Genomic DNA, 135,644 nt, shown 5'->3' on the forward strand with positions numbered 1-135,644 from the left:
TTTATGGGTTTTTTTCAGATTGAAAAAAAGTTTTGTTTTGTCTGATGTTCTATTCTGTTTGGGACCTTTTTATTACTTCTCTAACCTGAATGTTGTTAGCAGTCCCCTCAGCTTGGCACTATTTCTCATGCCAAACATCTCAAGGTATGGAGACTTTTTAAGTTAAAACTGCAGTTGTACTCACTTGATTTGAAATATGACTGACTAAAACGTTCTGCCATGATTCTCTCTATAGCATCACAGTGTTAGCTCAACCTGCCTTTTTCCTCCTGCTACAGTCTTTTTGATATATATTTTTGTTTCTTTGATCCTAAGCAAGCGACTATGCACTGCAGGGCCAACCCCGAGAGCTTTCCCAAGCTGGCACGACACCACAAGCCAGAGGTTCATCAATCATTTTTAATCTGATGGACATTTATTTTTCTAAATAGACCACCCTCAGCATTTCCCACCAGGACTCAACAAATTTCAAGAGTAGCTTTCAGGAATATTGCAAAACAAATACACACATAAAGAAGAATTTTGCATATGAAATTGGGACCCCACCACTATCAGCTCTACCAGTCTACTTCAGCCTGCACTGTTGTGGGCAAAGCAGTCTAGATTTGGGGAATTTTTCTGGAGTGCCAGTATTGAGAAAAAGAACGTGCACACGCAAAAAACCCTTTACATAAACCCCTATCCTCCTCCATCTTCAGTCTCTATTTTCCTACTTTCTGCCGTGGATTACATTAAATCCACCAAAACCCATCCAGTGACATGGGGAGCCACAGTCCCTCAGGGGTCTCCCTGCCCTGGCATTGGTCACGCACAGCTGCAGTCCCTCAGGGGTGTACCTGCGCCAGTGTGGGTCACTCACAGGCCCATCAGGGTGTCCATATCTGCTTCAACGTGAAGAGTCTCCTGCTCCAACGGTGCATCTCCAGACCCTGGCAGTTGCAGTTGTCCTTCTAAAATATTTTTGAGTAGCAGCACTGGGGGCTTCTGGGTTTGGCTAAGGTTTTGATCAGGGATGAATTTTCCCACTGTTGACAACACTTGTTTCAGACCCAGCTGGAAGCATCTGTGACCATCACAGGGTAGTTCACAGCCTCCCCACAGTGGTCACCACTGCCTCCCTCTGTGACTTTAAACCTGTAATTTATGCCCGCTTATGCCTATATGCCAAATATAAATTCAGAAAAAATGAGTGTGTGCTGAAAAATAAAATGGTTGAGGGGTAACGGTTTCAAACTGAAAGAGGGGAGATTTAGATTATTAGGATATTAGGAAGAAATTCTTTCCTGTGAGGGCGGTGAGGCACTGGACCAGGTTGCCCAGGGAAGTTGTGGGTGCCCCATCCCTGGAAGTGTTCAAGGCCAGGCTGGATGGGGCTTTGAGCAGCCTGGTCTAGTGGGAGGTGTCCCTGCCCATGGCAGGGGGTTGGAACTAGGTGATCTTTAAGGTCCCTTCCAACCCGAACCATTCTGTGATTCTGTGATTGTATGACAAGGTATTGTGAAAATAGCACTGAATTCCTAATACCTCAGACACTTACGTTGTGCTCTTATGCTTCACACTACCAAGTATTTCTTATCAAAAAAATCCTTTGAACTTGTAATTTGTATATAAAATAGACATTCAAGTTTAGGGGTTTTTATTTAAAAAGTTGTTTTGCCAATTTACCAATCGTACCCCAGTTCTGGGCAGCAACTTGCAACCATCTCCCTTTGAATCATTTACTGAAATAAACAATTTATGGAAGAAATAATATTTTCTTCTTTTTTTTTTTTCAAACAAAAGAGCAAAAATTAAACGCCTGTCACTTTCTCTAAAAAGCTAAGTAACAGTTATGAAGATTGCAGTCTTCTAAATAGCAGTTTGCATAACTGGCATTGAACTGGCATTGAATATGCAAGACATTGGGTCCAAGCCAATGGCTTCCCACGCTGTTGAGAAGTTCATATTTGCACACATGCTTTCTATCTCTTCCATGATCCAGAGATACCAGGATTAGTTAAAATAATACTCTCGGAAGAAATGAGGGCATTTTCAGAATTTTGAGGGCTTATTAAGCTTATATTAGTTTTTCAGTTGTTGCTGTCCCCCACTGATGAAAACCTACCTTTGCAATTATACCTTTTCATGAATACCAGAAAAAGGATTTATTGCCCAGAAGGCTTTACCTACACACATTGAATGGGAAGAGGTAAAGATGATCTCATCTACAAGGCCGGCTTTTATAAATTAAATAGCATTTTTGAGTTCCCATTTACAAAGAAAACACTGCTCAGATTCTCCCATGTATCAGATCTTCAACTACTTGTCTAAATGTGTCATATACTACTACCCTGTATGGCACATGGTTTTGAACAACTCTACAGGTACAGCTGGACATAGCCTGTGGGATGGCCTCCTTTCCTCTTAAAATCTGTGTCCTGTGCAATTGACATTTTTTAGTTCAGTATATACACAATATTATGTCTTTTTTATTACTGATACTATTAAACAGTTATTAAAGGTGTAAGTACGATGCAGATTTTAGATGTTCTTTCCTTTGAAGATCCGAAGCTGAATAGTGTCTTCCTACAGAGAGATTTCACTGACATTTGTGAGCCTGTGCTTCTGGTTACATCTGATGTTAACTTCCAAAAAGTTTAAGGGCAGGATTCTTGCTATCTTGATTCTTGCAATTTTAAGATTATACTGTTCTTCAGCTTGGGTAGAAAATTTTTGGAATGTGTTTTTGTCTTTATCTGCAACTGACTGAATACCAATATGACTTTTCTCCAAAAAATGGGATGACATTTTAGACACCAGCCGAGTCTGCATTTTTACAGATTTGTGCCTGCTCAGACTCGTGGTGACTTACCGTAGTCTCTATGGGCTTTCTGGGAACTCACAAACAAGATGAACACAGTGGTTTCTGATAGCTTCACCTCAGCAAGATCCAAAGATTCGGCTGCAAGATCTAATGAAGATCCCACACCTAGATTCCGTCTCAGCTCCGCTCTGAAAATTAATGCAACGTAGCTGTATGTTACATGGTAGAATGCTTATTTCTGGGCTGCTGTAATTTATAACATCCTAAACGCAGATACATATCCATCTATTTCATTTGAGATGAATATGCATGGCTCTCAGTGAGCATAGCTGAGGAGAAAGGCTGGTGATGATGACCCCTGGCAGTCTGTGGAGAAGACGGGTGGGAACTCCAAAGTGCCTGGCTGTGCCCGTTAAGTTAAAGAAGGCTTGTGTGTCAGTCTTCAACAGTACCACCTCAACTGTACAGACAAATTTATATAGGAATTAAAAATCGGTTACTGGCTGTGCATTGCCCTCCTCTCTGGCCATATGCACATCTAGCCCTTCAGGCCAATAAATGCGTGCAGAGCTATCATGTATTCCTTTTCATGTAGCTATTCGCCTTTACAAATGGCTTAGCTCACACTTAGTTGGGGTTTTATGTCCAACAGATGGCAAAAGTGTTATTAATAGGCTAGGCCAGGCTAAGCAAAGCTCTAACAAGTCAGGATTATATATACACTGAGGTGGATTTTCTATTAAGCCTCACTTGGATTTGTATTCTTCATTTCATACAGAAGCAGCTATATAATTTTGAGAGTTTTTAAACTACGATTTGCTGATCCAGGTGCACTTTGCATAGCAGATGCCATGTGGAAAATGTGTGGGTGTCATGTTTAAAACAGTTTGGTCCTGTGTGAGGTCTTTCATCAACAAAACTTTCAATGCAACTCTTCTTCAGCGACTGCTTAGCAAAAGCATTTTTGCAAACAGCAGATAGCAAAAATCAGCATAAGAGGAGTTTCATATTAGTGTGACAAAAGACAACTAGAATAGCACGTAATCAACAGAGCAGAGGATACATGTGCTTAGCATTGAATATAATTTATAAGTGAGAAATTCACTGAAACTAGCACCACCACGGTCAAATTTAGAATCTCACTCACTCCAGGGTTCTCTGGACATTTCAGTCTGACTAATCAACCCACTCTTGATGAGTTTCCAAGAAGGCAAAAAGGACACACAGTATCGTGTACACAAAGGACCTTGTTGCTGTCAATCAGCCTGAGGACTGCTCCACTCCGGATCATGATCTACTCTCAAAACTTTCAAATCATTTATGGAGGACAGGGATGGCATAAAATTTTCTACCGGAAACTAAAGTGAATACTGCTTGGCAAATGTAGCATTCAAAATAGGCTACAGCTGGTGGACAGTTTTGCTGCTGGAATAATTAGGCAGGCGAAAGCAGGTTGTAGGAAGGCACTCCCACCAGATGTGGATGCTTGATGTGGAGAGAATGAATGGTTTGCTCTTTTTAAGGCTAACTCAGATGGAGGTAAACACACATTTCAGGAATTATGTTGTATAACCTGATATAATCCACAGAAGAAATTCTGCTTAGGAATCAAAGTTGTCCTGTTCTAGGTTTCAAGTCCTACTCCAGATCTTAAGAAATATATGTTGGGTTTCAAGACTGGTCTTGAATAATGCCTTGGTGATACAATAGTCCAGGCTGAAATGCACACCACATCCTCATCATTAGCAAAGGACCCATCAACCTTAAATGACCTGTATTTGCTCAAGAAGCTTTCATCTATATTTATATCTGTTAGTTAACCATTTTAACAGGGAAACGGTAATTTGGGTTTATGATAAACCAGCTCCTCTGTGTATTCAGCACAGTAACACTAGCATTCTGCTTAAAAACACACCAATATTCTTCAGTGCCAGTATGGTCAAAGATCTCACTTCTCCAAGAAGTGGATTTGGAGGCTTCACAGATAATATATCTGCCCTTTCTTTTTACATCACACCTCAAAAATTGAAGCTGACCAGAGAAATCATAAGAATTAATATAACTCTCCAGATTGCATGTGCTACCTACTTTCTCTCTGTGAGTAACATCTGGATTTTCTTCAGTGTCTGGCTGCATAACTCAGAAATACATGCCAAAACATCTGCAAGTCAGCCACATACTGCAAAGAATCTGCAGTTTAGAACTCGTGGGAATTCCTTGAATTATGGTATAGGGAGCACCAGGGAGCAGGAGGGAAGGGGAAGAAAGAGCAGGAAAACCCTGAAGTCCTTGTGCTGCACATGAAGCAAAAATAATAACAAAGTGAGAGTAAGAATGAAAAATGATTGCCTCATTCAACTAATCAGCTCAACAACTAATTGTAGAGCTGCAACTCATCTATAATGACAAGAAATACAATTTTGATCATCTCAATATAATTTTTAAAATGCTATCATTCAGCATTTATGCATCATTATCATAACTGCATGCAAAATTCAGACTGAAAATGTGTCTTCCATATTCCTTCTTACTCTTGCCAATCTTCTATGAACTATCACCTTGTCGTAAACTGGAAAATTCTTCATGGTTTTAGTTCAAAGTAAAATATACCTTTAGGAGATAAGAACCTTGTACCTTCCCTGACAAAGTGACCAACTGTCTTTATCAACTGTCTCAACAGAACTGAGCAAAGACTTTGATTTTGAACAATCCAGTTGAACTGGGATTGAACTGATCTGAATTTATAAATTCATGATGAATACATGATGAAGCAAAAAATAAAAAAGGCAAGCAACAAACACTATATACTTTTATATAAAAACCTAAAAAGGGGTTCTAACAGGTCAAACCGATAGTTCAATATTCTGCCTCCAGGAGTGGCAATGCGAGGTGAATGCATCAGCCATTATCTGCAATCCATTCATGTCGCACTCCCTCGGCATCTGCAATCATTGGATCAGGGATGGTCATTACACTTGCCTCTATACTTACCTATTCCTGTTTTAGATTATGGATGTGAGAGGATACATACTTGCCTACTCCTCTCATCGTCTGTGTATAAACCTTTTAGTCCATGAATTTCTCTCCAAATCTCTAGAGAGAAAGCATCTGATCACGAAATAAATTATGAGGAACAGCCTTAGAGCTTGAATCCGCACACCCTAGCCAAGAGAATAATCAGACTAGAAGACATTTGTGGTAGAAGGGCCGTTCACTGCTCCCGCCGAAGCCAGGCCACAGCGTAACAAGGAACGTGAGGCCAAAAGGAGAGTGCTGAACTGTGACAGAGCAATCTTGTGACCGCACTCCATGTCCCTGGGATTTTTTTGTGTATATATCACTAGACGACAGCTAGATAAAAGACCGACACAATTCTGGAGCAAAGATCAGGAGCCCCCCTGCAACTGAGCGCCTCCACTTCTGCAGATTGCAACCAACACCTCCAAGTCCACTCGGAAAGTAAAAGCTAACGTAACCTCTCACCGAAGTTTCTGATACAAAGAGGACTTCAGGGAAAACAAAAAAACCAAACACAACTCTTATCTTTCTCATAAAGCCCCCTTAAAGTCTGACAGGGAAGCTAAGATGCAGTTGCAAGCCAAGACATATTCCCTGACTGCCGCTGTTTGCTCTCTTGAGCTGAACGTCTATTTTGAGAAGTGACTGCGGAAAAACAAACCAGCCTCATTTTCAGTGTTTATTCATTTGTGGTCTATGAACTATTAGTTTCATTGGTATTGCCCAATAAAAAACAACAAGATTACATGAGTGTCACTGAAGAGACAATTTGAAAACAAGGAGGCTGGGCGGCTCTTTCACAGCTGGCAGGACCATAGATACCCCACTGGCCAGTTTAAGTAAGGATGCAACCTCACTGGGGTTGAGGACGTATGTTCATTAGACATAAACAGAGCTAGTTTGCATAAAAAAAAATAATCAGTTGAAGTGTAGAGGAGTTAGATGATGGGCTAAATGCTGGGCTCACTTGGGACGCTCTTTCTAATCATACTTTCCTTACAGCATTTTTCACTCCTGAGAGGAACTGCACCCCAAACACTGGCCTGCCCTTCCCTCAGGTGTCCTGCAGGTCCAGCTGCTCAAATACTTCCCAAAGTGAATGTCCTTTCCTCACTCCTGGACAGAGACTTCTCATGAAAGAAACAACGGCAGGTTCAGCACGGACCTTTCGGTAAAGAACTAAACAAAAAGCTGACAGTGGTTTGTGGGTTACACTTTCAGAAGGGTACGTTTTGTTCTCGTTGGTGTCAGTCCAAAATAACAACAGTCTAAAGTTTACTGGAATTTATGCTGGCTTATACCATCAGAAGTGAAAGCGAACTAGTGTCAAAGACAAGTACATTTTGTTGGCGAAGGGAAAGAGATGTGCAGTTTCAATTCAAAAATCTCTCATACCCTCTGGTAAGTGGGAGCATCAGTCTTCAGTACCCATGCAAAAAAGCATGGCACGTGTGCTGGTAGTATCCAGTTATTTTTATTCTATATTTTATTTCATCAGCATAACAAAGTTGAAGCACTAACTTCGATCTTAATCTGTCTGGAAAATTCTTCTCAATTTATAAGCTTTCAATCAAGGTTTTACCAATTTTTACCAGCATTTAGTTGATTTTTCCTTTATTTTTAGCTAACTCAAAATATATTTTGTATTATTTTTTGCTCTGTAATATAAGCTCATACTGATAAAAGGAGACATATCATATAAGTTCTCCAAGTTTTCACTTTTCTTTCATAGACATCTTTGTGTTAAGCATATAGGTGTAAGAGGAGAACAATTTCCTAACACTGACATTTGTAATATGGAAGGTTTGCATTGCCATAACGTGGAACACAACATTTTTTTCTCCCCAGGAATAAGAAAAGACACATGTAACAATAATTTCTCACCAGCAAGAACAGCTGAGATGCAGTAAAGACCAGCCAGCCACAAAATAATTGCTTTAAATCTGCTCCTGCTTTTCTGGGGATTTTGGATTTTTTTAATTTAGAGACAGATGCTAGGAGGTCAGGATAAGGTAAGCCATACTGAGGACAGAGAGATCCTAAATGCCGAGTCGGGCAATGCAACTGTCTCTTCTGGGATAGGTGAATAAAATAAAGAAGAATGTATGCTTTCAAAAAATAAATTTTTGCACATCGTTGCAATGTAACACTTTTTTTAACTGACGATTACAGCATGGAAAGTTCTTCATCCTACTAACTTGAATCTTTCCTAAACAAATTTCCAATAGCTAATGGTTAAACTAGAGGCACAAAAACATGGTGAAGACAGAAGCTCCATTGCTGCGAATCCTTCCACTGTTTGAGAGACACGGTTAGATTTGAAAGGCAATGACAGCTCTGCAAGGGGAAAAAAAAGTGGCATCAGCTGGCCTGCCTACCAGAAAAGAAGACCTTTGCAAGCCCACTTCTGATCAAATTTAAGGGAAATAAGAGGCAGAGTGGCACAGGCTGATTTTGTGATATCTGGCTTTGAAAACCTGCTCTTCTGCACTTCATCAAGCAAGCAGCAGTCCTCTCCCAGAGCTATCCCCAGTTCTCCAAGCATCCCAGCAGAAGGATGAAAGCCACCATTGTAAAGATCATCTCTGGAATCCCAAAATGGAGAAGTAGTCCAGGAGAGGTTGAACCTCCTCTGCTCAGCACTCAGGAGGCCACCAGTGGGGTACTGTGCCCAGGTGTGAGTACTCGGTGTGAGGGGGGAATGGAGGAAGTCCAGTGGCAGGTCACTGAAACAGTTACGGGGCTGGAGTTACAACATCTGAAGAGAGGCCAAAGACACTGCGGGTATTTTTCCTGGAGGAGGCTAAAGGGAAATCTAATGGCAGTCTTCAGCTACCTCAACAGGGCTTACAGAGAAGACCCGAGCCAAATTCTTCTGAGAAGCGCACAGCAAAAGGACAAGGGGCAATGGACACAAATTGCGACAGTAAAACTGTGACTGGTTGAAAGGAAAACAAAATTCCCTGTGAAGGTGGTCAAACATGGAAACACAGACTAGATTGTGAAATCTTCCGCCTCGGGCAGATACGATTTACCTTTGAGGTTAGCCTTGTTTCAAGCAGGGATAGGGACTAGATGATCTCTCAAGGTCCTTTCCAACCTCAGAATTACGATCTTTCGAAAACCTCAGTGCTATGAACACATTTGTAGGATCCACCATGCAAAGGCAGGATAAAAACAGATGTCCAGCATGAAGAAGAACCTTTGGGTTTTTTGGTAGCAAGCACAAGGTAGCACTTGTTACTTAGGGATGTTTTTTATGTCTACACTCTGAAGGAAACTCTGAATATGAAGATGACTGGGATAAGAGAAATCAATGTATATCTAATGCACAGAGCTTTTTCAAACACGTGCTTGAATATCTGTTTGGAAAAATCCCCAAATTTTTCACTCCAGTGGGAGAAAATCTGCATCCACACACCTTCTCCAGTTCTTCTATGTGTATGCTATTCCAAAGGAATACACTCTTTGAATTAAAAAGGACCAAAAATATTTTACTCAGAAGCTTGTGACATCATTTTATTGTATTTTGTAGCACTCTTTCCATGACATGCCTAATACAATATTAGTAATCACTACTAAAAGGATTGTACGAGGGCATTCACTGCACTTACAGCCAAATTTGATAACCAGTAAGCAAACAGGCAGCTACAGTTCTTATTGTCTTTTTTTTTTCTTTTTTGAAGTGAGCATTTAATGTCCAAAATAGCAGCCCAGGATCAGAATAATCTTACTGTCCTTAACATTATTATACTCTAGGTAAGTATGAACATATCCTAAATGAAAGATGGTGAAAACCGCATGGTTTGTGGAAGTCCACAAGAGGTTTCATGGAACATTCACACGTGCCTAACTACTGCACATTTCTGTAGCAACACTTGTCCTAGCTAAATATGGATATATTTGTGCTTATAGATGCTTTATTTCCCTAGCTTATTTGTAAAGCATATAACCCATAAAACTAAAACTGAGATTTGTGGGATCTTTCTAAATTATATGTAAAAAAGAGTTTTGTAGGGGTCTGGGATCAGTTTTACCTTTTCCTTGCTTTGTGTAGGTCAAGCTTTAGTCCTAGAACCGGAACAACTTCCCTAAGTGACAGCATAAATGACAGCCATTTTATTGTGGGCTTTTCCCAGCAGATATTAAAAAAAAATCTCCTTGAATGTAAGCCAAAGAAAGCTAAATTACCAAATTACACATCCTGAGCCATTTTAACTTCCTACACAGGACATTCTCTCCACCCATCCCAAAAAAAAACCACCCCAAACCAAACAACAGATGCAGATTAAATTTGCCAAACTTCTGCAAATAACAGGCAGTACTGGGACATTGACTGGGCTTTGCTATACTTTTGAATGATTCAACTTACATAGCTTTTTTGGTTTTGTTCTTGTTTTTCCCTTATTCAGGTATTTGTTTGCCGTATCTGACTGGATCAGGACTAACAGAAATAAAACATTGTGCATTAGATTTGAAAAAACTACATATACAATCTTAGATACCAAGAAATTTCCATATAATTTCTCTCCTGACACTCAGAACATCTGTCATCATCGTGCCTCATCTTAAAAAAGTTACACTTCTTTTTCGGAGACAAAAGTACACTGAGAGAGGAGTACAGAATAGCAGAAAAGACTCGCGGTTTACTAGTCTGGTAAGTGTCCTTCAGAGCTGACACTCCATTGCGAGGGTCAGTACAAGGTAGTTCAGCCATCTGAATGTGCTTTACAAACGAGAAAAAAAAAAAAAATCCAGTTTGTAACTATTGAGAAATATGAGAAGATACTTAAAACATAGTAAAAAGTAAACATTTACTGGATTATTTTAAAGTATATTACTAGAACCAACAGGACATAACTTTAAACAATGTATAAAGTATTATACATAAAAATGCATAGATGTACAGTAAATATGTTCATTTATATGTAGACGGAGTAATATGTACACACTGAGTCTGTTGTGCTTCTGTAAGTCTAAGCAGTAATTCCTGTGGTATATTGTCTCAAAGCAGTTTTATTACACAACTGTATCAATGTAGCAGGTGCCGAGAACAACGTACATTAACGCTAGAGTAGGTAAGTCATATCCATTTGCTCTTTAAATGTACAAATATAGGAAACAAAGGCCATAAATGCAACAGTACCTACACCTCCAAGACTTCACTTTTTAAATTTTATTTAAATATGCACAAGTCCGCCTAATGGTGATATGGAGGTTTCTTTCCTGCTTCCCTTCCGTGTCAACGCGGTGACCAGGCACTCGGGACAAAATCTTTGATGCACTTCAGCACCACTTCCACTGATTCAACTCAGTGCTCTCCTGACCTTGAAGTCTTCAGGTCAAAAATGAGAAGAAAAATATAAAATAAAAAAATATATAAATAAAACAAACAAGCTTGAGGGCTTTTTTTTTTTTTTTCACAAGTTATTTGCCACCAATACTGTCAAAGCAGCTGAATCGTAGTGCATCCATGGGCAGGAGCATATAGCAGCTTTTGTGCACTTCGCAAAAAAAATATATTAAAGAAAATCAAGTCTTTACTGGCTTGTTTTATCTGTTGCTAAAAAGATGCTGTGCTGCTTCTGAGCCCTTTCCATCAAATTCTTTTTCTTCTTTTTCTTGTCCTTTGTTTTTGCTGGCCTTTTTCCTAAAAGAAGGAAAAACAATATCAGAGTCAACGAAGTAAAGAATACGGAAGCGATATTAGACTGCAGCCGAAAAATTCAGTGGCACAGAAACTATCGATGGGGACTGCGAAGGTAATAATACTGGCTAACAAGCTTCAAGCATCAGTGAAAACAGAAGTTTTCAATGTGGTACAAGAGGAATCGGGATCCTTGACTGTCATCGCTTGTCCACAGGCAGGATTTTGCTGGTATGAGTAACCGTGTTGATGTAGGTCTCGCTTTGGGCAGGGTCACTCACGCAAGCAACGTTACGCAAGTGCCTGGGGCTCAGCGCCAAACAAGTGTGTAGACTCCTAACTCACTGAAAGCTGGATACGTGCCTTAGACCCTTGCGTAAACTTGCTTGAGTGAGTAATCCTATTTAAGTCAAGTCCAATACATCCGTGATTTCGACAAGAAATTAGGCATTACAGCCCAAGTATTTGGTTGGATGTTGTCCCTACGTGCTTTGGCAGAAACAGTGCCGCTTCTGTGAAGAACTGCTATTATTGCTTATTAGTACGCTGTGCCTAATTCTCACACCATATTACTGTGCAGAAACAAAAATTTCATTACGCACTTTTTGTTATTGGAAGGTCACTGAAAAATAACCAAAACCAGGAAATCAGGATCAATGCAGGAAAAAAAAATCTCGGACTCCTGGGATGGGAAAGTTTTTTCCTGGTCAGCTCTACTAATAAATCAGTGCCCTTTAATTCTCTCAGCAAAGATACCATGGACTGAAAAAATGCTAGATATAAAGGCCCACATTCAGCAATGCATTACCTTTTAAGTATATGCTTAAATCCTATCAACTCTAGTAGGATTTAAGGAGACGACCGAACGCTGTCTGGAGTGAGAACAGTCTGGGTTTTCTTGGCAGTACCATATACTGAAATATGTGATCAATGGTAAAAAAATAAGGTTATTAATCTCTAGAGGTGCCAACATTGCAAACTTTCAGGAAAACTAAATTAACTTAAGAAGACAGTAAAAGGAAATTCAAGTAGCAGACAATACAAAAATGTGGAAATGCATTTTTCATCTACAATGTCAGTACATTATTAATTGGGAGAAATGTTTGCCAGTCTGGCTTTGTCTTATTTCCATATTTTTTCTTAATTAAAAAGGCCCAAGCCAGTATGAAGTATTTTTTCTCTATTTGGTAATAATACTGAATAAATCTGATTCTAAAACTATCAAAATTTATGACCCATTAAAAATAGAGGGTTATATGCTTGAGATTACATATTTGTAATACGCTGTCTAGGCTACTGTTCTCTAGGAATTATTGGAATACTCGTATATAAAATAGGACAGGACATTAAGGTAATGAGCACATAAGTTCAGTCCATACTAAAATCATAAGGGACCTTGGAGTTTACTTCTGCTTCTCATTAAAGTCTGGCATTAATGCTACTATGGCATCTTGCCATTTTTAAATCTAGTTAATCCTACACAGTAAAACCTCAGTCCAACCAATCATTAATCAAAGCAGCTTCTAAGTTAAAACGCTTTAGTAACACGGTATCTAATGACTAGGCACACCTAATGAGGTCAGAGGGAAGGAATACTTGACACAAAGTGGCATTACAACAAGATGGTTTCAATTATAGAAATTTCCATATCAAAATTTTATTATGTGATTCTCCCAGTTGGTGTACTGTAAGGCAACAGAACTGGGATGAATGTACAGTTGAACTCTGTCGTCTATCTCGCACTTTAAATATTCTGGGTTCTTTAACCTGAATATTTGAAATATTTGTTAAGAAAGAAGTAGAGGAGGGGAAACAATTTGAAATGAGTGATAACGCTGCTCATCAGAAGACCAGCAGAATCGGTCAGAGCTTTAGTGGAGTTTTGCTATTCTGTTTGCTCAGTGATCGTACTTTCTGAGGTTTTTCACTGTACAGACCAATTAGTAAAGGAAATATAAACTCCAGACAGTGCCACATGTGCCACTCTCTACGATCTCCTCCAGACAAATAGAGTAAAAGCTTACTCTAAGTTTAAGAAAGATTCTATTCTTTTCCCCCTGAAAAGCACAGAAAAAACAACACATAAACCACTTGATATCTATTTGTCAATGCCTTACAAAGTAAGGCTGTAATGCAACCATAAAATCAAATTGCCAGCACACTCCCCATATGATATCCTTAAAATAGAAATGAACTGGACTAGATTTCAGTGATTTGACATGTCATTGTGGGGAAAAAAACCCAAACCTCTACTGTGCTTCTGCTGCTCTGAAGCCATTGTCCCCACACCTGCTTTTGCCCCACGGCGCACCAAAGGCAAATTATCTTCTTTTACTTGTGCCGTGGAGTACCAACCCGTGCGGAAGCAGTACCACTGAGACATTGATACCTGATAACCTGCTCTCCTGTTAGTAAGCTCTTGGGCTGCTCACTATATTTCCAAGCACCCTGTTGTACAGAATAAATTTCCTTATTTTCAGGACAATATTAAACCACACAGAGAAAATCCAGATGGCTGGTGAGGCTAACAGAGTCCCAAATTCCAGCTGTCATTTAAAACAGAAAACTGAATATAAAAGGTATTTCTTGGCTAACCACTGGTTCCCATATTGCTACTAGAACGCAACAGAGATTAGCAAGAAAAACGTGACTATAAAGATTAAAGAGTTCAAACAAAGTATGCTGCTGAAGTCCCCACGCATGAGAACTTTTATTAAATTCAGATTTCAATTGCAGTGCTTATTTTGTCAGCAGAAGCGCAGTGAACAGAAGCAACTTCCAAATATCTTGCTACGGACATCTTTTGGAGAACCTGATGTTTGTGATATGGAAAGTAGATCCTCAAAGAGGATCCGGGAGCCAGACTCTCCCTGTTGCCCAACTGGAGGGCAGTGGGGTGAGGGGAGCCTATGGAGTGGGGCCTGGATGGCAGCGGGTCCCTCCACTCGGTGCCAGGGGTCGGGTCTGGAGAACTCGGTGGGCAAGGAGCCTTCCATGGCCTCCCTCCCACCTCACCACCTCACTGCTCCTGAGAGCAGAACCTGACCCCAAGCCCCTCTCCCCGTGGGAAGCAGCAGGGCTCTGCCCCCTCGGCTTTGCTGGGGCAGTTGAAAAGGAGCGGATTTTCAGCAGCAGTGTATTATAGTCCAGAACTTGCTGTTGCACACAGAAGGCAATTCCTGGCTGAAGCAAACGGCGAGGGAGAGCAGAAGGACTCTCTCTAAAGTGGCTTTACCGCTATCAATAGCAGGTTATAGCATTACCACACAAGACAGAAAATGACAATATCCGAGATGTTAAGTCTGATCCACCTAGCCTATAAACCTTCCTGATCAGAAACAGAACCCAAGTGAGCAAATCGTCCAGTGCAGCCGCCTGGGGTCCGCAGCCAGCACCACTCTTTAAGCGTCATTACATCCTTCCCGGTGACAACTCGCCTGCTTGTCATCTGGCAGATAGCCGCACGCCTTGCTTCTCCTTTCCACGTTACAGGCCTCCACATCAGGTCTCATCCTCAATCTTTGTTTTATGACTGTGGACAATCTGTTTTTGAAAGCCTTTGGTGTTAACAGCAATGGGAGCAAATACAAATAATTCATGCAAAGAGCAGGATATCTGAGCACTGTTCAGGTTACTGTATTCCTATTTTTATTCTGATTGTATTTTCCCTTGCATACTAACTAGCTAACTAACTTTCCTTGAAAAGCTTTTTTTATCTGACCGTCTAAAAAAGAGCTCCTCAATTTTTGTTAGCAGAGTCAGCTCTGAACATAATTTACAGAATTTGTCTAACACTCTGTAAAGTCTGTGTATACACTGAAACGTATAGGGCCTAAGAAAGATCTGAAACTTAGCTGGATTTGGTGTTCAATTATCTAGCAAATAAAAGTCTTAAAAGTTTATCTATCATTCGGTAGCTCGTATTTCTGCCCAGGTTATTTTACATAAGCAAGATTGGCAAAGCCATTCATTCAAACCCTTTATTGCAATGTTACCAAATTCAGTTTTGCTATTTGCTTTATAAATCACCGATGAACAAGCCCTCATTTTCTCAGGAACCCATCCCAATGGGTGCTATTCTTTAAACGTTTGTTTGGCCCACTTGGTTCTGGGAGATAGATGGACAATAATACACTATGCAACGAAACATTATAGTTAGCTAACAACGTACCACAACTTCTAATTGTATGATAACATATAGGAAATGGTACAATAACACATAGGTAAAAATGCAATTCCAACACGAATTCCTGAAAAAAACCCCCATTATTTATGCTAATATATACACAGCAATTGTCTGTACACCAGAAAGTAACAGCTAGGAAAATGATTGTTTAACTTGGCTCTTGCTGGATTATTTTTCTTCTTTTTTTGCTGTTTTTGTACCATTTTATCAGTGTTGCTCCTGCAGCAGCTGCACGCTGGTATATTAGAGACTCGTGCTCAGTTCTCTGCTTTGGCTCACACACTGAGCTGGAAGGTGTCTGGAAATACTGCATGTTCCTTCTGGATAGTCCCACCTGGTCAATGTGGGATACACTTTACCTGGTTCAGAAGGAGCTTTCATCACCTTCTGTCAGGTGCAGAGGCAGCTTTCTCCAGACAGAGTTTAGGCAGCAGATTCCTAACACTCAGGGCACTCCTGGTTCTCCAGAAGAACCACAATGCAGCAAATGTATCCAAAGGGACTCCCAGCATCGTTTCTTGAGATCCTCAGCTCAGACAGACAGCAGCAGTTCGGTACCTGAATTGTCCTTCAGCTGCTGTTTAGATACTGTTATATGTACTGCTCTTCTAACTAAATCTGTCCGTTGCTCGTTCCAGCAGACGGAGAAAAAACAGTATACATCCACATGAGGGCAGCAAGGATTTCAATTTAAAACATTTAATAATAGAAAAAAAGAGCAACAACTATCTGCAGCTTTACTTCAGAGTCTAATGCCTTCACAGGCTTTTCAGCATTTTCACACACAATTTGTTATTTTAGAGACAAAAAGAATGTTAAGTCCTCCTTTCTTTATTTAAAACTTTTTCCTCTTCTATGGGTGACTACTGAATAATGGGACTCAAAGGTGTCTGCCTGCTTCCCTTCCCTGGATTTTCCTATGCAGAACTTTCACTGCTGGCAGCAAAGGCACAATGGTGTCCTGGGATAATAGCAGACCTTGCTAAAAACATCTTTTGATCTTTTTTTTCCCTTTCATTTGTCCTTTTAGGAGCTAAATGTCATTCTCCTACAGCTGCAGTTCTATCATAGACCCCGTGTGGGGCAGCGTCTCCTCTGACTGGCAAGTTAGAAAAGTTATTACACTCAAATTGTATCACTGAAGGATGGGCAGGCACCAGGGGAACTAATGACAGCTGTGGAAAGACGATAGAGATCCTCGATCATTAACCAGTCAGATCCAATCAAGAGGAAGACGGCAGATGAGAGCTTCTGGAGGAGCCCTCTCTCACAGGACAACTTCTGTCCTGCACGAACCCGCCGATGCCTCGTCATCTCCTCCCCTTTTGCAGCGCACATCAAACTACACAGAAACAGCGATTGCAAAAACCTGACAACCAAGCAAACAAAGGATTCGGTCCAGAAATTATTCCCCAGAGGTAATTTATCTCCTGGGGCTTTCAGTCGGGTTAAAAATTTTGGATACTGAAACTGCCAGAGAAATGCACAAATTGCTAAGAAATCTTATAAACACATGCTCAATGAAAGAAAAAAATTCTCCCATTGCTACAAGGTCAACCTCTTCCTAAAGCCTGATTTACAAACCAAGGCTGCCAAGCGGCCCACAGGAAGAGGCCGCAAAGAGCCTTAGTCACGTAGCAACTCGCACGCCGCGGGCATCGCCACCCTCTGCTGCCTCTGATGACAACAGAAAGGATGGTATCCTCACACCAGCCGCCCACACCACCATTTTGAATCCCAAAATGCCAGAATTTGTAAAGGTGGGTTGTTTTTTTTTTTTCAAAGCACTGAATTATGGTACCGATGGACACCACAGAAAAATTATGAATTATTTCATCAATCTTTCTTCGTTTGCAAGGGTTGAAAAATGTTGAACAACTTAGCTTCCAGAACAATTACTGAATAAAAATAGAAAAAAAAAACCATACCATAATTACAGACTTTATCACAAGTGATACAAAGAAGGAGCAAATGAAGGCAGTTCTTCAGCTTCAAAGTGTTTGGTTTTGCAGGCTTACTGGTTTTTTTGTACTTTTTGTTAGAATACTAATAATTAACGCAATATGTATTCCTGGCCAATTGAAATTCATAAAGCTATTATAATAATAGACTAAGGAAATTAGTTCCCCTATGTAAAATGCATAGTTCGATGTTTTTCACACATTCTTGCCCATTTGATGTCAGCTTTACTGATGAAAATCAGGGAACTTTTTCTGTCTTGAATAAACTTTGTAATTTCTACACAAATCATCGCGAAAGCACTGGGAGTGCAGAGCTAACCTGCGTGATATCTTATTCAGTTCCTGGCAACCAGAATCCTGGTATTTTATTTTCAATTTCACAACTTCGGGTAAATGATTATAACCCAACCAGCACTTAACATTTCATATACTTGGTGTTTGTGTAATAAAACCAGACATTAGCTACTGAGATGAAAGCTGATTTAGAAGAAGCAAAGAATAATTCCTCAACTAAAAAAAAAAAATAAAATAATCAAATTATACCAAGTTTCTGTATCTTAATCCCACCAGCTTTTCTTGTTTTGACACATCCACTAAGAAATTAAAGGTTTTACTATTTAAGGGAGGAATAAGCAAAGGGAGGTACTCTTTTCCTCCCAAAGTACACATCTACTTTTCCTCTGGCCTGAATAAAAAGCAAATCTAAGCAAAATTAAAATATGATGTTCTTTCCTTCTGGACCATACTGAGTATCATCAGACATTGTCATCTGTTTAAGAAATACTGATTCCTCCACAAAGAATGGAATTTACATATCACAGCCTTTTGAGAGTTCAGTGGATTTTTCCTCTACTTTAGGGCAAATTCACTGGGAAAAGGGTTGTCTTACACTGCTGAAATGCAATGTATTTCCCACACTGCAGTTTTCCAACATGTACAGTAGATGGCAGTGAAATATTAACTGAAAAGTGGCTTCCACTACCATAATTTCAAAGAATATTAATTTTTCTTCGCAGAAATACCCATTTACTCTGCCTAGAACATAAGGCAACTGATTCTATTTATTAAATAATATAAAAATTGCAATTAGGAACTCATACATACAGACTCAGCGAAGAATGCAAAAGAAAGCACACTGGGGAAAAAGGAAAACTAGCAAACTCAAGGTAACATAGAAACTCTCAGAAAACTCAGATAGAAGACCTATGTTTAATTTAGTATTATAGATGTTTAAATGTTGGGTCCCATCCTTCTTTCAGTCACAGTCGTGCGAAAACTGGTGGGTCTTCAATGCAGCCGAAAAATGTTTATCAGAACTGAAATGATAGGAACATCAGCTGCACACTATTCTTATCTCAGTCAACACCATGTCAGACCTGATGCTTTGCAAGCAGAGCCAAGCAAAATATTTCCAATGAAAGATTTGGGTTGGTTTGTTTTCCTTCCTTTCACAGCACAATATAAAGCAAATTTCAAAATAATAAAAAATATTTATACACAGCCCGGAATATGCATGCATGTGTAAATATATCTTAACTCTATATGCAAAAATTACAGGTGAGAACTAATTGGCTTTGAACTTCTCTAGGCTTGATTCGACTCTGATCTGACTTACAACTTCCTCTGTCCGGTATTCTTTAATTTTCTTCCATTTCCCCTTTTACTAGACAATTTAATTAATTTTATCTTTGTCTCATCATATAGTGAATAGAACATAAATTCTACTGAGACAACATTTATTTGTTGCACCTGCAAGGTTTAATTTCACACTGTAAATTGCATTTTGTTCAATTAGGAGTTTCTTACAGAGAGAGAGATTACACTGGAAAGTTGATTTTTTTTTAGAGATTTTCTTCTACTGTGACATACTATTTAGTTCTAAAAGGTTTGTCTTTTTTAATTCCCTTTAGGGATTCTGATCAAGAACTGAGGAAAACTTTTGTTCCAGGATTTTTTTTTCTTTTTTTCTTTTTATTTTTTTAAAGCTCAAAGATAATTTTATTTATCACTTCTGCCTCTCTGCAAGTAATGTACGGGAAACCCTATTGAAGTTCAGTAAGAAAAGAGGCTAAATTGAACACGTAATGATGGAGTAAAGTACTACCCAGTAAGAAGACTCCTACTGAATAGCAGTGCCGGACAACACCCCTGAACGTTTAATTAACTACTATAGAGATAGTTATAGAATCATAGAATCACAGAATGGTTTGGGTTGGAAGGGACCTTAAAGATCACCTAGTTCCAACCCCCTGCCATGGGCAGGGACACCTCCCACTAGACCAGGCTGCTCAAAGCCCCATCCAGCCTGGCCTTGAACACTTCCAGGGATGGGGCATCCACAGCTTCCCTGGGCAACCTGTTCCACTGCCTCACCACCCTCACAGTAAAGAATTTCTTCCTAGAATCTAATCTAAATCTCCCCTCTTTCAGTTTGAAACCGTTACCTCTCATCCTATCGCTACACTCCCTGATAAACAGTCCCTCCCCATCCTTCCTGTAGGCCCCCTTAGGTACTGGAAGGGGCTATAAGGTCTCCCTGGAGCCTCCTCTTCTCCAGGCTACCTTTGGGCCATGTCCAGTCAGGATTGAAAAGATGTCCTGAGTTACATGGCTTTATCCCTGACTGTATTACAATAGCTTTCATGCTGGCTTAAAGAGAAGCACTTTCCCAAGATTACCTAAGAGGACCTGATGTTCATAAGCATGCCACTTTGATTTACGCTGTAACCAGTTAATTCCACACCATATTGCTACAGAAGGTTTATTCACTATCAGAAGTTGGAGAAAGGGCACTTTTCACCCTAAATCTTACTTGTTTCCCAACAGGCACACACCAGTTTTTCAAGGATATTAAAATCAATACTGCACAGTGGTATTAATTTTACAAAAAATGGATACGTACAGTATCCGATATGGCACTTTAGTTTGCTAAAGCTCTTGTTTGTGTACTAGTATCATCAAACCACTGGCACAACTGTAGAAATAGCTTATGGCCTACGGCAGCACAGAAATCTTTTTTTTTTTTTTTCCACAACAAATTTAGGAACATAAAATCACCCAACTGGGTTCTGTTAACTATGATCTGGGCCAACATTTGAAGCTGTGCTTTTACCTTTGGGAAAGGAGTGCATGAGGAGTTCTGCAAGGAAGCAGACGGGCATGAGGATGAGATCCCTCTGTAACACTGTCACGACGCACCGGAGCCCGTCCACTGCCTCCGTGGGAAGTGGCAGCACAGCTCTCCCAGGAGGCCGATGCTGTTTTTTCTGCTGCAAACATGCCATGGAGCGAGCCGGGGAAAGGAACAGCTGGACTAAAGGGTGAGTTTCAGCAGTCCAGGGCAAAACATTGTTCCTTCCCTACCCCAAAACTGTTACTGAAACAGGTACACAACTACCATACGTTCACCAGCACGTACACAGTGTGTAACTTCTTCAGTTTTAAAGGAGACTTATTCAGATGAAAATATCAGACACTGACTGTTTCGTGCTGCCTGACAGACTCAGCCTGGAACATGAAAGAACGAGAAGCTGCATGACCATTGGCTGTTTGTGTTATTGTCTATTTTCTTTCATAAAGTATTGTTAAGCCTATTTTCATTTTCACGCACCACGCACCTAGAGCTTTGCTGTTCCCCTGGCTCCTGGCCCGTCTGTGTTTCTGGCCCACAGGCAGTGTCTGTGGGGGCCACTTCCAACTCTGAACCACGTGAAAACATCCATCATGAATTTAAAACTACTGAACCAACTTTCTTCAAGCTTCCTCTTGTGTTTTTTTTTTTTTTTTCCATTTGAGCAGTGTTTGGTTCAACTCTCTGCATAATTCTTGTCACAGGAAAAACCTTTGCACCCCCATCCCCACAAACGCCCCCCCCAAGCAGCTCTTTCAATGTCCCCGCATTGCTGTGAAGTGTTAACTAAATTTTTTTGACCAACTGGCACTTGAGGCTTGAACATGAGCCGGCTGAGGATGGGAGGAAATATCAGTAAATCAGAATCAAGGACCTAAGATAAACTGAGCTTAGAAGTATTTCTTTTTTGCTTTCTCCAAAGTGATACATAAACAGACCACGGGACCACCTAACTTTCCCCCCCCTTAAGGCACTAAACTGGTGCTACCACTCATGAAATTCTTGTTCCCTGCAAAAATAAGTTTGCTCAAGGTATCATGAGCCTTTAAAAATATGATGGTTAATGGGTTTCACTGAACGGCTTGTAAAATAATTAATATCGTCTGTTGCCGTATTGCAGATATTGAGTTATTGACAGGCATTCTTTTCTTTTTTTGTTTTAATGTTAATCAGAATAGAATTAAAAACAGCCAGAAGCAGAAAATCCTTGATTTTTATATGCTTGGAGATTTTCACAGTGAAGGAGTCACATTTGAAGGAAATAAATGAAGTGGTTTCAAAGTTATGGTTATTTAAAATGGAAATTCAGGAAGAAAAAATAATTTATGCTGTACTTTCTTTAAATTATGCTCTATGACATTTCCAAATAAATTCAAGTCTGCAGGTAATCGCAGCATTAGATATAATGTACCCTGTATTAAATTTTACTGCAGAGGCACACGGGATCACAGTAAGGACAAACCACAAGCCAAATAACCTGTGATTTCTCAAAGTTTATTATTAGACTTAATAACTTAAAGTGTCTTGTTTGCCTTGAAGCCAGCTGAATGAGTTCTTATCTGGAATTCACTGCATCAGGATTATCTCAAACCTGCGTACTTTTTTACAAGTCTTTAAATTCAATAATAAATATCTAGATGGGAAAATTAGATAATGCATGTCTCTTTAAGAATGCTTCCACTTTATATTAATATGATTGAAAACACGTTTTAGTCTCTAAAACTTAAGATGATGCACTGATTGCAGGTGAGAACTGGGGTCAAGAGAATGTCTAGTGCGATCTCTTACATAAACACGAGCCACCAAACATTACTCTCGCATGCTGTTAAGGCTAATGACTTGTTGGAGAAATGCATCCGGTCTAGATCTGAAGACAAGAGGAGACAGAGGATCCACCACTTCCTCTGGTAATTGTCCCAGCAGTTAATCATTCCACCGCCAGAAATATGTGCCCAAGTCATAACTTAAATTTTAATATCTAGTTATTACTCCTCATTAGGCCTTTCTCTCCTCGATCAGACCTCTCTCTTTATGCACTGTGGATAAATCTCTGCTCATCATCTTTCCAAGAAGTTAAACATATGGCAGTTTTCGTGCACCTTTCTTTAAAGCTTATTTTGTAGCCCTCAAACAAGTTTGTGACTCTTATCTGCACTCTGTTCAGTTTTACAGTATCTTCTATAAAATGTGCGTCTCAGACTGTAAGTTACAGTTCTGCTCATACAGAGGATAAAATTATTTTATTTGCTTTTTCCTTATTACGAAAGTTACTCAGCCAAGACTTGTATTTGAAATTTTTCTCTCAACATTGCAGTGAACTCATGTGTTCTTCTGAGAAACACTATTTTTAGGTGCCATTTCTCATCCGCAGATATGCATTCCTAGTTCAATAATTCTTCAGCCCTCCAGCATAACTTCACATTTAACTAAATGAAAATTAATTAGTTGTGTTTGAATAGGACCATTTTACAAAGCAACCTAGATTTTTCTTTAGGTCTACTCTAGAGTATTGTTTACTGTTATCCTCAGATTATTTTTTTTTTAATTGACTGAAACAAATAACAATGCTTACTGAACCACATTAAGACCATCATCACTTTTTCCAAGACATCCAGCCAGCACACGCTTTAATTTTATTTTGTGGTAAAGATAAGAAAATTTTATAGATTTATGAGAGTACCAAGTTTGAGCATTTGCATTTTGAGTATCACAGTTAGTCCGGGTCGTGACTTTTGTGATGCTTCTGTTAGCTTCATTTCTGCAGCTGCACATATAAATCCAAACGGAACTCAACTGACTTTGCAGGAGCTTTCCACGTAGGAATGTACAGGCTTAGTCCTCACACAAAGAATTTTTACTTTGAAAGGAATTCTGTTTGGATAACTTATCTGCTGATGGTACAACAAAAAAAAACCCAAAACAATGCCAACCTGGGCTGGACTTAACCGTGTGCCTCTAACAAGTTTTACAACAAAAGCTGCAATGAGCCAATAACAAAATGTGATCTATCAGGAGAGTGCCATAGAGCCTGGACTTGTGATTCACCTTCACCATAAAAGTTTATGTCTAGGAAAAGCCATGAGAAGCCTGACTGGAGTGTACTTCCAGAATGAAACCAGTATCACCGCGGTTATGGGGAATGCCCCTTTTCCGGATCCAGCTGGAGCAGCTGAGGACATTGTTGCCCCAGCTGCTGCTCAGTGCCCACCACCTGGCAATGACCACTCTCGCAGCTCTGCAGGCAGGAGAGGCTGTATTAACCACTGCTAATGCACTGATGTACACAATCATGCCTGCGGGAAGGCTCGGACTGAGTCCCCAGGTTCTGAAGGCCAGCCGGCAGCTCCGCAGGGGGCTGGATGAGGAGCACACGCGTGCTCAGCTCCTCCCCCAGCACAGCTGCTGTAGGTGTAGGAACACCTACAATGGGGCAGCGCCAGCTTCACGCACGGCAACCACGCACAACTGAACAGAGGCTTATTTGGAAATTATTTTACTAAACTGAAATACGCCCTTGACAATAAATTTACCCACATGAGCTGTTTCACATGCTTGAAAGACTGAATAACGTATATGTATTTTGAGCTTACATGCCTCAATGTTTAAACACGTATTTAAAACATGATTTTGTTACATCTAGCGCTGACCTGAAGAACACCACCACCACAAATACTTTCTTTCCTCTCCCAGGGGTAAGACATGGATTTGCTCAGGAAACGGTCTGCAGCATCTCTGTAAGGACAGCCTATTGCTGCAGATGCTCTCAGCACCGCAGCAGGCTCTCTTCCCCCCTCATCTACACAGCAGCTGGATACCGCCTTGGCATCACACAATATAAGAAGCAGTATAACGTGGTGTCTAATAATACATATGGAGTGGACAAATTAGGTTCTCGTTCTAATACACATCTGCAAGAAAGACAGCACCATAATCTTCACCATCAGTTTAAACAGCCAGTCTGAACTAAATTGAAAACTAAAGTTTTTTTCCTGCATAAAACATTTTAAAGTATATATTCACTGATAAAGTTGAAGGACAATGTGTGGATGCTTCCTTGAGAAGAAAAGGAAAAAGAATATATGAAATAAACACAGTGTGCAGCTTAAAGGCTACTTGCCATAAAAGGCTTTTCCTGACTGGAAGTTACAGATGTACTTAAAAAACAGATGTACATCAAAGGCTGTTGATTAGAAGCACAGAGAGAAGTAATTATCAGTTATTTTTTTGAAAAAAGAAATTCTTTATTCTAATACCAATAAAACCTTAGCATGTACGGAATGATTCCATGGGTTTAATTAACCATATGAAATATATAAATGTATATGCTATTCCTGCTCCACGTCATCATGTTCTTATGGCTACTTTGGGTGACCTTCTGATGGATATGAGATCTTGGCTTCATTATTTTGTGACAGTATTAGCTTAAGGACATTGCGTAGCTGAAATTGTTCAAGATCTACTTATTTTTTGCTTAGAAGTTCCTGTTGTAATTCTAAGACGTTAATGATTCTTTGTGGGCCAGGGCGATTTCCACAGGTAGATATTGAGGCTGGCAGTCACAGAGAGCCCATCCCGCAGTATGGTACAGTAGGTACAGTGGCAGAAACCACAATCCTTGCTAAACCGGTGGCCAGCTGCAAGGGCAACATCTTATGAATAAAATAAAAAGAGCCAGAGCACAGGGCTGAATGCTGTCCTCAAACAGTAGCAGGTTTCCTGGTGTGTTTCTGACTTGTGCCAAGTAGTACTTCTCCCAAGAATGGTACATTCCTGGCTGTACATTCTTTGCAGAAGGTCAAGAGATGATGGAAGAAACATTTACTCAAACTCTTTAGACCTCACTAATTTCAAATTAGCAGCTGTATTTCAAGATGAACAATTTTTACAGTTCTGATTTTAGATGTATACGTGATAAGCCCCTGGACAGGAACACATGGACCAGAAAACCAGATATGCAAGTGTATAACTTTGGCGACATACTCAGGCTGGGCTGACACTGTTTTGAACACTGGAAGGAAGTATTTATTTGAACCAAGCTCAGCTAAGTGATTATCAGCTTCTCACATTGAAGTATAGTTGATGTCTACTGAATGCTAATTATTTCATCGTGTTAGCAAATACTCATTTCTTGGCCAGTGCCTTCATCACAATCTGTTCCATGTGTTGATTCAAACTGTCCTATAAGATTAACAGTGGGTAACGACTGGATCATTGAGGGTGTGACATACTTATCAAATTAGTTACAAGTCTCCACTCCACTGTTTATTTTCTCTACTGAACAATTAACCCACTATTACAGCCACTTTCCTTCCTCTAACTCAGACTGGAAGGTAAAACATTTTCTTCTTCTCATTTGCTGACTTCAGGAGATTCCTTTCAAAACCCTGTTTGAATTTTTCCTCCTTCCAGTTATGCTTCTGCATCCCACAGAGGGAATCTTCCAGTTTCCCTCTGTGTAGCCGAATACTTACTTACTCCCTAATGCTATCCAGTTACGCTTCTTCAAACTTCTTTCAACTAATACAGGCTTCAAATACATGATTTCTGTTGTTGTTAATTTCTGTGTCAATAAACTTTAGGTAATAGCTCTTCCCCCAGACCTGATTTCAACAGGAAACATAAAATACTAATATGCAGTCGAAAAGAAATGTTTGTAATAAAGAATAATCATTTCTCCATTGTTTGTCTGCCTACGCAGACAATTAAAATATGCACATTTATATGGATTACTAGTTAGGAATTGCCAGTGTTATAGTTTGTCTCTATTAGAACTATGGAAACATCCTAGGTAAGAGTCACACAGCAGATCAACTCTTATCTCCATGAACATTCAAAACACGCATTAATAGTTATTTACATGTAATTAACTACATGGAAAAATTCTGCCACCTATAAAATAAGCATGCCATATAGAAAGCATAAGTTTAAAAATGCACATTAGAACACAGTATCAACATCATACCATAAGTTAGAGTTAAATTTTCATTGAGACACAGTTAGCTTTTCAAAGGAAAATACCATAGTCATTTGAGTATTTCTAGAATATTGAAATTAATTTGACCATTTTAAACTACTGATCAATTTCTGCATGGATCTACCCAACAGACAAAACACACAGAAACATTTAAGAGTGATTTGTGAGGTAAGAGCAACAAAGCAATTACTCATTGTCAGGAAATGTGTCTATTTATATTAAGTGACCATAATATTATTTGTTTCCAACAAATACAATTCTACGATCTTTAAACAATACATTATTTTGAAATACCTCTGACTTAATAAATTAGATGACTGATTTATTTTTGAAAATCTGGATAAATATACAAGTGAAATCCTTGTGAATCAAGACTTCCCATGCCAAGTCTCAACTACGAGGAATTTCTTATGATTAAGTATGAATTCCTGGAAAACACGGTTATCATAGAAAAACTGGCAAAACTTTCACAGTATTTGCTCTAACAGGCGCCACTGTAATGGACTGCAGATCTATGAATAGGCCAAGAACAGAAGCTAAGACTAACACTGAACAATACAATATGTCACAAAGTGGGAAGAACATTCTTTTTCTTTTCTAAATTATAATAGATGGGATTGACTTCAATCCATAATTTACATAATGAAGAACTTAACTGGCCTGATATCATTTCTCAAAAACATTGTTTTGATAAGTGATTCTGTTCTGAAATTTCATCTGGCAATGAAAACATGGTCATCTTTGAAGAACTGATTTATTCTCTTCTTACGTGCAAGAATTACTGCTTGGGAACATAATTGAGCTTTCAAACAACAGATCGGATAGAAGTTACTCGAACAATGTGCTGACCCTCAAATTTCACAAATCCTTAAAAGCCTATGTGCATAATGTTATGGGCTGAGACAGTCAGCTGGTAGCATCGGAATACAAAAACATGAAAGCGGCTGCTCTGGGTCAACCAAGGATCCACCGAAACCACTGTTGTAACAGTGGCCCAAAACTAACATGTCGGTAACAGTATAAGAGTAGAACAAAAATATATGTTCCCTGTCGCAGAAAAAACTTCACTGCCCTCCATGAGGCCCGGCATGTACATGGCCATACGGAGTCACTTACTGTGGAAGGGCCAGCAAACAGGTTTTTGCTGGGGAAAGCATCTTCTGGCATCTGGGGAAAAGCCCCACGATCTGCCCTTCTGCCACTCAGTAACTTCTTTGCCCCTTCATGATCCTGCAAAACTAGTTTGGATCATGCAACTATGACGCTTTCTCACATAATTTTTCGGCTGATTACAGATCAGGCCAAACTTCTTTTGCACAGGAGGGTCAGCGGAATTTGCACTGAAAATGCATGAAATCTAGGCTTACCAAGGGGAAAAGCATGAGACATGCATGGAACCTGCGAGTCTTATACGTACTGCCTGAGACATGAGAGACCAGACATGATAAAGGAAAAACCTGAACTGCTGTGTGAGATGAGACTAATGGAGACTGGAAGAAAGAGTGGACCATAACAGTGCTTTCTTGCTAAAATCAGGATACTTGTTATCTCATGGCCCTGCACATCAGGTCCATCCCTGACATGATAGGACACAAACCTACGTCTTTTGCAATGCCAACCCACAGCATCACATAGTCACACAGAGGCTGCCTCTGAAAAACCTGTAGCTCCATAGTATATTATCCAAAAATGCTTGCATTACTCCACCTCTAAGGAAATTCTCTTCAAATCAGGCACCTAACACCTGCATTTCAGTTATCCTAGGTTTACTACTATAGAAAATGGTTGCATATTTTTGCTTATGGCTTTCAATTACCCACAGTTTTGAAAGACTGGCCCAGAATGTTAGTTACACGAGAGCTGAAAGCATGGGGAGACACTAATTTCTGATAAAACGAGTGGTTAAGTTTCCCTCTCTCATAAGCTGACCAGATCAGTCAACGCTCTGAAGTAAGAGCCCTATCATTTTTGAGAAAGGAAACAGAAAATTATTTCCCTTGTGCTTAAATGGGGTCAGAAAAGAGAAAGGCATCTGTTAATATTCTGCGTCAAGGCAAGCTTATTCAGCCAACTATTGTGCTAATGCAAATGATCACAGTTCTTTGCAGATGTGCAGCTGAATATAACGCAGCCAAATCATCCAGGATTTTCGGAGTAAGAACCCACGCACAGAAGACTATGGTGGGTTCAATAAGCATTTTAAGGGAGAATTTTAAGCACAGTGCCTTCCTGTCAATGCCCCTGCCTCAACCAGTTTCAGTTGTAAATGTTATTTTGAGAAGATTAAGATGTAGGGCAACTCAGAAATCAAAGTAAAAGTGGCTAATGGATTTCAGGCTTTAATATTGGCATTTCAAGGCAGAAGGACTCTTTTTAGGTTCTACAGTCACTTATTATACTGATGATGATGATGATGATGATTATTATTATTGTAGCAGAGAGAGACTGATAGATTGAATGTAAAATAGAGGAAATATTTTAGGATAGAAAAAAGACAAAAAATGGTGATAGTGTCTCAGTTGTAAGGAAAGAGCATCCACAGTGTAACAAAAAATGATATTCTACCTTCAGATACATCAAATAAGGTGCAGATATTTTGCTGGCATTACTGTATCTTAGGTAAGTTCTCACTAAAATTTTTTTCGTAGTACTCCACGGGTTTCAGAAATCTTCTCCACAGTCGCCCTCAATGTTCCAGAGAGGTGTACAGCTTCCCATCGCTCATCTAGTCTATAAATTGCCTTTCCTCAGTACAGCAGTGTCCACACCCGAACTAGAATATCAGGTGCCCTAAACTACATAGCACCAAGGCACATGTTGCATCACTTGTTTTTCTCTTATTAATGGAGAACCATATATAATTAATTAAAAAAAACCCCATCCACTTTCTACCGCTGGCAACATTCTTGCTTTTAAAGATAGCTAGTATAATAATTTATGGTTAGTTTGATGTCACTTCAAATTGTGTTTTGAAATCAAATTATGCCTATCAGAAAACAGCTGAAGTTACAAGGGACCTCTGGAGGTCATCTGGTCTATGCCCTCCTGCTCAAGCAGCACCATGTAGAGACAGTTGTCCATGGCTATGTCTTGGGCTTTTGACCGTCTCGAAGGCGGGAGACTCCACAGCCTCTCCGGGCAACCAGTGCCACTGCTCGGTCACCCTCACAGTAAAAAAAAGTGTTTCCTGATGTTCAGAGGGAGCCTCCTGTGTTTCAGTTTGTGCCCATTATTTCCTGTCCTGTCACTGGGCACCACTGAAAAGAGCCTGGCTCTGTCCTCTTTGCACCCTCCCTTCGGGTATTTACACACATTAATAAGATCCCCCTGAGCCTTCTCTTCTCCTGGCTGAACAGCCCCAGCTGTCTCAGCCTTTCCTCACAGGAGCGATGTTCCAGTCCCTTTGATTATCTCTGTGGCCTTACATTGAACTCTCTCCAGTATGTCCCCGTCTCTCTTTCTCTTGCACTGAGGAGCCCAGAGGTGGACGTAGTACTCCAGGTGTAGCCTCCCCAGTGACGAGTAGAGGGGAAGGATCTCCCTCAACCTGCTGGCAACAGCCTCCTAATGCAGCCCAGGACACTCTTAGCCTTCTTTGCTGTAACAGCACATTGCTGGCTCAAATATATAAATATATTGAGATTTCTTATTTAAAGGTTGTAAAAATATGCAACCTTTACTTAGATTACTCATTAAATACAAACAGTACCATCACAAGATGTCAAAATTATCTGGTAGGCTAAAATGGATAAAAGGGATATTATCAATGAATTTATTTCACACAGAATGAAAGCTTGCAAAAGTGAAAGAGTGAATTATAGCACGAATGAGTAAATAAAAGAGGCTTATAGAGTTGAAAACTGATTATAAAAAAAAAAAAATGCAAGAAGGAAGCAGAAGAAAACCAGGAAAGTGGGGAGGAATATAGTTAAAGAGCAAGAACTGCGTGAAAGAGAGAAGAAGAAAGGAAGCAGGAGAACTGGAGATGTTCAGAAATAGTTTTGAATTGTGCCAGGAGCCTGGCAGTCGTTAGGCATAACCAAAGGCAGAGGGAATGACATTTTGGTAAATTTATGTTATGTGATGCTTTTTGTAATCACCCTCAAAATGAAGTAATTATTGATTTAATATATTATTTTTAAAACCAAGTTTTGTAATTATTTTATGGGAGGGCTGAAAACCGATAGGGTTATGCTCAGCAACTTTGAAAATTCAGTTCTTGGTAGAGCTACTACAGTTTGGTGCAGACCTGGAGTTTTGATTTTCAGTATGCACTACGCAAGCACCTCTACAAGAGCAGGTCTGTCTTCATCTGAGCACCCTGAGTGCAGAGTCGCTCCTTCAAATCTTGTCTCAATACAGGTCTGACAAATTATGCATAAGATTTGAAAGGAACACTATGAAATATTATCAGACTTTTTTTTTCCCTGAAGTGACTCAAAAAAAAAAATATCAAATTTTTTGTGGCTGTGTTAGAGAGCTAAGTAAAAGAAAAAAAACCAACACCCAGAAGTAGAGAAGTCCCCAAAAATATGCACAGTGTGTGCAACAGCTATGTCTCCTCTCCAAACTGCATTATTCCATTGAAACTCATTATTGTAGTAACCATGAAATGGAGTTTTAAGGTTATTTACTAGCCACATCTTGACATTTAGAAAAATTGCTCTGTGTCAAGTTACACAGTTATACACAGTACAATAACAATATAATCATACAAAACAAAACACAGTCCGTTAACCACGATTTGAATATTTTCATATGCTTCTGCAATTCCTACTTTTAGCCAGTACTGGAAGCTCAAAAGAACTGGAAGAAAGATTGTTCTTATGGCAAGATTTCAAGGTGAGATTTTACATGTTTCTACTGAAATGTTTATCCCTTCTTTTTAAGGGTAAGATAAATTAAATGATGGTCACGACTTTTTGCAATGATATAGCAAGCTAAACATTCTTGAGGTTGGGGTTAGGATTCTAGAGATGCGGGTTAATATCCTGACTGTATTCATAATACTGTGCTATCATTATTCCAAACTAATAAGTAATTCACAGGTAGCTACAATAAAGAAATCCCTGTCCCCCACTCTTCCTTTCATTGTTCCACCCCTTGATTTAACTCTTCTAAAAATAAGGTTTTAAATACTTGAAAATAAATTGAGTATATTTTTACTGATACCAGGCAATTCCAAGAACAGTGCAAAAAAAGTTTTATTGACAAACTGTTTCAAAGCCCATTTCTAAACCAAAGTCACGGAGGGTTCTTTGAAGAGTGTGCAGCACATGTGACCACTGGATTATTTTGTCCCATTTGTTGTAACTGCAACATAGTCAGAAATAGTTCATAAATTATGTCACTGCTTCTAGGGGAAAGAAAAAAAAAAAAAAAAGAACACGATTCTACGGGACTATTTGTAATCTAGCATTTTATAATCTTGAATTTTAGTATGGAGAAATATAGACTGCAAAAATCCCACTACACGCTCTACAAGACCATTACTTTGGGTAGACAAAGACAAAGTTTAAGATGGACATTTTCACAAATCCCAAGGGATTCAGAACAGCAAGTCCAAAAGTCAGTAAAGCATTTGGAAAAAAGCCGGAGGAATCTCTTAAAACACATCCTTCTGAAAGGATACTCTTCAGTAGCAAACATTCGAAAGTCCTCAGCACTCAGTAGGGTCTACTAGTAACAAAATTGTTATGGAACAAATTTTTGAAAGCCTGAACAGCAACAGCTGTGTATTAAAAGAAGTGCCAATAGCTAAAGATTCAAATTATTCTAGCTGCAAGTATCTTCTGGATTTAAGAAATACTAGTGAGGTTGGAAGCATAGAAACATTTTATTTCTAGGCATATATGCATACATATTAATATTTGTATTATATATAAACCAACTACTATTGTCCCAATCTCTCTAGCGTGGAGCATTAGCTTTTGGGGATAACATGGTAAGTTTTCGATATAAATGAAAAACATGAGAGATGTCAAGCCTATTTAGAAAAAAATTATGCACACACAAAATCTAAGTTTCCATATCTTAGCCAAATGTGTTTGGAGTTATAAAAATCAAAGCAGAATAATATGCTGGCTCTTGAGCTACAGTAACTCAAACAAAAAGTTTCCAAATTTTAACATTAAATACACAATTAAATACTCATTTTCCTGCTATTTTTCCATCAAAATAAAGCTAGACTCTATGAAGATTCACGCAAGGAAGGTCTAGATCTGATTACTATTATTATTTTTTTTAATTTGGCAGAAAAACACCCCAAAACTCCCAAACCAGCCAAAGCACCTCTTGCACTTATCTTCAGAAGTGTAAGACCACCATAAGTACATTTTAGCTCCTTTTTAATGGGAAAATACATTTGCTAGAAAAAATGAGATTATGGAGCTTGTTTAGTATTAACTTCTGCCAAGAGTAAACAATTTTTCTCCGAGTTACTACTGAGTCACATGGCTAACGGCAGTAACGGTTATCACTTCATTTTCTGTAAAATGGCTTAGGCTCGAAAGCTCCCACGCTTTCCCCTCGCGACTGCTCTGGACTCTTAAACAATCAGAAAGCGCTTGCTTTCAAAATCCAGTATGTTTGCTAGCATGGTGGCATCATTACCATTCCACAATCTTGTAAAATGTGCAATTTTTATTTTAAATTTGGCTCAGCTGAACACCAAATTCATAAGAGCTAATGTAACAGGATAACTTCAATCAACTCAACTCAATTTTAATTTTTTTTTTTAAAAAGCTACCTTTTACTAGCAGAATGTAAATATAACTAAAGGCTGAAGTATTTTTATCTGTAGCAGGAAACTGCCACGCTTAATAAAGGATTTGGAAAGCCTGACTATCTCATAACTGGTTTTAGTGCAATCTCCGTGAGGACACACAATCATACCTACTCGACAGAAAGGCAACTGCTGACAGGAACCAAGGAAGTAAATTACCAGCCATTATTTAGCTCACTCACAATGCATTGTGTTAGCTCGCTTTCAGAGCCTAAACTAGAATACGAATTTCTAATCTCCTCAAATTAGCATGCTAGATCATTGCATTGAAGTGTTCCCTCACTAATAACACTTGATTTTTTGCTGCTGACTAGGTTTTACATAAATACCATGAAAGCAAGCTCTTTGGAAATATGACAAATCCACAGTCTTACACAACAGCGTTCTGTTCTTCATAAATTATATGACAAGAATTTTCATACAGAAATACACCAGAGTTTTCATACGAATACCTAAATGAGACGCAGTGTTCTGGAAAACATTGAAAACTCTTAACTAGCACCTTTAAACATGTTCCTTTTTGGGTTGGATGTCAGATACAAGTTTGGCAACCACATTGAGTCAAAAATCTTGAGCCAGCCTCAAGTAAAATTTAAAACCACTAGATTTTAAAGCAATAATTAATTTCCAGTGCTTTTTATTTAATTTCTGGTGCTGAAACATTCAGGGTGTCCATATTTTCAGGCATTTGCCTGCAGCTACAAAGACTGGAAAAATAGATAAAATGTGAAAACTGTTATCATGAGGTGGTTCCAGCAGGCGAATTTTAAGAAATCACGAAAATGGTGACAAAAATCACACACGAAAGCAATACAGGGAACTCCCATTAACTTCCTCATTACTATGTTATTTTCTTCACTTAATTGTCTTAGGGAATAATAAGGTAAAGCCTTTTTATAACAATTCCTGCGAGTGATGCACGGTAACTTCCACAGTTCAAAGAGTTCTGCTGAAGGAAGTACTTGAGCTTTCCCCAAGTGTCCACAGGGGACGAATACTCTTACAGATTTCAGGGCATTTGTGCCTTTTCTTTGGCAGCTGAAGCATTGCAATGCTGACAGTATCAGAGTTTCACTTCCTGAAAAAGTGTCTTTCCAAAATCAGTCATTTTTGATTGATGGCGAAGCCCAAAGTTTCCACATCACACTGTTCTCAGTAAAAAAGCCTTCCCCTGTTCTCTTGTTTATTATTGTCTTAGAACAAAACCATGAGAAAAAATAATATAGGTGGTATAAAAGGTAGACAAAAGAGTTCAATTGCCAGTGAGCTGATGTGATGTCTTTACCACATATTGAACAGTTCTAGGGAGTTTACACAATTAATTGCATAATTAGATGAAATTTTGGTTCACATAAAATCAAACACACCCTCATCAATAGATCCACACCCTGTTTTAAAGCCCTGAAAGAGGATATGAAGATGCTGACTTTGACAACTGCCTAAAAAAAAAATAAAAATAAAAAGTAGTTCTTCTGCAACACATCGTTCCCAGCTTTGAAGTGCACGTACTGATGCAGCCAGTTATAATTTCAAGTCCGGCAACGCTATTTAAATTCTTATTCTACACTCAACTGGTTGTATCTTTTTTTTTTGACTCAGTTTGGGATACTTTAAAACTATGACACTGTAAAAAAAGGGAGGGTGGGAGGGTGTTCCCCTCTGAAGAAATGGAATATCTTTTATCTCCCTGGAAAAATATTTCAGATGGTTGGAAGAAAAGTAAGAAAAAAGTAATACATTATTCTCTCTCAACACACTCCACCTGAAAAACGTTATTCTAGAAAAGATGTATGAATCAATTTTTTTTAGAGCTTGAAACTTTAAGGGCAATTACTTATTTAATAAAAAAACTCCAGTTGAAAGAAATATTCAGCATGTTATAAAACTTCTTACAAAACACTTTGTTGGTTTTTGGGGCATCTCTATTACCGAGTTCCACAGAAGTGATAAATCCCTCTTCTCCTTTTCCTTGCCAGGGCTGCAAGAGAAAATGAACCTTATCTCCCAGGATTTTTCCATTTATATGTCTGGGACTCATGATCCACTGGCTTCCCCTGCTCTCAAAAGGGGTATTAGCGCAGCCTACGCTCAAGCTGGCATTCGATTGCAGAGCCGGTTAAGAAAGTCTGGTGGCAGAATAATCATGCACCGAGTACTGCGAATTACAGCTGATAGCATCTATCCATAAGTCCTGCAGCAAATATATATTTAATTACCTTCGATGATCATGAAAAATTGATTCTGACCGTTACATCAGAATGTCAGTATTTTGTAATATGAAACTGACACAATCTGTTATGATCCTGAAACCAACTTCCTCTTCCTTCAAGAATTATCTCCCTGTATTCTGCCACTGTACTTTCTTTTAGCTAGAAACCTTCCACCAGCTATTCTAACCGTCTAACCAGAGCAATGATTTGAAGCCTGACACATGACTTGCTCAGTAGATATTTTTTTACTGTGGAGTTTTTATTGCCCAGAAAGTTCTTCAGCCATCAGTTATTAAACACAGTCTCTTTTCTTCTGTTGTAAAAACACTCAGATAGTCCTCATATATCACTCCTAGTGCTATATAGCAAAGTTGTGAACTTATTTTTAGTGCATCTCTCCTGCACAATCTTTCGCAATGCTCAAAATTTATTCCCTATATTTGGCCAAATTGTGGGTTTTCCTTACTAGGCCTCACAAAAGTCGTTTCTTCTAGCTTAGATGTTATAAGGAACAGATGGTAAATCAGGAGGTAACAAAATAACCTGGTCCATAAATTCAGAGCAAAAATACAAAGCTGGAATTTAACCATCTTTGTGGTAGTTTTTAACTAGCTATGTTTTAGAATTCCTTTAAGCATTTGCCATTTCAAGCAGCAGATAAATGTAGCACTTTTATCAGTATTGAAGATACTATAGTATTAAAGCTAAATGCAATCTAGCTTCAAGACGGCTATGCCAGATCTGATCAAAGCTGCTTGGCACTTGCATCTAGTCAACAGCTAAAGTTCCATTGTGCAACTTTAAAAGCAATGAATTAAGTAAAAAAGTTAGACAGTTTTTACAGTATTCTTTCTACTGTGCTGAACTCTGTATAAGTAGAGTTGGAAAGCCATTCAAGGTGTTCACATTTGTATCTGACAGAGAAGCAGAATAATTTAAGAGCTGGCTGTCATTTTTATCAGGAATTCACTGTAATGCATGCCATGGTGTTATCATGGGATATTAATGTCATTGGAAATACCTGTGATCTTTATGCTACATGATAGTATAACTCCAACATAGGGACTTGAAAGCTATTCCTCTTGTTTGAACTTTTCAAACAAAGTTCTTAATAAATCTTACGTGCTGTAAAGCACCTGCTCTTACTGGTGTCCTACTGCTGCGGCTCTGCAATTAGATACCTGCATGCTTCTCTGCTCCCAGTGGAGTCTGACTTGGTACCAGGTTCCCAGAAGTTATCAGACTTAGGTGTCTGATCAGCTAAGAATACAAAGAAAAGCTCATCAGAAACCAATAAACTATAATTTGAGTAAAAAGGCTTAAAATGGACAAATATACGAACAACTAAGCTAACTGGGTTCTACAAGAAGAAAGATCTCAAATGAATAGTCTTAAAAGATGAGCTAACAGGCTGCTATAGTGTCTATAATATATATATATATGCAGTAAATAGATGTGCACGACATAAGATGGAAGTATCAAACTTGGAGGTGATATGTAAGGCTGTATAAACTCAGCCTTCACTTGAACTCCCTTAGCCTTCTTCCTGATTCACACTGTATAAAGAAACATAAACTCTCACAATAAATGGCAAAGATGATGCAAGATTCTAATTCAGTGAGGGACATTTTATATTAGACTTTTGGGGCCCCTTCACAATCTAAACTGTGCCAGTTTAGACACACAAAATAAACAGAATCATACACAAACAATCATTTTGGTTGGAGAAGACCTGTAAGATCATTGAGCCGAATCATTAACCTAACCAGACAGTTTTTCACCCAGCAATGTGTATGCCCATCCAAGCCATGAGCAGCCAGTTTCTCCAGGAGAATGCTGTGGGAAACGGTGTCAAAGGCTTTACTGAAGACCGTCAAGTCCAACTGTAAACCTAACACTGCCAAGCACTACATCTACATGCCCAATATGTTTCTAAGAGAGAGGACTCATTGCATAAAGGAGTCCCTTTGGGAACCAAACATATTAGTGCAATATTGTGTCTGTCGTAATTAATACTGCTTTTATGCTCAATCATCTGGTGCAGAATGTCATTCTGACAGGTACAGTTCTGAGTTACATCTGTGGCACTGCATTGCTATTTTACATGCTACTACTCATTTTAGGCTAATTCATTCTTAAGACTGTGCCAGAAAATTATTCAAATCTACCCATTTTTAATGAGGCTATAATACCATGTCAAACCAATGCAGAGTAGGGATTCCCTGTTCATCATGAGCAGTTCTTGCTTTCTATTGCTCTTCTTCTCTGCTCACGTTACCACTCCTTTTTCAAACGTTATCTGCAGTCACGTTTGTAGTTCTTCAGGATGAACCTGGAATTCAGACTGTTCAAGAGGAAGCTCTTCTCATTCACCTCTGAGGCACAAAGCAAAAAGTCCTACAGGAATCAGTGGTGTCCAACCCTTCCAATCTGAGGTAAAATTATCTCAGAAAGCTCTTTAAAAAAAAGTGGATCTTCTCCTCCATTTGCTTCCTTCTGTGCTGCTCATGAGAGGTAAAGATGTAGACATACCTCGAAGCTCTCTGTAAAGGATTTCCATAGCACATCCTTAAAAATCAGTGCAGATGACTCCAGCCTAGTTCTTACACTGGCGGCAACTTGATAAAGTGAAAGCAGCTGGGGAGATTGCTCCTCCACCTATTCCCTATTGGCATTCCCCCTGGACTCCTGCAGCCAGCTGGTGCAAGTTAATTAAATTAAATCAGTCCTATAGCAGCATGCTGGAAGCTGCTGCATTTATGAATTGAGCACTGTGTCTTTCCAGAATTTTTGTGAGCACCTCTATGATAATCATCATTTGACAGGAATAAACCCCACAAGAGAATGAGTCCCCCAAGTTAGCACTTGCATGCACACAGCAGATCACAGGTCTTTATCGCAAACATTTTCATGGCCTGAAAACACTGTATCTGCACGGAGCTGTGCCAGATCTAATAAATCCTGTCTCTCAGCAGGCGTAATTTAACTCTTGCACAGCATTATGCTGACACTTTTAAACTGTTTTCATTTCATGAGCTACCTTGGGCAGCACTAGATTGGGAGCCTCTGAACTACCCATCACTGTAGATGTGCCCATTGTGTGTCAGATTTTAAAAGGCATTGGAATCCAGTCAGTGAAGCAGCAAGTGTGGATAGGCTTTACCTTTCGCACTCAGCTAACAAAACCATTAATTGGGACTCAAATGTCCCTATGTGATTTTTTTTCTAAAGAGCCAAAGAACAGGAAGCAGCCAGAACTGTCTATTTCTCTGATTCTTTCCTCTCGCCTCCTCTGTGCTGGATTCTTTACGCTCCAGATTTGCCCTGCCTGGTTGTGCGATAGGAGGAAAGAATTTCTGCTGAATTCAATCTGAATTCGCGAGACCCCTGCCTTGGCCTACCTTAGGTTACAATCACAGAATCATTTAGGTTGGAAACGACCTTGAAGATCATCGAGTCAAATCATTAACCTAAGCGGCCAGTTTTTTACCCAGCAAAGCGTATGCCCGTCCAAGCCAAGAGCAGCCAGTTTCTCCAGGAAAATCCTGTGGGAAACGGCGTCAAGGACTTCACCAAAGTCTAGGTAGACAACATCTACAGCCTTTCCCTCATCCACTAAGCGGGTCTCCTTGTCATTGAAGGAGATCAGGTTAGTCAAGCAGGATCTGCCTTTCATAAACCCATGCTGTCTAGGCCTGATCTCCTGGTTGTCCTGTACATGTTGTGAGATGATGCTCAAGATGAGCTGCTCCACAACCTTCCCCAGCACTGAGGTCAGACTGACAGGCCTGCAGTTCCCCAGATCCTCCTTCCGTCCCTTCTCGTAGGTGGGCGTCACATTTGCTAACCTCCAGTCAATTGGGACCTCCCTAGGTTGCCACTAGCTATCGAGCAAGCAGGCCACAGGGTGTTCAAAATGATTCTCCAGAAGAAGAAAGCTATTATAAAGGGTACAGACAGGCCATCATGATCAATCATGTTACAGCAGCGTAACGAGTTCCTAGCTTAACAGCAAAGCAGCTGTAATTAGCTGCATGTACACTGCTAGCCTTCTGCAAGTCAGAAGGTGATATATGCTTAGATAATGTATTTTGCATTGGTACTGTGCAAGGAGTATGCACCCAGTTAGTTGTGGCTCAGCTGAAAAGCTTTATCTACTCAAACTGGTAATTTAACTGTTGGTGATCACACGTGCATCCAAAGAATCTCATTTCTGTCACAGCTGCTTAGAGACCACCAAGCCAGTCCTGCAGATCACGGCTCAACATGCAGTCATACACGGATTGTCTTACACCATCCTTAAGGATAATGAGGCAGGCAGTATCTAAATATTGCATATACAAATACTGCCTATTTTCTAAATATTATTTCATGATGAAATCTTTCTACTTCAGTCACAGTGGCTGTTATTTAAGGAATAACACTTCCGATATCCAAACACTGCCATTGTTAGTACATGTTCTGCTGGAGAGATGAACTGTGCAAAAGCTGAGGACTATCTGAAACACCCGACCAAAAGTTCTGCCAGGAGTACGTCGGGATGTGGCCCTTATATCAATGTTGTGAAAACAAATAATATTTGTATAGCCTAATATGTTTATTACTTAAGAACAGACTTCTGTGCAAGGAAAGCCTTAATGAACCCTTAAAAATGAGCGAGGCTGATTGCTCTCTAGTCATGCCACACCTGAAACAGATGGTTCTCCAGACCTGCCGTACCCAGGCCTGTGGTTTGGGAGAGGATACACGCAGAACTGTGCCTTACTGATTGATCCTCAGGGAAGGAAAAGTAATCTCGGGTAGGTGAGTGTTCGCTGGTTTCTCTGCTGTGACTGGAACAGCTGACACTACAATGTATGAAAAAAAGCTGTCTGGCTCAGAAATGAGTAAGTATATGGCTTTTCCTCCTACAGGTGGACTGCAGTTTCAGAATGAGCAAAAGACAAAACCAACAGGAGTTACTTCGTAAGGGCATGCACAATAAAATTTGTCAGGTACCTTTTATGGACAAATTCAATCTGTGCACTTGGATCAGCTGCAGCTCTTCAGTATTTGTATTTCCATGTGGATTAACAGCTGGCTCTCTTTCAGCATTTTTAAAAACCCTGAACTGTGTAATTGCCATGAGACAGTTCTAACTCACACTCTGGTCATTTACCAGGATTTACACTCTGGTACTTACTCGGTTATTCATTAAAACCGGATAACTCCCATAGGAGGTACTGCATCACATGATATTCAAGCTACTTCTGAAATAAAATATACTTAAGGAAACACACATGTTGAAAGCACTTATCTGGTCTAAGATATAGTAATGGCAACAAATAAATTGTGCATACAACCTTTTAATGATTGGAAAAACTCTGTGAAAATCTTCCCAAGAAAATATTTCCTATTCCTTTAACTAAAAAAGATTGAAGGATGATTTATACTCAGAAAGACAGGGAAAACTTGCTTGAGTTGGCACTTCTGTACGGCCAGTAACTCCCTGATAATTCTTTGAAAATAAGTTGAAAATGTATCATGCTGCAATATGATAAAACAATACACAAAATTCCACATGATGAATTGTCCCGATGAGGTATGTAGAACTAAAACTTTGCACTCAGGTATATATAGTCCATTACAAGATATGCTTTGGGCAATGGCACTAAAGAAGGAAAAAGAAAACAAATCAGATGACAACAACCCTTTTCCACAAAAAATTTTGCTAATGTCTTGAAATCCCTCTAAAGGTCATTTTAGACAGAATTTATTTCTAGTCTTAAAAAGAGTGATGAAGTTTTAAATTCTGCTTAAGTCAAAGAGAACTAAGCCTCTTAAAACCTTTCAAAACCTGAACTATCCACTAAATAAGCAAACAAACCAGAACCACACTTCACAACAACAGCGCTCCATGGAAATTTAGGCTACTTCTAGCTAAGCTAAGTGACAGGTTTCAGCGTAAATAATGTATTATTTCACCATATTCACACAAACCCACACATTTTAATAACTGCAGTTGTAACCCATTGTAATATTTATCTGGAATAAATCAGCAAAAAAGGTTTGTAGGCGTGCTGCGACTCAACATCAAGCTGTCTCGACTTCCATGCAAGATCCACCATACCAACTTCAAGGGAAATGCAAGCCCAGGGGTTAAAAAACCCCTGAAACTTTGAGAAATTCTATGAACGCTAAATGGGAACAAGCAAAGATAGAACATACTAAATACCTAAGTCTTGGAAGGGTTCTTTTTAATATGTTGATATTTCTCAGGGCATTTAATTGCTTAGCTGCTTAATTTAACTGACCTTATTTCAAGCACATCGAAACCGGAGGACAATTAGCTAACAGCCATATCTTGTTCACAGAGTTTTGAGAGCCATCCAGAACATCAAGCAGTGTGATGTAGTTTAATAACAGCGGAGTCATTCCTTTAAATTCTGCTTTAATTTAAATTCTGCAAAGGAAACCTGGATGTTGGTCCTTGCCGGAGAGTACTTGGGTTTAGAATTAAATCTGACTGCTACTCGAACTGATGTTCAAGTTTATATAGCTTATAAAAACTATTTCTAACTACTTTTCAGATACGAGTCTAATCGGATTTCATTTTCCCTCTGAAAAATAACTAGGGAATGGATTGCTTCCAACAGTGTAATAGAAAAATAACAGCAATTTTTAAAAAGTCACACTAGGTTTATACTTGAACTTCTTTTACTGAATATGAATCAAATGCATGTCTAACAGTTATATAATCTCTTAGCTCACACACGCGCATGTATTCAGCTTTTGGTTTTTTCTGCATGTATTCAGGTTTTGGGTTTTTTGCGTGGGTGAGGATTTGTTTTTTTTTATAACAACTGCTGTAACACAAATTCAGCTGAAACATTTTGTGTGCAAGGGAAGTTTCAGAACAGGATTTCGTAGATTCATTCAATCACATATTTCCGTGTTGATATGACCAAATAACACACAAATTACACTGTCTGAAAAATAATGTTTACATTAAACTTTCTGTACCTCTGTCCTATAGCTGCGAACATCAACATTGCACACTGGGTTGTCAGCATCTAACAGATTGTTTTGTTGATCAGCCTTAAGGAAAGAACATATCTGCTCATGTTTCATCGTTAACACACCTTAATTTTCCTTACTACTTTGATATGACAGTATGGATAAGAACACTGCTCTATCAGCAGATTCCTAATTTTCCTATCCTTGCTGCAATATGGAAAAAGAAGGCAAGCACACAAGAAATATTAGTGTAGGTTTTCTGTTTCTAAGAAAAAAATAATATAAAATACTATATTTTAATGCAGAAAATAAAAATCAGAGTTACTTGCTATATTTCAGTTACTTTTTAGTATCCTATCAGCTGAGAGGTACGCTGTCTAACTTTTAGCTGCAGATCTAAGAGGCAACAGGTATAGAAGTGCTCCAATAAAGGTACATATGTGCATTATAAAAATTTTCACATCTGCATGTAAATGAATGCACGAAAACATCATGAAAATGTAATTTCAAATTTGCTGTGCATTTTTATATTTTTCATTTAGAAACAAATAACACCATTTTTCCTATAACGTATAAATCAGCATCTCACAAATAAACATATGAAGAGGAACAGAGCTATGACCAAAACAGGAAAATATTTAATCTCTGAGGGCTGTCAGAGCAATAGCTAATCCTGGTTTTCTCACAGCTGACCTGATTTAACAGGAGGCTGGAGTAGATGACCTCCTGAGGTACTCGCCAACCTGAACTACTAATTCGACTTTGATATTTTTTTTTTATTATTAGCAAATAGAAATGACAACCTTTGTGCTCTTTTTTAGAAGCTGGCACAAACTTACTGACTATTGATAATATAACTATACCTCTTGCCTATATGCCTTAATTAAGAATACTTGAAGTCTAGTTGCAGGCCCTCTCACTGAAATAACCAGTATTACAGCTTTCATTTTCCTTAGGGTTTGGATTTCCTTTACTATTCGTTTTCACCTGCAGCAGTCTCTTCTGAAGGTGATCAGAAAAAAAAAACAACAAAACATTTTAATAGGCTCAGCACAACGTTCTCTGTGCAAAGCAGATATTGACAACCCAGACCAGCAGATTCTGCAGCTCACAAAAGCTTGTTTCCTGAACAAACTCGCTAACAAGCATGCCAGGCTCCGAGGGTTAAGCCACACTATAAAACCATTCTTGTTTTCTGGGAAGTCTCCAAACTACGTTCGTCTCATCCCGTCTTGCTCCCAATTGCTAGGTCCTTCACAAAACGTGCAGAACGGCCATCGCCTAAAACACTCACAGAAATATTTGCTCGTTACTATTCTATTCCCAACCTGCACTGGGCAAGTGTCTTTGGAGTTTACTTCTTGTAAGCCCTCTGCTGATGCTGAAATATTTTTTCCTTTTTTCCTTCAGAAGTTTTGAATCATGCTTTGTAACTGAAAATTATGGGTTGTATTTTCAGACAAGCTAAGGCCAAGCCTTCTTGGTCAGAATGTAATTGGTGCTCACAGAATACATCAAGGAAGCAAGCCTGCTTGGTGATACCGACATTCTAGCAGAGCCAGTACTCAGCGGAGCTACACTTAATGCAGTTTCTACTTGTCTGCTGAGGGCAAAAAAGGGCAGATTTGGTGCAATGCTGATGCAAAATTAACAGAGAGCTGCAGTAGGCAATGACAGTAAATAGTATGTGCAACAGTCTTGTTTAAAATGCTGATAAGAATTGTAAACATTATTTTTTAGTATTACAGTGATAAATAATATTCCAATGTCCTCAAGATTCACGCAATACTAACCAAAGCAGTAAGATCTCACTGTTTATAAATCTTGTCATCTTTCCCAAAACCACAATGCTTTCTGTTTGCTACTATCCCTCTTCAGATCATGCCTCCACTTATAAGATAATATTTTCAAAGTAGGATCATTTTCTTTTATCTATAACATGCCACATACATTTATGTCATGACAACTAACGATGGAATGAAATCCTCAAGTTACTAAAAATGTCAACAAATTAGACTGGACTTGAAGAGTTGAAAAGTCAAAGCAACTCTAAAATTACAATACAGTTCTATATCGGCATCTCTACAGTACCTCTGCTGGTCTTTCCGTGTTCTCTTAGACAGCCATAGTGCATCAAGTTAAAATAAAGGTATGTTCTGCTATGTATCTTTTCGATCCTATGCAAGATTTTGAATTTACACATGTGCAGCACTCAGCCAAAGACAGTTAAGTGAATAGGTCAAAGAATAATAAACTAAGAAATCAGCGCTTCCAACTAAGCTTCCATACTGATTAAAGCTAAACTCGGAAATGCATGAAACAACAGTTAGCATTATATTCAAAACATTAGACATACTCTGCATGTTATTTCCACATCAATAAAATAGGCCAAATTAAGAGATCTCATCACGATAACAAGGTAAAGACTTGTTCTGTTCCTTTTCCCTATTACCAGTCATTCCAGCTTCTCTCTAATTGGGAGTAGAAGACATCGGAAATTTTGCAAAGCCCGGACAGGAAGAACAGTGTTCTTTCAGCCTAAACCCACAGCATGTTCTGCCTTTCACAGCAGCAGAATCATCCAGGTTGGTCCCCAGTCCAACTTCCTGCTCTCGGTAGCATCAAGACCATTCAGACCAGATTGTTTAGGGCTTTGTTCAGTCAAGTCTTGGAAACTTCCAAGGATGGTGACTGCACAGGCTACTGGACAAATCTAGCCCATTGCTCAACTGTCCTTGTGGAGGAGGCAACAGTTTTTGCTGTTTCTGGACTGGTCTTTGCCACTTGGGCTATCTGTTCTTGTGGCAACATAGCAAGACCAAAGAGAGACATAAAATGTGGCGGTTATGTTTACTGAGACGCACCTAGAGAGACCCCTAGCATTGACACTCAAAAGGCAGATGGTGTTTGTAGGTATTGTGCCTACTTGTGACTACAAGTGCAAGTTATAAATTAAGGTCTCAAAAGCATCCTGGCTTACAAACTTTTCCATATTGGGCACCTCAGTGTAGATATAGTAAAAAAGCTCAAAAAACCATAATCATCTGTCTGACCACAGAGATCACTCACTGAGTTACGGTGCTTTTTTTTTTTTTCATTTCTCACTTATGAGAAATTACTTCTACATTATTTCTTATGAAATCTCACTTCTACAAAGGCAAGTGCAAAATCATGGCTCTGGATCACCTTGTCAGACCCTACTTTGAGCTGGAGGCTGGACTATATAACCTCTCTAGGTCCCTCCAAACCTGTATTATTCGATAATTCTATGGCTTTGTTGGTTGTGCAACTAAAAATTTCTTCAATTAGATTCTTCTAAATAAATCTAATAAAAGAGGGAAATCCTGATTCCCTTTCCCAGGTTTTAAAAGAAAACAAATGTTAGCGCTAAACTTTCAGGGGGAGCTGGGAGACGACACAAGAACATTTTTGACCCTTTATACTGCAGGTTGTCAAGTTAAAGTCAGAAATTTTAAAACGAGGGAAAAAACACCTACCTTCTTGAGATAACTATACGTGTAACATGGCTTCTATTAGAAATTATGCTTTTAGTTTAGTATACTTTAAGTGTATAACTAGTGTCTTCACCAAAGTGTATGTACAGTTTTACTCTAAATATTGTTTATCCTACCTTAAATATTTTTTCAAACTGGGATCATTAACTCCCTGTTTGACACATCACTAGTAGCTTATCAGATTAAAAGAACTCACACTAGTTTGTTAACATGCATTTTGCAGCTTTGCATATTTATTATTTTTCTTTGAGTATATATATTATTTAATCTTTTAATCTTTTCAGTCATAATTTCTGAATATTAATAATGAAATGTAACTGCAGTATAAGGACAGAAAGCCTGACTGCGTCTTTTTACTGTTGCTCTTGCAGAATCATAGAATCATAGAATGGTTTGTGTTGGAAGAGACGTTAAAGATCGTCTAGTTCCAACCCCCCTGCCATGGACAGGGACACCTCCCACTAGATCAGGTTATTCAAAGCCCCATCCAACTTTGTCTTGAACAATTCCGGGGATGGGGCACCCACAGCTTCCCTGGGCAACCTGTTCCAGTGTCTCATCACCCTCACAGTGAAAAATTCCTTCCTGATGTCTAATCCAAACCTACCCTCTTTCAGTTTGAAGCCACTACCCCTCATCTTATCACTACATGCCCTTGTAAAAAGTCCCTCTCCAGCTTTCTTGTAGGCCCCTTTCAGATACGGGAAGGCTGCTATAAGGTCTCCCTGAAGCCTTCTCTTCTCCAGGCTGAACAACCCCAACTCTCTCAGCCTGTCCTCATAGGAGAGGTGCTCCAGCCCTCTGATCATCTTAAATTCTATTGCAGCAATGGAAAGAAGAAAGATTGCTGCATAAAAAGCCTCCAAAGTCCAATCAAAAAGCACGAAGTTTATTCAATTACATGTCTGTGTCAAGGAAAGAACTCTCTCCCACTGTAGACTCAGGACCTGTCCTGATGCCTTCCCTCTTTCGAGCTCAGGAAATTAACATATACGTACATCCCATCTTCACCTCTCTTTCTTCATGTCCAAAATAAGCATTCAGAAATGGCATAATGCTTTTTACTAGAAATTTTAGAGTAATATTCGTGTATCAGATAACTTGAAGTACTGCAGTCTGAAGACCAAAAGAACTTTAGTCTTAAGAGTAAAAGAAGCAGAGAGCTTCTTTGCTTGCCTTTGTAATACTTAATAAGAAACGTGACAGCAATCTGCATGTACCTCCAGGTTACAAACAAAAGAGGAGCAATTTACTGAGGTGAACATGGGGAACATGTCGAAATAAGAGGTAAAAAGAGAGTATTTATAATAAATATGTGGGAAATCTTCCAGACAGCAAGCTGTATCAGCCCATAGAACATTTCTGCCTGCTATTTTCCCCATCGCTTGTAATGCAATCACTCTTTTTTAAAAATTCTTTTTTTCTTTCTTTTTGAGCTCAAGAGGAGAAAATTCCTTATCAGGAAGAGACCAGTACGGGTAGGAGGTGGCCTAAACGATCCAAGTCATCTTCTCCTAAGTCCAACCTCTAACAGTATGAGTCATGTTACACCCAAGCCACAGGGTAACATACATAACATGAACAGATACACAAATGTGACATTCCCATCTGGTAATAACAGTTAAATCAGTTAGTACTGACAATAAGAAAACACCACTGAGTAACATATTTGAAATCAAGTGGAGTATCCTTTTATGTTGCTGGCTTCAGTAGGAGAGAAGTGAAATCATCCTTCACTTGCATTCCAGCTTCTATCTCTACAACTCTGCAAATACTGGGAAAGTGATGAAGAATTCTGCATCGGCTAGATTTGTACCACAGCCATATGGCCAGATGGGCAACATCTCAATCCTTGATAAATATGAAACTGAAGTACTTAGTAGAAAAACTGAATTTAACTCCACTTCTTCTGCAAACGTGTAGAAATGTGTTTCGGAAGTTTTTCTGTAAAGCGGACCATAAATAGCAACTGCAAAATGTACAGAAGTAGAAAGCATGTGTCAAAAGCACTTTATTTGACCCTGTTCTACCGAAAATATCCTTACTTCCTGTGCTCGATTTAATCCATCGCAATCTACAACCGTTTTAGCTGTATAATCCAACACTTATCCTACACATTTGTGTGAGTTTATGTACTGAGAACATTAGGAAGAAAGGATTTATTAACAGCTTCTTAACCGACATTTACAGGGATTACGGTTCTTCAGTCCCCCAGTAGTGCTAACCTTACATTTTTCTCTTATTTCCTCAGTTTAAAAGCTCAACTACAAAATTTGTAACACTAGGAAAACACTGTATTTTTGAAAACACGGAATATCCTCCTTAACAGCCAGGATCTGCTCGGTTTCAGCTTCCCTGTAATCTGCGTCTCTGCCTCCTGCTCCTTGGCAGCGAGTGCGCAAGCGCAGAAACACTTCATGTCTAACGGGCCAACCTGCTAACTAAATTAAATATGATAAAGGAAGGGGATCTTAGACCAGCCATGTGTATAATCATAATTAAAACATACTACGAAGCAGGAGTTTCGAACAGGACAATCTCCGTGGCTTCCTCATCCACAGGGATAACCAGGCCTGGGCAAGACTTACCCCAGGCACTTGAAACACCGTTAACCCACTCCCTCCCAGGAGTTTCTTAGGAGAGAGAAAGGAGTTTATACTCTGGCCAGTGTTTTATATGATTGCACAGAAGCAGTATTAAGCATCAGCCTCCAATGTGGAGAGTTCAAACCTGCAGTTTTGCACATATACATTTTTACCTCTGAAAACACTGGCAGGGAATTCCACACCGTGGCAGGACAGGAGAGGACTTTGGGATTTACCGGAGCCCGTGGTTATGAAAGGGAGCTACAGGCCTGTCATGCAGAATTTGTATTTGCAGCAATAACTTTCCTGATACGTAATGAAAAAAAATGCAGAGATTTGGTCAAAGATCTTGACATAGACTAGGCAATACATTTCCTAACTCTTAGGAAAGCCCACCGCTGTGCCTTTTTACAAATAAAATTTGAGGGGTAAATCTTTAACCAGTGACCTGAATTGCTGGACAAGAAAATTTGAAATGACATAAGAGAATCTGCTACAAAAAGCTATGAATGTTCAATAGTTCCAGATTAGCACAGTAACATCAACATGCTGCAGCATTCAGAAATATTGTGGTCCACTTAAGCACACTTCTCAAACTATTTACAGCAATTTGAATCCTAACTATATTAACAAGGCTAAAAGCACATCAGTAAAATTCTACTTGCCAGGAGTTTATAGAGAAGCTGAATATTGCATCCATGAAATATCTCCCTCCATACACGTTGGGTACATAAATGACTAAATCTCTACCGCATGGAGCTGAATTGAAAACATTCTGCAATTTTCCCAAATTCTACCCTACCAGCATCTGAATGGATTAAAAAAAAAAAAAAAATGATTTGAGATTTTGTAGAACCTCACCCAGGCTCTTTCTTCTTCCTTCCATTCCACATTAAAACATTTTCCCAGTTGATCTGATCCCTACCTCCCTGTGCGCTTCGGAGTTTGTTAGAAGTAACTGGAGCAGCTCAACCACCTCAGCAGGCTGCAGCCACCGGTAAGCGCAGCTACTTTGATGTAGGTGCAGCTGACTCGCGTTCAAAGATACCATGAGACACATACCACGACAGTCCAAATCCGCTTTGATTTTTACCCTTTCTTCTTCCTTCCTGTTCATTTTGCAGCTTCCGCTTTCCAGTGCCTTTGAGAAGTTTACCTAGATTGCAGATTAACTGTGCCACACGATGGGCCCCGATACCACTATGACTATGCACTCTGCATAGGTGGAGTGGGACAGGGAGAAAGAGTGCATAACAGACTCAGTTCCCCTGGATAACAGAGAATCAGCTTTATATTCTCTTCCAGATTGTGTCAGGGTCCTAGAGACAAAAATGAAGCTTGCACAAATTTAATCTGCAAACTAAAATTTTACGTATAATTTTCGCACATACTGGTGGGCAGTACGTTCAAGCCGAGAGACATATTCAATAATCACAGAACACAAAGCATACTTAGTTATGTACCTATTCTAAGATTATTTCAGTTTCATCTTACTCAGCAGGTTATGGCTTTTCTCAGGACTCTGCAACCCTTTATTCCTTTTTATTTGTCTGATCTCTACCCAGCTTGCAGTAGGAGGCTGGACTAGAGATCTCCTTCAAGCCTGAAGCCTGAATCTTTCTTTAATCCTATGATTCCAAAAGGAACGGCATCTTTCTCACCTGTTGATCACCCACCTCACCTACAAACTCTGAAAACTCTGTAAATGTTCAGTCTGCACAAGTAAAAGGTTCATCGTTTCTATTTAAAAGGCAACAAAAACTCCTCTCTACTAGTGGCGTGTCTCCCCTTTGGGGTCTACAAAACTGAACACAAATTTGGAACTCCAGCATCACTACTTAAGTCTCAGAACACCACATTAAAGAAATTTGATTATTTCTTTTATCTACTTGTGGTAATTACCATAAGCTGGTCTTATGCTGAAAAGCTTGATATCTATTACTATTCTGCTTCTATCACATCTAGCATAGTTTGTCCCTGATCTACGATATTCAGAACAAGTAACACATTCCAGCCAATAGTTCCAGCTAACAATGCTATGTGTAACTAACGTCATTTGATTTAAAAACCCATCACACCAGCCGCTTGTAGAGCAATTAGTTATTCCACTATCATTATCATTTTCATGCTGAAGTTCAAACTGCACCACGTTACGGTTTTTCCATGAGGCACCTCTTTGAAAAAGCCCCATGACCATACCAAGAAAAACACAGCTTCGCAGTCTACTGAGAGACTCATCACTCCCACGCTGAGCCTTTCCCTGGAGTCTTGCTCCAGAAATTAGGACCGCCGTCGTACTGCTGCCTTTCAGCCTCGGCTGGCAGGGCAGAGACAGGATTTCCCCTCCAGCTGGGAAGAAACAGCTCTTTTTTCAAGTTAGAAATAGGACTTCAGTTAAAGAAAGCTCATAAAGATTTTTGTGGCATGGACTGTGCTTACCTCCTGGACAATGCCTCATGGCCATTTTACACCGTCTGGATTCTGCAATGGTTGGGCACGGTATCGTGTCTTTCGCTGGCTTCTTCACAATTTGCCTTGTTCTCGTTTCCAGGCCCCACTTAAATCCACATGTTTTGTTATTTCTGCTGCAAGTTCCCCACTCGCTCCACTGACCCACTTCACAGCCTTCTGGTAAAGCAAAAGAAAACACGAGTTAGCAAATCTTCTGGGTTTTATTTTTATTTTTTCCTTTTTTTTTTTATTAGTAAGAATATACTATTAGAACACACCCCTTAAAAGCTTTACTGTCAACAGGCAAAAACTCAGAAGCAAAACTAAAATATCTTAGGCAATCTGAAAGAATCTTCTTAGCCAACATCAACCTGGGCATAAACCCATCAGACGATCAATCTGTATAGACATCATATTCAAAAACCCTCCTAAAATCATAAGATTGATTTAAATTTTTCTCCTTTTAATAAATAAATCCTGGATTTGCAAAGCTCAGGAGTTCACTTTTCCAGTCCTCTCCATCCTGAAACGCAAGGAATACTGCTGAAAGAAAGAGCCTGTTCTGACACAATTCCCAGCCTTCAAGATAAAACAGCACATTGTGAGACTCGACAAGTAGTGTGAGAACTGCCACTGCTGGCTCAGAGTTACACAGTACATTTCTACTAAAAACACTTATTTGGTGGTTTATATTTGTTACTTTCTAACGGAAAAGCAGGAAGCTGAAGAGAAACTAAAAATGAATTTAAAGCCCAGATGTTACAGGAATTACATCTGCCCTGCTCCTGGGTTCTGGCCTCGGTAAAAGACAAAATGAGCAGGTAGTTTTACGAAGGTGAGAGTCCAACAAGTCTGCCATTGACTTAGGAGTTCTAATGCAAAAACTGGCCTTCCTGAAATCCTACAAATTCTGAGTTATAAATCCTCATACAAGGCAATTTTCAGTTAAGAGGACAGAACGTTCTGATGCAGAACAACAGAGTGACATTCCCAACCATGCAGTATTTCGAAGTTTGGAAATAATGATGATGAGGAGGATGAGGATGATAATAATAATCCATTATTATTATTGGACACAATTTATTATTATTAATGGACATAATCCATTAGTGAATATTTCTTGATAGAAAATACTAAGCATCAGCTTAAAAATAGCATTGTAAGTATCTGAACCCAGCCACCTGGCCAACAGGCTGCTTCATCGGCTCTGCTGCGCTAGAAGACTCACCCACGCATTCCATAAGCTCTTCCAAGGCTGCAAATCCAGGGGGACATCCTCGGAAGCAACGGCCTCTGTGCGAGTAGAAGCCAGTTTTGCATTTGGTACAAAAGTCTCTGCTAAAGCAGGAGTCGCAGTTTTCTATTCTGCATCCTGAATCAAAAGGATCATAAGGAACAATGAGACAGCTAAGTCAGGGTGAGACTGAAAATGAAAGGATTTATAAAGCAACAAAACAACAAAACCAGAAGTGCTATAATGAGGAATACTGTAATCCTGAAATCTGTCTGTTCTGTAAGAGAAATTACAGTTAACTGTAATTATTAAATTACCACATTTTCCCCTATATCCTTTTAATCCTATTTTTAAAATCAAAACTGTAGATAAAACCTCTAATTAAGTGATATTTGAGTTAATTACATCTTTTTGGAGGAAAAATGTTCAATATAAATTATTCTTGTGTTTAAGTAATTTTGAGGAAAATAAGATGTGACAGATTATTTTGGGAAGTATGCATGTATTATATGTACTGTATTCAGTTTATTATTTGCCACTGAAAGCAGGATACAATTTTTTTCCATGACTTGACCCTATAAAGAGCTGGATGCATGCTTTTATGCGTCATGTCTGATTTCCCCATCTACACATGTGCATGTGCTACCATGCAAAAAAACTCTGTTTTTCTGGATATAACTCCTCTCCATTATTAACGAAGTCAATGAATAAAAAGTAGCCGTTATTAAATAACTAAAAGACATAAAGCTATAATCGATAGCAAAAAAAATACTATTGCCTTTTGAAATATTGGATTTCTCGGAAAATTTAAGAGAAATATATATTACAGACTCAGAAGCAGACTGTTCAGAAAAAAATCCTATTCCATACTAAAACATGGCAACTGGGAGGTGAACGAGAGATCAACCGTTATATGCACACCTGAAAAGCTGAAATACTTACATGGAGGCTTATGCAAGTCAGTCATACATACCTAGAAAAAAATGCCAGGGAAAAATGTTCCAAAGATTAAAAAGTAAAAGCCATTATATTTGAAATAGTAATGAGCGCTTTAAAATTAATTTCAATAATCTATATCTTCAGCTGGCATATTTAATTTATATCAGGTACGTTAACTGTATCCTGTGCAGCAGGCTGTATTTGTTATTCATTTCATGCAACAATATACTAATCTTTTTGGTCACTTATGTCATTCATTTATTCTTCATTCTTTTCTAAAGTAAAAAATCACAAACCATAAGGACTTCTGAAATAGGCATTGGTAAATATCCCCTAACAACACTTCAAATTTAGCCAATCTTTATAAAACAGATTTTAATATTTGTTCTTGAACTTCAGGGGGCCAAAATAGGGCATACCATAACACTTAAACTGCGTGGTGGTGGGAAATTATTCTTTGTTAGCAATTAGGGAAACAAGAGGCTTTTCAGATCAGGTTTCTTGTGGCATTGGACAATTAGGACAAAATTAGGTAGATTACATGAAAAGAAAAAAAAAAAAGATTTCAAATGCCGGTACGCCTTTCTTTGGTTAGAAGGAATGCGAACATCAGTTTGAAGTCTTGCACTGCCAAAGGGAAGCTCTGGGGGATCTCTTTAGACACAACCACACGTAACCTACACGCCACCAACTCCAGTGTCCAGCATCTCTCAAAGGAGCTTTTAGAACTTGTGTCCATATAAGCAGCAAAAGTTGGGCTTCTTAGTTTAATTTATAGGAAATTCCCAAGAATGATAATTTCTTTTTAACGAGGGTTGAACCAGTCTCCAAAGAGCAGGAGATCAATGCCCACACACTGACCCTGCAAAACCACTTCTCCAGATTCATGTGTCTGCAAGGTAAAATGGTAAGGTGGGCTGCTCTGAAGTTGCACTGCAGAAGTTAATTGCAAGTCTGATTTGTTACTCAGGATGTACTGCAAATATTTGTTGATTGCAATGCTTGAATCAAACATCCAGTGATTTAAATATTCAGAAAAAACATTTGCCTCTTGCCCACCCACACAAGACAGTTTGAAAAGACATCAAGGTTTTTCCAAATCATTTAGTCCAATGATGAGGTGCAGAAAAGAACATTAAAAGAAAAATTAGCATCATGTGACCCTCCCTCACATCCAAGTGATGCCAGTATATTTTTGAAATAATGTTTTAACTATTGCTTTCAAAATATTTTGGGGAGTAACATGTTTAAAGTTTACTCCATTCGAACTTTTTTGTGTGGAAGAGGGATTAAATGAAAAACTTTCAGTATAAGTTGCCTTTTGATATCATATAAACATGCATAGCAGGCACGTTTACCTTACGCTGGGGATACCCTCCATAAAACTACCGCACTTTAACAGTACATACGTGAATACCCCACATTTAAAGACTAAATGAATCAATCAATCTTCTTCCAGTTTCTTGATCATACTTCAAAATTCCCATCCTATTTATATCTTTTGCTTTCCCTTCTATGCCAGTTTTCTTTTGAATCACAGTAGAATCCTTGCCACAGTAATTCCATTTTGGAAGCAATAGTACGGGCTCCTGGGTTAAGTTTGGGTGGATATTTCCAGCAAGGCAGTTTATTTTCAGTTTTTCCCATGAAGATAAATCACTTCAGATATGAAATGCCTACTATCTAATCTGTAGCAGATGCAATTTAGCAGAAAATATTGAAAGAATATTAGAAATGCTTTAAGAATTCGGAAATTAAAACATTAATTCACCAGAGTGATACTCAGCACAATGCTTGGGGTTACTGGGTGCTGCTCATAATGGTAATTTAATCAGTAATAGACCACGCTGTAGCTGAAGACTAACTGGGACTGACAACTACTCCTCTTTGACATCCTCCATACGCTCTGTTTCAAATCATGAAGGGTGCTACTGCAGCTCAAAGTCCTGCAGGGATTTTTAAATAAAATTTAAATAAACTAAACTGAAGAACTAAACTCAAGAGCAGTACTGCAAAAGTTAGAAAAGCTAACTTTCTAGAAGTCTACTTCCAATTACAAGCTGTCACAGGAGTGGTTATGAAATAAAGAATTTTTAAAAGAGTTTATTATTTTTGGTGCTTAGCTTCATTTTATTCTATTGTTTAAATGCTTTTGGGGTATTTTTTTTTTTTTAAATAAAAGTGCCATTAATACGTTACTTTAATTGAGACTGAGGTTAGTAAGCCAGAACAAATGAATTCTTTAAATTCTTTTGGTTTTACAGCTAAATATAACAACATGGAGAGAGAAAAAAAGCATATATGCTTTTAGTTGGAGTCCTAAAGAACGCTGATACGCTGTTATGAATATTAAGATACATTGGTTTGGAACTAAAATTAACTGTGTCAAATTTTGTATTCCTTATTGTTAATCAGCATCATTATCTATGTATACTTTGTTAAACATAAGTCTTAATGGAAGTATATTGCAGGATTTGAAAATTTTTTGCATTCTATTATTTAAATAATAAATTGGATAACAAATCAACAATCTAGTATGAAACCTACAGAAGAGCCGTTTGACATGATCTACGATAATTAAAAAAAACAGCATTTTAAAAAACAGTTTCAGCCTTTACCCAAAATAATGTAATAAAAACCCAAGGAAATATTTTTTAAAGTTAATGACCTGAACTGTTTTCTTCTGATTGTCACAGTTTTCAACCCTTTGAACTTTCTGATCTCATCATCTTATGCCTAACTTGGGTGAAGGAAAGCAAAATCTTTCCTACTTTTCAAAACCCCTTTCTAAATCCTTTTAGATTCCCTTTAAATTAACTAGTTAGCTTACTGATATAATAAAATGGAATAAGAAATATTCTTTTTTCATCTGGAGAAGTTTCTTGTCAAAAGTGATTTTATTACCTCAATTTACTACCTATAGATCCAGCTGATTTTCTCACCAGTTCTGTCGTTCCGTTTCTGTATAATTTCAGTAGCTAAACCATGCTGCTAGTGTATTCTTTTTATTCCACTTAAAAGATTACCTAGAAGTTTATAACACCAAAAAACCCCAAAGGAAACAAGGCCAAAACACTTGAGCATAGCTAAGATTTTAGACCCAAGGAGCTCTTCAGAGCAAAGAAATAGATATTGCATAACCCACAGTATTCTTCAGAAATGCTTTGATTTCTTTTCTGGAAAAAAACCCAGAAAATGGTGCCCACTTGAGGTTTCCAGATAGAGAAGCGTAAGCGTCTGGGACATTTTAGAAGCAGTAAGGAGAGGGAGCCTAAAAGTGGAAGCTTTGGAGGCACGGGGATAGATGAAATTGGAGTTGAGGGGAGAAAGAGTTGATAAATTCAGTCGTGCAGAAGAACCCCAAAGAGTGATCACATATCTTTGGCAGGCCTACCATACTTGCAGGGCAACAATGACAAGGTTGGAAACCTAATCTTCAGAACCTGAGAGTGAAGAAGTAAAGGGTGCTTCATTGCTGCTCTTCCCATTTAGCTAGCGACAAGAGGTCTGTCGGTTAGGGGCAGACACTTGTGAGTCCCTACCTCTTCTTTCCCTTGTATTCAATTTGCAGTGTCTCATCAAGGGTCTGCTTCCTACCAGACCTTAAATGCCTTCTACTCCTGCTCAGCATCATGTCTCCTTATATCCCACTGGCTCTACTACCCTCTACATAGCCAGGACCTCTCAGACTCATCATAACGCTCTTACTGCAGTTCTTCTAGCATAATCTCCTATTTTCTTTCCAGTGTTTCTATCTTGGGAAGGTCAGAAAGTCAAATATTTGCTTCCATCCTTCCACATGAAAGGTATAAAACACCCTTGAAAGCCAGCCCCACATGAAGCCTATACATCTTCCTCTGGTACCGTCCTCACATAACTGGAGTAAACAAAGCACCCAGGGAGGCCCAGAGAAATCTGCTGGTGTGTCTGATTAGCACAGCCTATTTCTAAACAGATGACATTTTTTGAAGTGTTACACCATACTTCCCACCAAAGTTGTATGTAAATGCTAAAAGAAAAACATTCTGACCTCATTGAAATCCATGGCAAAAGTCCTAATTGCTTCAGCAAGGGCAGTATTAAACTAATAACTTTCTTATCCCATCAGATAGACCAGGACCCACTGCAATGACTTTAATAGGCAAAATTAATATTAAAAACCCTAAAGAGATATAATCTTTCATGCTAAATACATATTTAAAAAGTGAAAAGTGAGAACTGAAGAAGAGCAGTACTCCAAAAGTTATAAAAGCTAACGTTCCAGAAGTCTCTTTTCAATCTCAAACTGTCACAGGAGTGGTTATAGATCCACAGCTCCACGACTTCACCTCTCAGGGGAAAGGGTGGAAGGGAAGTCACTACATTGCCTGGTGAAGCTAAGCTGGGCTGAAATTAGAAGTGCTCTGCTCCAGTATCTTCAGTGTTTAGACAAAACAAAGGGAAACAACAACTTATCCCTTTGACAGAGCTCTGAAGTGTTGATTTATGGGACAAGACATATACCTTCTCCAACGGAAAGTCTATTGATTCCGGGCAGTCTCTTAACTTAGGCTGACAGGAGAGTAACAACTTGAATGACTGACGTTTCAGTGCAGCACAAGGGTAGATTATGGTATGCAAAAGTGCCTCCATGCTTGAGAGCAGTTACAGGATACGCTCAAGAAAGAAACGTATCTCCACCAGCTAATATTGTGCCACTCCTCAGTCAATGGCCTGGAAACCTACAGAACTGAAGGACCAGATTCTTTGGTTGTTCTGCAGATGAGAAAAAGAAAAAAAAGATCATACTATCTCCATCAAAAAGGCCGTTGTCAGAAAAGAATCCAAAGACAGAAATTTAAAACATCTTCGACTGCTTACTGAAACAGAGTGGCAAGGACTTAGGAGCCGAAGTCCCCTTTTCCTTAATTTTCAGTAAGGGAAGTATGCATCCCAGAACACTTCAGAAATAATTTTCTTCTGAAGTGCTTTCACACATACACCCGATTTTTTTAAAAAAAGTAATAGCTATGAAGCATTTTTCAGTCAAGGTTAGGGCAATCAATCTGGTCTGTAAGAAGTGCATTTAGCCAGCTAGAAATAAAATATTTGTATTTAGGCTTTATAATCTCATTTATATCTCCTAAACCTTTCTCTGCTATTTACTTAAATAGCATAAAAACCCAAATCTGATTGTCATGGATGAAACTTACAATATGTATAGAAAACTACATAAATGGTGCATTAAAGAACTGTGGAAGGAGAAAGCTCGGATTATAAATAATGCCCAAATTAGAGATACTTTTTAAGCAGATGAATCACAGTGATATTAAAAGATTTTCCTGACCTGCTTTGGCTTCCTGACAGTCATGATAAACCACTTTTACTCGTTCTTCTCTTAAAATAAGCATTAAAGAATTGGCAGATTTGCATTTTAGAGGAGAAATCAAAAGCCCAGAAGTTCAAAATACAAATTCAGACATTGAATTAAGTTTAGACCCAGGTACACGTGCTCGTTATTGCAAAAAAAGAGTATGTGCTCCTGTAAACAGCTTCATTCTGCACTATTATTACAGAAAACATAAAGTCACAAAGATACTACCCTTCCATAGTAAAACTTATCACCAGTTTATAAGGTGAGGCAGAATAAGCTGAATTGTAGGGAAATATAATTCATTTGAAGTTCAAAATAAAGTATAAAATGCTCCATATTGAGATGCATGTTCTTCATTTTTTAACATACCTTAACAAGAAGAAAGTTTACTATATTAGCTTCTCATGCGAGGTGCAATACGATGAATTTTAAGGTCAAAAGATGTCTATCTATCTCAACTGTAAAAAGCGGTTACTCATTTGTAAGGTATTTTTACTGATCTGCATAATCTCGAAAAATTTACATCGCCTTATTTTGCCTTTGTGATCCCTGTTCTGTAGCGTTTCCATTGTCACTTTTTTCCTTTCTAAACATGAGCAATTTGACTGAATATTCATCCATAACTCCCTTCATAAACGACAATTCACAGCAAGTTTGCTCTGCATGAAACACAGACACCAGTGAAGACCAGCTGAGTACAGGAAAGGGAAGCGAGAACACATGAGGGGATCTGCATGAGTGGAAACCAGTAACCAGCACCGCAGGAAAGAGAGCTGTACTGAACTGTACCGAACACCTTCGAGACGGAGAGATAATGGTCATATTTTGCAAAGGGAAGCCGCAGACTGAAGCTGAGCAAGGAAACGTGGCATTCCTAAATCAAAGGGCTTGGTAGTCTTGGCACTGAAATTGGATGCTTGCTTGAGGTGTCCCCTTGCTTTTAAGATGACAAAGTAATGGTAGATGATGATCCACTACAGTCAGGGTTCTCCTTTCGAAGGTCAAAATCAGTCTTTCCATTAAGGCATCATTCCAGAGGAGCCTCTGGGCCTGTAACTTGTGAGGCTGGTAATCCTGGGGTGTGACAAACTATTCCTGGGTCCAAAGCACCTACTTTGCTCTTTTACAGTGAGCTCTGACTCACAGCTCCCTACTTTTCTTGCCTTAGATCTCTCTGCCTATTCCAACCAAGAACCTCCTAACCACCCAACCCCAGACTGTCCTCCTGCCCATCAACACTCACTCCTTCCAGCTCCTGTCCCATCCCTCTGCTGCTCAGCTAAATACCACTGGTGCTACAGACTTCACACTGCCGTCCTGACGTACCCGTTGTCACTCCACGCCAGTCTGCCGCTGACCCACGCCACCTCCTGTGCTAATCCTCTCCTGCATTTCCTGAGCTGGGAGAGACTTCAAAAATCTAGACAGATTACACATTTCATAACTCACCTTGAGGACACAATGGCACAGGAGGGACAAAGACTGTGCTAGTGCTAACAAGAGCAGGAGACAGGGGCAAGGAGCTGAAGAAAGCTATGATGTGAGCAGTTCTTGTAGGGGACGGAGTATCAGTTAGACAACCAATGGAAAGAGAAGAGAGACCAAAACTTCCAGGAAAGACTTTAAGGAGACAGTAAGGAGAGGAGGAAAATCATAAGCAAAAGAGCTTTCAGCTACAAGGGAACAGAGCTAGCTATTTAACCTCCTAAGCAGAGGTGGCTTAGGCACTTGCAGGTTGTTTTATTATTATTATCATTACACTACAAACAAAAATTTTTAAGCTACAACTTCAGCAGGGGCTGAACATGAGTGCTAGAGAATGATACACACAGCCACTTGACCATAACAGTTCCTGAAGTTTACCACAGGTCTACCATTTCATGGAGAACCATGCTTGGAATACAACATGCTAATTATAAAATACCAGAATGAGGATATTTTTTAAAATAAATGTACTTAATAAACACTTAGCGATACATTTCCAATATGTTCTAATCTTGATTCATTATTAGTTGAGATCCTTTAAATAAATGCCAAACCACAGTGTTTGCAATTAGTACTTTACAAATATACAATTGCCCTATTAAATCTAAATTGATTACAGATTTAATAAATCTTAATTCAAAGCACTATGATGACTTTTGTTGCCAGACGGATGGAACAAAACTCTTCCATCGAAATACAAAGTAAGGCCAAAAATCATAAATTTCAAAATAAGAAAAAAATCCAAAATCCATTTGATGGAGGAAAAAAGAGTCGAAGAGATAAAGAAAGAAAAAAATAAATGCCTATAAGATAATAATAGGTGGACATCGATTTCTGGCTATCTAACTTCATTTTCAAAATTCCAAATACTGTATTAAGCTTGTTTCTAAAAGATAAAGGTATACGTGAAGGAAAGAAACATAAAAAGTAATGAAAGCTATTCCTAAAACATCAGGAACATTCTTTTATTTAAAGCAAACATTGATGCTCCTGCAGTAATTGAACCCCCTGAGAGACTGTTAGAATTGCACCGAGTACAACAGTCTCAGAAGGTCATATGCTCTGCTCTACTACATAAGAAATAGCCATGACATGATATATTAATGATGTCTTGCTATTTTGTAACAAAGTTTTTTTAAAAAAATAATTACCTTTCCTAATACAGTGAATTAACTACATGTGTTTAATAAATGCTTGATTTGTTTAAAAGTTTCTCTTTATCTTGTTTGGAAGGGGAAATTATAATTTTAGCAATGTCGGGCCCTCCTGTGAGAAAGAAGCTAAACCTAAACAAATGGAGTAGCCAAGCAGAGCTGAAGGGAGCTGTAATTTCTAAACTCCGAGTGCTTCCTCCCCCTAAAATTGTAGAGGTTACTATGGACACAGACCAAGTTGAAAGGTTCAAGATAGGCTTGATCCATTAATCAGACCAACTTTAAACCAATGACACAGGTGACAGATTTCATCTTACTCTTTAATTCAGTTTTGTTTTTCTCTCATGAAATTATTCCTTGTTGGAGCAGTTCAGTTCAAAGTCATTAATTATTAAAATTTCTTGGAAAATTAACAAAGTATAGCTCTTCTCTTGGGCATTCTTCTACAGAAGAGACTCAACACTTTCCAACTTCGTGGCCAAATGTACTGCATTCTCATACTGCGGTGTTCAAGATGAAAACCATCTCCAGCAGGAAAATCCACATTGATTTCTAGAGACAAGCAGTCTCAAAATTACATGATTCACTGTTACTAGAAAAACAGGCTCGAACCAATTCGCAAATTCAAGGCACACATACTGCTTACATGTAGAAAAGAAAATTAGTCCTCAAATTCAAAATTTCCATCATTTTAGAGCTGCTGCACTTGGCTGTGGTATTTATTGTGTTACATTTGGCACTAACTATGTTTGGCTTTTAAAATCATGTCAACATTTTCCATAAAAATATGTTCTATAGCTTCTCTAACAAAAATGGGCAAGGATTCCAGCAATAAAATGTTAAACAGCTTTTGTGCCTATGAAGACATTAATAGGACAGAAATCATTTCAACTTATGTAATTCAAGCCCTGTAACTCCCAGAAGTATTTTAACATAGCCAGAATTTTTATTATTTTTAGCTGAGATAATACTATCTGAGCAATGCAGTCTGTAACTAAGCGTACCTAAAACTATCTAACATCAAGTAGGAAGAAACCTATTCTATTTTTTAAGAATGTTTATTTTAACTCAACTTCAATCCACAAAATGTCTGTGTGTCCACAATGCAACGTATGTGCCACGCAAGATCACCAAACCGAGAAAAAGAAAAGATGTGATTTATAAATACACCAGTTGGCAGTTACACTATAATAAAAACATACAACATAAAAATCGCTGGAGGGGAACCAGGACTGGTCGGTAAATGCAACTGCATCATTATTCTCACAGGGGGAGACTGTCAAAGGCATGAGGGTGAGTTAAATATCCAGCGCTCAGCACACGCCAATGTGGGTTGGACACAACTTGCATTTATGCTTTTCAAAACCAATCCCGTAATTCAGGGAAAAAGGCCACTTTCTGTAAGTGGTAAAAATGAAAAAAAAAAAAAAAAAAAAGTTATATTGAATTCGCCGTCCACCTTCTGCAAATAACTTTTTTTTTCTTTTTAAGACAGTAAAGAAAGACTGCCAGTAGGGACTACTTTTCCTACCTCACAAGCACAGTACAGGCTGATATAGATAAATTCATCTATTTCCCAAAGCAGTAACTATATTCAAAAACATCTTTTCATGGGCAAGTTTTTACAGCCCAGTTTTGAAAGGTTTAAAGTGGACAAGTCGCAGAATTCACAAACGTGTTATGAAAATTAAGGCCAGGATCCTAAATTACTTTACAGAAGGGATACATAAACCGTATACTGGTCTCATTTAATTTTTCATCAAAACCTAGCCACCTGGTATAGATTAGGCAGCACTCAGCAATATTACACAGCCGTTGGGAACGCAAGGCGAAGAATACCACATCCACAGAGCCTGTGCAGAGAACGGGGAGAAAGAGGCGGGATGTCATTGCACGGGCTGGGACGGCTCCAGGCGAGTGCTCCTCGTCCAGCCCAACCTGCCACGGCGTGACCTCACGTGGGTCTCAAGATTATGTGTGGTGTGAAAGGCAGCACCCGCTCTCTCACAACACCGTGCGTCCCAGCGACATGCCACAGTACCGAGGGGGAGAGTGCCGTACGTTTAACAGACACCTGATTATTCCAGGAAGCAAAGAAAAGCTATTTCTCACTTCAGGTTCTTAGGTTCGGTGACCTAATTTTGGTCAGACTATGACACATGCACAAAAAAAACCCCAAAACATAAATACGAATTAGAGGTAATACCAATGATTAATAATCCATATGGCTAATACGCTGCATATGAGCATATGGAAAAATCAATACGGATCGGCACAACTGCCAGACAGCGGCGAGATAATGCACAGAGATACCAGAGCACTCGTTGGTCTTAACAGTTGTGCTTCTAGGCACAAACATGCAAACAGGGAATCTTGTTGCACATTAGCAGGTTGTAAATTTCCAAATAAACTGCAGTACTAAAAGTGAAAGGTTGTTTGTTTGTTTTTAATAGTGCATCTGTTTTATTAAAATAGCAACACTTACATATTAAAGCACGTCTGGTGTGAGGTGTCTGGTCACCTGAAATTTGTGTGGGAACAAAAAGCATGACAAGCAGCCCACCCATATATTAGTGCATGTACTCACTAGTACCTACATGAGGCACTGTTAAATTAATACTTAATCCTTTTTATTTTCACATAGGGGGAATTTGTTAAAACTAGGAATATCTGCTTAAATCATCATTCTTTCCTACGTTTCCCTTCGAACTAAAGCAATAATAACAATAAAAATAGCAACAACAATAAAAACTAGGTTAATGCATCAACTATTTAATCTGCTGATTGTTACATATCTTCGAATGAGCTGGGACGTTCTTTAGCAAAGGAGTTTTATGATGATCTTGAGACATCCGTGGAAATATCACCGTGTTCCACAACATATCATCTTAAAAACTGAGCGTGAATTATGGCCTTCCTACAAAAGCAAATGTAAGAGTTAAAAAAAAACAAACTCACTTGAACATCTGTTCATATCTGGCGTCCGGAGTCCGTAGTACCCCGATGGGCAGGAATGCAAGCATTCACCATATTGTCTCATCCCTTCTCGTCGTAGGAAGAAGAATAACTTGTGTTGGCATCTGATGCACCCATTATCCTTTGAACAAGATAAACAGCCTTTGCAAATTGGATTTGGTCCATAGCTAGCTGCAAAATAAGAAGATAAATTACACTTTAAGATCATTTGGAAATTATTTTGGCTGGAGGTCCTCTTCCCTCTAGAGTTTTTCTTATCTACCGCATGACTACAAGTAATTTTGAAAGGAAGGTTCTGAAAGCACGCTCACTCTCATATATCTGCGCTGGCGAGTGAATAAAAAGAAATGCAATCTCTATATTTTTAATTGTATGTAGGGCAATTTAATGAATTTACACATTTTTAAAATAGAGGTACAGGCAAGCAGAGACCAAGCTATATAAAGTTCACCAGTACAATGTACGTAAAACCCAGGTGCTGAATTCTAGTTTGAAGCTAGGAACGTAAGCACACAACAGCAACAAAATACAAGAACATCAGCACCCTGATATATGCACCTGATATGTCCACGGATATCCAGCAACCACATTAATGCAATTTCTGACTTGTGAAGAGAGCAATATCAAGAGTAGAGAACTCTGCAGAGCAGGCACAGCACTAGCAACACATGCTGGCCCACAGCTCTCCTGGTCCTAGAACAGCTGTCTTCTTGCACTCTCTTTGTGGTCTTTCTAATGAGAACGTCAAGACATTTCCCCCCCTTCCAAAAAAAAAAAAAAAAAAAAAAAAAAAGAATAGTAGTTTTAACTTCTAAGAGCTTTTTTCTACACGTTTCTACCCAAAATGGGTTGAAAACCATATGCACAGACATTACCGAAGGAGGACATTTAGTTTAGATTGCCATTTTAGGTCACCAGCTGCCATGCCTTCAATTCTATTCCCTGGTTTCATTTTTTGGGTGTTTTTTTTTTTTTTTTGTAATTAGTTGGCTGATAACTGCAACACAAACCGTAGCTGCTTCACTCTCTGCCCTTATGAGTTTTTATTATCCTGCCTTTCTGCAGAGTCGCGGAACACTCCCCTGTCCCCATGGGCTGTCAACTCTTCCTCAGGCGCTGAGTCAGCACAGCAGGTTAGCAGGGGGAGGATGGCTCAAGACATTCCTGAATCCAGCACAACTTAACAGGTCTGTTTTAAATATTAAATTGGCTACAGGACTTCACAGAAATTTGCCAGTTCAAACCTGGTTTACTGGAAACAAAAGAAAAATATTACGCAACAGAAAGAAAGCGCCTTTAGGGTCTCAAGAGCTTTTTAATAGAGGCCACCCTGAGAGTAGCTGGCCAAAAGGGCAAGGACTATGTTTAATTGTTATATTTTAAAATATTTGAAAGTATTCACACCCTAACATAGTACTCTGGTACTTTTATCTTGTATGGTTGGATAATTGAGGTTGCTCAATGGATGACTTCACCAGCAGAGCCAGGAAAAGAAAAAAGGAAAAGCCCACCACCCTCTGGAACCAGTAGCTGATAAGCTTTACTCTCACCTTCACACATCTGCACACCACATTCCCACTCCCTCTCTGCTCGCGTCCCCCACACATGCCTCACCATGTTCAGCACGATGGCATTCAACTCCGATCTTATACAAAAAAATCCTAGTGGGTGGCAAGCGGGACAAGAAGCCAAGTGACCCGATGTGAAGCGTTGGAGTCCTCTGGCACCAGGCTCACTTGGTGAGAGCCTCTTGATGGGAATAGCATCCTTACTCTCTATGGTATACAGACGATTCTTTAGCTCTCCGTTAACCCTTTTGTAACAACACACCCTACCAGACCAATTGCCTTATACTCCTAAACCAGTTCCCATCTCCTGTTGCTCACAAGACCTCAGATATAACTTTTCCTACAGTTCCTCTTACGACTATTCTCATTCACAATCCACATCCACATCTTCAAAGACATACAAGAAGAGAAACAAACAGATGATGAGCAAGGCCTGGATGCATTCCTCATCTCACTGTCGGCAGGGATTGCTTATTTGTAACCACATCAAATACTATGTGACCATGTACTCCAAAACAATTGTTGCTTAACACATGATGGGCAATCCTGTAGACTTCTGAATCCCCTTTTAGTCTCCTTGCATCTCACTCGCGGTAAATCTGTACTTCCAGCTTGTTCAAGGTTCCTCAGAGAAGCCTGTACTACAACAAAAGAATTAAAAGGAACAAAGCAAAAGTAAAGATGCGAGATGCCTGAATTTATTCACCACTCAAAGTGGTCTTTGGAGTTTGAATCAGCTGAAGTCAGGATCTCATATACAGCATGTACATGATTATGACGTAGGGCCAGGCCAATTGCTGAGCAGCATGGATATAGTTAAAAGCCACTATTCTCCACAGTGTCACTTGAGGAGCAGGGATGAGGCTCTGGACCAGATAGATTTGCAGTGTCCATGTAGGTCTCATGTCCACCTTCCCTCATTGACCTCCATTAAAATTCAGACTTCTTGTCTACAAAATGTGCCTCAGTTTGACTCTGCTGTCCAACTTCCCTTTATCTACGACTGCCCACATGTTGCTCTCCTCAAGTACCTCTTTTTTCTATTTCTGGTAAGCAGTCTTTGTTGATAAGCCCTTGTTCTGCAGACAAATTTAATTATGCTGACTTCTCTGGGCTTCAGCCATAGCTCTGTCCTAACTGTCACATGAAAAGGAGTTAACAGCATAAAATGATCCTCTATTATTCCATGCTATCCTTTGTTTAGGAAATGGGCAGCACATCTTTCATGGCTTAAGGTCAACACAAGATATATGAAAGAGTTCAATAATACAGTAATTTTGTAAGGTGTGTGTATATATATCCCAAAATTTTAACTTGTGTGTACGTTCCCCAAACCATGACTCTCCTTTTACCTTATCTCCTGAGCAGCCTTAACAAATTATTTATAATTTCTGTGACTGTATTTTTTTCCCCTATTATAGGAACACTGTGAGATTCAGTTCATCAAAAGCTGTAAACTGCTCTGAAATCCTCAGATATGAGGTATTATAGATGTGACACAGGTGTTGTTACTTAAATGAATGATTATTAAAATCATACATTGAATTTGGATAACCGAGTTCAAGATGGTCACATAGTGATGACTTTCCCTATTGCTCTCCTAGTTATGAAGTTATAATAAAAACATAAAAATGCATCAGGTATTTTTCTTTTCTTTCTTTACCACATTAAGCAAAAAAAAAAAAAAATCACTGAAGAATTATACAATGGTGAGGGGAGATAATATGATTTGTGTGCTGTAATACAGAGAGTAAACTTTATGAAAGAATCTGAAAACTTCCCACAGTGCTGCTTAGGCACCAAGCTGAATAATTTCCAGGTATTTTGCATGCAGCGAGATACTGTGAACTGCGTATCACAGAACTGGTGTTATTCCACTTTGTCGTTCCTTTTCAGAGCTTCACGGGAAGCAGGCTGACTTCTGCGACCTTTCTGTCAGTTCAACTTGTCCCAAAGCAGGGGAAATCATGATATGCTCTGCTACTAAATTACTGAACATATACTTTAACAAATCAAATACCGTAGCACTGGTTTTGGGGTCATATAGGCATGCCATCTTGAAGATACCACCTTAACTTTCTCTCTTTGGCCCTATGTACACAGGCTATTACTTAATCCTCCAAAATGCCCCCTACCCCAAAGTCTTCCCTTTCCATCTTGGTTTCTTAACATGGCAAATGTAATGTAGTCTTATCACATTCAGCTTTCTGAATTCTCATGTAATTGCTCTTTCAAGGAGGAAGTGATTGCCTCTGTGTTCAGCAGAAACATCTATACACTTCCTTTGGAATTTCTTCATAACCTCGACTTTTTCTTCCTGTATTAAACTGCAAGAAAAAATAACAAGCTCACAAAACATGGTCAATCGCATTCCAAGTTACCAGCTGCACCATAGGCGATGTAAAACATCACGCTACTCATCTCCATTTCCACCCTGCCTGGAACGCCCTCCTTGGCTCTGTGTGCCAGGCAGGCAGGTTTCCCCCAGCCAAATCCCTCATGGAAACTTGCTCCTTCCACAAGGCCCACAAATGCTAACCAGTGTCACAGCGCTGCTGTCGTCACATCATAAAACCGAAAACGCACACATGCTCTAAGTTAGCACCATCCTCCGGGTCTCAAAGCGCACGATTGCCCTGGCTGGCTGTTAGGATTTTAAGGTCCCTGCAGCAGGAGGAATGTTTTGTACAGCCACATAAGCATGTCCGCGGGTGTGAACACCGCACATAAACACACACCTTTACGCAGATAACGCATCTTCTATTCCTTCTGCTTGCTGCATCTACAAATATACTACAGAGCATCTCTGTATTTAAAGAAAAAACATTTACGGACTCGATTCCCTATATTGCTTTTTTTATTTTAAATCTGGGATTAAACTTGCCAAGTTTGCAAAGGTTACTTCAGAACACAGACTAGTACCCAAGCACTGAATGAAACACTTCTGAACTCTAAGGGTGTTCAAAGTTTCATGGTTTGGATCCATATCAAGTAAAATCAAATGTCAGCTAATTACTTTAACTCTTGTCTGGATCAAATGTATTTAAGCCATATTGCTGAAGCGGTTTTAAGTGAATTGTTATGACTATTTGAAATCACAAGAGAATCAACAGTACAAAATGAGTCTAGCCTGTTCCCCACAAGAACACAAGTTGTTCTGTAAGCAAGAGAACAAGCATTTGATTTCCTATCATCTTACTGTCTTGCAGCCCATACCACAACAACTGCTACTAATTTGTGTCCTTCTTCTATACCCACTTGTTAGGTGTCACAAACCTCTTTTGAACCTGGTGCTTCGGCTCACCACAAGAACCTGGTATTTTTATTTCTGTAAAAACCAGGCTGCAACGGACAAATGAATCCAAAACCAATTGGAGAAAGAGGAGGGCCTGGCAGGAAAACAAGCACTACAAAAAGTCATTCCCTGAACACCGTTTCTTTAGAGGGCCAGGCTAACATGTTCATTATGTTCCTAATATCACTTGCTGCCTTGACATTTTGTCCCTTTTTGACAATCTTTGGTGTTTTGTACTCTCTGAAGTCAGAAACTGAGCTTGCTGGTACAACGGCCAGCTTAATGGCACTCTTGTCCTAACTGGGATTGCAGCCACATAAATGCTGGTAATTGGATTTTAGTTTAGATCTAGCAGGAATGTCTCCAAGACACTTATCACAGTAAACATGAGGTGTGCAGACAGGATTTGGAGGAGGGATGCAACTAAAAGATGACTACAAGCTGCACTTATTGCAGAAAGAGTGGAGTTCATAATGCTGAATTCAATTAATGCTTTAAAGATATCCCATACATATCTCAATAAATCCAATTAAAATACGCTCATGCCTGGCATGTGTCCTCAGAGTACCAAAGAATGGAACAGAGAATACAGCTTTACAGAGACACCAATATTACATAGTATACCAATGTACTAACACTGTAAGACTGCAAGTTCATTATAGTTAAAAACCATCTGATGGGCTATGAACAGAAGCTGGCCAAGAAAAATACCTATTTTTCATTAGAACTGTGTAAAAGCAAAAGTAAGTTTTGGGCAGAAAACATCAATAACAAAAAAAAAAAAAAAAAAAAGGAAAAAAATTTTGCTAGCTTGACTCTAGTCATTCATTGTCTTTAGGAGAATTAAGAGATTCAAGGTCAAAGGGGATTTTTATGAACAATTAGCCCAATGCCCTGTACAAAGAAGCCACAGAACTTGTGCTTTACTAAAACATATCATTTAAGAAACCGTTCAATCTTGATTTTTAAATTGTCAGCGGTAAGGAAACCACCACAACCTTTGTTAAGATATCATAGGGGCTAATCACTCTCACTGTTGAAAATCTGCAGCGGAATTTTGAACTTCAAATAGCAACCACTGGACCTTTTTATATCTTCGCCTGCCAGATTGTTAACAGTTTTTCAATGTTTTTTTCCCCAATGCAGACACTCTGATCAGGTCAAGTCTTAGCCTTCTCATGGGTAAGATAAACAGAGCAAGATTCCAGAATGTCTCACCGCAAGGCAAAGTATCCAGTCCTTTGATCAATCTCTTACCATTTTATCAAGAGGCTTATGGACACCAAAAAAGAGTTCAGCAATGGAAAAGCGATTGTACCAGTGCCAAACACCAAAGTGATATAACTTCTCTGCTTTTCCTAGATGTTACTGTCCTGAAACATTCATGAGTTATGTAAGTTTTTTGACCACAAAGACACTGTTTCCCAAGTACTACGCTGCTCTGGGTAGGAGGCAGCCATTTTTTGGAGTTACGCAGGAGATCACCCCATGCTATCTTTCTCAAGACACTGGGCCTTAACCACTCGTGATCATCTTCTCTGAAGTTGTCCACAACTCAGAAGACCCAAACGTTCCCCACTCTTCCTCTGAAGATAGACTAACTGTAGGGTGGCCTTTCACTTCAATGAGTTTGGTATAAATCTCACCAAATTTATGCTCATAAGTGAACAATTTTGCCTGCTTATTATGAAACCATTTCTTCACTTCCTTTGGAGGTCTTAACTATATTTTCAGTATCATAATTTTATGCCTAAACTACTCTAATTTTTCAGTTCATTTCATTTTCTCATTATTGATATAATGTCCTTCTGATTATTCTAGTCTAGGCCTCAGAAGACTTGTCTTCATTCCATCTATATTCAAAAGACAGTGGACTTTATTCCACTTCCAAATCAAAACAGTTTACTTTTGCCACATGGCTATCCAGCTGAATAATTTCATAATTTTCTGTACTGTTTTCCCCACCACCGTGGTAGGGAGAATCACTGTGATCAGTGAGGTGTTATTCTCCTGCAGGCAAGTCTCAAGAAATCACCTACACGTTGAGATATTCTGCAATATTCAGTGACTATAGGCATTATCAGCATTGCATACTGACTACCAAATTCAGGAACCTACTTTATCAATAAAATGGCATCCATGTTGGTTTCAGGATGCCTTGCTTGCTTAGCTATTTTGAGAATATTACTGACTTTCTTTCCAGCTGGGCTGAACTACCAGTCACAGAGGTATCTCACCCGTCTTTATTCATTCGGCCATCTGGAGCTGTTAAAGCCATGTCTCATAGCTTACTTTACGGATACCTGCTATCAACTGGAAACATTTAAATCCCCTTGTCCTCTTCTGTCTACTGTTCGCAGCCTACCAGTCCTCACTTGCCCTCAGCTCTACTGAATGCTGCTTCCTCCTTCTATTTCTGATGTCACTCCTCCACAATTTCTCTCTGTTCAGTTCCTTGGGGGACATTTCCCCTCTCCCTGGACATGGAGCAGCAATGCTTCCTCAGTCTGGTTGCTCAGACCTCTTCCATTTCCCCAGTGTTCCCCAGTGACGGTACTCATCCTTCCAGTCCACAAATCCAGAGCTGTCAACAATTTATGTTTTACACACAGGAAGTCCTTTCTGGCTACCGGATGGAAAAAAAAATATGGAACATCTGTTGCAGGTCACAAACACCACTCCATCACCTGTCATCCTAAAATTCAAGTACAGAAATAGACACAGAGAGGAAAATGTTCCACTCCCTGTTCAAATGTCATAGGAAATATTAGCTTTTATTGCTGTTTGCTGTTTACGGCTTCACTGGTTTTATCCTAGGTCTTCCTGCTGTCACTGACAGAGAGTAATTCAACACTCACACTTGAAACACTGGGGATAAAAGGTCAAAGCATCACAGCTACAAAGTGCATGCAGAGACAAAAAAAAGGTAAAATAAAATATACTAAAAAAAGCCCTCTTCCTTTGTGTTCATGCATACAGGTCGGCTACATAGCCTGGTCAGAAAAAAACAAAAACAAAACCACAACAACCAAGCCTTACCAACCAACTGGTTCACAAATACCACTCACGGGTCCCCTGCATTGAAGCCTAGCCCCCCAAATGCCTGCATTTAGTGTTCAAAAGTCTTACATGATGCACATTCATGTGCATGTTGTCAGTCCCACTTCTGAGTTTTAATTTATAGGCCAATCTCCTTCAGCTATAGTAAGAAATTGCATTACACCCACAGATAGACCGGCCATTTCCTTTAATCCACTCAAATTGTTGATTTGTAAAGTGGCTGCTTCAGCTGTTATCACACTGAGAAGAGTTCCTGCAAGACGACCTCTGTTTCATCTGCTTATGAGTTGCTAGAATGATGCTTTTTTAGGAACCCTGTAGTCTTGCAGTACCAAAACATGGCCAATACATGCCCATCATTGTACTGTTTGCACAGCTGTGGGCAGTTTTTTCTACTCCAAATCTCAAAATTCTTTATCTTATCTGGCATCTTCAGTCTCTGTAAAAACAGCCATCATAGAAGCTTTAAATTAACTTCCATCAGGCATATTTATGACTTAGGATACTTTATAAGCCCCAGATAATTTGATTAAATGCTGGGTAGCTTCATGTATAGTAACCTCATGGAACTCCAACCATAAAACTAAATCGGATTTTTTACATGCTATACTTTTGAAGAACAACTTGTCTTCCAATTTCTCTTATTTAGATTTTACATTACTTACTCCTTCAGCTTTTCACACGTTTATAGGGTAAAATGTAGAAATCACCAGAAAATAATAACACCTGAGATTCTAGGGTTTTCCCTGAACCCCAGCAATTCAGACATGGAGGCAAAGCACCTTTGGCAACAGCACAGATTGGTTACATCTGATGAAAACTGCACAAATCAATTGATGGAACAGAGTCTGTTCCACCCCTTGGATCTACCCCCAGTGCCCGGCTCTCTCTGGCATGCCCTTCGTGCAGTGGCGGGGGTCTTTTGCCTCAGTGGCACAGTGGGCTGGTTTCATCGAGGGCATGTCCACAGCTGCCTCTCTCCAGGCCACCACTCAGCCACTCACCAGTCTCAGGTCTCCTGCAGACAGGGAAGTACAGAAGAGTGTGAGCATCAGCTGCCTAGATGCTCAGCATCGGGAGCTCTGCATCCACGCAGAGCTGACCATAAACTGTCTACAGCAGCAATCGGGAATTTTCAAAACCAGTCGCTGCGTCCTCCCAAACAGGCTTTTGAAAATCACATCTCCTACCTCTCACCTACGTATGAGGCGCAGGAGCTCCTTCTAGGCTTTGTACGTAGGAAGAGGGAAGCAGGGAAGACAGTATGTGACAACCCCCACGTTCCCCAGCTTATTTCATGTGGGAAGTTTATTTGCCTTCCGTTGAAAATAAACTGGGAAGCCTGAGCAGACGCTCAAACAGCCTGGTAGTTCCACTTCTAATACAGAAGAAACAGTCATGCTCCTTCCAGAGACTTACTATACCTTGGACCAACCCTTTGTATATGCTATTAATGTGCATTAATGTGGAAGCTGCAAAGAGAAACAAAAATAAAAACCAAACGTGCCTTTACTTTCCTGATAGCACCACCCTGGTGGGGAGGCCTGGTCAGTGGAGTCCGCAATGCAGCATATTTCTACCTCTAAGGTGGTTAAAAGTCACTTGGACACTAGTTTCAGAACTTTCCATTTCAGGTTCCCATGCTATAGTCATCCAGAAATGCACAGGCTGTCACAGCCTATTTCTGAACTACAAAATTGCACAGAAATGCATTTTCCCCATGTACGTATTCTATGTGCCACTATCTGGTGGCACATTCAACAGCAAACTTTATCCAGCATACTGCCGCCGCAAAGCAACATCTGGGACACAAATCCCATAGCAACAAAGTACCAGGCATTTAAACAAATTCATTTTTTCCCAAGCCTTTTAATATCTAGAATATTTCAGCTAGCTGCTGTGAATAAGATTCATCTCTAGCATGCAGGTGAATAAACAGAGATTTAATTTTTTCCCCTTTGATGACGTGTTTACTTTGTCTTCTATTGTAAGTTATAACTTTTCCAAGCACTGAAAACTGCGGGGATCCAACATAGAGGTGTTCCAACAAAAACACAGTTCCAAATCCAGATCCACCCAAACCACTGAAGACAAAACATATTGGAAGCACTAAAGCTAAAGAGGTGAAGATCCAGAACACTCTGCTTAAGACACAAAGTACAATGACATACGAGAAGACGTTATATATGATGCATGATATTCACTTTGCCTTTTCATACTTTTATTGAACAATTCCTAAAAAGGTAGAAAAGATTGAAGAACAGAAAAAAAAAAAGTAGTCAGAGAAGGAGCTCAAGTCTTTCTTTTCACTTCCTGGAAGATTAAATTCAACATATTTTAAAAGTGATAGATATAAAACCTGAAGCTAGATAATCCATACAGCAATTCCAACAGAAATTAACAGAGGCAAAGACTATATAGTTCTTTTCATTGTTATATTAGGCATCGCTAAACTAATGACTACATGCTCAACTATTGTTTATTATCACATTTTATTGCACAACAGGAACTGGCATGTAAAGGAAATGCCAAACAAATAAACATTTGACTGTGATTGTAAATCTGTTCCAGTGAAGAACATGCCTTATTTCTCCAGTTTATAAAGCAGTGAACACATTGGTTAATGTTTCATAAACACCAAACTTCTGAAATGTTGAACAGCGTGTAAGTGGAGCTTTTTGCTTCTTTTTTTTTTTTTTTTTTTTTTTAAAGAACGTTATTAAACTGAAAGTACAGAAAGAGATACCCTCTAAGAATGAAGAAATATAAGGTTTAGATAGTTGGGAATAGACTGGAAGATTTAATGGCCTCAGACGTAAGAAGCTGAGTAGGAAACTTTGAAGTGCATGTAAGGTTATATTCACAGTATCATAAGTTTTGCAGAAGAAATGTTGTACAGGTCCTTACACTGAGCTAGTTCTGAGCAAAGCTTCAGTGGGGGTCTGTACAAGCAGATTTGCCAGATGTCCAAGCCTGATGGAGGCAAGCTGGGTTTCAGGTTAGGCATTAGGCTGAGAATGAAGCTTGGACCACACAGAAGTAAAATTGCTCCCCACACCACTGCAGAGGACGAGCCTGGTAGTCTCCAGGTAGATAGGACAAGTCTGTAGAGAAACTCATTTGGGTACTGTGAAAAAAATGATAGCACTTATAAGATCCCAGGTGGGGTACATGAGCTGAATCCATTTCAACTCTTTTGAAGCACTAGGCAGAGAGCAGATGCGGTTTTCTCCTTGCCCAGGAAGGAAATGCAAAGCCAGATGGAAGCTGTGGTTACTCCAACAGCTACCCAGTTTCAGTAAGTCCAGGACTCCAAGTGGCATCACCATACTCCTGAACAGGTAAAGGAAGGTACAACCATTTCAAGCTCCAACTGGATAAATCCTCAACTAACCTGGTCTGGCCGCAGACCTGATCCTACTTTGAGCAGGAGACTGATAAGGGAGGTCGAATCTCCTGCTTGGGAGGTCTCTTCCAGACTGACTTATCCTGTAGTTCTATGACCTGCATCTGAATAACCATATTTCACTTCTTGAAGAAGGAAGCAGCTTGAGCTACATGATATGCAACACATTTCTGATGGAGGACAAAGAGGTAACAAAGCACATGGGGATATGGAACATTTTTTGGATGTCCAGATATATTCCATTTCACTGGAGATCCCATAGAGGGAGGAAAAAAGTATCAATGAAATGGAAACAAAACATTTTGGAAATGTTCTGTAATTGCAAATAAGGGAACCTAAAGGATATTCAACCCTGGTATCAATACAGGCTGGGGGATGAAGGGATTGAGAGCAGCCCTGAGGAGAAGGACTTGGAGGTGTTGGTTGATGAGAAGCTCAACATGAGTTGGCAATGTGCACCCACAGCCCAGAAAGCCAACTGTATCCTGGGCTGCATCAAAAGCAGCGTGGCCAGCAGGTCGAGGGAGGTGATTCTGCCCCTTTACTCCGCTCTCGTGAGACCCCAGCTGGAGTACTGCGTCCAGCTTTGGAGCCTCCAACATAAGAAGGACATGGATGTGTTGGAGTGGGTCCAGAGGAGGGCCACAAAATTGATCAGAGGGCTGGAGCACCTCTTCTGTGAGGAAAGACTGAGACATTTGGCACTCTTCAGCCTGGAGAAGAGAAGGCTCTGGGGAGACCTTATAGCAGCCTTCCAGTACTGAAAGGGGGCCTATAGGAAAGATGGGGAGGGACTCTTTATCAGGGAGTGTAATGATAGGACAAGGGGTAATGGTTTTAAACTAAAAGAGGGTAGATTTAGACTAGATCTAAGGAAGAAATTTTTTACAATGAGGGTGGTGAAACACTGGAACAGGTTGCCCAGAGAGGTGGTAGATGCTCCATCCCTGGAAACATTTAAGGTGAGGTTGGACTGGGCTCTGAGGAACTTGATCTACTTGAAGATCCCTGCTCATTGCAGGGGAAGTTGGACAAAGTGACCTTTAAAGGTCCTTTCCAACCCAAACTATTCTATGATATCTTCACAGCTGAAAGTATGCTTTCCCACACAAAGTGAGCTATCTTAAGAGAAAAAAGCTCACCAGAAGAAAAGACCTATAGGTAACAATACAGCTCAGATCAAACCAGACGACATCCAGGAAAGCACAAGACAACATCCACCATTGGCCAAAAATCCTGGAAGCTTCCCCCAGAGATACTATATTTTGAAAGAAGCAGAGATGTTCCAGAAGGACAGGTGGCAACTTCCTGCCTCCTGCAAGCAGAGGAGCTCCTGCAAGCACAAACCACCCTACCCTACTCCGACACCAGAACAGAGCTTTCATTATCACACTCCTAAAATGAGAATTTGGATACAGATACCCACTTTGTATTACCAAGACAGAGGAGAAAGGCCTGTACGTTCAAATGCTGAATATCCTACCCAGCCACCTCGTTCCAGGACGCGAGACTGTGAGAAGCGGCGATGGGGCAGGATTCTGCATCAGACAACCGTTACCTTTTAGTGTCTCGCACACACAGTACAGCAGCTCCACGGCCTATAAAGCCCACTCACAAGACTAGAACATTACCACCTCCAGCCCTCCCAAGAGAGCAGGATAAATTCTTTCTTAGCCATCAGCTAACAGCAAAGAGAAATGGCATTTCCAGGAAACACTGGCATTGGGGAAATCCAACTAGATTAACTTTTAAGACAACAACCAGGTAACTGTTGATCAAAAATTAGCAGTTGACAATGTACCTGTGAGTTTTGGATTGGCTACATTTCCACTGTACAAGCAGTACATAGCATAACCCAGAAATGTGATTATTTTCAACTTTGCAAGGGCTAAATTTGCCGAGCTTAAATTACTGGTTGGTATAATTGACCGGGAACAAAAATTAGAAGTTGGGAACAGTTAAAATTGGTAATTGTTTAAGGATATTCTACTGGGTGAGTAACAAGCCATAGTATCACACATACCAAAACAAAAATGTAGGGCAAAAAAAAACCATTCTGACTAAAAAAATTTAAATAATTATGTGGAAGTGGTATCAAAGCACAGCTTCAAAGGAGACATAAATAGCAAATAATGTAAGTTAAAAAATTGAGATAATTGACAAATAACATAAAGGGATCAAAAAAACCCAACCAAAAAAACCAACCCCACCCCTCTAAGCCCTCAAATCCCCAAACTCAACAGTGAATAGAGACCAGAATACCAAACCATATTTCTAACACTTAAAATAACAGACAGAGAGAAAGCAAAAGAGCCTAACAGTTACATCTCGTGTTTGGAATAAAGCAGGATGTATCCACCCAATGTGATAACACAGCTGTAATCAAAAGTTTGCCATCCATACAAAAGGAAGCTGTGCAAGACCATTTGCCAAAGAGAAAAAAAATTAAACTATCACTGCCAGTCAATGGCAGTCTTGGTACAGTTTTCTTAGCGATAAATATTTGTGGATTGTTTTGCAGAGGAAGGACTGTGTAGTACAGCCTTGGCGCAACTTAACTCAGCCTGCTAATTCGTATCATGATTACAGCTCTCATCACTAGATTTTTAACTCGAAGTAATTAACTGGAAGAAAGAAAACACTTATTCCCACTGGAAGCAGATGATATGAGTTTTCTGTAAAGACAGGCAAAAGCTGTTTAAGAACTGGACTTAGGAAAGCCCATGGAGAGGCCAAAAAGCATCATCTGAATAAAGAAAATCATAGCCATGCTGTCGTTTAACAACAGCCACCTAATATTAGCAGTACTAAATATGCTCTCATATATACTTGTTCAAAGTCACATACTAGGACCTCAAAAAAAAAAAAAGAAGTAAATCTTCATTCACATAACTATCTATAAAAAGAAGCCTTGGTGTGGACAGGTCTGGGCTCTAAAATGAGAAGTGCAAATGACTGAGAACAAATTTATTTCATTGCATATGTGAGTGCAAGCACATGGACCTAGGAAAGTGCATGCAAATGATCCCCTAAAACACCTGTTTTCTTCACAGTTATTTTGCAGGAAGAGCGCAAAATATTTAAATCCACCTCTCACGTTGTATCCCGGATTTACTTGAGTTTGTAATTCCTTAAGATTTTTGGGAGATGTTTTTAACACATAAAGCTGCAGCTGAGAATCATAAGCACATTTTCATCTTTACCACCAGAGGCAATTTTTTAGGAAGTTATGACACTTACTTTTGCCTCTGAAAAAAAACATCATTAAACACATCGATATTTAAACACACAGCTACTTAAGCTGAAACCTTGAGTTACTCGTGTAGTCTCTGTGGTGTTGGGTTTTTCTTTGTCTGTTTTTAGTATTTTCTGACATTGTGAAGCATATGGAAAACAGGCTTTCCTAACCTGAAGTACCGAACCATGTTAGAAAAATGGAGAAAGTGATGCATTTAGAATATTCTTCAAAGTACAGCTCCTCTCCAAAACATGACTGCAAAAACAACATTGTGGCGTTCCACACTTGTGCCTCGAGGACTTCCAGAACAAAGTTTGCTCAAGTTATGAGTTGCACGCATGTAAATGTGTACATCCACGCATATACACATGCATACACATTCCCTGCCAAAACCAGCCTTACAAAACTACTAATTAAATCATGACATGGAAGGTGTTTGTATCTCCCTCAAAGGTTTTGTACTCACTATGCTCTCTATTAAACCACTTAAAAACATGGCCTTCAAAATTAAAAGGAGATGTAAATGAAGGCAGAATTTAGGTTTCCAGCGCAGTTTTATTTCATTATTCTTTAAATATACAAGCTGGAATCTTAAGCATCTTTTGTCACAATGCTGGCTTTGCAAAGTCAACTGGACAAACAAGCACCTTTTAACACTCTGAAGCAAGAACGATAGAGAATGCACGCAAGATAGTCCCAGAGAAAAGATTTTGTCTTATAAAAGATTTTTTTATATTTCCAAGATTATTTTATCTATTTTTTAATCCAAAATATAACCCCCATGTCTCAATGTAGTACTATTAACTGTTGCCTAAACATTCATTTTCAGCAACTGCTATTACAATCATCCAGATACAGCATGATCCTAAACAGGAGGCAGTTCCTCATCTTAGCGTCCTCTTATGCCTAGTAAGTAACATCAGGGCCTCCTTACAGTCAGGGTGATGGGACAAGACACGAGGGTCCGAGTCACGAAGACCAAGGAGCGGCGTCACCTCTGTGAAGGGAGCGGGATGGGAGCACCAAGGCCTGGTACAGGGGCTGCCAGTGCCTCCACGCGGGGCTCCCCACGACTTGCCTCCACGCTGGTCATCACAGGCAGGCAGTGACGGCGAGTCTGTGATTACAGCCAGCCCTTTACCGTAAACCTGCCTCCAGCTACACGCTCTTTCCACCTGAGCAGGAGCACTGGCCCCTGCGACTCTGACCCTGAACTTGTGGCACACTAAAATACAAGGTGATGTTAACTTTGTGGCTGTTTTCCTTTAAAAAACCTTGTCTTACATCTGCCCGAACATAAAATGAAACGGGTAAGTATCTGATCGAGATAAAAGATGAAGTAGATGATTTAGAATCACCATGGAAAATGCAGGAGAGAGAATCACGTGCGATTATCAGACTTGGCTATTTCATTGCAGCCAGAGGAAAGGCCTGGATCTTGGAAACAGCTTCCCCTTCTCTGCAAGCTTTCTGTAGGGACTGTTCGATGACGCAGTGCAGTCGGGTCAGACTAGATTCTGGCAAAAAGATATAAAATATCCTGCAAAGAGGGAATGAAAGGGGAGGGGGAGGAGGGATATACATATATATATATATATAAAATGGTACCTTCCTATGCCCATTCTCTCCTCCTACACTCCTCATATATCACCATTCCCCGTGGAGCTATTAAACTCAGCATATAGCCCCTTACAATTACTATAACCATCTGATTTTTATAACCTCCCACTCCAGGCTTTCATTAACCCCAGACTCACTTGATGCCAAGTCTTCCTTCCTGGAGCACCAAGGCTATGTGTGGAGTCCAGCTGGCGAGTCAGGGAGACGTTGTAAATTGGAAGGGTGTGCTGGAGCTACTTAAAGTTGTGGTGAACCAGAGGAAAAGGACCAATTGCACAAAAGATTTAGGAAACGGATATAAGGTGTTAAAATAACCATCAAGAGCATAATTTATGAAATGACATCCAGAGCACAACAAAATCTGACACTAAAGACATCTACACAAACAAAAATCATCCATCCAAACCTGATTCTGCGCAGAGTGGCCCGTAGAAGCAGACCCCCAACAGCCACCCTGCACCTATCGTCACACATTTCCTGACTTCTAGGAGTGCAGTGCAGTCAGAAAGCAGCAGATTTCCCAGTCTTGTTGATGTTCCTCTCATTTCAAAGCTGCCAGACTGTAATTGCTTTTCAGCAAGGACCTCAGGTGGCACGCTTTGGCTGGGAACGTATTTTTATAGACAGTTATAGCTCCCTCTCTCCAAATGGAAACCCTGACAGGTTTCTAACTCCAGAAATATTAGCAGGAGCCATAACAACACAAGCCTTGTTGAAAACGTAACCTGTGACCTGGAAAGTCATTTTTAACACTTTATGTTCCAACATTTTGTGTGCTTTTTTAGGGTTTGTTACATGTAAAAATTAGAAACTGAAAAAGAATCCCAGGTGCCAAAAATGCACAGAGTTCCCTCACTCTCCACTATGGTCCTTGTTGAACAGTTGCCTCCTCCGTCTTCAAAGAACGGAGCGAAAAACATAGTTGTGCCATATACTTGCAGGAAAACATTGTGCTATACTTAGCTCCGCTTTGTTGCAAGCGCTGCAAAACACATTCATTTTAATTTAGCTTTTAAAAATTACCTAATTTATATCTGGAGAAACAGACAGAAGGGTGCATGAACACATTACCCTTCCTCTTCACAGCTCTGCAGCAACCAGTTTATCTGCAGACAGTTCTAACGGGGGACAACCAGCTTCTGCTGAAGTTGAGTCAAAGAAAAACTCACTCACAAACATGCAAAATGATCTGGTTACACAAACTCACTCAAAATAATCTGGTTACAGAAACTCACTCATTCACAAAATGAACTGGTAATATGCCAGAGCCATGAACTCGGCCTCATCAAAAGTCAAATAAAATCACCACAAATACTCGACTCTTCAAACAGCAACTAATCTGCCAATTTAATAACAATTGTGGAAAAGGGAGTCGATTGGAAAAATGATACAAAGCAGAAGAGAATTTTATATGTCATCCTGTACTCCCACACCACTTGGTATGATGACTTTCCACATACAGGTTAAGCATTCTGTTCCCTAACCGTATAGCTCTTCATCTGAGTCTACCTAATAATCCAAAACCCCCTGGTACAAAATGGTCCTTCTCATTTGCAGGGATGAACGGGAAATAAAATCCCACTTCACAGAACACCTTGCTGTTTCAAAATCTGTCTTCATTTCCATGCAGAATAAAGTAGGAATAAATATTTCAAAGATAAGCCAAGTTCTGGTGCTGCCCACGTGGCAAAAGTCATTGGGCCTGGAGCAGGAACCCAGGCACTTGGGGACCGGCATCTCCAGGGCTTCCCACCTAAGAGGTATTTAGCGCCCTTCCGCAGTATTTAGCAGGCTAAAGGGAAGCCCCCCAGTGACGAGCACCGAGGCACACCAGTCTGCTCTTCCCACAGTGCCTGGGAAGCTACTGGGGCAGCCGAAGTCCCGACAGCACTGGAACATGGTGGTAAAGTGAGAGCCCCAGAGCTCAGGAGCTGCAGCAACCACCCCTCCCAGCATCTTTCCTGGCTACAAAATACTGTGCCAGGGAAGCCCACCAGTCTGAGAAGGATTTATAAATATGCTACTGGTTTCTGCAGTGATTCCAAGATGGTCCAGACTTGGTTGCATGTAATGACCTACTGACTGGCAGTATTTCCATACGCCCACATTTATTTTACGACTAACAATCTTCCTGTTATTGTATTCAGTAGTGGCAGAGTCTCCCTGGAAGCAGACAGGCTACAAGAGAGTGCATGTAAATACATACACAGTGCAGTATTTTAGAACCAGCTTACTTTTTAATCTTATCCATTAAATTTGACTTTGTTCTACACCTCTCTTTTTTTCTCATCAGAGGATATAAAATATAGCATAGAAGAATATTGATTTACAATCAGAAGAAACTATAACTGCTACTAGGTAAATTGCCTCAGAGCTAAAACAGCCCATTGGGAAACACAAATTAAGAAGTTACTTAGTATATACTTTACTGCTTAACTTACTGGTTGAAGATTGAAGAACATGCATTTAACAATACATAGAAATTCAGTGGGAAAAATAATTACCATGTCCTTTTAAAAGCTGTCTGAACTCTCTGTTTCCTTAAGGAAACACAGTCTTACCAGCCTTAATTATAGTTTCCTCCAACTGTAACATTCGTAGGTCTTAAATCCTTTACTTCGGTTTACTGCCAGTAATTAGAGAGTGTATGGTTTCTGTCCAAAAGATGGAAATGTTTTAAAATATTAAGAACTTTGTCAAGAAAATTAACTACTTCGGTATTGCTAAATGGCCATTTCACTCTGCCCCCTTCTACTTCCCCCCACCCTATTTTGCTGAATTAATTTTGGAACATAACACATATCATGCTTGGATTAGTCCCAGACAAATAAACTTGAAATCGTTATTTATCATTTACGATGCCTTTTCTAAACACATTTGGCAACCAAATCCCAGCCAGATCCCTTTCTACCAAAAAGTTTGTTTGAGCAAGCAGGGCTTTAGGCACCAGGAAAACAGTTTGTACCAAGAGCCAGAGTACTAAACCCAAACTTTCAGTCTTGAATATATTCTGCGAAAGTATATAACTTTGAGTATGTAAGGGATAAAATACGTGGCTAAAACGCGTGGGCAGTATTTTGATCATTGCAGGCTAGAAACAACACCTAGGTTAAACAGCCTTGTTAAGCAGCGCAGGGGGCACACACACCACCAAACATCTGCCCTAGCGACCTGCTGCTGTATAACCAGCTCAGGACACATGCTTGGCGTCCACCTATCGTTAAGGGAACACAAACAAACAGTGCACAGCAAAGCAACGCTGTAAAGCTGGATGTAGACTCTGCAACGTTATATCACTTATAAAACAAAATCCTTGAACTCGAAGTTGCACTGCAGCCACTGCTGCCTCAGGAAGCTGCGGTTTGCTGCTTGGAACGCTTCATTCGTGTACTATTTTTAGGAACGCGGACATCTAAATAAAATTTTGTAGGCACACAAAGTTATCTAAGGGTAAAAGTTAGTTTATCATATTCAAAAACACAAGAGGAAAGGAATAGAGAACAATCCATGTCCACTGGGGCAGCCTTTTTGGAGAATGTGGTGATTAGGAGAGAAAGAAAGAATCGTCATAATGCTTTCAGTCCAAGCGGTGCTCTTAGACGTCTGCACCACCACAAGGCTCAGAAGGGGTCTCAGATAAAGAGATGGTAGTTTCAACACCTCTTCTTTTCAAGAATGGATTTCTTCCCCATAAATAGCTGGCGGAGAAGCAAGAAGTGCTTTGTTTGGTAATGAGTAGGTTGAAGTGGTTTTCTGAGTTCATCCAGCTGACTGTGATCAAGCCGGTATTTCCCTTTCCCTTTTTATTTAAACATGAATGTCGCCTTTCTCATAGCTTTGTTCCTATTGATGGCACACGCACCGCTAGACTTTGCTGCAGGGTTAAAGACCTCTAAGGCCTTCAACTGATCCATCAGAAAACTCTTTGTTGTACCACCATCAGCTTATCCTTTTCCTTTCCTCATAAAGGGAAGTTCTAGCCAAATGCTGTCTTACCAGGTCCTCCTGCAAGCCCCGTACAACCACCGAGCATGGCACGGACCCCTGCGGGAAGGTCTACATCCTCTAATTAGGTGCAGAGAGAATTAGGAACACCTCAGTTAGGAACTGAGATGCTCAAGTATCCAATTAAATGTGTTCTGTAGCAGAGAAGCAGGTCACATCAACTTTTTACCCCAGAGGGCCACAAGTCAGGCTGGTCTGAGGGCACGTAGGAACCTTCAGGGCGTACAGAAGGAATTTCAACAAGTTTTCAAGGAGATTAGTGTGCAACACCGTTTTACAGGGGGAGAACACCTATGGGGGAAGTAAAGACACGAAAAGGTTCCAAAAGGAAAATGAGCCCATCACATTCACACCATTTTTATGCTACTCCACCTCTTTTATCAGAGGGAAAAGTACCACAAGCAACCCTACTCCGGGCCAGGATGCATTTGACTTGAGCTCTTTACTTCAGTTCTTTCCTGTACGAGATGCACATTACCAACGAGAGGCAGATACAGTAAGAAGGAAACCTAGGTTACATTTCAACAGAGAAATTCTTTATGCTGCAGCTACATTCCCTATCTTTATTTCTAGTTGACAGTGAAATGGCAACTAGTTTTGAGCACTAAGATGCTTAAACCCATTCCTACTATCTTCTTTCACCCCCCATCCCCCAGTTCTTTTTCCTTGCCTCCACAGCCCAAGTCTGGTTGTCAGAAAGGCTGCAGGTTATGCATTTAGACTCTGTACTGAACCAGGCGAACATTTACCAGCGTTCAGCTGATTTAGTCATTTACGTTATAGGAATTTTATATACTTTGGGGACTGCCTTTCTGCTGTTTGCATTTTAGCAACTGTGCCATTCCCACCCCCATCAATCCCGCTGTGTACAGGAAGTCACACTCCTTTTCTAACGATGGGATGTGTCTGTGTGCGTGCATCTGCATCCAGCGTTAAACCACTTCCTCAGGCTTCAAGGAAAGGTTCTTGGAGAAGGTGGTGTGCAGAGGAGTGGATGTAGAACAAAGCTCTCGTGGGAAAGGGACGGGAAAATAAACACCAAGGTAAAGCCAGCAAGGGAGTTTGTTAATACTCCTGTTTCACGGTGCTGGCTGATTTCAAGTCCTGGCTATCTCAGAATTGACGACTGATTATTGGATAGATTCTGCATCGTATAAAAGTCCAGTTAATACTCTAAGAGGTGCTGCTTCACATTTCTTCTGTTCTCTGACAGTCCGCAGTTCCACGCTCACCTCCTGGATGTCAGCCGCCAGTTCTGCAGGCTGCTGGGACAGACTGGCTCGTAAGATCCAGCTGGAAGTTAACGAGCTGAATCTGGCCCAGCGCCTTTTCCCTGGAGGAGGAGGAGGGACACCAGGCAGCAGGGCCCAGCCAGCCGCCCCTCGCACAGCTGGGCTGGGAGCATCTGCCACCCCGTGCCGACAACGCCTCGCGGAAACCTGCGTGCTGCAGTTTTCTTCAAGGGGGGAAGAAAGAAGAGTCAGCAGAACGGCAAGCTGCTGTTTACCAGAGCGGGAGAGGAGCCAGGAGCAGGAGAGGTCGGCCTCCAACACAGCTCAAGGTTGTCCTGAGCTTCTGCTGCTGCCGTCTCCCAGAGAAGAAACCCCAAACTGGCATCTAGTTCACAAGCCCAGGGGTTAAGACCAGACCACCTTAGGCTAGATAAAAACCTAACCATCCTGTGGTATGTTACCTGTAAAGTCCTCAAAATAGAAGACAAAAAAAAAAAAAAAAAAAAAAGCTTCTTGGAACCAGACCAGAAAGGCTGAAAGTATTAACTGCAAATGTGCTAATCCCAAAGCTTTCCTCTCACTTAGCAGTAGGAATTGTCAGTTTGATGTACATGAAGGGACAGATCACACTTAGCAGGGCTTGCAGAATTCTCGGAGGTTTTTCATCCCCGCGGAGGAGGCTCAGCTGGAAAAGCAGGGAATCACCAGGCTCTTCCAGGCACAGAAAACGTTATGGAGTCCCGCTGGGCAGCTGTAACATCTCTGCCCGTTCATCAGCTTTTCCTTAAAGGTTCCTGTGGCTCAGGAAATCTCCCTCCAAATGCCCTTTTCTGCATACGCTCTCCAGCCAACAGAATTTAATGGGATATGCCAAAGTGGGATTTAGAACAGGAAAAATGAAGTTAGATATTTGGAAAACCTTTCATAACGAGGAGTAAGCATCTGGTCAATTTGCCTTTTTTAATCTCTCTCCACCTGCTGGTAGGAACTTTTCAACACTGTAATACAAGAGAGTTTGAGGAAAAGTACCTGTCCTTAGAAACAAGGATTAATATAAATTTCAGAAAAAGCCAAGAAAGGAAAGCTAGCCTGCACTGCTGGGATAGGGGTGGCTCTTTCACTCTTATTCTTAGAGCCCTAAGCTTCTTTTAGACGGGAAGCAGAATTTCAAATAACACTGAACACACACACACACACACACACACGTTTGATCTCTAGCTGAACAGCTCCACCATTTCTCATCGGAAAAAGAGACCATGACTCAGTACAACTCAAGGGGAAAAAAAAAAAAAAGGCAAAGATCAGCCCAGACTGACATCAGCTCCTCCTCTAATCCCCCAAATCACTTCCTTCTCAAATTTCCCCTCTCTCAAATAAAAATGCATTTATTAAAATAGAGGCAGTTAAATATATGATTGTAGTAAAACAGTTTGGAGATTCTAAAAACAATACTGTGACAGTTTAGTCCTTGATCTGTTTACGCTAAGGATTAGTCTCATCTCCTTCTGGCTGCTGCTCTTGCAGACACGTGTGATCTCAAAATATCGTGTGTCAAAACAAACAAATAAAAATGCATCCAAAGGAGGAAAAGCTCATCCAAATGTATCTAAGTGTCTTTGGCAACACCAGGCACAAATGTATGAGAGAACAGACTGGTTTTTGCTAAACTGATACATCAACTTCTGACCGTATCCAGAAAGTGCACAAATGCAAGATTCTGGCATACAGCTGGGGGGAAAAAAAAATAAAGTTAATCTTTATAAACCACAAAATAACATCTGCTTACAAATGTGGTGCAGTTTCAAGTATGTTCTTGTGAGATCTCCCATCTTTACATACTTCTTGTGCATAGCATTTTCACAGACTAAGAACAGAACCTTTGTGAAGAAGAGACCATCATGGAGAGATGAGGCCGAATCTGCTCAGCTCCACTGTAGTGACAGGAATCCATCACCAGCTTAATCCAAGTCACTGTGCAATTCTAGGAAAACAGTTGCACGATAGCCATAAATGGAAAGTATATTGCTACTCCTTACTTTTAACTGTCTTGAAATCAGCCTCGTTTGACTAGATATTTAAAATGAGTTACATCTGTACAAATTCGAATTTGTTTGGAAATGTTGAGTATGGAAAGTAACTTCCAAAGTGAAATGATAGGGGAGCCTAGACAATTCTGGTATCAAACCAGCACGCCTGGGACAATAAGTCAATCAATCAAGCCGTGTCCCAGAGACCAAGTGCTGTTCTTTCACTTGACATCCAGAAGCAAGTACCTGTTCTCTCCTTGCCAGCTGAAGCGACACAGCAGAATACCCAAACCCTTCCCTCACTACACCGAGTCTGGTCTTACAGTAATAGGTGTTGGTGGAACTGGAATAAGGTGGCTCACAGCAACAAGAAAGGACAAGCACAAATAATGGCTCTAATGGGGCGCTAGAAGTTGCGAGACCATACGTACCACTCTAAAAAACCTGCCTTAACGTACAGATGCATGCAAGTCAAGTATTTTCACCTGCGCATGTCCAGTAACTTTACCATGAGAAAAATTACCCACCCAGTTACAAGGAATCAGAGAATGAAATTGGAATTCTCTGCTGTCTATTTAAATAAGACATAAATACCTTAGGAAAATCCTATTTTTTTTGTAGTAGGGAGGGGAAAAAAAATCTAAATACTCAAGAAACTGAATTCAAATTCCTCATAGAAAAAAAAAAGAAATTAATTTGCTGAACATATTTTCAATAAATCCTTCGAACCCATGAAACACGAGTCAGACCAACTCTTAAAACACTTTTTAAAAGCACTTTACAAACTTCCTTTGATCGACACCGGAGACATAAAACCCACCTACCAGGTCAGCTGTAGAGAATATCAAGAAAGGCAAGGGCCACACAGAAGCACTTGCCTACACAGACAAAACAAATACAATACATATAAGATTTCAACACATTTTCAAGTCCTTTTGGAGTTGGCAGAAAATGCGCGTTCCCTTGAGTCCCATTGGAACTATAAACTTTACCCAGGTTTCAGCTTTGAGAGTCTGTTGAAACAACTGTGTTTTCCACAGTGTATTTCGTGTTGACTACAAATGTTGGGGAAAAAAAAAAACATACACTTTTCCCTTTTTATTTTTTTTTTCTTTTTCCTCTTTGCTCTCCAAGTCAGTAAGTGAACATATGCAGCAATACAAAGAACAAATTATAGCATACTGTGGAAACTCTACAACAAACATATCACCACAAATGTAAGTATTAGAGATAAAGATCAGTAACTACAATGCAAAGAAAAAAGTATCTAGGAATTAAACAGAAGGCAGAAGCCAGTAAAGCACCACTGCCAAAAAGCAAAACAATTTAAGAGCCAAACCACTGCTCCACCCTCCTCACCAAAAAACAGCCCAGGATGGTAACTATGCAAAGACAGACAGGAACCAGAAGAAAACAATAACCTATTTATATATACAGAATACTATGGAGAGGTTAATATTTCTGTGCAAGTGAACATACCAAGATTAGAAGCTTGGCAGAACATCCTCACGTGCTTTCTAGGCAATCCTGAAATTCAACCTACTATGGCAAGACTCTCCATGAACACCACTGCTGAAAAGGTTTCAGCTTTTAAGCTGCTTTAACAGAATTGGCAACAAGCAGCTTTCTTTATTTGGTAAGTATTTCCATCAACTCATTGACAGTTGTGACAATAGGGACGTCATCTGTAGGAACTGCGTTAGCTTTGTGTACACAAAGATTTGCAGGATGTATTGACTTCAATCTACTTTTGTGAAGTCAAAGTTTTGAAATACAGGAATACAGAACAGAAAAGGACCTGAGCAGGTTGTACAATGTAAAATACTTGTCATAATCCTTTTAAATTCCCTCTTAAAAGTGTTTTTATACCATAATCCTTTCTGCTATCGTTCCATAATGCAATGATATTTCAAAAAAATTCACTGAAATTTCGGCCTTCAAGCTCTACCAGAACTTCCCAGACCAGAGCCCACCCGGGGGGATTCTGAGTCTTGACAAAGCTATTTCTTTTCACGAATTCACAACTCTAAATGCTGTTGTGCTCAACTACGTTAAAACAAATGCTCTGCTTTATTAAAGTTCGTAACAACTGAATGGTGATTTAATTGCCCCCACAAACATCCTGAATCATTCTCAAGTCATAAACAAGTATGGCCCAGTAAGAAGCTATAATATTCAGCCAGCTAAGGATGGAATTCACCTCACCAAACTTCACCAGCTAAAACCTTTAGGATCCACTCTTAGGTCAGCCCCTTGGGATAAGACGAATTGCCCTTTGGAGATGCTCGCCCTGTTCCACTGACTACAGAAGAACCTAAAAGCTGAGTGGGCTGAACATCCCTGCCAAGATGCCAATTTCATTTCACTGACTAACGGCAGGGTGAGACTGAATCTAACCTTCAGATGGCTAAAACTAAGTGAAATGGGTCCCTCTCTAAACTTTAATCTATGACATTCTTATACTCTCTTTGTTCTAACAACCTCTGCAATGCAAGGATGCTAACTTTTAGTGTAGGCAGACAGATGCTTGCCAGCAGTATCTGTTTACTAGGCAGCAGCTCCAAAAATATACCATTTACATAAATATCTAACAGAAAGACTTGAGAAGCTGCAGTAAAATGAGGGTTATTTTGCCTGTTATTTCACAAGAGGGCTGAAAATATCTTTTTGCTGTGCATTTGGCTGGAAATGATCACTCGCTGCACTTGAATTCATACCATCTCCTTGAGGTTGCCTCTAAAGATCCCTTTTATCACAGTTTATTTATTACATTTAAAACTCCTTAACCACATAAGAAAATTACTTTTGGCTTAAATTTCAGTACAATTACCTTTCAGTGGTTGAATTTCCAGCTTTGAGATTTAAGGGGATTTTCTGGGGTTTAATGCTTTTCGGTACATATGTGCATTCAGCATTACTGTACTGTTACGCTATAGGAAATGAGGCGCTTGTACTTAGAGAACACCAGCTTCTTGTTAAATTCAATCAGCGGACAAACAACTGTGTCTTTGTCAATGAAGCCTAAGTTCAAATGCATAAGGATCAGATAATGAAGAAAAAAAAAAAAAATCCTGTATGACACAATATGCTTTCACTTTATTTATGAAGTGAACGCACAAGTATCTAAATCAGATGCTCTGGAACCGAAGCAGCTTAAATGAGTGCATTTAAAGCCTAAAATATGTTTAAGCAGTTGGATGTTATAACAGCATACACCACATTGAAATTAAGTTAAAATCAGACTTCATTCTGGCAGTTTTAAATGTAAAAAAAAAAACCAAAACAACACAAAACAAAAACAAACAAAAAAACCCCAACAAAACCCCAAAAAACCCCACAAACAAAAAAAACCCACCAAAACCAAAAACCCCAACTGAAAAAACCCCAAACACTACACACACAAATAAATGTCCCTAAGCTCCAGAAATATTTCTGAGATCTGGGGAAAGAGGGGTTAAAAGGAAAAGAATCAGAATTAATTTTCAGAAACAAATTACCATCTCAACATCCTTGTCTTTTATGTTCTGAATATGTAACAGGAAGTGGGAATTGTCAGAGGTATGTATAACTATGCCTAAATTATAGCTATAAAGCCAGCTAGCCTAATTCTTAGAGAACTTCTAGTTAGAACCTACTCAGATTACATGCAGATAGTAAAAAGAATTAAGCTAGGAAGCTGAAGGGGTTTTTTTGCCCACACGTTATTTAAACATGAATCCAATTACTGAAGTTTCATGGAGCGGCCGTCTCGCTCCATTCGGTTTCCCCTAAAACAAAGATGATATAGCTAGATTGCGGTGGCGAACAATCCCGAATTAATGTGGGCAAATGAAATCCCTTCTACGGCGTTATTCTGTTGTGGGAGGGGGTGTGGAGGAATCCCTTTTAGCATAATAAAAGTGATGGTGATATAATGAATAATTATTATGGGATTTTATAGCTGGAATGCATGGTTGTTATTTCAAAGCTATTTGTAACCAACAGCCTTATAAAAAGCTCGAATGTATTACATATGTGCAGAAGGTAACTGCGAGCATGTATTAAATTCCGACATCTGAAATAGCGAACGGATGTTTGTTTCTACAGTAACTACCTCTTTATCAAATGTGGGGCTGACAAGCAACTAAATTAATTAATTATCAGCCTTTTAAGAAAACAGAAATGAGGACTTAAGAATAAACTGCCGTGAGTTGAGAGCTCTCCTTCCCTTCTCTGACAGCTGTATCATTCCCTTCCTTCCAGCAGCAATCTGGTTTTCTGGTGAAATGCATGGGTGGACGAGCCCTGGTAGATCAATTAGTCCCAGCTGCCATTTAAAAAAGGGCTGATGCCAAAGAGCGGAGCCCCCAAAAGGTGGCATTGCCAACGCTTAAGATATGGGAGAATGGGGTCCCAAATACCCGGGTCTTGGACTCCTGTGATAAATAAAAAAGCAGACAATGGAATTTCTATCTTTTCTTCTTAAAAAAAAAAAGAAAAAAAAAGATCTGAAAGGGAAAAAAAGAGGAAGCGGCGTCTGTCTGAGTTTGCAGTCAGTCTGTACAACAGCCTTGAAATGCATGAAATACTTTACAGACCACGAGAGCTTTTAATTTTTTGCTTCACCTCCGTTGCTTTATAGAAATAGCGGAGATGAAGTGTGAATATCCGTGCGGAGTGTGGAAGTGGGAGATGCACCTGAACATGGGTCTGTGGCTTTCAACAGCAGAACTAACTGCTCCGGCTGTCACTTGGAGGGGGTGACCTCAAAGCGGGTGGTAAAACAGCTCCTTTCAAAGTCAGTCTACTTTTTCAAGCAAACCTAAACAGTTCAAGGAATTAATAATTCAATATGAAAAGAAAAAAAAAAAAAAAGGAAAGTAGTAGAAAGGTTGAAATGTATTAGTTTTTCCAAAAAAGTCTTGGAAAAGAATATTTTTATATGCTTTTTTCTAAGATTTTTATTTGTGACACCTAGATAGAACTTAGTAAGAACGTCAACAGTATGGGCTAATTCCCCTATATGCTCTCACATACTTAAACACACACATTTACACGCACTTTTCTGAACCACACAAGTAATTTTAAGACATATAATGAAAATACAGAAGATTAGATTCCTGTCTGTGCTCTTTTAATAGATCCAAGGCCTTTGTTTTCTACCAAAACATGCTTGTCTCGTTAGGGTACACCTATGCAAATGTCCAGAATTCCCACCTCGGAATCCATCCATAGTTTCTGTCTGGCTCTTGCAGATGTCTCAGTGCTGCTCTGCGGTTTCGGTCCGTGCAGCGGCAGACCCAAGTAGGTCTGGGTGGGGAAGCGGCGCATCCCCTGACGTGATGTGGGTACGGACATTCCTCCCCAGCCTGTGCCTACAGGGTGGACGCCAAGGAGGGATCGCTGCAGAGTTTTTAACATGGTCTGCCCCAGGAATGTTGATACAGAATCCAGTGATCTGATTTTCACTACAAAGGGAGTGGCTAAGCCAGGCAGCACCCGTGTGGGGTCACTGGGTTTGGGAATACTCCCAAGTGAAGCGCTTTTGGTTTTGGGGGTGGGGGGAGGAAGGAGGAGCAGGCAATCGGAGCACTTAACGTTATGTGGCCCTAGGCTACCTACCCATTAGTACCTAAGCAATAGTTTCTCCAAAATTATAAATAGAGATGCTTCTTTTTTTAAATGTTTAGCCATGAAAAAAACATCTAAGAACTAGTTATTAACATTTCTGTATAAAAAATTATCACTGATGCAGGAAGACTGCATCCTATATCCACATTTTCCTAAATCTACTCTTTTAGTCTTTGCTCTGAAAGAACATAAACTAAGGTATGCATTGAAACAGTTGTTTTAAAATGCAAGTGATATACTTGAAAAGCTGCTTGCTGTTCAAAATTAGTTTTTCCTCAAGAGCAGGGATATTGCATTTCAGTTTTCAGGAATTTAAAGGGACAATGCAACCAAGGCTGATGCCTGCTTATTGTAACAATATAAACCATAGTACTGTTGGCTTGAATCCATTAATGAATTAATCTTTGTCAGAAGAGTGTCTATAAAGAAGGTTCTTAAAAGACCCCAAAGACATTATAGCACTGATGGTTTACCATTATGTGGTATAGCAAAGTTTTACTCAACCAGTTCTAAAAGCAGACATATGGAGTCCATTAAACCTCTCTCTTTTTTGTGGTGTAATTCTGAATGGCTGTATTATGCTACTTATTTAAAATATGGATTGTAACTTCCACCACCAATTAATAAGAGTTCTACACGTTGCATGCAATTTATAAGATGCACAACCTTTGTCATCAGCACCTAAAACTGAAACAATGTTAAGAACTGTTTTTCAGCTAACTGTAACAAATAGGAGATTAATATGACAACAGCCAAGTAACTTTGACACTAATTAAGTCAGGGACACACAACTTAGCTGCTGTTAAAGTCAATGAAGAGGTGCTTCTCCTGTAAATCTCCTGATATTTTGCATGGTTTGTCTCTTTTTTTCTTTTTTTTTTAATGTATACATTGCTATCCTCTGTCACACATGCATAACCATACTCAACCACAATATTCCCAAGTAAGGAATTTACATTTAATTCTATAAACAAATATTTTAAAAAAGAATCCCACACATGAATCTGATCAACTCAGCTGATCTCCCTTCCATAACAAAAACTGTCTTTTTCACTGTTCCTTCCTCTTGGTGCCACATTCTGCCCTCTTACACCAGCACCATGTTTTCCCACCTTCCTTTCTTTCTTTATGCTCTTTTGGACTTCCTCATCAAAGCAGTTTAGCCTCAGTCTCACATGTGGTTCCTGAATCCAGTGGAGCTCATTATGAACCTACAAAACCCCTTGCATATACCTTACTTCAAGATCAGGGCTACAACGGAAGATCCCAAGAGGCAAGGACCAGGGCACACGCGCAAGGTTCAAGTGACTGCCTTCTTGCAAACCATCATACCCAAATAACAAATAGCAAGAAGTAAAGCTTAAGAGATACTTAGAAAAATATAGATGCACTGCACTTGCACATGTACTTATGCATATATGGATTGTCACTCAAAAACTTCACCGCAGAGACTAACTAAAAGAAAGCAACACGGGAGAGCTCACTTATCTTTACTCATCCCTCTATCGCTGGGAAATGCAGTTAAAATGCAAAAAAACACCAGGTTTAGTTAACTTCTGAAGTAGTTAAGAGGAAAGATTTCCGAAGACACAAATGGGAATAAAGGAACTAACGTCCGTCTCTTACTGAAAATGGCAATTTTTTAAGTCCATATGACGACCACATTCAATTCAACATGATAACATCTAGTCCCATCAAGTGTGAGCTTTTGCCATGAGTTCTAAGGGAATCTGAGAGTCCACGAATGCAGTATCTCACACTGGCCATTAGAAGTAAATACACTGAAGAAAAGGGGAGGGAAGAAAGGACCATCCATTTAAGACTGTTCATTCTCACGTGCCAGCTTTCGGCCTGTGAAGTGTTACAAGGCCGTGGAGATGAGGATGTGCAAGGTCCTCTGTTGAGCAGACCTGCGTCTCACTGACCCCATCACCAGCTTGGTTCAGCTCAGGAGGAGACCAAAAAGGAGTTGATCATATCCTGGAAAATGTTGGCAGCTAATACTTATCAGCACTTGTTAAATATTACAAACGAAGCTGAAGCTAGACTTAGGTGAATAAAAGGTTCCCAGTTAATCAAGCAGATACCATCACCTACAACTTTACAACAACACTATTGCAGCTTTTTCCTTCCTGTTTTGTCCTCGTTGGCTTTATTCTGAATGGGAAAGAGAAAGATCATCTCCACGTGAACCCGAGAAAAGCCCTTCCTTTGAAAGCCAGCTCTTACACTTTATCCCCTTTCTGTAGTTATAAACCCTTGAATGCTTCATACAGCAATCACATAACTAAGAATTAACAATCAAATATAACACACAGCAAATGTTCTCAGATGAGTCATGGTACTCTTTATATTCTTGATTTGTTGGCTTCTTTGCTGAGCAATCATCAGCTAATTACTGGGCTAACTATAGAAGACCAAAATCGTTACATCTGCTCAGGCACGGCCGTTGAGGAAAAAAAAGATTTCTCGTTTCATAGTCGAGTTAAAATGAAAGTGCACATAATGATAGTTTTCAACAGATCTCATTACAACTTTGCTTCAACTATTCATAATTTTTCACATAAATATGTCCTTTATGTTTTTAAGAGGACCGCACATAAAACACCGCTGTATTATCTACCATCACAACCCTACCTTCAGGGTACTCTCCCAGGTCTTGTAATACATTTGAGCAGATTTGGGTTCCTCAGTTCAATATCTGGAAAATTCCAATAGATCGGGTAACATTACAAAAACAGAAGCAATCTTTCTACAGAACATAGGGTGCCATTTTTTTCATTGCTTTTGCATCCCACGCACCCAAAGTGAGCAAGGAGTAATATCAAATGCTACCACAAAAGGGTTTACTGGTCTTTTAAGCAACATGAAAGCCAACACAGCGCATGAGACAGAGTTGCCCACTGCACGCCGCCTTGGGGTGCACAGCGCACGGTTCATAGCCAGGACCTCTGTATCCAGGAATGTTTCTGGAGCGTCCCCCACTGCATCCAGCGACCTGTTAAAATCATCATTGTATCAACACAGAAATGCATCTCTCCCTCCTGACAGTTGTTCAAATGGCAAAGTACTTGCCAAAAAAGGACTGGCTGTTGTTCAAAGAAAACAATGCAACATGGACAACAGGCAGCCAAGCTGTAACAGCAGCTTTTAAAAGTAGCAGTAAAAAAAAAAAAAAATTAAAGAAAACTATACAACCTTTTCTGAGAGATCTCGTCTTTTTTTAAGGAACTGTAAGAGAAATGTCTACTACTGTTACAGATACAGGTACCACTGCTGGTAGATATTAAGTTTCCAATTATTTGTTATAACACAGCTGAGAGTGATTAGACAGTTTACATATGACTGCTAGGAGCCCGGTGCACATTATGTGGGCCATCAGGTCCTGCAGCCTAAACACAATTCTTGATTTAATGGATAAATGAATTTTGCTAAACCACTTCAAATACAGGAATGTTTTCTGAATCTGTGCACAGGCTGTTGGTATATTTCCATGAAGTCTCATTCCAAAGAGATCACAACGCACTTTGTCAGACCCAATAAAACCTGCACCCCAAAATCCCATACCAGTGAATTCGGTACTGTTTTCTATGACTGCTAGTAAGCTTCTACACTGACGTCTTGTTTGGCAATTATTTTTCTCTTTACTAAATGATACTTTCTATGAAAGCTGTCTGCTTTTCACGAAAAGGGATTTTTTTCCTATTTCTCTGCCTAACCTCCCCCACCAATGGAAAACACTTCTCGTTTCTCCCCACCAAATACACTCCTTCCTTTGCTCTTTTTTCCACATTAGAATATCTGTGCTGTGGAAGCACAGTGATCTCGGTCCTAAAGGAAAGGTCTGAGACTTAAGAAGGGAACAAAGTAAGGCTACAAGTTCTCTTTCACTGCGTCTTTCACCGCTCGGTTGCCAGTGCCGTGGAACTTGGCTTGTTCTTACAAATGCCATTATTGAAGATCTGAAATTTCTGCTACGCTGTCTTGTAAGAAGAGGAAGTAATATGACAGCACACTAATGCAATACCAGAATTTTTCAGCATTATTAAATAATTAAGTAATCAAGCATTTATTAGGTGGTCTCAAAAGAACATCTCCTCCTTCATTTATAAAGTGACTGCCCTTTCACTTACACGAATGTATTGAAAGTCTTGGAAGCCAACGCACTGAAATATCTTCAGGACAAACTCCATGGGGAAGAAAGGGAAACTTTATAAAAAAACACGATGGCTTTCAATATAAACAATATGAAACTCTGCAGCACACAGTGGGTCCATTTCTGGAATTACAGACTTCAAAAACTTATGAAACATCGCATATAATGAAGGCCCTTGATCAATATTTTGCCCTTCACAAATTTCAAGCAGAAGTCTAGCACTTGACAATCCAAGAGGAAAATATTGCATGGGAAAATTAAAACTGTATTCAAAGGCCTTCAAGCTTCCTTTCCGCATGCTCCCCACGGATGAGCTACAGATAAGATACACAGGCTATTCGCTGGAGTATACTTTCCAGTTTGGAGCCCAGTGTTTGGACGTCTGTTTTCCCCGCTGAGTAGCACCTGAACGTATGGCAACTGAGACCGTTATGATCATCACTTCTAAGATTCCTGTAGCTCACGCTATGGTATCAATAGGAATTTATTCTTTCCCGCTTCTTAAGTGATCTGAGTAACTTTCAGATTAAATTTTGGAAGGAAAACCAGTCCCAAATTAAAAAGAGCTTGGATTTACTGCTTCATTGACTAGAATTATTATTATTATTATCATTATCCCCGATGTAAAAATATAACCATTCTCATAACTGAGTTGTCTTTCTTCTGTAAGACTTACTGAAGAACTCTTCACATACTCTTTAAGTTGTCTTGTTTCTGGATTCAATGAAGAATCCTGAGCTGAAGGTAACAAAGCCACTGGTCCTATCTATTTAAGCTATATCCAGCAAAATGTGATAGGCATCAACATATAATGTCATACAGTTGAAATTTCTTAAGGCTTTTTGCTCTTAACCCCAAAATAAACCAATAGCAGATGAGCCTTGTCAACAATTTGCTAGTTGCTTAGTACACTCCAACTACCATGTTCTAGAATGCACACTATATATCTGGTTGGTATTAAACTGCATAATGAAGAACATATTTACATCCTGTATTTTTCCAATCTTATTCACTATATTACAGGATTAATGGGCCTACAGTTCATGTCAGGAGCCAAATTGTTCTAATAAAATATGAAGCATTTATCTACTGAGAGGCTGGAAAGGGCACCGTTTGTTTATTGCCAAGTCTGAAACACTGCTAACAAGAGCGTATGTTACTTAATCTCATTCATGCCCATAAGATTTTACATGCTAAGACTATGCTGAGTAAATAAAATTCAGAAACCTGAAGGAAATCCTATTCTCTTATTTTTATTGTGCATTAGTAACAAGCTTGACTCTGTACTGGAAACAGCCTATTTTCCAGCTCACCTCAGCTACTTCTAAGGTACCTAAGGCCTCATTGTAATCTGCACAAGACATGGAAAGTACTGGGCAAATAAGCAAAGGAACACAGTCCTACCAGAACCAGGAAAATCACTGGATAAGCAAGGTTTGTTCACAGACATATCCAACTGTCACAGCATTTCAGATGGCACTTGTGAACCAATGGTGATATTCTCATTCCACTCAGGTGAACATAAGATGAGCCATTCTTTTCACGGGGCCAGAATTCTCCCTATATCTTTGCCCTAAAGAACTTACAGAGCAGTTTAAACAAATAGAAGTACGCTGCTCTGAAGTCCAAGCGTGAGGTTTTGACCATCATGATGCTCTTTATGGAGAAAGCTTCCAAAGAACATGTTGGATAAAGGCACTAAAAGCAGAAAATACTGAATGCTAAGGAACAGGTCTTCCAAGTTATAAACATCAGAACAAAAAAAGCATATGTAGCAGAATGCAAGTAGAAACTAGATAAGAGAATTGCATTTCTTTCTTCTGAGACATGTGCGGTCTTCACCATTGTAGTGCTGTTACACGTCTATGCCAGGGGCAAATCTGTAGTCCCATTTTCCAGATGAAGAAAGGTGAAGACAGGAGGTGGACTGAACAACTTCACCAAGGTCACACAGGCAGAGTGTCAGGAAGGGAAAATAGATCTGTACCCTGAGGCAGCTTCTTATCATTGCAGTCATCCTCTTCTAAATCTTTAGTAAAACTGAACATAACCATTGCAAAACCATAATTCATAGAACTCTTTAAAATACACAAATTACTAAATTTTAAAAGACTTCAAAAACTTCCTACAAAGTTTTCTTCCAAAGCAAAAAAGAACCAATACAACCATTTTCAATAAAGACAGGTTTTTTTGGAGGTTGGGGGACAGTAAGAAGGTGATACTTCCAATAAATACGTAAGTTTCAGCAATAAGCTCAGAGACAAAATGACGGACTTGCAGGCAAGACAAAAGAGCTTATAGACACTTTGGAAAAACCGTGAAGGAAGAATAAATGCTGAAAATGACGTCAAAGCTGCAGATGACTGAGAGGAGGAGCAGCAAAGCAATCTAATTAGAAATGGGGAAGGTAGAAGAGCAGAATAGGGGTCTTCAAACATAGTGGAGAAACACCAGATTGGAAAATTATAACTCTGGAAATAGGCGTATATTACCACGTATGAATGTATCTGAGTTACAGAAAGATATATGGAAAAGGCAACTCAAACTCCCACGGTTTCCACGCTACGCTAATAGCTGCAGGACGTCGCTTTAATTCAATCCAACAGCACTGTGCTTTACATCCTGCATGTACTTAGCACATTCAAAACATCCACCAAATCTTCTGTCATCCTCCCTGTTGTCAGCCCAAGGCCTCAGAGTTTGAGACATCAAACAACGATGACGGACTTAGAAATCTTGAAGTAGAACAGATGGAGCGTATTTGCTGTTCAGATACGTATAGCTTTATCTCCTCATCTTGCAGGAATACCATTAAAAATGGAATTAAATGAAGTAGCTTCTGTATTTCAAATCCACTTAAATCACAGCAGGCTGGGTCTTTTCCTGAAAGAATGACACTTAATGGCTACAGGGCTTTTTTTAATCCAAATCAGAATTCCCTCAGAAAGAAGATAAAAAATACAAATGTACTAAATTTACCTGTGCGTTCTGGCTACTTAGCATTCAGCACATTTCAAGCAGAGATTAAAATTAGTATTTGGCAAGGGGCTACTTATTTTTTATTGGTTATTCTGTGGGAATGCAAATACAGTCTTAAAAAACAGACAAGTCATATGTTTATAAAAAACTAAAAGCCACTTGGCTTACATTACATAAGTTTGTAATGTGAATAATAAGACTGTAGAATTAAAGGAACGATACTGGCAGCTCAGAGGAGGTAAAGACAAATATGCTACATACTTTTTTTTATACATTCTTAATATAAGAAATATACATTTTTTAGCTTTAAAAATTTAAGAAATTCTCAAAATTATGTCTCCATTTTCGGATAAGTTAAAGTCAGTAAGGTGTTCAGCTAAGTATCTCTAAATGCAGGCCTCTGAAACTTCTCAATTTCATGGCCCAAGTCTGAGATGCCTCAAGGCTCTCGTCATTTTCAAAATCTGATAATATAATTATCTTATTTTGGTATGAAATAAAACATATTTTGTTTTTTATGAACACATAAATTGTTCTTACAGCAATTATGTCAGCCTACTGCAAGTACCTACTTACATATGAAACTGTCCATCCTTTGTACCTGAAAGCTGATAAAATATGTCAGCATAAAACTCCATTTAAATACTTTTTCAGACACATATCTTGTAGTGGAAAAAAAGGGTAGTAATTTCTGCACACTACAGAGCAGTAATGCAGAGTCACGCAGGTTTTGCTATCTCATCCCCGACAGACACGAGAACGCAGAAGACTTCACATCAGATAGAGCCAGCACTTCCTAAATCTCTCAGATCCTTACCGTGGATTAAATGTTCTGCATGCAGGTGTGCGCTCAGTCAATAACCTTGGAGGCAGGAAACTTATTTATGTGGTTATTATCCTTCATAATAACCATATACCTGCCTCGAGATTAACACTCTAGGACCTCTTAGCCATGTAAGTCATTGACATAATTTAAAGCGCACTGTGATAAAACACTGCCCTCTGCACCGGAGGAACTGAAGCACAGAAGTGAAAGACAGACTTTCAGTGCCTGCTTAAGATGCGAGTGCTCAACAATTATTTAAGGGGAAAAAAACTTCTTTTCAGACACACATGCAAAAATCCATTATGGGGGTGGTAGGGTGGAAGAATCTGGTTTTAAACACGCTGACCAGCTCTGTTGGTAAGAGAACCAGGCACCTTGGATTCAAATTTCATGCTCTCGCCGCTAAACCACAATCCCTGCAGAGCATTTAAGTAAAGCTGTAAAATGGAACATCAAACAGCAAATGCAAAGCTCTAGGATGTATTTGAATACTATCAAGAGCATTCAGCTAGTCAGATTTCTCCTTGGCTAAACATATGTAAACAAAAGAGAAATAATTCCATGCAGTAGAATATCATGGGGTCTCTACATGGTTACTACAAGGAAAGAGGAGACAGCGTTTCTGTTACAAACTAAGCATGAATGACAAAATCAAGGAACAAATTAACGCGGTAACAAGCAGTGATGAAAAACCAGTCAACTATGTTTGTGGCCAAACAAAATGGTTAATGCTTAGTCACAGTTTCATAAGTTAGCGGTGTGAGGTGTAAATGCAAAAGGAGGATAACACTAAATAGTTCTGACATTGAATCATTTCAATACAAGCCCCTGGAGAGACATGCTATTGCTCCACAGCGCTGCATTTCACTGTGGGCTTTTTCTCATTACGTGTCCGCCAGGCTTCACTGTGACTCGAGGTATTTTTAAGGAGAAAGATGGAGCCCAGAAAGGCACATGCTATGCTGAACCTCACAAAAAATCTAGAATCGATTACCATTTTCTGTAGAAACAGAAACTTTGTAATGAAAATTTTACACGGAAATTGATATACTGAGCAAAAGCATTGCTCGCTCCAGCAGCGGTCAATAATGCTTTAGGAAAAGGTGTAAGAAACCTCTTGTCGGTAAAGGCAAATTCCTCTCCACATTAAGAATATTGCCAGTCTGTGATACTCAAGTCTAAACCTGGAAGCATGAGATGAAGTAGTTCCTCTGAAAAACTCTAATCTTAATAAGGTTTTTATTTCTTTATTTCCATAAAAAGTATTTCCTACTTTACCCTGCAATGGTCAAACCTCAGACTTAGCAGGAACGGCTCTATCAGCCTGCTGGGGTGAGCATCCACCCAGTCGCAGGAGGACGTGGGCACCATCAATCATTTGCTTTCCTTCTACCCCTATCCCAATGCCATAGCAGGGCTGAGTAAAAAAATCACTCGTGACTTGTTTTTTCACAGGTGTTAAGCATCCCAAATCCTCATTCTCTTTTACCTTATGGAGGAACTCGGGCCTTTATAACCCCAGGACTCAATTTCTATACCTGTAAGAGATACCCCTCGCTTCAGAGAGGTGCACTGGAAAGTGTCCTGAGCACTCCAAAACACAATCACAAAACAGAAGACAAGTGATTTTAAAAGACACCATCACCGTAGGCATGCTATTAAGAATACGAGGCCACTGGATTTGCTAACCCCACATAATCAGAAAACAAAGACCAAGGTGGATGAAATATTGCTACTAACCACTGCACTGGGTCTTCTCCTGGATTTTGAAGTGTCAATGCACGTATTTTTTTGAAGCTGTCCGCATCTAAGGATATGAACTACACACGTAGCTATTTATCAGCTAGAGTGCGTACACTGAGCTACCAGCAAGGATAAAAGCAACAGAAAGTAGATGAAAAAAATGTTAAGGCTTTAGTAATTAGAAAAAGCCAGCTGCAGCTAATAAGGAGAAGGAATGTTAAACTGGGATTTTTTTTTTTTATTTAAAAAAAAAAAGAAAACTTTAATGCAGCTGACACACAGAAGCCAAGTAAATCACTGGACTCTTTCACTATATGACTGCTGGTAGAAAACTGTGCATGGAAAAACTACCGCAGCTGATCTGGTAGGAACACAAGCCCTAAATGGAGGTCTTCGTTCAGGTCAAGCTTTGGCAAATTCTAATCCTTCTCAGGTGACATTACTTGTATTCGACCACATCCAGTTGATCTCTTCAAATATTTTCCTTCCTCTCCTCCTTAAGCCTTCCAGAGTGTGTTTAAGTAGCACAGACTAATGTTATTTTACCCAATGAGCCTCATATTACACCGGGCTCAATATGCAGTAGTTTCACTTAGCGGCTGCTTGGAAAGCTATTAGGAGAAAACAATATGAAACCAAGTCTGTCTTCAGATTCAGGTTTAATAGAGTCACATTTCAACCCTTTTCCAAAAGCTGAAAAAACCCTACATATTGATGCCACTGCTAATGTTACAATAACTGAAATAAAAGTTGGAAGCAGCAAGAATTTTTCCAGGAGTCTGATGGAAAGAGCTAAAAGTAATGAAAAAGAGTTCTCAAATACAGCATTAGCAAAGTGAACTTCAGCTCTTAAAAAAGAGAAGCGCCTGACTTTCAGTCTTTCTGTAGGATCTGACAGTAATACTGCATGAGGGAACAACATACCAGAGCAAGCACCACTTCAGAAATATATGCTATACCCAAGACATATTGATATTATGCTCAGATTTACAATAAAATGAGTGAAACCAAAGTTAGATCTAGTATCTTAATCATTGCATTCACAATGCATTCTTTGGTATTTCTAAATATTTGAAAGAAAAAAACTGGGGGAGCAAGAACTCATATGATGCAAAATTAGCATGATATAGAACCTTATTTTTATGATAACTTTAAATGGCTCAGATCACCCAGAAAAATTTGGGGTTTTTGTATTCCCTTTGCTTTCATCTCTCACCTTTCATTTCCACTGCCCATCATCAGCTTTTTTTTGCATGGAAGCGTGAATAGGAGGGAGATGGGAAGTAAGAGGTGGAGCGGGTGCTATTTCAAGAGTCCTGCTAGACTTGTTGAGAGGAAGTGACAGAGCTGGGAAGTCCTGTGTCACTGCTAAATACCAGGAGGCTGCTCTGGGTTGATCTCAGTACTACAACAAAATTAGAGTGATTGCAGCTGCACATGAATCACGTAACCCAAGGACTCCTAAAGGGAATGGACTCTGTGTTTCCTCTCCACAGCTGACTATTACTAAAAACCAAGCAGGCAGAAGCTAGGTACCTGATACTTTTCCAAACCACCTTTCACAGAATGGTTGAGGTTGGAAGGGAGCTCTAGAGGTCATCTGGTCCAATCACCCTTTTCAAGCAGGGCCACCTAGATGCAGTTGCCCAGGACCACATTCAGAAAGCTTTTGAGTATCTCCAAGGATGGAGCCTCCACAACCTCCTGGGCAACCTGTGCTGGTGCTCAGTCACCCTCACTGTAAAGTGTTTCCTGATGGGAACCTCCTGTGTTTCAGTTTGTGCCCGTTGCTTCTTGTCCTGACACTGGGCACCACTGAAAAGAGCCTGGCTCTGTCCTCTTTGCACCCTCCCTTCAGCTATACTGATGAGATCCACCTTGAGCCTTCTCTGGGCTGAACAGTCTCAGCTCTCTCAGCTTTTCCTCATGGGAGAGGTGCTTCAGTCCCTTAATCATCTTTGTGCTTCTTCATTGAACTCCCTCCAGTATGTCCATGTCTCTCTTGTACAGAGGAGCCCAGAGATGGACACAGTACTCCAGGTGCGGCCTCACTAGTGCTGACTAGAGAGGAAGGACCGCCTGCTGGCAACACTCCTCCTAATGCAGCCCAGAACACAATTAGCCTTCTTTGCAGCAAGGGCACATTGCTGGCTCATGTTCAACATAGCGCCCACCAGGACCCCCAGGGCCTTTTCTGCCAAGCTGTTTTCCAGCCGGTTGGCCCCCAGCATATATTGATGCATGGTGTTGTTCTTTCCCAGGTGCAGGACTTTGCACTTCTTGATGAACTTCATGAGGTTCTTTTTGATTTCTCCAGCTTGTTGAGGTTCCCCTGGATAGGGGGTAATTTCCAGAATACTGCTGGCACAAGATGTACATAACAAGACACTTTTAGCAGAAGAACAGACAATATCCTCCTCTTCTTGTACCCAAAGTTGAGTGAAACTAAATTCCCTTTGACACAATATAGGAGTCTGTATTGGGTTGAAGAGCTCATGCAAGAGAGAGATGGATAGAGCATGTGCAGCACAAATATGGGAAGATAACAGGAAAATTGTTGACTTTCTTGCGGAGAGAGATACAGATGAGGCTGAACTCTGCTATCTGAAACGGAGGAAATACTTTATTTTGTGCTAGCACGTGCCCTTAACACAGAGGGGCTACATAATCCAGAGAACATGAACAAGTCTAAGAATCAAAACTGGAGCTCAGATGGCCAGCTTTGTCCCAAACTGTTAATCACAAGGTTATTCTGTGCCTCCTCTTCCCGTCCTACCCTGTGTCAGTTTTGTTTACTTGAACCTATTTTTACTACTACACATCTGTACAGCAGTAGAGACAAACACCGTATAGCACAAGGTGGCCTACAGGTTCTGTTCACCTAAATATGGGATTTTGCAGAAGATTTGCTTCTCAGTTTCACAGCACATATTGCATTGAAGCAGTTCATAGTTTTCTGTTTCTACAACAACCTATACTAAAAAAAAACAGACAAAACACAGTAAACTTGAATGGAAGCAAGCTTTATAGAAAAAAACAGTTACTTTAAACACTACAAAAAAGTAGTTGGGTTTTTTTCTCATTTTACTTCCCAGCCAACAAATGTTTGCTAAAACTTAATTCCAAATAAAACCTTTGAAGGGCAAGGGCAACAGGTGAAGTGCTGCAAAATCTGAGACTGAATAAAAGAGTTATGGTAAGAACTTGTAATTCTGCAGTTTCATGAGCTAAAAAGAGAACCCATGACCCGCTGTCATCTCAGCAGCAGTGAAGTTGCTGCACTCCAGCATGCTGCAGTAGTGCTGTGAGAAATCCAGTTGGAAGCCAAAGCACCTGTCTAGAAGAACCATTTCAATTAGACGCTTCCATCATTAACTCCTTCACTGCCATAATATTAACATTTCACGCTGGAACACTGCTAAGCATTTACATAAAAGAGGGATTTATTTTCTATTCCCATTGCCATTGACGCATACATGTATTAACCAAAAGTTTTACTTGTGGGAAGACTAACAGTGAAAGCAATCCTTCTGACTTCCTGAAGGTACCCTCCTACCAGCAAGGCAGAGTTCCCAGCACTGAACCACGTCAGATAGACAACAGAGACATGAGACAGGTGATCTGCCCACATGCAATCAATCTTTGCTGAACATCTTAAAAATCACCAAGAAAGACACAAACAGGCCAGATATATTTTTGATGTCCCAGGCAAGGAGCCTACGTTGAAGAACTGTCCTGTCATCATCTGTTGCCACAGGAGTAGATCACAACAGCAAAGGCACACAACTGCCCTACTCCGAAAGGTGCCTTCCCTTGGACATCCCTCAGAAAGTCAACTTTCGTCACAACAGACTCTTCAGCAAAGTAGGGGAGAGAAGATTGACCATTCTGGAGAGAACAGGAGACCAAATTTAGAGGTAGAAACACCTCCTGGGAATGCTCATGATTAAAGTATTAAAACATGTAATTTGTTGAGGACAGATAAATAAACAAACCCTCTATAAAATGTTCGTTGGGTTTATGTCCCTTGCAAGAGTGAAGCCATCAGAGGCTACTTCTAAGCATCTTCCAATAATTGGCAATAGTTTTAATCAAACTAAAAGCAAGTAGCTGCTGTGTTACTGTGCTGTGAACACAACCTAATGCTCCTTGGGTGCATTGCCACTGAGTGACGGTTACTCTTGCTGAGTCAAAACTGAATCCGTGTTCCTTAACGTTATTAGCATACACTGTGTAAAATGACACCTAGACCAGATCTGAACTAGCTGTAATGACAGGCCAAAGAACATTTCTGCTAGTGGAGGGAAATCCGGGACAGATTCTGCTCTGGCGACCTTAATTCAGAGGTTATTGTCTAAGCAGGGACAATGCTACAGGGCCTCACCTCAGCTGGGAACTTTAAGTACCATCTCAATATAGGCAAAGTGAAAGATGATGAAACTTTAATTCCTATTCAAGAGACGTAGCTACACACTTGTCAGTGGAATCACTAGGTAAATTGGTAGGCTTATGATGAAAATATATCGCAGAATCACAGAATCTTCATGGCTGGAAAGGACCCTTAAGATCATCGAGTCCAACCAAACAACCTACAATCATCTCTGCCACTAGAGCATGCCCTGAAGCGCCACATCTGGACGTTTCTTAAATACCTCTAGGGATGGTGACTCAACCACCTCCCTGGGCAGGCTGTTCCAGGGCCTGACCACTCCTTCAGTAAAGTAATTCTTCCTAATGTCTAATCTAAACCTCCCCTGCCGCAACTTCAGACCATTTCCTCTGGTCCTGCCATTATTCACCTGGGAGAAGAGGCCAACACCCACCTCTCTCCAACCTCCTTTCAGGTAGTTGTAGAGGGCAATGAGGTCTCCCCTCAGCCTCCTCTTCTCCAAGCTAAACATGCCCAGCTCCCTCAGCCTCTCCTCATACGACCTGGTCTCCAGACCCCTCACCAGCCTGGTAGCTCTCCTCTGGACACGCTCCAGCACTTCAATGTCCCTCTGGTACAGAGGGGCCCAGAACTGAACACAGCACTCGAGGTGAGGCCTCACCAGTGCCGAGTACAGAGGCACCATCACTTCCCTGCTCCTGCTGGCCACGCTATTCCTGATACAAGCCAGAATGCTGTTGGCCTTCTTGGCCACCTGGGCACACAATATCGTATCTACCAATTTTTTTTTTGAGTAATTCAAGAAAGAAAAAAGAGGAAATCAGTAACACCTATCTTTGCTAAGCATAGTTGCTGTTTCAGTGGTTTCCAACTTGGCCAGCAAGTTTTAGTATGGACGCGCTGGGTGTTGTCAGCGCTGCTCTACATGTGCAGATTAATCTGTGCATGCACAACAGCCATTTCTCTGATGTGGCTAGTTTGGGGGTTTTTTGGTATTTCAAAGGTGGCAACCATACGGCTGAAAAGACCATACATTAGTGCAGAGTATGTATTTGTGTGTAACATATTTCAGCCAGCATTTCAATTCAAAAAAGAAAATAACGTGTCAGGATCAGGAAGTTTATATTTTGTCACACCGCTGCAATTCTCTAACACAAATACTGTTGTCCCTTTGCAGTGCAAAGCAGTGCAAGTTTCTCCCAATATATAAGAAGGCACAGACATGGTCTTCATTGCTGCACATGATCCAGTTAGTGTTCATGCAACTGCCCAGTGACTGAAAAAAAAAAAAAAGCACCGATTTAGGCAGTACCTAAAAGCCAACATCACAAACACTATTTATCTTTTAAGTCCCTCCCTCCATCTCACTACATCTATGTTTGGGTCTGGTTTTCATCAAGATGGAGAAAACCTTGACAATTCTCCAAAAAAATAGACAAAACTTTCTGTGAGGTAAATTTGAGACTCATAATCCCTAAACCATATGCTCTGGATTATTTTTAGATTTACATTTTTTAAATCCTAGAGAGCAAAAATTGTTTTTTAAAAACAGAAAATCGTACTAGAAAGATTTTCATAATGTTTTGGATCTATGTTAATCCTACATGAGATTTGCTATTACCCTCTTCAAATAACATTCATAATTCAATTAAAAGTGTTTATTTTGAAACATAATTACGGAACTGCATGCCTCTTCTAAATATTACCTGTAATTACTTACACTTTCCTTGTTACAGTCATACAAACATGCCATAAAAACAACGAAAAAAAAAAAAGGAATGAGAGCAGATAGCATAAATTCCATTCCCTCATAAAAGGACAAAGCCTTACAGATACATCAAGTACCTGGCTCTACTGAAATTGGTGTTTAAAAAGAAATACATAACTGATTAATTACTGGATGCTACGACTTGCAAAGTGCCTGCTATCAAAAGATATTTCTCCTATTACAGTGAAACAAAGAGAAGGAATATTTTTTGCCAGGACACACTGCTCACTGGATCTTAATAGATGGGACCTTAAAAACCTCCCCTTGATCACATAATCAAGGTGCCTAAAACGCTAGTTGCTTCTCTGCTTTCCCTTAAAAAAACCAATCATCTCTTTCTGCCCCGTGCAACAATTTTACTCTTTTTTTTCTGTCCTTTTGCTTTTTTTTCCTTTGGCTTTGTACATTCAAGTCCATAAACAAGAGGAAAGGTCAGGAAACTTAGTCACCAATCTTTCACGTGCTACCAAGTAAAAAGAAATCTGAAGCGACAACTTCGCATTTAAGCTACAAGCAATTGCACCCAAATAGAGCAAGATTAAAGCAAAGCTATATATGTTCACTGGAGTGTTGCATTCAAGAGTATTTAGGTACAAACACAAGGATGAGACAGTGTGACCTGTACATGTCCAGAAAATGCTCACGCCTGCTCCGTGGACCACAGTTTGATAGATAAAGGTCAGGGATGTGCATAGCTTCAAAATCAAGGTGCTAAAATGGAACAATCCCAAAGTAAAGCACACAATTATGGTCTCAAATCCCTGTAGTCTCAGGGAAGACCTACATAAGAAACTATTGTGATACTCCATCATTTTAGATGAGTTACAGTTTTCATCTCCATTCCATGCTCAGAACATCGACTTTCACATCAATTAAGTATTTTGAAATAGGATTATGTACAAACACCAATTTCTTGTAATTCCTCCTTCCTGCCTTCCCTCTCCACTGCAGAAACTGCATTGAAAAGTGACATTAATTAGAGTGTCTGTCAGACTCATTCTTTCACTCTGACCTCTCCCATGTTTGACACTATGTTGCACCATCATCTGCCTTTTTGGGCCATACACTGGGGAGACCACCACCCTGATCCCTTTTGACTTCATTTCTCCTCAGAGTTTTGAAAAAGTATTTGCTAATTAGGGGTGGGCAAAGAATGGACTGAGAGCAGCCCTGAGGAGAAGGACTTTGGGGTGTTGGTTGATGAGAAGCTCAGTATGAGCCAGCAATGTTCGCTCACAGCCCAGAAAGCCAACCACATCCTGGGCTGCATCAAAAGCAGCATGGCCAGCAGTTCCAGGGAGGTGATTCTGCTCCTCTACTCCGCTCTGGTGAGACCCCACTTGGAGTACTGCGTCCAGCTCTGGGGACACCAACATAAGAAGGACATGGACCTGTTGGAACAGGTCCAGAGGAGGGCTCACAGATGATCAAAGGGCTGGAGCACCTCTCCTGCGAAGACAGGCTGAGAGAGTTGGGGTTGTTCAGCCTGGAGAAGAGACGGCTCCGGGGAGACCTTATAGCAGCCTTCCAGTACCTGAAGGGGGCCTACAGGAAAGATGGGGAGGGACTCTTTGTCAGGGAGTGGAGCAATAGGATGAGAGGTAACGGTTTCAAACTGAAAGAGGGGAGATTTAGATTAGATTCTAGGAAGAAATTCTTTACTGTGAAGGTGGTGAGGCACTGGAACAGGTTGCCCAGGGAAGCTGTGGATGCCCCATCCCTGGAAGTGTTCAAGGCCAGGCTGGATGGGGCTTTGAGCAGCCTGGTCTAGTGGGAGGTGTCCCTGCCCACGGCAGGGGGGTGGAACTAGATGATCTTTAAGGCCCCTTCCAACATAAACCATTCTATGATTCTATAAAAATGGACAGGACGGTTCACCTCATGGTAAACCCTGTGAGATCTGGAACAGCCAGATGTAGAGAGAATGAAGTGATGCAGCTAGGTTTCAAGTCAGGCTTACACATTACCTTACTGCACACGGATTTGCAAAGTTCAACAAGGGTAACAGTAGACCCTGGTCAATAAACGGCCTTTATGTATGGAGCTGGCTGGACAAAGCCATCGTGTAGACAGGAGAAATAGCTGTACGACCCAAACTCTGCATCTGCCTGATGGTACTCAGAAGCAAGATCCATTTGACACTTTTTACTTCCTAAGATGGATTTGTCAGAAGCCAAGTATCAGAGAGTCATATCACAAGTCTGTTCAATACTCTACACCAAAACTTACTTGGGAACAGGCTTTAAGCCCAACACTACTGTCCCAAAAAGTGACAGATTTACTCTGCATGCACAAAGTGACTTTGCAGCACTCAACTGACACTTTCCGAAGCACTGCATCTGCTAAACAAGTACAAAGACAATGAGTATACAAACCATGGCAGCACCTAATTTTGGTGTCTAAAGCAGGCCATGATGAAAGGATCAAGCTGTTACATTTGTGCATTATCAAGAGCCAACATGTATGAAGTCATGCTTTTCACTAAGAAAGGATTAGCAAATACTTGGAGCCTAGACAAATACAGAAGGTTCTCCAACTGTGCCTGAACAAAACTCTGAGGTGAAAAGAGAGGGCATGCCTGAGGAATTTAATTTAGCATTAAAAAAATACCTGAAACTAAGTAAATCTCTAATACAAGAGAAAATAAAACTTTCAGGGACCGTATCTGTTAAAGTTAAGAGCCGCACCAACATGAAATTTTAATATAGCTGAGAAGATTGGATGTGGTGGATCCCTTCTCATGTGGGGCTGATTTCAGCTTACTTCAGGGGCTAACAATGAAGACGTGTACATCTGAACTACACCTCAATTACAGATTGTGGTAATCAAGTCATCTTATTTTATACTTATTGAATTTGGGGTACACTTTATCTGATCAAAGGCAGGCACCTGTTGTAGGATGAGTTAAATTGTACCGACAGCTCCATGGACTGTACCAACTAGCACTACATCAATTATAAAAGAAAATATAGACATTCATGTTGCAGGTAATTACATGTAGCCACATGAATCCCACGCTTGGAGTTTATAATCAAGGACACACTTTTGGAAAAGGACGTTATGGTCAGCTATAAGCTTCTGAGTGTTGTGTAGCGTACTGGGAAAAGTTTGCAGCCCTGATGGTCTGCAGGTTTGACTAGACAGTCCCCTCTCAACTATGGTTAGCTAAGGTTTTGGGGTATTAAAAAATAACTAGATAATCAGAAATGAAATGCAGCCCTCCATGGGATAGTCAGGCTCTTGGCAGAAATAGCAAGAGAAAGGAAAAAAAAACCAACAAAGAAACAGCTTACAGAAAGACCATTGTTTATTTCTTTATGCCTTGAATTTTGGTAGTCAACACCTCTTCCACTTTCTAGCTTTTAAGTAATGTCATATTTTTCATTAAAAGCAGATTATGTAAACAACACCATGCTAACGTACTTTATCACAGTAATTATGCTGGCCTGTATATTTTAAATGACATGTTTAAGTGAGAAACTGCATTCTTCCGTTACCATCTTAGCTTCCCTGTATTAGTATACAAACTCACTTTTGGTATTTTTCATGCATTTTGAGTTGCACTAGTAACAGATTTCAGCCAAGCCCTGGAAAATATATATCCCCCGCTTCCCCAAAATAGGAAAAACAAAAAATTAAGTCATATTTATCAAGCAGAAAAATGTAAGTTCTTCATCACAATGTAAGTCTTCCCGCAGGTTTTAATACAAAAGCATATAAGCATAGACTTCAAGGTCTGACCAGGTGCACCCATCTAACCCAGTATCCTCACCCCAAAAGACCTGTAATGGAAGCTAAAGGGATGGATACAGGCAAGGGAAAGCATACCTACAGCAACACCCAGCACTGCTCCCCCATTTCAGTTTCCGCCATAATGGGCCTTGAGATACCTAAAGGGTGTCAGATGCATCTGACTCGCTCCAGAGCATCCTGCCTGGCCTCTGGTTGCTCAAGAAGGTCGTGTACATGCCAGGCCCGAAGGAATAACCTTTTAAATATCACAAGCAGCATTAGAAACCTACTTCGGGAAACTGAACCAGCATCTAAACTTGGGTGTCTGTTTTCACGGTGAATCGCGCTCTTGGCATTTTGAGCATCTCTTCTGCAAATCTTCCCAGTGCAATGGAGCATTGGTCACCCTCGGTAACACTGCATCGTTAGCTGCTTCAGTATTCAGCCATTCACACCGAAGTTTTGACTTCTGCTGACATTTCAGTTTAAGAAACTTCCTCAGACTTACCAGACAGAGGGTAAGTTGCTGAAAGTTTAAAAGTTTTGACTTTTCAATCGTTTATACTATTAGGATAGTCTTACTGCTGTAGTAATGATGTGTATACAAAGAATGTTTAATTCCTAACTATCCTAAGTAGTAAGGGGCTGAGGAACAGAAGCTACCCTCCAAAGCTTTACTACTGATCACAAGTACCAAGGAAATTACTCCCAAAAGCGTTAACATGTCTTGGTTCTTCTACCAATTCTGTTACAAGCATTTAACGTAACACCTGAGGAAAACACATATCTCAAAGTACAGCTTCCTTATAAGATTTTAAGACCTAACCCATAGACAAAAAGTTAAATGTCCTCCAAATGTAAAACATGTTTCCAGTTCAAAGAGAGGAAGATAGAATAGGTAAATTACTTGGATAATGTTGGACAATTAAAAGATATTCTTTGTGGTTTGGTTGGGGCTTTTTTGGGTTTGGGTTTGGGTTTTTTTTTCAGATAGTAAATTACTCTTTTGCAGTTAGTGAAGTCTCTGTAAAAGCAGATGTGGTATTTACTTCAATCGAATATTTCTAACACTGGTTCCTTTTCCCTAGTGCTCAAATCATCAATCTTCCCCAAAGTCTGACCACACAATCCAACTGAGACGGGTTCCAAGATTATCTCTGTCTCAGGTAAGTGTCTCGTTAGCTAAATTACACTCCCCCATATCTGAACAGGTTTTTCTTCTAGTTGAAAATCCATGTAACAGCTTCCTATATTAATAACTGGCTTGTCATCGCGATTGCCATCTTACATTAAGATGATAGAGATTTAATTGACATAATTTTGATTCCAGCTACTGTGTTCCTCCACATATACATATACTCCTATAAACACCACCCACGGAGCTATACTGAGATCTGAGAAACACTTGGGGAAATTTCCTTCCCCGGGCACTCCTCCTATCTCCACCTGAGGATATTTTGCCATCACCACTGTTGCTAACTATTCACTCATTGCCACAGATATTACCCCTTTCTGTACGTACATCTAATACGGAGTGCGAACATCCAGGAGGGGAGTATGCATCTTCGCCTTTATGACACTCCTTGAACAGGAACCATCCCCCACAAATTTACTAAACTCTTGTTTACTAGAGTATTCTCCATCAGCTGCAAATCCACGCAGATGCCAATACAGGCATATAGACTTAAAGTTTACTGTACATTTAGCTGCTTTAAAAGAAAAAAATCAGCTACACATGATATTTGCCCATAATTCCAGACTGAATGCAATTGATTTCTACCGCACAGGAGACTTAATCCATGCCAAAACTTTTATTTCATTAAGAAAATGATATTATGGAGCATCTGAGATCATGTAACAGACAAAACAGAATGCCAGAGAAATTTTAACTGCCAGTACCCCACAGTGAATGCCTGATTATTTGCAGATGGGATATGGAAAAATTGTGAAATTATTGGAATTTTGGGTCCTGTACGAAAGCATTACTTCAGACTGCATGTGTCATGGCAAATGTCTATTATAATTTGAATACATTCTTAGATTTTGCTTTCAGTGCTTAGAACTGGCTATGCTCACTTCTTGAGCCTTATTAACTGAAAAAGACTGCATTCTTCAAAGCGCAAAACAAAACCCTTAGGTGATAGCACAAAACAGTGCCAGTAAGTCAACTGTCAATACTGACGGTATTTATCCAATAACTAAACTAAAAACTAATTTAAATCAATCTCCTTTGGAAAAGCCAACTGTTCGACAAGCACAACAATTGGTCTAAGATCAATCAGCGAACATGAGATCAATTAAAACCAGCTTAAGTTTTTGTAGGAGGACAATTCACACAACTCGAGTTAGATGTCTATTCATTTCGGTACTCCCACAATGCAATCCTTAAGCTCTGTTGTAAAGCAGAAATACCACTATCACCCTCCGCTGTCTAGCCAGCACTCTAAGTAGTTCCACATTTAATTAAAGACACAGTATACCCTTTGTTAGCACAGATAGTCTGGTCACTTTAAAGGACTGCTATCGGTTTAGCCACACACACAAAAATTAAATTCTGGAAACCATCTGTTGAAAAACCATCAAAACTAAACCGCTTTACAATTTTATTTGTACCTACACTGAAGGTGACATACGCATGAAAGCGCAAACTATTTTCCTTTCACGCTTTTATTACTGTTCGTACCGGCTTAACACTGGAGATGTCAGCTCCCATCCCTTCCAAGTAATTGTGCTAAAAGTGCAATTCTTTCAAAAATACAAATTTCTCAGCGGCTGAGCCACCTGATTTTCAGCTAACTTTATAAGGGGGGGGGGGGTAGACACGACCGAGAAAATAATAGGAAAAAGGATAGAAAAATAATTCAGAATAGGTGGATAATAAAAACATTTTATGCTGAAGGTGTATCCCCCCCCGCAAAAAAAAAAAAAAAAAGGAAAAAAAAATAAGAAAGAGAGAAACGCCACAGACAGCCCTGACAGCTGGGGCAGAGCTGCAGTAAACCTTTTCGTCCACATGGGTGCTGTACTGGCACATTTCACCGCCCCGACTCCTAACCCTGGCAATCCCGGCACCAGCATCTCAGGAAAACAGACCCTATCGCACCGTTTCTCTCTTTTTTTTCCCCCCTTCAAAGGGCTCTGCGCGTTTCGAGCAAGAGCTGGCGGCAGAGAAACCCCCGGGTTCAGGCACTGGGAAAGGCGCGGTTGGCTCCGCCGCCGCCGTTCTCCCGCGGGCCGGCCGGGGGAAGCCGCGGAAACGCCGCGGTCACTCCAAGGGTCCGTCCACGGAAGGCAGCCTCAAAGCCCACCCACGGCCTCGCCAGCCTCAACAGCAGGGGCTGAGGGCGACCCTCCGGCTGCTGTTGGACGAGGACGAAACCGGCGACTTCCACCGCTGGCTGCGGCCGGGGCCGGCGGCGGCTGCCGGCAGCGCCCTTCCCGCGGCGGGCAGCGCCCTGCGAGACCCCGGCCCCGCTGGGGAGGTGGGCACCGCCGCAGCGGGGGCTGGGGACCTCGGGGGGTGGCACCTACCGCTCCGCATCCCCGTCCTCGCCAGCCCCAAGGCGGGTGGCGGAGCGGCCGCGCCGCTCCGGCCGGTCCTTTCTCACCGGAGCTCCCGTCCACGCCGCTCCTCCCGCTCCCGGCCCGGCCTCCCCGGCAGGAGGGCGGCGAGCAGCCCCGCGGCGGGGTCGCCACGCCGGCCCGGCCCCGCGCCCCCCCGTCCTGCTCGCCGCCCCACGTGGCGACCAGGCAGCCGGGTGGGCGACTCACCTGCCGGCGAGCTCCCCTTCCTCGGCGGGGAGGGGACGGGCACGCAGCGCTCCGGTCGCCCGCCTCCTGCCCCGCAAGCACTCCCGCCCGCCGCCTCGGGCGAGCGTCCCGGGCGAGCGGCGCTACTCACCTCTCTTGCTGCGTCTCCAGCGGCCGGCTTGGCAGTGGCCGTAATCCATACAGTTCAGGATGATCAAGGCAAAGGAGAAGAGGCGAAACCGCATCCTGGGCCGCTGGGCTGGGCAGCCGCCTCCAGCGGCAGCGAGGGGCGGCCGGCGGGGCTGCGAGCGGCCCCGGGCGAGGAGGGGCCGGCGGCGCGCCGCAGGGACCCGGCAGGAGCTCACACGCCTCTTGCTCCCCTTCTCGGGCGCTGCAAACTCACAGCCGCTTCCAGCATCTCCCCCGCGCTGCAGGGAGAGAGAGAGAGAGAAAGAGAGAGAGAGAGAGGGGAAAAGCTTGGCTCGTGGCTTTCCCGGTCCTCCCCCTTCTCCGTCTCTCCCCGAAAAACAAAAACAAAAAAAAAAAGGGGAAAAAATAACTAAACCAAAAACCCCAGGTCGGGGCAGGAGCGGGACCACAGAGCGCAGTCACCGAGAGCCCCAACTTTTCCCCGCCAGCCGCGGGCGAGCGCTGCCGCTCGGCACCCCCCTGCGCCCCGGGGACGGGCTGTCAGGCGGGGGAAAGCGCTATTTATCCCGGCGCAGGGGCGCACCCCGCCCACCGCCGCTCAGGTCGCGGCCACGGCGGGGCCAAGCCGCCCCCTCCGCCCCGACCCCATCCTACCTTCCGCGGCGCGGCCCCGCCGCCATCCCGCCCCGCCGCCGGGTGCGGGGGACAGCCCCCCGCGGGCAGGAGCGGGCCGGGGCTCCCGGCCACATGCGTCCGCGCCGGGCTCCCCCCCCCAACTTCGCCCGCCGCCCGCTCCTTTTATGAGGCGGGGCGGGGGCCGCCGGCCGGGGGCAGCGGCGGGGCCGTGCGGGCTCGGCGGGGATGCGGGGCGGAGGTGGTGCTGCGGGACCCGCCATCCCGCCGCCCGGCCCCAGCGCCGCCCGGCGCCGCGCCCCCGCCCCCGCCCCTCCGGGCCCCAGCGCCCGCCCCGAGCACCGAGACCCCCGCCCCGGGAGGCTCTTCCCCGGCGGGCTGCTCCGCTCCCCGAAAACCCTCCGCGTCCTCTCCCTGCGCTGCTCAGAGCCTCGGGGAGCCTTGTCCTGCTCGCTTCTCTCCCTCTTTTTTTTGGTGGGTTTTTTTTTTTTTCCTTCCTGCAGTGTTTGGTACTTAGCTCTCTTTCTTTCTTTCACCCCTGGTTTTAAGACCTTTATTTTCCTGTCCTTTTCTTCTGGCTTCCTAAAATCTTGTCTCGCACCTTCCAGAGCCTCTTCTTTGGTGTCCCACTTTCATTGTGCTGGGAAGATGGCTCTTGAAATCCTAAAGTACAACTTCAGCAAGTGGTTTTTAGCTGTTTCTAGCCACCTAGCAGAGGAATTGTAGAGCTGGTAAAGCGGGAACCCAAATAGCATGAATAAGAGAGGATGAAACAAGGGAGCGCCCAAGAGGTTCGAGATTAATTTAGCTCTGATGCAGGAGGGTCTGTTAATTCCTCATAGCATCAACTACACTGACCCCACAGAGACATTTCTCTGCTCCTCGCCCACAGCCTGTTCCCCAGCGCTGCAGGTACCGATGGACTGTGGCTCCTTGGTCGCGGTGCTGGACCTGCTGTGCCTGACCGAATGAGCCCCATAGGACCTGGGGTGCCACGGAGCAGGTGCGAAGGCTGGGGAGGCAGCGTGGGTCTGGCACCGATGGCACAAAGCCAGGACTCGTAAACCCAGCTGGATCCGGGCCGGCTCTGTGCTGGGTGTTTCTGCTCCTTTCCACCCCTCAACACTTCTACTTGTGGGAATGCGGTGCTGAAATACCTGAGCTGCCTCGGGATGGAGCCAGCTAGGTTCTCACAAAAGCAGATGTGCTCTATCCAGAGCGGAGCTGGCTCTAGGAAGAGTGTAACTGCATTCACGTGGCGCTCTGCCTGAGCTAATAAATCGTGTTAGACCCAAGCTGGCTTTTCATCCACGGCCCGGACAATCTGACCGCAGATAAATGAAGTCTGGCTGTATGGTGTTTACCATCCTGAGACCTCAGAACTTCTGACTGTATTTATCGGTATAATATTCCTCTGAAGCAGAGAAGCATCAGTATCCTCAGTTTGCAGACAGCAGAATGAGTCACAAAGAGGCTGAATACGAAATGAGCCTGAAATCCAAAGGGATGTATGCAACTGTCAAAACTTGGTCCTGAGTTTTCCAAGTTGTTGGACAATGCTGTAACCTCTGGGCTGCCCTTCTTTACACTTACCTACTGTGCAGTAGTAGTACAGTAGTAGTACTATACTAGTTTAACCACTAGTATGAAATGCAAAGAGTTTTTAAAGTCAAATAACAATACATAAAAATATCTCCTGATCTCAAATCTTTATTTATCATAACTGTCATTATGCGGTTACGGTGTATGAGATCCCACTGTGCTACGCAGGGCACCTCATACCTTTCAGTGTTGTCATAATCCAGGAATTACAGAGCTGGGACCCACCAACTAATTAACACAGACCTAAGTACTAGGGCAGTCAAGGTCATTCCAGCTCCAGCGTCAGTGGTCTCCAAGTGGATTTGGAGTGGATGCTATGGGAAAGAGTGCAAAAAATAAGGCATGTATATATGTGCTTTGTGGTCTTTATTTTCCCCAATCTACTTACACAATGAAACTTTCCAAAGGGGAGAGAGAGAGAGAGAGAGAGAGAGAGAGAGAGAAATAACTTGTTGCAACAGAGGCCATATTTTATTTTAGTGGAGGATGACTACAGGCAACCTGAGTTCTCCAAGACGTGTAGTTCCCATATCCAGTCTAACTTCATGTGACAGGTTGTGTGCCACAGACAGCTGAGACTGAGACTTTTTGCAGGAGCAGCATCTTTAGCGTACATGGGTACAATTTTCTGATGCACAAATAAAAAGCGTGCCACCGCCCTACAGATCCTCCCACGCTGCAGTGCAAGGGGCAGAGATATCAGACTGCGAGAGGAAGGGGAAATCAAACAGAAGTGTTAACTACATTTGTGAGGACTCCAGGAACTGATCTCCTTTACTGTTTTCAGGTGTACAAACCCGTAGTCATGGGGCTGAGTCTTCAACAGTTACCCAGAGATGAGTCTCGGGAGTCCTTTCTGTAAACGGTGGTATCAGGACCTCCCCACAAATACAACTCCATTTCTGGATGTGTCTGAATTATATAAAAGTATAATTGGACTTTCAGAAAGGTGCCTTCTGACACTGAAGGCGACGTGCAGTGCAGTACTGGGTTTCAGGGGAAAGAGGTCTCTGGCATTTCCCCATTTCTTAAGGAAGGAGAACCTGTCACCCTTCTGCAGCCCAGGCTCCTTTGAAGGTCTCCCAGACCTGGAAAATAAACATGAGGAGAGTATCTGCAAGTGAAATTCCTAGCCTTTGAGAGCAGGAATAAGCCTCAGCACCGAGTTTTTCCTGTACGCAATGGGGGAGGCAGTAGCCCAGGCAGGAGCCAGCTCTGCGGAGGAAGCCTGCAGGCTTCAGGAGCTGGCTGGGATTTCAACACCCAGTTTGAGCCAGGCAGGCTAGAACCCCCGCGGACAGCCCACGTAATGCCTGGCAGCACTAGCCATGGGCTAGCATACTATCATGCCATGTAAGCGCAGGACATGGCTACTTCCTGGCCACTGCCTGATGTGATTTACACCGAGACAGCTGATGGGGAACATCTGCAGAGAGTGAGACGCTGTTGGTCTGTAACAGGCAGGAGACTGGACTGGAGTGGTGTTTTCAAGACTTTGGTAGGAAACACAGCTATGACAACTTTAAAAGAATATGATTAAATCATTTTTTTAAAAAGTATTTATCAAGAGCTCTTTCTAAGCATGATGGGCTGTTAAGGAGACAGTATGAAAGCACTTATATGAAAGATCCAGAATTTGAGTGATGAAGACCTGCATCCTGGATCAAATGGCAATTGCAGGTAAACTCTCAGTATTCCATGAGGTGTGATAGGCAAGAAGTGCTTTCAGAGAGAAGACAAGCAGCTTGTGCTTCCTATTATGAGGAAGGATCAGTGGAAATATGAAAGAAAAGAGCGTTACAATCAAAGTTAACAGCCAAGAACACACTGCTAGATAGACAGCAGGGTAAATTAGATTTAAATTCACAGAATACAATGTTGCAAAAAGCAAGATATTTGTCAATAAGAATCTGCATGATAGTTTTGACACTACGATGGACGGAAAATTCCTCTTTTAAAATATGCTACATGGAAAGAATCTTCTTTTTAGATGTAGTTTGGTTGTCAGATTTGTAGGTAAGTCTCAGGTGATGACTAGTTGCCCCTAGAGAAGTGATATCTGAATTTGTGTTTTCAGAGAAGACTACCCAGAGGTAGAGGGTAGAAGGAAGAAAGAAGAGATACGTTGAAGGGACTAGTCAGTCCCTGTCAGGCAGCTGGAAAGTGGATGAGGATCACCAGAATATCCCCTTCGGGTGAGCTTCTGAAGGAAAGATAACAGGAAACAAAGGCTGAGGAGAACAAGAAGAACCACGGAGCTACTGGAGGATAAGAATTCAAGCACGTGGCTAGCAGTTTATGATGGACAATAAATCAAGAAGAATGAGGGTAATTTTGAGATACAATTAAGAAGAAATCATTAAAGATTTTGGGAAGAATGATGCCAGTGGTGCAGCATCAGAAACTGCAGAACCCAGAGCATGTTTACAGTCAGAGGGAAAAGTCAGGAAGCTTGAGAGGTGACAGAGCAGAGGAAGGAAAAGTACTGGGATGGGTTCTGTAGGATGTGGCAGACCTTTGTGTCTGTAGTCCCACTGAAATCACCGGAGGGGAATTCACTAGACATGGCACTGTGTGTGTGTGCCATCGTGCAGCACTGGGGCACTAATGGACACTGCACGCCATTCTAGGGGGGACTGGGTCAAAGTGAGGAACTGGGAAAATTGTCGGAGCTATCATGTGTTCGATGAACATGCTCGTAGAAAGAATGCATTAATCGAGGCCCAAGAAGGTGATGTGGCAATGATTGAAATACCAGATGATGAGAGTCTGGGCAACAGCTTTAGCTGTGGGGATAGCTAGGAAGGGGTGTATTTTAGATAAGTTATTCAAAAGTCTCAGCAGCCAAATTAGTGCATGTGAACAGTGCTGAAATGATTCATTACACACTGTGCAGAAATCATAGTATTTTATAGAACTGGAGTTCTGTTCATTGAAAGTTCAGTTTTATGTGTTGTGCTCCACAGAGGTTTCACTGACTATAAAAGATCTTGCCGTCTACACTTCAGCTGTATTAAAGCCAAAGCGCTGCTGCTTTTGCAATATAAAGTAATTGAACCTTTCCATTCTTTATTGGGCTCCATAGGATGTGATCTGTAAGTATCCTAACTTCATCACTTAGCAGAGAGAGATCTTAAAATGAACAATGCCAAAGTTTATTTTAAAAGAAATGTCTCCATATTCCTATAGCTGGGCGACTCATCTCCTCTACACTGAAGTCACGATCTTTCCTAAGACCAGAGCCTCAGCAATATGTAAGTCTGCAGAGCTTTACACTGGAGTACAGGAGAAGTATCTTTATTTTCAGTGAAAGAAATGAGTGATCCTGATGAGCTTCACATCTAAACTTGAAAAAGACATAAATTTATCCACAACCCAGCTTCCAACTCTCTATTTCCAAGTCAATCTTCACCTCCTTTAAATTCTTAAAATACACTTAATTCATTAATTCTTCAAAATGTGGTCAAAAATATTAAATAACAATAATGGAATATTGTACCCAGTTTTGGGCCTCCCAAAATCAGAGCACTGGCCCCCACTGGAGGGCCACCAATGCGTCCGGGGTCTGGAGCACTAGCCCTGTGAGGAGAGGCTGAGGGAGCTGGGCTTGTTTGTCCTGAAGAGGTGGTTTGGGGGAGACCTAACGGCTCCTTCCCATTCCTACGTGGAGGTTACTGAGCAGGTGGAGCCAGGATCCTTACAGAGGTGACAGGCAGAAGAATGGGAGACAGTGGTCATGTGCTGAAATGGGAGAGGTTTGCACTGGGTATAAGGAAAACAAATTTCCCTGTGAGGATGAATAAGAACTGGAAGAGATTTGCCCAGAGAAGCAAAGACTCACCTTCCTCGGACAAGGCCTTAAGCAACCAAGTCTGAAATCTGCTGATCCTGCTTTTAGCAGGAGGTTGTACTAGGGACCTCCCAAGGTCTCTGCCAACCTGGATGGTTTGGCAACCCTCTAAAAACCATGAGCTCCCAAAACAGGGTGAGAAGACTGCCCTGTGTGCCTTTTAGATATCCACATAGCTTTTCTTCAAACCCTCCCTGGCCACCTCGTATCTCTACAACATCCACAGTGCACAAAAAAACCCTCTCATAAAGTTGTCATTCATTGAAGCAATGAAATGATTGAAGCGATGATTCTATTTTTAATTTTAACGGTCCTTAAAAATTATTATCTGTGCAAAGCCAGTGAAGCAAAACTATCCTAAATTCTTCTGTCAGGCTACAGAGATTTCAGTATTCTCTGTGGCAAAACTAGGCTCATTTTAAAAAAATGTCTTGTCTCAGCAAAAATATTCGATGCCTTATGGAGGAAGACTATAGATATTAGAGACTGTGATTAGATGCAAATCCAACTAAATTCTTTTACGTATTGAGCAGGGGATGAAAGATTGTCTTTCTTCTGACTCTCGTCCCTCTCTGAAACACGATCAGACTCCTCAGTTTTTGACCTGCTTGTGCAGGCTTTGCTCATGCAGCACTTCCAGCAGTATCCATGAGCGTTTTGCCTGAAGAAGAACAAATTCATTAAAGCTGTATGTTTTCATTAAGTGCTCAGAGAAGCAAGTGGAAAGAAGAGGTAACATCTCTAAAATAACTTTTGTAGCTCTCTTGAGTTTAATTTCCAGTTCATTCTGAAAAAAAAAAAAACCAACAAAAAAACACCATAGAAAAAGTAATAAGAAAAATATGTTCTAAATTATGTGTATCCTCCTCTCCCAGTTCGGACTGGCACAAGACAACCAGTTCCTGCCTGCCAGCTGTGGACACCATACTTCTCTTGGAGTGTGCAAGAGCCAGTGCGCTCGCGTGTGGATATCGCATTCTGAAGGTGAGAGTTCAAATTCCAGCTTGGCAGCTGCAGATATTCCATTTCTTTTGGAGAATGGTGATTCCAGTTTGCCCACATATAGATCAGAAAATTGCTAAAAAATTAATGTATACCAAGCCAGTTCAGGCTTCCCGTTTTGGAACACTTTTCATTGCGCTGTAACTATAGAGTAGAAATTTGCAACATGTACATATGAGTTTAAATTTCCTCTAATATGGCTTCAGAAAAATGGCTTCACAAGGACCTGTGGAATGCAAAGATGAAATGTTAACTGGTCTTTGCGTAGTTTTTTACATACTTTTACATAGATTTTGCATCTTCTGCCCTAAGCTTTAGGCAATCACTGCTTTATCTCTCATAGACATACAGACCCACCCACACAAGATCACAGAGTGAGTTCGGAAGGGACCCTGGAAGACCGTCTGTCTAACCTCTTGCTCGAAGCAGAGCTAACTTCAGAGTTAGGTCGGGTTGCTGAGGACCTTGTCCGGCTGAGTTTTCAAAATGTTCAAGATGGAATATTCCACAGCCTCTCTGGGTGACCTCTTCCACTGCTTGTCCACCCTCACATGGGGAAAATTTTTTCCGTATATCCAGAGAGAACTTTTCTTGTTGCAAGCTGTGACCATTGCCCCTTGGCTTTTCTCTGTGCTCCCCATTTTCTTATAAGCTCCCTTTTATATCTGAGTATATATATTTATATGTTTGTTTGTGTATATATATATATATATTGAATTATATCTATATATTGCTGGTATATTGTTTTAAATGTATTTTTAGTTTTTATTTCTACTTTGCACCTCCTCTGTTTCTTTGTCATCTATACATCAGATAGATAGAAAAAATATTTAAGATATTTTTTTAAAAATGACATCCTTGAGATTATCCCTATCTCTTCAAGACCTCTACCTTGTTTTCCCACTGTTTCTGTTGATTACAGAAGGAAAGAGGAGCAAAGAAGATTGGATACCTGTAAATGCAGAACTGTTACCACCACGAGCACTGACAATCAAAAGAGGCTCTCAAAATGAGCCTTTGTTAAGAGGAAAGTGATACGATGGAAACTTTTTAATTGAAATGTCAGAATTTTCAGATTATTTTCTTGTAACTGAAGCATTGTTCAGCATAGACCTATTTTGTATTCCACATTTTGTCTGAATAACCTTCTAATTTAGTAACTGGCTTTGGAGACGTCTTCTAAGTACAATGTAGAGACCTTTACTACTTAATGTTAATAAAGGCTAAGTATTAAATATTGTGATGTTAAGCACACGCTTTCTCCAGTATATCTATTTAGCAATAAAGTGATTGCAATATTTGTTGGAATATACAAGAAGTATCTCTGCCAAATGATAATAAGAAAGGGAGTTTAAAAAGAGTTTTGGACAGTTAAGCATCCCTTGATAAAATCCTAACAATTTGTGTAGTTAATCTGCAGTGAGTTTCAGAAGTAAAATTGCCTCCATTAATACAAAAGCATATGTTCAAGACACTTATAATCCGCAGAACATTGTACTTCTCCACTGTCATGTCGTTGATTACCCCTTGTCTTATATATCTAACAAACAAAGCTCAGGAAAGCAAAATAAAAAAGAACTCATGAGCTTTCTCTCTGAAACACTGTCACCTCCTCTAGCCCAGCCCAGAAGAAAGCCTGCATCAGTCAGTGATCCTACCCCGAAGGAGCAACAGAAAGTGGCACTAATGGGAGACGGGTGTATGCTCTCACTGCGCTCAGGATGGCAGCCCTTGACACGTTGTCGTGACAAATATCTCAGCACAGAAATGAAGATTTTTCAGTGAAAGGGCAAGAAAAAGAGCTTACATCCAGTTTTGTCAGAGGAATTGCGCTGATGTACCCGAGGACATATTTTCAGAACTTGAGAGCCACAAAATACAGCTTTTAATTCTAAAAAGTGCCTAAACCACAGGAGAATCCTGTTTCGTTTGGGCTCCATACCCTGCTAATCATGATGGGAGCCGAATGCCAGCTTTTGCTTCATGGCAAGTTTTGTAAAGGTGTATCATACCTCTCTTCTGGAACCAAAATTTGACTCATTTCTGTCCCTATAGTAAGATAGAGCCAAACCATAAGGGCAAAAAAAAGTGCAAATTTCAGGTCCTCATTCTTCAGAGTAAAATTAAATTAGAAAATAGGTCAGAGAAACTGTGATGTCTGACGTTTCAACAATACCCCAGGGGCTAAGAAGGGGACTGCTGGGGCCAGAAGCATGAACCACAGTACGTAAGTAGCTGTAGTCTTTAACCATGACTATCTTCTGTTGATCAGCAGAAGGCCCGTAAATCATGCTCCTTAGGAACTGAAAGGCTTAAATAAGTATTAAAGGATTCAGTCCTGCACTGGCAGAATAATACGTATGATAATCTCAAAGATGTTGTCTGCCTTTAATTTCTACTTTCTTTTGGACTCTTTTTTTTCTTTCTCCACTGAGCCCTTTAAAGCAGGAGAATAAGCGAGGCCATGCCAAATGCAGATATTTCACTTTGCTTTCCCTGAACTCAACACTGAAGTTTTTATCATCACTTCACTGGATATTTTTGGACTGGTTGGACCTCAGTGATGATTTTCTTTATTCTCTCCTTAGGGAAAATACAAAGTTTGGGGGTTTAGCCAGCATGACAATTAACAAAGTGAATATTACAAATCACGTGGCTCAGCCTAAAAACAGCTACCGATCATCTGCAATGCCCTCATGACACTCCCAAACCTTCCTTCACCCCAGTCCTGGTTTGGCCCACAGCTGGCAGCCGAATATTTTGTGACTGACAGCTGGCTTGGTGAATACAACTAATAATAACACTGGGCCCGAGTCCACTCCCCACTGTTTAGTGCTGCTGGGGAACAGCATCTTGCACAGTAAGCAATTGTTGCGGTATCAAAATCCACATTTTATCTGCCCAGTATGAGGGACGCAGAGGGATGTGGCTGGGAACATTTCAGACAAGGAATTTTTAAAAATGAATTCATCTTGTGCTATTGCTGTCTCCTTAGCAAAGTGTCACCTTCAAAACTTAAGATTTTTTTTTAAATATTAGGAAAAGATAAGATACCTTTTATCTTATACCATAGAGAGAGATATATGGGGTAGAAACTCGGGGCTAAATCCCTGAAGAACTTTACGGATCAATCAAGTGGAACAGATTTGAATGTCTGCAACTAAATTTCACCTGAATCGGAAATAAATCCAAAACGGAAATAACAATAATAAAAAACCCTCTCTTGGCTTGCTCCTCACCCTGGAGGCCTCAAACTCAGTCAGCTTGATTTCCAAAGTCTTGGAGGAACAGAGCTTTGCTTCTACCTCAAACCAGCAAATGTGGAAGGCCAAGACAGAAGCAGTCGCAAACATTAAATGCAAAACAAGCACGAAAAGTGTATCAATATTTTCAGCCTACCCCCATCAGTGTGATTGATCAGACACTTTCTGAGAAAATCTCTGGGAACGGACTCCTCACAAAACATGGCTGTGGTGACTTTTTTGTTAAAGACACAGCCAGTGCCAGGACACTCGTACTACACAACTGTCCCTGCCCATGGCAGGGAGGTTGGAACTAGATGATCTTTAAGGTCCCTTCCAACCCAAACCATGCTATGATTTTATGATTCTATGATTCTGTAACTGTCTATTTTCCCTCATTTGCTTGATGATACCAAAACCTACATCTCTGAATGTACCCTAAGTAATTAGAAGGGGAAGGCACGGCAGGGAGGAGGTGATCTTTACCATCCCTACGGCAGCTGGGCAGGATATCGCCCATATCATCCCTATGACCATCTTCAGGGAAGGGGTGGAAAAGAAAATCAGGAAACAGCCCATAAAACCAGTCTAGCAGGATAAGTTTTTCCATGCTCTTCCTTTTGTAACAAGAAATATTTGCCGTGCCTGTGCTTGCATTTGAATTTTCAGGATTGTCACCATGTGCCTGGATGTGATCTACCTGGATCAAAAAGCAGTGGGCACAGAAGACCAGACCGATAGGATCACAACATGTAGTTTTGTCAAGAAAGTCTACTTTTTACCCAAACTGCTCACTCCCTGTTTGGAAGAGGCCGGGAGAAAAGCAAAAGATCTGAAAGGTCCCTTCCAACCTAGACACTTCCATGATTCTATGAAAAGACGTTGTCCGCAGAGGGGCCACAGGGCAGGAGCTGCTGCCCAGCCAGCAGCAGTGCAGCCAGCAGCTGCCAAACAAAAGGAAAACCACAACTCACAACTGTAAAATCAGCCATTATTAAAGAGGAATGTGGAAAGAAGGCAAAAATTCCGAAGACCTAATCCCCAATTTACAAGGTGGAAAGGCAGCAAAGTGTCTTTCTTAGCAGCGGCAATAGAAGCAATAGAGTTGCAGTATGAAACTCTGCTGGCAAGACTTGGAGCAGACTTCTCCATACACTGATGGCTTTCTCACTCACTCACTCTAGTCATATGTCATTCTTGTATTACGCTTCCCCCCTGAGAAATGCAGACTACCTTTGAATGAAGATAATTCCTCCAGAATCCCTCCCATTCATGTTCGTGCCCAGGGTATGACTGTGACATTCACAACAGGAGCAAGATACTTCTCTGTCTCAAAGGACCCATCAGTGTCCATAAACTTTCCTCCAGACCTTCATCAGAACTCAGCCTTGGACAGCCCTGTGTCAGATCCTGGCCTCATTCATATTGCTGTTGCTGGGACCAATTTATTTTGGACATATTTGGACATTCCCAGTCCTTGTGTGGATGGTTTGTACTGCTGGAATACTGGACCTCCGTCCAAGGCAAGAGGAAGCATATATGCCAACCTTGGAGAATACACTCCTAGCAAGTTCTGGGGCCTGACTTTAGCTCTGGCATAGCTGAATGGCTGTGTCATACTTTTTTTATTATGGGCAAGTGGCACTGTTTGGTACTGGCGCATTTCCATTCAGCTGTCTCATGTACAAAGGGGATTATGACCAAATCACAGAACGGCTGAGGTTGGCAGGGACCTCTGGAGGTCATCTGCTCCAATTGACCTGCTCAGCAAGATCACCTAGAGCTAGTTGCCCAGGACTATGCCCAAATGGCTTTTGGATATCTTCAAGGAGGGAGACTCCACTTTGACCATCCTTACTGTAAAAAAGTGGGTGGATATGTTCATATTGAATTTAATGTTTTTTTAACTTGTGCCCACTGCCTCTCACCTTGTCACTGGGCACCACCAAGAAGTCTGGCTCCCTCTTCTTCATTCGCTCCCATCAGATATTTATTTATACGCATGGGTAAACCACCCCCCCCAAGCAATCTTTTCTTCAGGCTGAACAGTCCCAGCTCTCTCAGCCTCTCCTCATATACGAGGTGCTCCAGTCCCTGAATCATCTTTGTGGACCTTTGCTGGACTCACTCCAGTAAGCCCATGCCTCTCTTGAACTGGTGAAATGAGTGGTGGCTCTTCTGAGATGGCACAGAAAGGCCAAGCATGATGGACACAGGTCTGAGACTGCTTAGGAAGCCTGGGCCTGGTTGTGATCATTCTAATCAGGCTGATAAATCATCATGAATCCCAGATCCAGCAGAACAGAAGCCACATTAACGTTACATGACAAATATTATTTTAACATCTAACCTGGTAGAGTCTGTTTATACTGGGTCAGAAATTTGGCTGAGGTAGCTGCAACATGTTTAATCAATTCCCAAATTGTCTGCAATTGTTTTTGCATTTGACGCTATAATACATAGAATATTGACTGAGAAGTTTATTAATTTTTATGATTTGCCTTTTCAATCTTCTAGCAAGATAGTCTGGAATTGGAGAGTTTTCGTAAAAGCAAGCAGTACCTTAACAATTAAAAGATGCCAGAGCAGCTAATGAAAATAATTTAATATTTTTAGTTAAAAAAATAAAAATATATATTAAAAAACCAAAACTATGTATTTCATACATATCCAGCATGAGGCTGTGGGCATACAAGAAAAATCCTGCAGTTCTGTGTAAATTGGTCAAACAAATAGTAGAAGAAGAAAGCCACCATTTGAGCCAACAACCTGAAGTCAGCAATTAGCATAGCTATGCTAAGAATGATTCCCTTTGCCGCTTTGTTTACACTGCTGAGGAGTTTTGGTTAAACCAAAACCTTTCCATAAACTGCCCTGTTTTGTATACAAGGTATAGAAAGCATTTGTGTTTGGGTTACTGGCTTCTCTATTAATAGCTTGTTTCTTTTTCTTAGAGATAGCTGGTTGGCTTTGAATAAAGCACTAAAAGGAAGACTAGGGAAAATGTGAGCCAGCTGCTGAATGAGGTGGGTGCCCTGGTGATGGAGGACACAGAGAAGTGGAGTTACTGAATGCCTTCTTTGCTGCAGTCTTTTCTGCTAAGGCCAGCCCTCAGGAACTCCAGACCATGGAAGTTAGTGAAAAAGTCTGGAGAAAGGATGACTTTGCCCTGGTGAGGAAGATCGGGTTAGAGATCATTTAGGCAAACTCAACACCCACAAATCCATGGGCCCCAATGGGATGCACCCACAAGTGCTGAGAGAGCTGGCAGATGTTATTGTGAAGCCACTCTCCATCATCTTTGAAAGGTCCTGGAGAACAGGAAAGGTGCCTGAGGACTGGAGGAAAGCAAATGTCACACCAGACTTCAAAAAGGGCAAGAAGGAGGACCCAGGAAACTCCAGCCTCACCTCCATCCCCGGAAAGGTGATGGAACAGCTCATCCTGGAAGTCATCTCTAAGTATGTAGAGGAAAAGAAGGTTATCGGGAGTGGTCAACATGGATTCACCAAGGGGAAATCACGTGTCGTGAATCTGATAGCCTTCTATGATGGAATGACTGGCTGAGTGGATGAAGGGAGAGCAGTGGATGTTGTCTACCTTGACTTCAGCAAGGCTTTTGACACTGTCTGCCATAACATCCTCATAGGCAAGCTTAGGAAGCCTGGGGTTAGATTAGTGGACAGTGACGTGGATTGAGAACTAGCTGAATGGCAGGGCTCAGAGGGTTGTGATCAGCAGTGCAGAGTCTAGTTGGAGGTCTGTAGCTAGCGTGTTCCCCAGGGGTCAGTGCTGGGTCTGGTCTTGTTCAATATCTTCATCAATAACCTGGATGAGGGGACAGTGTCCCCTCAGCAAGTTTGCTGATGACACAAAACTGTGAGGGGTGGCTGACACACCAGAAGGCTGTGCTGCCATTCAGCGAGACCTGGACAGGCTGGAGAGTTGGGTGGAGAGGAACTTAGTGAAGTTCAACAAGGGCAAGTGTAGGGTCCTGCACTTAAGGAGGAATAACACCATACACTGGTACAGGTTAGGGGCTGACCTGCTGGTGAGCAGCTCTGTAGAGAGAGACCTGGGAGTTCTGGTGGACAACAAGTTGACCATGAGGCAGCAATGTGCCGTTGAGGCCAAGAAGGCCAATGGTCTTCTGGGGTTCATTAAAAAGACTGCAGCCAGCAGGTCGAGGGAGGTCGTCCTCCCCCTCTACTCTGCCCTGGTGAGGCCACATCTGGAGTAATGTGTCCAGTTCTGGGCCTCACAGTTCAAGAAGAACCTGGAACTACTGGAGAGAGTCGAGGGCTACAAAGATGATCAAGAGAATGGAGCACCTCTCTTATAAGGAAAGGCTGAGAGACCTGGGTCAGAGGACTGAGAGGGGATCTCATCAAAGCTTATAAATATCTAACGGGGGGTGTCAAGAGGATGGGGCCAGACTCTTTTCAGTGGTGCCTGGCAACAGGACAAGGGGCAATGAGCACAAACTGGAAGTTCCATCTCAACATGAGGAAGAACTTCTTAACTTTGAGAGTGCCAGAGCACTGGAACAGGCTGCCCAGAGAGGTGGTGGAATCTCCTACTCTAGAGATATTCAAAACCCGCCTGGACGCGTTCCTGTGCAACCTGCCCTAGGTGACCCTGCTCTGGCAGGGGGGTTGAACTAGATGATCTTTGAAGGTCCCTTCCAACCCTTACCATTCTGTGATTCTGTGATTCTGTAAACATTAATTATACGGGAACGACTCTCAAACTTGCTGGGGCAGACCTGCTCCAAAAATCATTCAGAGAGTGTAAAAACAGAAAAAGGAAAAGCCACCCTGGTGCTTTTTTGAGAGGTGAGATACTGAAGTTCAAAACCTTGTTCTAAATCATGAAAAAGAGGGACTGAAGCCTGCTGCTGAGTGTCTCAGGCATGTGTTCAGATTACACAGCAGGCATATCCCTCTTCATGTTTTGTTTTGTTTTGTTTTGTTTTGTTTTGTTTTCCTGCTAGGCCAGGTCTCACGGATATGTTCAGGGTGCCCCCATGCAGGATGGATGCCACGTGTATGCTGGGCAAAAGAAACACAGCATCAGCTCTTGCAAAGCTCAGCCTGCATGCACGAAATTGGGATTTAGCCACATGGGGGATCACAGAATCATAGAATCTTCATGGTTGGAAAGGACCTTTGAGATCATCGAGTCCAACCAAACAACCTACAATCTCTGCCACTAGAGCATGCCCTGAAGTGCCACATCTAGATGTTTCTTAAATACCTCTAGGGATGGTGACTCAACCACCTCCTTGGGCAGGCTGTTCCAGTGCCTGACCACTCTTTCAGTAAAGTAATTCTTCCTAATATCTAACCTAAACCTCCCCTGCCGCAACTTCAGACCATTTCCTCTGGTCCTGTCATTATTCACCTGGAAGAAAAGGCCAACACCCACCTCTCTCCAACCTCCTTTCAGGTAGTTGTAGAGGGCAATGAGGTCTCCCCTCAGCCTCCTCTTCTCCAAGCTAAACATGCCCAGCTCCCTCAGCCAAGGAAGTCCCAAGGGTTTGGAAGTCTCAAGGGTTAGATTGCAGCTACGGAAGGCATTGCAGGTTTAAATTTTGCATGTAGGCACCTGAAAGTGGAAGGAGGATTTTCTATCACTAATTCATCCTGTGGGGTCACACAGGGACTCTGTGGTGACAAATGGTGCAATAGTTATTGAAGAGATTCCCCAATTACTATGATGCCACTGCCTGGCTGAAGACAGATGGATGAATACTGACTGTTCTTACACATTTCTGCCTGTTAAATTAACACAATCTAGTGTCTTAACTAACACAACTCTTCCTTCTTGTTTCTTTCTTTATCAATACTGTTACGGTTGAAAGCAAAAATTAAAAATTAACACCATACTCTAAGTCTTAGAGGACCTGAGCAAACATTGTAGAAAACCTCCCATAGACTTGATGTCAGGCGTAAAAGGATGGTTAGCTACACTGTTTGCTTGAAAGCCAGACAGCCAATTTTGGGGATGCACAGTGTGGCTAGGACAATATTGCTGTAGCAGCCATGCCATGTCCTTACTTTACCAGGCAATCCTAACATCGCTATAGTTTGGGGGATTTTTAACACATTAAATCTGTGCTGCAGGTGAAATTGCAAGTGTAAGCCCGCAGGCAGGTAGTAGAGAAGGGCCAGCAGTTCAGGCTTCACCGCCGGCTGTGCAAACCTGCTAAGGACACCAGGACCTTTCTGAGATTCTTCATCTGTGCTGAGTCCTGCAATGAAGCATCTTCGTTGCTACTGGGATCTACATCAGGTACCTTCAGGCTGGCATGGGTACACCCTCACATGCGACGGTCACGCCTCTGTTTTGTGGAGCACATCCTTAGCTCCGCAAATACTTTAGCTTGTCCAAGCCCTGCTCACACACAGCTATTTACTGAAATTTTTAAGGGCAGATCAGGTGGATCTAAAGAACAGGCTTAAGCCCTTAATTCTTCAGTAAAATTTGTACCTTCTCCATTCGCCAGTTTGACAGATGCATCTGGAAGGGGGCTTGTGGCAGGATCCTGAAAGCGGGTCTGGGGCAGGAAGCTCCTGACTAACACAACAGCTACATTTCTAGTTCGATATTCCAGGCCATTTGACAGCATCAAGACACACGAGCCACCTATAGTCCTTGGAACATCTACGCTCTGTAATTTTTTATCCTCATTTTAGATCAATCTAGCAATAATAAAGTGATTCTTATGGTTCTTGGCAGGCTGCACCAGTATGAGAAGTATTCTCTCCCTTGTTTAAGGATCATTCAGCCAGACTTCTCCTCTGGCCCTGGGAGGTTTGGGCTGCGGTGGCTTCTTGCTCTCAGCCATCCCCACATCATGGTATTTATTTGTGGCATTTTGTATAAGAGCTCCTATGCAAATCCTATCTTGGAGCCTTTGTCCGATGGATAGCGAGAGCTGCAGCGTGCCATTCCCCATGGCAAGCCTGCTTCGATGTCACTTAATAAATCACCCTTCCAAACGCAAGAGAAAAAATATAAGTATGTTGGAAATTTAAAATTGGATCTTTTCTGTCATTCTTCTCTCATCACAAATAAACCAAAAAGAAAAGAAAGACGCTTGTGGTACTAGAAGCCCTTGGCCCTTGGATTGTTATAACTACTAACCAAAACCTCCAATAAGTTGCCAACCAGACTACTTTCCTCAAGCCTATTATTCCATTTCTGTTTCTGCCATTTAACTCCTCAACTGTAATATTTCCATGTGAACAGCACGGTGTGCCCAAAATATCTTATCTTACATTAGAAAGAAAACAACATTTTTCAGGGAGGACACTGTATCTCTTTTCCCCCATATGGCTGCAACTATGCAAACCCAAAATGGTTTCTCTCTTGGCAGGCAGGCGGGATTCCTAATGAGCCAACGCACAGAAAACAGATAAAATTAAGAAACAAACACCAGAGCCTATTTTATCCTCTTTCTTTTCCAATCATGCCCTGTCCAGCTCTTACATCCCCATTATTACCACTAACTAAAGCCGACAGATATTCAGAAATTACATCTCAACCAATGTCATTGGCAGACGAGCCACATATGTTGATGCAAATTTAGCATTTCTCCCCCATATTCATGGCTGTCAACAACTTTTGCTTTGTCTGTATCTCTGCTCTAATTTCTTCTAACTTTGACTAGTATTTTTTGATTCTTCTTGTCTGATAGCTTCTTTTCTCTCTCTTTTGCATAACATGTTCCATATCGTTTCACACTGTATTTGTACTTGCCCCAGGCTTCTCCTCCACTTGCTACGTCCTGTTTCTTTGGACATCCCTTTCAAACACTCTTCTGGAGTGGAGGCTTCCCCCATGCCTACCCTTCACATCCTTTATATTTGCTCCCTCATACGAGTCCATAACAATTCCTCACGTTTGAGAATGATACAGCTGGAAAAACCTGCAGGGGGCAAATACTGCACCTCAGATTCCCCGCTGCGCTGGAACCGGTGATTTTGAGTTGATGCATCCTGCACAAATCGACGGGTACCGTCAGTTAAATAGATGGATGCTGCCAGCTGACAGGTAGCCTTTTACATCCTGTTTGCTTTTCTCCCAGGCGTAGAGTTAACACACAGAGGGGGTGAAAGAGGGGAGGGCTGTGTTGGCTCTCTCCACAGAATCAACTCAGAACGTGTAGAGCAAGTGAAGATAAAGAGAAGGTGGTGGGGTCCTGGAATATGTGGGCTTAAACTAAAGCAACATAGACCTCTTTGTGGCTCCTTCCGCCTGTGTTCAACGGTCCCACCGAGACTGGCGCTGTAGCTGAGTAAAGCACGTACATGATAGCCCATTACTGTGTCCAGCTCTGGAGACCTCAGCACAA

General features: G+C 40.8%; 1 protein-coding gene across 1 annotated transcript; it reads right to left on the reverse strand.

Annotated features, from left to right (window-relative positions):
- Positions 1-11,209: 11,209 nt before the first annotated feature.
- Positions 11,210-117,732, reverse strand: RSPO2 (R-spondin 2). The gene is made up of 6 exons (XM_074577678.1): positions 117,611-117,732; positions 116,958-117,234; positions 64,384-64,572; positions 52,489-52,632; positions 51,249-51,437; positions 11,210-11,471 (listed from the first exon to the last, which is right to left on the reverse strand). The coding sequence occupies exons 2-6, from the start codon at positions 117,049-117,051 to the stop codon at positions 11,362-11,364; spliced, it is 726 nt and encodes a 241-aa protein (XP_074433779.1). The 5' UTR covers positions 117,052-117,234; positions 117,611-117,732; the 3' UTR covers positions 11,210-11,361.
- Between the last annotated feature and the right edge of the window lie 17,912 nt (positions 117,733-135,644).

This window comes from Larus michahellis, chromosome 2, assembly GCF_964199755.1.
Source record: "Larus michahellis chromosome 2, bLarMic1.1, whole genome shotgun sequence".
Taxonomy (NCBI): domain Eukaryota; kingdom Metazoa; phylum Chordata; class Aves; order Charadriiformes; family Laridae; genus Larus; species Larus michahellis.

Bases quoted from the DNA above. Each gene is read 5' to 3' on its own strand.
- RSPO2 (XM_074577678.1), bottom strand. From the start codon at position 117,051: ATGCGGTTTCGCCTCTTCTCCTTTGCCTTGATCATCCTGAACTGTATG. The intron at 64,573-116,957 runs GTGAGTAGCGCC...CTTATTTTGCAG, and splicing joins CTGGAGACGCAGCAAGAGAG to CTAGCTATGGACCAAATCCA. The intron at 52,633-64,383 runs GTGAGTTTGTTT...CTTTTGATTCAG, and splicing joins AGATATGAACAGATGTTCAA to GATGCAGAATAGAAAACTGC.